Here is a 139,100-nt window from a genome sequence, read left to right as displayed (position 1 = left end):
GGGGGGGCGGCGCGGCGGCCCCGGGGAGCGGCGGTCGGGGCCGCACGTAGCGGGGCCGGCACCGCGCCGCGCCGGTCACGTCGGCGGAGCCGGGCCGACGGCGCCTCGGGGGCGATTAAATCGAACTCTGTGTGCCGCCGACTGTCTCTTCCTTGGCTCCGGCCGCCGGCACCTTCCGACTTCCGCGGCTGCTGTCGGTGCAGCGCCTGCACGTGTGAGGTGCCCCCGTCCTGTCCCCCCAGCCCGGGGCTTGGCCGCTCCGTCCGGCGACACCCCCCTGCCCCCCTCTCCCGCCATCGGGAGCGGAAAAACTGATCTTCACGTTTCACCGGGAAAGCGGAGTCGTGGCTTGAAAGTCTCTCCTTACTGTTCCCAAAATTCTTAGGAAACGCACTGAATTTTCACATTAGGAGAGCTGTTTTTTCACCCAGAAGGTCCCGTATTCCACTGGGCTCAAGGAGGCATTTTGAGCAGAATAAGGACGTTTCTAGTGTGTCTCAATATGTAAAATAGGTTCCTAAATGGATTTTTTATCAGACACATTTAATAAGTCGCTGTTACGTGGACTTTATACACAGATAAACAGTTTCCCTGTATACCAAGTACGTTCTCAAAAAAAGTGGCATCTGAAAAAATACAAAAAACTTCATTTGACTTGAAATGGTGAAAAGTATTTAAAAATGGTTGCCACTTAATTTTCCTGCTTTGTTACCCTTGTGTCCCATAGGAAATGCTTCACCTCATAGGCATTCTAGTGATGGCTGTTTCAATTCTCATTTTATGGTTATGCATAATTTATGTATGCTGAACTGCATGTTGTTTCCTCTTTTCTTATAGCATCATCATGCCTGTCACCCTAAATCTGCTGCTTAATTCTTTCCTGTCCTCATGGCACTGCTGCTTCTTTTAATTTCTTCTTTATTGTAGCAGCTTTCATCCACTTTTCCTGTTCCTACGCACACTTCCACTACATATGCCAGCACCTGCCATTTAGCTCATTTCATCACCCAAGAAAATGAATTAACAATGGAAGATTAACAAACTGGTTTCCTGTCCTGAAAGGAATCCTTAATAATGTGTGTGAGGACCTGACTTTCGGGTCTGCTTCAGCTGCCATCAGTCTGCATGGATAATTAACAGTGTTCCCTAAAAAAAAAATTTTAAATTGTGCTCTATTGAGGGAAGATAATCAACCTTATTCACCCACAAAGGTGGCATCCCTTAGAGTAAGGATGTAGGACAAGAGATAATTCCACAAAGGCCACTGGCTCAGTGAAGCAGGCTCTGATTGTAAGAAGACAGAAAGTCATTTTAAATCATGCCAGAGGCCAGACCAGATCCTTTCTGCCCCCAGATCCAAGAAAATAGGAAGGCCTGTGCCTAACCCTGGTCCTGTTCCTGCTGTGTATTGTAGAATCTAAGTTTAGACTTTAAGAGATGAATATTTTGCAAATAGTCATCTCAGAGCTCAGACTGAATGGCTGGACAATGTTTTGTGTTTGGGAAAGAATTGTAAAACTGTCATAGTTCATCAATACTTTAGGGCATGTTAACAATGCACTTCAGTAAGACCTGCTTGGAGAGACTAAATTGGTTAGTTTCTGGTTTTCTGCAGTGGCAATCATATTACATGTTCTAACTTTTATTGCCAAACAGTTGACATTCTTCTCTGAGTTGCCAAGATGCTTACAGAAATCCATTGGCTTAATGGTCAGGCCCTCTCCAGTTTTCACCCTGCAAAGAGAAAGGAAGTAGTCTTCATACATCTCACCATACAAGAAATTAATCTAATAGCTAAGGTGTTTGACAACAGGCTAAGGTGTTTGCCCAGAAACAGCTTTGGCTTTCTATTACAGCAAAGTGTTTAAGCTTTTGTCAGTGTTCTTTACTGTCCTCAGAATTTTTTGGTCTTGAAAATAGCTAAGAATTCTTGCTACTGCTTGCTGCTCGGTGCAAGATGCCTATCCTTTATTTCACTGCAAATTGTGCTTCAGCTGTAATTTAGAGGTCCTAGGACTGGTATCTGTTTTTAATTGTAGATAGTAGTGTGGTTATTGTGCACACTGAGAAGCACATGCAAGTACGAAGCTTTCCATGGGATAGCTCTGATCATAATTTTTGTGTCAGAACACAATTTTTTTGGTGAGATTATAAAACAAACCCTCATCAGTGGAATTATTCCATGAGAAGTCTGTGGGACAATACATTCATAAAAGGGACTAAGATGGAGGTAAGACCACAGGCCATAGCTAAAACTGGCAGCATATCTCTTCACTCTTTAACTAAAGGTAAAACTTCCTCACTGCCCTCCATGGTCCTGTAGATCAGCTAGAGTTACTTCTTACACCTGTTAAGAAGTCCTTCTGGATTTCAGATCCTGAAGGACCTAGATCTTCAACACAATCAGTAATCTTTAAGGCCTTATATTGAAATCGAGGTTATTCTCTCAATAAAGTAAATAATTTGTTTGGGCTTGATTTGGTTTATTTTTTCAAAAGACAATGTGTGTATGGAAATCAGAGTCTGTCTGGGAAACCATGCCTATAATTCCCTTTTCTTCAAGGTTTTTAAGAGAGATTATGAAATATATATCTTTATCCTCATGAGAGGGGATTTTGCAAACAGTAAACTGTTGGTAGACCAGAAATTCATGGAGGTGTTGGAAAGAGAAAGATTGTAGAGAGCTTATAAGCCACAAAGACTTCCACAAGGGGAGTGAGAGAGATAATTTATGGTGAAAGGGGGTGATGCTATTTAACAGTGGGTGTCTAGGTGTCCTCTTGCAATAGAAAATTAGTGGACTGGAACTGCACTATGGTAGTAACTTTCTTCATCCTGAAGTGAAAAATGCCAACCTAGCTGCAAAGCAACAGCATTGAGCCAGTAATGCAGATGTAAAATCTGTTTCTTCTGCATCAAACTTTACATCAAACATAACATTCCTAATTCACCTTCTAGCGGCTGTAAAAGTTCTTCCTCTTTATTAGTGTGTGTGTGAGCTGATAACCCAGACTTGCATGGGTGATAAAGTTTAATGGAAAAGAACCAGTCAAGAACATTTGCAGGATTTATGGCTGGTTCTATTTACCAAATTGAGTTTAGAAGTGGGGAATGAGGTTTTGATATACGTTTCTTCTTTTCGCTTGCTCATTTTGAGGTGAAGTCTAAGCTTGCATAATCTAAATAGTTTACAGTCATGCCAAGCTGAGGCTCATAGAGAACTGGTAAAAATGAGTACTATGATTTATTACTGGAGAGAGACATGAATATTCTCTTTCTAAATGGTTTCTAGGCTCACAGCACGGATTTTATCTAATTCAGGCTGAATTACAAAAATGGGACTAGAACTGACTTCCTCAGTTTTGTTCTCAGATATTGAGTGCAGCCTTGCCTTGTAATCCCTTTTATACCCTTCAGTTGGCTCTAATCAGTATAAAAAATAGAGAGTGTCTTGGTGAACTGGTTCATCTCTCTGAATAACCATGCCATGCTCTGGTGATCCCAGCAGTACGCTAAGTACCTGGGAACTTCAGTCTTCCTTTAAACAGATCTTTCCTAGTATTTTCTTGCCATATCTATCCTTTGCTCCCCTGTTCTTTTGCTAATTTTTTCCCCCTTGCTTAGCAGTCTGGCAGAAATCTCTTTAATGTAACTGATATAACTGGTCAGCATTGTTTCAAGGGAGCACAGCACAAGATCATGCCAATACTTTTAAAAAGTAATGGTTCCCTTTTTCCTTGGTGGTGGCTTCCTTTTAGAGTAGTAACCCATTAAAAGAAAACATAGAATTATGGAGAGAGAAATGCATCATGTCAGATGTTCCTGGCAGTAGCTGTTGTGTATTCTAGAATAACCTCTCATGGTAAAGTCAGACTGGTCTTGCTTGGGGTATTTAAGATGGTATTGCACATAGCATCAGAGAAGACAGTTTTCAGCTCCCAAGAAACTGATAAAATGTTGTGGTAGATATTCACTTCATCCTTTTTTATACCATACTCAATTAGTTTTGTTTTTTTTTTTTTTAAAACCAGTTTATTATCGGTGAAATATTTTACAGGGCTCATAGGCCATCTGAAGGACAGAACGAGTTCTCCAGAAGTGAAGTACCAGAAAAAAACACGTACAGCTCATATCACATGCTAATCCTCCTCATAAGGTGTCGTTCATCCTTACATCTGAACATTGTGAATTATGATCAGAAATTTCAGTGAAGGATGATATTGGAGAGGAAGAACTAATAGCAAGTAAATAATTCCAGAGTTTTTAAAATTATGTATAACAGAGTCAATACAGTAACAAGCAGCTGATGCTTCTCAATGAAAAAGAACAGCAGTTCCTTTTCTGTGTAGATAAGGAGTGTGATGATGAAGCAGTGCAAATAACAAAGCAATCTGCTTTTGGGACACATAAATGTCCTGTGATGTTTCAATAGGCTGCAAGGCAAAAAGAGCAAAAATAGATGATACATGTAGGAGGATTTAATCAGGTGGGGAAAACCAGTGCATTCTTTCTGCCTTCCCCAGCACTGCTCATACAGTGGTGGACAGTTGACCTCCCATCTGAATGACATTCAGCCATGAATATTTCAAGGACAAGCACTTGTCAGTGGCACTTGTCATGATCCACTGAAAAACATTTGAACTGCATGGGAGAATGTCAATGAATTGCAGGCTAATGGCATTACTTAGGGAAACCATTCAGCTGGTGTTTGATGATGGATATTAAATGTCTCTGAATATTCTGGCACTAAACTCTGCCTTTCTTGTGCATGAAATTCTTCTCCAGTACCAGAGGCAGAAACAGCAACATTCTGTATATTTTTATATCAGCTGCAGATTTTTTCTTTAAATCCCAGAGGATGAGTTAAATCATAGAATCATAGGGTCATAGAATCATTTAGGTTGGCAAAGATCTCTAAGATTATTGAGTCCAACCATTAACCCAGCACTGCCAGATTCACTGCTAAACCATGTCCCCAAGTGTCTCATCTATATGTCTTTTAAACACCTCCAGTGATGGGGACTCAACCACTAATCTGGGCAGCCTGTTCAAATCCTTGACAACCCTTTTGGTGAAGAATTTTTTCCTAATACCAATCTAAACTTCCCCTGGTGCATCTCAAAGCCATTTTCTCTTGTTCTATTGCTTGTAGCTTGGGAGACTGACCCCCACCTCACTACAACCTCCTTTCAGATAATAGTAGAATTTGCACAGTTTCTAGGAACTTGTATGCAGAGTCACTTGAAATCATTGCTACTTCTCATTTTTCATTCCTTTGGAGATTCTCTTCTGTAGCCCACTCCCCCAGAAGAGACTTCTGGGACATACAGCACACTGCTCTAAAAATGAAACACTGCTCCATTTACTTCTGTTACTGTAAGAACAGCACCATGCTGCATATTGGGTAGCAGGTAGCTGCTAAATTCTAGCATGAAAGTTAGTAATTTGATAGCACTGGTGTCTCTGAAGAATTACTCTGATTCACATGAGAATTGACTTAGACTAGTGTTAAGATTTTCCTTTGTGGCTTTTATCACTGGTAGACTACAAGCATTCACAGATATCACAGCAACTACTACTACATTTTCCAAACTATTTATGGATTTGTTTTCCTGTTTTCACACTGAATCATCCATGCAGGTATTGCATGACCTCAAAAGATTTCCTGGAACTGATGTTAACTGGATAATCCAGTACCAAATAAAGTTATTAGCTGTTGAGTTACTTACGGTGTATGTTATATTTCTACTTTCTAAAGTGTCTCTAAATCTGTGTCATAGAAAGAAAGAGAGGCTGTGGACATTCTTGTATGGCTCTTCATCTGACTTGCCGTAGCAGATTTCTTACTATCACCTGCTCCCTTTTGCTTTCAGTTGGGTAATTGTTAACAAACTGCCACTTGCTTGAGACAACCAGAGCTTGTTTTGCAGTCAGTGGCTTGGGTCTGCAGTCAGCAGTCTGAATAACTGAAGACTCATTTCAGAGCAGGCTGAGTTTCCCCACAGCTGTACCGCCATCTGGCCTGTTTCTGTTACATCATGCTCCATGTCTCATTATTCTTTTCCTATGAGCTGTCCTTGTGTCTATTAACCATCACAACTGCTTGTTTTCCCTTGCCTGGGATTTGGTCCTCTAATCTCCTCTTCAGTTTCTTCAGAATTTATTCAGTCACAGAGTATTTTTGATCTGACTGAATGAGTATTCCCTTGCCTCAGAAAAAAATGTGACCTCTGTAATGTAGGTTCCAACCTCTGCCATGCCTTGCTTATATACCCTTTAACCAAAGAGATTTGGGGCTATACACTCCAGGCAGGCAGTCACAGCAAGGAATTCTGGAAAGATGAGTGGCTGTATGTAAATGCTCCAGAGGGAGTGTGGGAGAGAATGGGCTGTGGGCCTCTCCTCCTTGCAGAGGGTATGACAGTATATTCAAGGTACCACACAGCAAGTTAGCTGAAAAGGAAATTGCAGAAGAAGCTGCCTGTTGGAGGACACTGATGAGACATCAGGCATCTGTGAAGAGTGACAGTTCTGAGCAAGGAAGGGAAAAATGGATTTGCTTCCTTTAGTCAGATCTCAGAGCTGAAGATAATGGTGAGTAACAGGAACCTTCCTGCAGTTCTGCTGGGCTAGAGAGAAAAGGGAGTCTCTGCTTGTCAGGAGGAAGCCATGCTGAGGAGTGAGAGATGAGCTTCTCCTTGTTTCTCTACCACTTTGTCTTTTATCCATTCTGTAACTGATCAGGATTAGGATAACTTAATTGAGGACCCAGATTCCTGACATCAAGGTAAAAAAAAGCAGAGGGGACCCAGTAAAGTAAACTGAGAATGAGATTGAAGTTTTTTGCATTTTTCTTGATATTTTAGCATCTCCAAGGTGAATGAAATAGAGTTTGTCAATGTTAACTGGTTTATTGGCTGTCATTTTCACAAACTTATTTATCAATTTAAGAGGCTCGTGTCCCTTCCCATGCTTGAAATGTCTCCCCCTGTCATCTGTGCCAAATGCCAGAGCAGCAGCAATGTAGGACTGAGCTCTAAGTGATGGTACAAAAGTCTGTCAGGATGACTGTGGCATGCTTGCCTTTCTTTTCTCAGAGCAAAAGTCACTTGTGCTTATAAGCAGAAAAAAAAGCTAGAGAAAACTAGACTGTTTACTGTCTCACCTCATTTTTTGAAGCTCACCTCACTTCTGAGTCCTGTCATATCACATGGACTCTTCTGCTTTGCATCCCCTTCTGTCTTCTGGGCCCTGTATCATGTTGACTAAACCTTTAAAGTGTTTCTTGTTGTTTTCAGGACTGAAGGTTTCTAGTTAGACTTGCATATAATGTTTTAAAGAAAGGACTGTTGAATACTGTCATCATCGTGTGTAAACTTGCCTAATTCTGTGCCCTTTCAAATTGATGTCAGTTGAAGTAGGCTGGTGTCTTGGGGTGACTTTGTGATGTGTATCCCCTATTGCTGCCCCACGCCCAGAAATTAATTTTGTGCCTTTCTGTGCCTTTAAACTGAGCCTGAGAGGGGCAAGGAAAATCTGAGCAAAACTTCTTCAAAGCAGTTTTTAGCTTGTTCAAGGTCACACAGAGACAGTGACTTTATTTTCAGCTGCAGCAGCAGAGTGAGAGTGGGGAAGGCACCCAGCTTGCTTTTGGCCAGTTTTTTCAGCTCCTTTTTCTTTCTCCAGAGAGAGACCAAGAGCTGAAGTTTTATTTTCCTGGGACTTTGTTTTTTTTCCTTTTTTTTTTCCTCTGCTGGACTGTTTCAACATCAGAATACATCGGGAGGACTTTCTACCAAGGCCTTGGCCCTGGAGGTGGGCCCACCACCCCATCCCAGCTCCAAGGAGGGAGAGAGAGATCTACGGAAGGACTCTGAATTTTCCCCCAGGTTTATCTCAGCAGAGCAGGAGGTTTTATTATTTAGCATTATTATACTTTTCCAGTGTGTTTGTTAAATAAATAGTTTTTATCTCTCTCACTTTCCTTCGAGGAAAAAGTTTCTTTTTTCCCGAAGCTGGTGCGGGAGAGGTGGTTTGTGGCCTGCCTTCTCTCAGAGGATATATTTCTAAATTTGGCCAAACTGGCACAGCTGGTGGATGTTGTCTGAAGATCTCTTTATTTAGCAGGTGCAGGAAACCTGGACAAGCACTTCCATAAGAAAAGATGAGAGGAGAAGGAGATAGAAAACGGTGAAGAAGCTTGAATCTTAGACTATAACAACAGGCCTGCAGCAAACCCTGAAATGCTGTCACCATTAGATAGACATCCACCATCTATCTTTGAGAGTTTCACGATGTGTTTCTAAGGTATTGATTCCTTTATGCCATTTCTCTCCTCCCTGTGAACTGAAAAGCTAAGCACAAATGTACTTTTGAAATATCTGGTTATTCTCCATTTCTTATGAACAGTTTTAATCAAGACAACTGAGAACATCAAAAGAAAAGAAGATGATCTGTGCTTCTTTTGTAGCATATGAAGTGAAACAGACTTTTGGAACTGAACAAAAAGGAATAATTATGAGAACTGTTCTTCAAAGGAACTGAGACAGGAAAATATCTGACAGGCAGGCAATTTTCTTTTGTAATAGACATGGGGCAAAAAGAAATACTGGAAGAGCATGAGTCTACACTGCTAAGTACACAGAAGTGATAGAAAGAACTGACGAGGGTGCTCAAACTACTCAAAGCCTGTTGTTTTCCACAGGGAAAACTATAAAAGCTTGGGCTTTGGCAGATGTAGTCATTGTTGGATAACTTCATGGATCTCCAAAAGAAATTAAACATTAAAAAGAAGAACAAAATCAGTGTCAAAGCTATTTCAGAAGAGCAGATGAAAGTACTCAGTAGCACCATCACAATGTGCATAGAATAGAAATGTGAATACAACCAGCAATCGGACTCACCATGAAGAAACTTAGGAACTATAGCATTCAACAGTAGCTCAATGGAATTCAGAAGTTGCGCATCAGTATCCTGACCTTCAAGATAACCATCTGAAAATGCTAAGCAGAGGAATAGACTTTTCTGTGTTTCTTCATAGACAGCTTTTTGCTCTCCTCATAGGATTCACGTTTGTTGGAGCTGTGGGTTTCAAGCTGTGACATTCTTCGCAAAACTGTAATGTAGAATTGGGATTTATTTGAATCCTTCATCTGATTTGGAATAGAGATACCAATTATATGTTCACATGTCTCCAAGTGAACAGTCTAATCGCTGTGCTGGTAGATGTTAGGATTGTCAAAGTGGAAGGCAGCTTTTATGGTTCTATTTTGTGCAAAGTAGACAAACACATAATAGGCCCATGTCCACAGGAATTAGAGTTTTGATGCCCTGTCAAGCAAGGGGGGATGAGGACCTGAGGATGTAATGGTATAAGGCCTTGAACAGTCTGTGTCAGGTGATCACTTTGCTGCAATAACTTTCCTTAGGACATAGGTAAAAAACTGAAGTCATTCATGAAGTGAATTATTCTCAGCAGTCTGAATATATTTTTTAGTTGTTTTTTTTTTTCTTCTAAACCTTTAGCCTTCCTTCTTCAGGGCAGAACTCATCATATGTTCATCATATTTTAATAATCTACCTCATCTACTTGAGCTTTCCAAGGAGTGTTTTGGCTTTGTCTGTGAATATGTTTGCACTATTGGCATATTTCATGATCTAATTTAAAACAGGTTAAGATGATTCTGAAGAGTAATTTCTGAAGGAAGGAGGTGTTAGCAAAATGCAGAAGCATTTCACAACTGAGCTGGGGATGATACTTCCTTCTGTGTCTTGCCCAGCCTTCCTTTTCCCATCCTTGCTTACTGGTTTATGGGCTGACTATTGACATGATTTCTCCATTTCCTCCTCAAACACCTTTTGCATTTAGGGGTTTTGGTTTTTTGTTTCTGAATCCCACCACATCCTCCATAATATTCTGTAAACTTCATGCTTCAAAGATGTTCTAAGTCTTTCAGATTGTTTGGCAGCAAAAGCTCTTTAATCAGCTTTGACAAATGTTCATTTAGATGTATTTTTCCATGTATTATCCTAATGGGATACCTACAGGAAAATCCAATGACCTATTCACATTGCTTTTCCCCTTTTTGGAAAATATCAAACTGTACAGATAAGGCTGAAAGGCTCTGACACTGTTCACAGCAATGAGCTTATTTGAGCTAATAGAGAATCCATCATCCATTCTTAAGAGTTGGCACAGGTTCCTTTCTCTTTCATAGATATTTTCTTTTGAGCATCATTTCTTTTCTCTTTCACCTTCCTTCAGATATTGGGTGTGAAACAGCCATAACTCTGCTTCAAAATCTCTTCCTTCTATTTTCTTTTTTTGTTTCCTCTTACAACTGCTAGCAGAGAACCTGATGGTCATACACAGTAGCTATTATATATCATTTTGCTGGTATGTATTGACTTGAAACCTTTAACCTCATCTCTAATTTCTGAAAGCTCAAGCATAATGCTAACACATCATATGTCTATGATCTAAACAGGCATTTATCACCAAAATGGTGCTAAAATCAAGAGCTGTTATGGGTGCAAAAGATTTATTCTCATTCCCAGTTAGTTGATTTCTGGAGAATACCATGGTTTACACAAAAAAAAGCATGTATTGTTGATGGCTCCAATACTACTGATAAAAACCATTTTTATAATATTTTCAGAATAGTCTTTAGGTTTTTTGATTTTCACAAAAACATAAATGTACTTTCTTCTTCCGCTTTCTCCATGGCAGGTGATTAAAAGAAGCCATGAGATTTTAAAATCTGGCTCATGAAACACTGAGTTTCTGGGTATGTTTTACTCCTTCCATGAGAGAAAAGGCATGTACACAGAAAAAGAAACCCCTCTTTTATAACCTACTCTATTCTTCACTCTTACAAATTGTCTTCTCAGTGCAATTTGTGAACTTGCACCATCAAATCAAATTTCATACTTCTCTCCTTCTCATCACACACCAGCAACCCACATCCTCCCACATCCTGAGCCAGAAGTTCAGCTCCCAGCACAGCCTGAGTTCCTCCACAAGCACTGCAAATGAAACAGCCAGTCAGCATGAGCCACTGGCACACACAGAAACAAGCTGGTATTAATTGGTGGGCTGAAGGTAACTCCCTTCGTAGAGTGATGGCTAATGTTCAGATCAGCTCAATGCTTCCCCACACAAGGAATTGGAAATTGTTTTTTCCAGCTGGAAGTGGCTCTGAGCCTGTGATCACAAGGACTGTTTGGTCCCTCTGGGCACCCGCACCAGTCCCGGACTGTTCTCACTGTGAAGTTTTGCTAGAATTTACCAGAATTTCCCTGGATGTGACTTGTGCTCCATGCCTTCCAGCCTTTTCCAGTGTGTCTCTGAGAAGGATCTGGCTTGGTCTTTTCTACCACCACCCATTTGGTAGTTAATATAGCAGGTAGATACCTGCACAGACATTTCTCCTGTAGGCTGAACAAACACAGATCTCTAATTCATGTATTGCAGTTCTCGAGTCATGTTAGGATACCTCCATCGACCTCCTTCGGTTTGACAGTGTCTTTGTGTGCACTGGGGAGCTCAGACTGGGTACAGTACTCTGGATGTCATCTCAAAAGTCCTGAACAGAGAGAATAAGCACCTCCCTTGACCTTCTGTCTACACTTTCACTAGTGCAGCCTAGTACGCCATTGACCGTCCTCCCCCCAGGCGTACTGCTGACTCATAATCAGCTTCTCTGCAAACACAAGTTGCAACACGAGTTTGTGGCAGGGCTGCAGCAGATGTTCTCTGCTCTCTCACCACGACTGTTTATTTCTGGGTTTCCTTTTCATGATCTAGATGAGATACTGCTCCTTTAGCTTCCCCACTGGTGGTGGGGCAAGGGGGGGTAAATTGTGTCCAAGAGTAAGTTAGTGATGCTGTTGCTTGTTTCTGGATACTGATAATATATTGTGTGGCCATCTAGTCAATATAGGCTATAATTAGGCACACACACCAGAGCACCAGAACTTTTCAATGTAGAGTGCTTTTGCAGCAAGCCCAGTAATGGAGGAAAGTCTCCTACAGGCTGTTCCTGACAAGTTACATATCCATATCTACTCCAAAGTGCCTAGTTGCTATTTAATTGGAAACACAGATCATGACAGTATTCAGTATCAGTGTGTGTTCCATCTCCCAACACGACAACTGTTTATAACTGTATTGGTGATGGACACTTCCCTGAAGTTTGTTATGTCTTTGTCCATACAGCCTAGTCACTTCATGCTGCTACATCTGGCTGTGCAAACCCATTTGTCATTCCTGGACTCACTCCAGAATGGTTTGCCAAGCTTTACAGACTGATGCATTTTCTTTGCTGTTATTATGTTGCCACAGTAGTTTATCTGGCAGCAGGAATGACAACTGCAGCAGGTCACTTTAGGGTCATACAGCACTCTTCTTCCTCATTATATAAGGCTGTCATTGCTTATAAGTATTGTCTTTTAAACTGGGTGTAAAGGAGGCTTGACTGTGTTGGGTGGTGAGCACCATTTCTTGGCTTATGCTGTGTAGGTTTTGTTACAACATTCCTTTCTGCGCTGTCCCACAATTGCACGATACCACCATTTAAAGAGATGGCTGCCTGTGGCTGCAGCAGAGATGCTGAGGAATGGGGCCAGGTGCTTACCAGGTAGAGACCTCCCAGTTAGTATTAGAAGAACATCTGTTAGTTGCCTCAGAGAACTATTGAAGGGGAAGCTCTGTGATCTGCTTCTTGAAAAAGGGAGATGCTTAGGAAGTTTCTCTAGAGATTGTGGCTGACAGAAAATATGTAAGGAAACAGGAGGCTGATAGCCTCAATGATAAAGACGAGTTGTGCTGGTAGGAATTATACTAAGGAGTAAGTATGAAGATCTAGAGCCATCTGGAAAGGCTGGGTGGATAAGCTTGTGTTGCTTGTTAAATTTTTCAGTAAATGAAAATCTCCAAAAGGCAGATGTTCTCTAGGACTTTTCTAACTTGCCAGGAGAATGAGGCAAGTAAAGGGAGCTGTGAGACATGATGTTAGCAGGGTTACAGTCTGCCAAGGGGATGCGTGCCACGGGATGGTGCAGGGCTGGCTTCCTCTCCATGCAATACACACAAATGCAGACTGAAGACAGAGACTGCCTTTCACATCGAGAGTGTCTGTGTTCAGTTAATATTTCATTGCTCTTTTGCTCCTCTCTGAGTCATCTATTGTTCTTTGTTTCTGGGTCTTCTCCATGAGGGAGTTGAGTCTTGGTGATATTAATTTTCTTTGTTTTTTGGGAGCAAGTGCCATTTAAAGCTATTTGCTAGCTTGCTTTCTTTATTCAGTCCAAGTATTGGACTTGTTTCTTCTTTTGTGTCTTTGTCCTACATGGGTTTTCATGCCTTCTTTTTTTGCCTTGCTTCTCTAAAATGCCAAGCATCATCTCCCAAATTGCTCTTTATATGTGTGTCCTGAATTATCAACTTCCACCCAGTGGACTGAGAAGTACTGTTGTGCTTCCATTGCTCTTATTGGAATTCTGCTTTGTTTTCAAAAAAATAAATCAGCTAGATAAATAAGTAATGTGCTCCATTTACAGAAGTAGAGCTGTGCCAGGAACAATTTGGCTTTTAACTGAATAATCTGACTTGGTTTATATGGTAATGTTCTGGGAGAAGAGACATATGTGTATCAAAACAGACATATTAGTGTTCAGTAAAGTTAGTCAAAAAGAGGAAGGCACCACCCCAAAAGCTTATAGAAATGTCAGATGTGTATATAAATATATATTTGAAAAAAGAGAAGAAATGGAGAATGTTCACAGTATTTCGTATCCGAATATAAAGGCATGCTGTAGTCTTGATATCTTAGTAAGTGATTTTTTTTCTCTTTAAAGTAATAACTATTTTTTTTGGAGAAGAATTGCTGATAACTGAGAAACACATCTCAAATGTTAATGTCATCCTGAGACAGTTCTGACCACGTAGTATGAGCTGGAGCATGCTGAGTAACTAGGCTGACATTTAATGTGAGTCGTATTAGTGTGGGGGTACTTCCAAGTACAGCTGTCATCGTGAGCCAGCTCCCAGAGTAGGAGGATAATAAGAGCAGGTATCCAAATAAATCCTGGTGTCAGCTCTGTGATGGTGTCTCAGGCTTGAGCAGGGTCCAATTGGTAACAGCATGAGTGGTACCGCTCTGCTCTCAGAATGCTGGAGATGGCTTCTCAAGTAGCTACATTGTGTATGCTAAGTTTTCTAAACACTAATTTTAGTGAATTATTTCATCTGAACATAGATATCCTGAATATTAAAAAAAAAGAGATTTGCCAGCTTCTATGTCTATAACGAATGCAATAAGCTTTGGTTCTAGAGAGAAAAGCAGAAAGTACCTCAAATGTGAAGCATCCCCCAACCAACATTTACACAGGAAGAAATGACATTTTGTCAGTTGTCATTCTCTGAAGGGATCCTGTATTCCAACACAGCTGCAGGCAGCTGCGAAAGTCTTGTAGGTGTAAACAATGGGAGAAATAATTTCTGTAGTGTTGGCCCACAGCCAACAGAAGAAAGGATGTGTTCATCTTTCAGGATTGGCCTTTTCTTAGCTCAGACTCTTTCAGTGATCCAGAACCTAAACAAAACTTTGGACTTAGAACATGGAGCAATACACTTGGAAGCAAAAATTTCATTAATGCTTCAGTGATACACAGACTGACTGCAGTGAAACCAGCAGCAAATGTAGCTCAGGTTTTGCAAATAATTTTATGGTTTTTTCAGAGGTAATTTCTAATATTACCTTGAATAACTGCAGAATTTAGTATAAAATTTCAGGAAAAACAAACTGATGAGGCTTTTGACCTGGCTGTTGACACATGTTGGCTTTCTTTGCTTTCTCAGAGGAGTCAGACACAACAAGCACAGCCTTCTACTCTCATCTTTCAACTCTCTTTCAAGCTTAAACAGCTTGACAGCATTGTTTCAATACCTGCCGTGGGAGAAGCCACGCTGCACCTTTTCACCAAAGTGAGTGGGGCTGGTCCCAGGCTTCAAATAAGCTTTTCTGAAGAGTAGTTAGAATTTTAATGAGTACAGAGTAAAGTGTGACATTAAGGAAGCTCCAAGATACACACGTAATAAAAAAATTCTGTCATTCCATTAGCTACTGATATAAGAAGTTACCTGGATTTGGGTATGTCATTATTTTTGGGGTAAAAGAACACTGCTTTAGCTATAGTGCCTCAGAATTGTTGTGAAATATTCTAGGTGAAATTCTCAGATGATGAAAAACAGCAGAATATCGTGGAAGAAAATGAGGTTTGCTAAACTAGTCTAGATGATAGTCTGATCCCTGAAGGGTTTTAATATCTTAATAAATTACTAAAACACCAATATCATTTAACCAAACCATCACTCAGAAAATTAATTTTCCCTAATGGGTCACAGTATTATATGTATTTCCTGTTCTGTCCTTCATGACATACAAACACTTTAAAATAATCTTATATGTAGATATGTAAGTAGGTTTGTATATGGTAATTAGATTTTACAGGTAAATAGTTTTGCACTGTTTGTACAACATTGAAGAGCTCTTTTCTTGATGCGCAAAGAAAGACAACCATGGTAAATCAGCTCATGAAAGTGAAGTATCCCAGTGCTGGCAAAGGAACAGATCCTGAGTTCATTAGATAAGATGTAGAAAAAACAAAAGAATGTGTTTCATGGTAAAATTAGATTACTCTCTCAGTACACTTTAAGTAGTATTGTCTTTGTTATCTAGTATGTACAGCCAGGGTGTACATACATACGTTTGTCCTTATCTTCAGGAAATTCAAATGTATATTCCGAGTGGTAATCAAAATTCACTAAAAGGAACAGTGAAGCAGAGTACGTTAGGATAGTTTTCAAAAGTTCATGGGGATTGATCAAAAACTACATAAAGAAAGCATCTTAGCCTTTAAAGGGTTTAGGAATGTTGGTTATTGCCATTTTCTGGCCTTTATATTTGATGAGGGTTATGTGTATTTCAGTTTTACTGAAATATGTACTGTGTTCTTGCATGTAAATTTTGCTTGACCAAAAGAAGAAGAACTTGGCGTTTGTCTGGAATTTCTAAATGTTTGGCATCCTGGAAGTCCTGTTGCTGTTGCCAGTATACATAGATTGACTGTCCAGTGAATGCACTGTGATCCCAACATGGGAATGATTGTGCATGTAGTTATTGTATCTACTCAGCATTTTCCTCTGCACACAGTTCTTTCTGGAATTAATGCCTCTGTGCATCAGGAACTTTATGTCTGCTTTTAAAAAGCAATGCACATAGGAGAATTGTGATGCTTGTTTCCTTTCTAAGAGGAATTTTATTTTATCTATTGCTGCAGTTGGAAGGAGAAAATATGAGCAAAGAAGGATGGTTGTACAGGTAAGGTGTAAGACTAAAGATTAGGCTTGGGTATGTCATTTGTTTTAGCCAGTGACTCAATTCCCCATATGGAAAGAGGAGATAACTCCCCTTACCATACCATTAATTAATATAATTGATTAATTTGTTAACCACAAATGAACCCAACTGCATAAAAATCTATAGCAATAGTGTGTGTCCTGCAGAGCAGGTAATCATTTATTTCCTAAGAGGTGCTTGAGGAAGACTACCTGGCTACTTTAACAGCCTAAAAGCTGCAGTCTAAGGAAATACTTTGCCAGCCCTATCCCATTTTTCCAAATAACAGCATTTTGATCCAGTGTATTGGAAGGTTGCCTAAGCTGAGTGGTCTGAAACAGCTGGTGTCTACATGCAACACCATTTGCTGACTTGCCCATTTATTAATATTATGTAGGAATTTTTCAGTGCCTGACTACCAAAAATTCAACTCCTGGAATTCCTTTGGAATTCTTTGCACCTACTCACAATCTCTTATTACTGACATCCTACTCTAAATTTGGCCTTCAGCATAGATGCTCATATGAGATGCACTAGGCTTTACAGAGAAATTATCTTCAGATATTGAAATATGTAGTGAAGAGACACTTCCTACTCAGGCATGAACATCTCTGACTCCCTTAACATATGCAGTAATCCCAGCTGTTATGTACCTTACTGTGCCCTTGCAACTATGGAAAACTTATATAAAAAAGGAAATGAAAGTAAAAATTGATAAAAACTGCAGCAAAAATTAAGGCAACAGTATATTGTCCTACTATGTGTTAGTTTCAGCTCTGCTGGCAAAGTGACAGCAATCTTGGAGAGAGAAAAGGAAAGCAAAACAGCGCAATAGAGACCATAATTTGAAAATGGGAGTTGCAGCTTCCTCTTCTTTGGGTGCAAGGAAAAATTACATTAGCTTCTTCTCTGGTTTGTATATGAAGACATATTTTAAGACAGTAAATCAATGACAAGAGCATGTTTGAAACTGAAAGGTCTTGGGTACATGGAGAATGAGTGATTTTGTAAGTACCTATTTACTGTAGGAGGTTTACTGTTATGTCTGCCAAACAGTATCCTATGCCTCCCACTTGCCAGTTAAGTCATTCAGCAAAACCAAATTGATTTCCTGACTGCATTACAAGGTTTGATCCCTGGACAGAGATGAAAATCTTTTTTGCAGTTCTTGAAGATTTATGGGGAAAGAAATTCATGAGGATGTCTTGAGACTTGCTGAACAAATATGTAATTAGAAAGCATTTAAGGCATTATGATATGTGCATTCTCCAAAAGGAATTCAGGGAAGCTAACTAATAAAAGCAAAGAAACTGCCATAGCTCTATTTCAGTGTCTTCTTAGAAAATACACATATGGCAAGCATAAGGTAAATATGCAAATACACATGTATCCTCTATCCCTTCTTGCTCTTTTACTGATTATTCAATAACTAGAACCTGTGTTTAACTATGTAATTGGATCATTGGCAGCAAAAGCAATTAAAAACTAATATATTCAGCTAGAACTAATGATGGAATTCTAGAGAACTGTGTATCATTCTGTCTTCAGTGTGCTTTGGGATTTGGAAAATCTGTAAACTGACAAAACACTTGATAAATGATTCAACAGGAAGTGGTCTCAGTAACTCCATTAGTCTTTCTTATCTTCACTGTATCTGTCATCCAGCTCTCCACACATCACCTACCGAGCAAATATGCCTGCTTTGCCCTAGCATATGTGATAGATGAACAGGGCAAAAAGCAACGGAGGTCCTGTGTTTATTTATATGTTATAATCTGGAATTGATAGATCCTCTTCTGGAAGGTTCTTTATATAGAGTAATAACAATAGAAGAACTTTGTCTCCCTATGCCTGAATAACAAAGAAGAAAGTCTTTTGTAAGATTGTTAAAGGCCTCATGTTACCTTACTACAGGGACATCTTTTACTGTATCACAAAGTCACAGTGAACTTGTGACCAATCTCTGCAAGGAATTCCAGTTCATAGCTGGCAAACTGAAATGCTGGCATGTCTACAGTAGGGAATAGGGAAGAGTGCAGTGATTCCTGGGCTAACTATATCTATGAGATTCAGGCCAACACCTTGATGAGAAACTATTCAGGAACACTGAAATGGGGATAGCCATTTTCATGTTGCTTTATCTGATCCAATAAACCTGCCTCCCAGAAAAAGCTAACTTGCTTGTGCACAAGGACATTCTGGGAGCACACAAATTCTGGCAGAAAGCTTCACCACAACATATATATTCACCACAACACATTTATAAGGGAGAAAACAGTGACTGAGTAGGACAGTCTGTGACAGAGGTGGTAAACTCTGTCTCCCTCGAGGAGCCTGGATTCTGCCCCAGGGTCAAGACAGAAATGTGACAGAACATGACCTTGCCAACAACAAGCATTAGTTTGTTGCAACACACCAGTCATGAAGTCAGCCAAGGGCAGAATCTCTGTGGCGGTTGTGTCCTGGCCCTTGAACTGGGACAGCTGGTTTCACATTTTCTGTATGGAAAAGTTGTGAAGAAGAGTCTGTTGCCTGCTGCCTACCCTGTCATTGCACATCAGTTAGCCATGACAGTAACTTGCTTTACTTTCTTTCTCTTCTGCTCCTCTTCCTCAAACTCAATAACAAACAATTTGATTGACTTATTTACCCAAATCTTTTCTCAGATATGAAATCTATGTCTTATACCCACTTCTATGAATTGCAGCAAGTACTACAAACCTGGAAACAAGGGGTTTGACTTTCAGTTCACATGCTGAAATGTCAGTCTGGTTCTAGTCAGTTAAAAGGATAGGACTGGCTTCTAGCTAATGACTAGATATAGCCTACAAGTTGTGCTCTGACTATACTGGAGGCAGTAAGAAACCTAAGGTAGATTTCCATGAAAGATTTCCTTGTTTGAGCTACAGAAGGATATCGATTATATTACATTTTAAAGAAGTGTGGTTCACTGTTCTTACTTCCTGGTGGCCCCTAGCCAGCTCCACAGGGAGTGCTGTATAAGTACACAGTGATTTTTGACAAATTCTCTCTTCAAAAGCCTACAGGTGAGATTTTTGGAAAATTTACCTACAGGCCCATATTCAGTGATCAATTTTTACATTCATATCTAGGCAAGGAACGTGATGAACATAAATGAGAATTAAGCCCCTAGTCACTATGCTATAGGCTCCAGTATGCCTTACAAGTATGTGCCTACTTTACTCTCAGTCACTCCTTTCCTTAACCTACATCTTTGTCAGCACATAGATATCCCCATTCTGTTCCAGAACATCCTTGAAGATGCTTTAGCATTATTACAAAAATAAGAAAAAACGTTCTTAAAAAAGGCAGCTCTCTTTGCCCTTCTTTTTCAGCTTTTAAATTATTTTTTTTCCTCACTACACCAATTATACATGGAGGATTTCAGCTATTATACACACAGTAGCCTAATTATGGAAAATGACCTAATTTCCTCAAGAAAACTGTGACTGAGTGACATCATTTGACTTCATGCTGTCTCACTAACATATTTGGCATCATGCAAGGGCATTCATCCATCCAATAAAGTTATGCACAATAAGAAATCATTTTGGAATGTGTTCTATTTTATCTCCTTAGATTAACACAATGACTTGGGCTTACCTTTAAAAAAATTATCACAGAGAGATCTCAGAGCTGAGTTTACTACCCTGAAAAGAGGTGCACAGGAGAATTTAACATTCTGCTGTGTGTTCACTCCCTTGTGCTGGGCAGGCACCTTGCATTGCATCAGGGCTGTCTGTGCCGCGGGACAGAAGCACTGTCCTCTGCTGTGCCACCCTCTGCAGTTATGGTGTCTATCACCAACAGACCAGCAAGTACTGGAAGTGCATGCATTCTCTGTAGCTGAAGTATTGTGATTTCTGAGGTTTCCATACTGATAAGGGAAGATATCAAATACAGCCCAAATAAAAGGTATTTTGTCTAGTGAGAATATGACTGGACCCTTTTCATACAGCTGTAGTCATTCAGTAGAGGACATTTCCAGCTGAGAAAAGGTAAGGAGTCATCTACCATATGGTATGTCAGGTTAAAGTAAGTACAATCTTAGCAACCTTCCAGCGTTGTTAGGATCAGAGCATAATTCATCTATATATCCTCATATACATGCCTTACTGTCTTTTATTTAAATAAGCCTTGTCTCAGTCTTCATTTTCTTTGTATTGTGTTTCGACCAGGAAAACCACTTGAGGCCCCCTCACCGCTTTAGTATTTCTGTGGGAGGCAGTGATTTCACTTTATTTTTTTAATTACTTAAAAGCAAGACCTGAAAATAAGCTGCTTTCAAATCTGTGTTCTTCTTGCACTGAAATCATTAGAATGTCACCCAGACAACTGGGTGGCAAAGCTGGTCCTTCTGCTGAATCTGACAACATTTCCTGTATATAACCTGTATAGAAATATGATTTATAACACCATGAGCAAATTCGAATACTTCTTTTCATTGCTGGTAACTCCTGGGTTTTCATCAACAGGAGAGATGATATCCATCTACATCTAATATAATTTCAAATTCACAGTCACAGATGTGAGACTGCTGAAAGTTTCAGAATAGAGAGTTTGAACAAAAGCATTATTTTTAACACTCATTCAATGCTAACTTATGGGGAGGGGAAGAATGAATCTCTTGCATTTTAATTACTGCACACAGGAGGTAACGCTAAATAGTCTCAAATATATCCCCAAATCATAAAATCAAGGAGCAAAATAGGTTAGCCTTTCCCTGATAGGTTCTCTCTGAGCCATTGTGGGTACCTATGCTATACTTCCAAAGTTATTCCCATAATGATGAGAGCTAGATTATTTTTTTTAAGTGGCAATTTCTGTGTAGCTGCCTAGCTTCTGGAACCTGCAGCTCAAAAAGCTGTTGAAAATAATTGCTGATAAAGTCACGAGAAGTAGCAATACAGCAAAGGACAGAAAAATCCAAGATCCTCCCTAACTGCTTCAGGCCCTTCTGAGCTGTGATCAGTTCTTGCCCTTCAGTGGGCTGACAAACACCCCTTCTGAGTTGCCTGACCATACCCTGTGCCCTTATTTTACAACAGTAGGCACACTCATCACCAAGTGTATGTTTCATGTGAAACCACAGGAAATGGTGGTTTCAGCTATTTTAAGCCTAAACGTGGGCAGTATTTTACAGCTGGTTTGATTTCAAGAGAACCACAGCAGTTAAAAAATACTTCTTAACCTTCAGGGCTGTACCTAAAATTTCATAAGCCACATGAAGAGCCCCAAATTAATGAATAATAATTCCCACATTTTTGGCAGCTGATTTGTGATTTATTAGTACCCAAGTTGGGAACTACTGACCTTGGCAAAACAGTTTGTTAATTCAGTCAAGGCTACATTTCACGCCTTTTATTTGGCATTCTCCCATAGGCTGCAGCAAATCAAAGGGCAAATTTGGAAGCAAAAGGAAGGCACTGACTCACGAGTTGACTGAAACTTGTTTCGAATTTAGCAACTTCGTTCTGGGGCCCTCTAGCCAGAAATGTCTCTAAACTCAAAGCTGGAGGGGGCTTTAGAAGGCTTTAGGGTTTGCTGCCAGAAGTTTGCACAGTGAATTGGTGACTTCAGAGCTCGGACGGATGTTTGGACCCCAAGGTGAGCTCCTACCTCTCACAGGCTTAACAAACCTGATCAAAACCTTCCTGTTTTTTTAATTCTGCAGTGGAAGGCTAAGGAAAGGGGACGAGGACAAGGGCAGTGCAGCAGCAAGGAAGATCGTTCCAGGAAATCGCCCGCAGTGCTCAGTCCCAGCGCGGCAGAGCTCGGCTGGCCGGGCGAGCCCCGGCTGACGGCGGCCGGTGCGCCAGCCGGAGCCTTGGCTCCCGCCGTGCCAGCAAAGCGCAGCCACAGGAGCCGGGAAGGCGGGACAACACAGCGATCCAACTATCCAGCGATCCAGCGATCCAGCAGCTCCCGTGCTTTGCCAGCGAGCCCCGGGTGCTCCGGGACTGCCCCACAACAGGCGTGGCGGGAGCCCCGCCCTGGCAGCGCGGAGCGGGGCAGGGCAGGGCGGGCTGTGACTCTCGGGCTGGCTGAGAGTGTCGGGAGTGACCGTCGGAGGGAAAGCGCGGGCTGGCCCTGGGAGCGAGGCGCAAAGAAACTTTGGAGGCCTTCAGTACTACGCAAGGGTGAGTGATTCCAGCTCTTCTGTAGGAGGAAGGAGGATGCTGTGGGTGGATTTTCATGTTCTGAAGAGTGTAATGTTAATTTCACTTATTTTCACCAATGCAATCCCAGAAGTGTTGCTCAGATAGAAAACCTGTACTAATTTGCTAAGAGTGATTTGCAAGTTGCTGTTATGAGGAGTGAGGTGAGATAGGATGAGAAAAAACTGTTTCTGCCAAGCTGCAGCAGTGTCCCAGGTGCTCAGCAGTGCCTGGGTGCTCAGGTGTGTGTGCTCCTTGTTACCCAGAGCATGGTAGGAACAGGTGAGGAAGGAGGGTGTCAGTAAAGGCAGGTGGTAGGACTCCTGCCCCGCTGGTTTTATGGAGCAGTTTGTCTGTGGCAGAGTTTGGTGCAATTCTGCTAGTTGAATAAAGAGTTGCTGTTGGTCTCGATTGGATGCTTTTGCTCCAAGTCCATTTGGGACTGGCTTAAAGGCCAGTGCAACACTTGTTGGTAGTCATAAGTAGCCAGCTTCTAGCTGTAATGGATGTACTCTGGGTTTGGGGGGAGTGGGGAGAAGAGGCTTTCAGGTCTTCTGAGACTACTTTTTAGATTAACATAAGCTGCTGCTGGGGAAAAATATTTTAGGTCCTGCCTGCTGCCTTCAGCTATAGAATCTTCTTTGTAGGTCTTACAGAATGAGGTAGGTTCCCATTTGCATTACGGTCCTGAGGATGACTCTCCAAAGTACAATATTAAGGTGTAAAAAGTGTGGGTTTGTGTATGCAGGTGGCTTCCTCTTGGTGGTGGGAACTGAGGCCTGACTGGGTAAGTGTTTGAACCTGGGATGCCATGTCTGGACTCAGACTCCTTCAAAGAGCCTCACACCTTAAATCCTAGTGCTCTCTGTCACCTTCCATTTTCTTTCCCGAGATCCGTTTAACCTAAATTACAGCAAGGTTCTTGAATTATCCTTTTGTGTGTGCTTGGTTGTATAAGGGCTGGCTTTGACATGTTGTTGCATGTTTAAAATCAAGATACTACCCTTCTGCAGAAATGCACCATGTCTGCATAAACACTTGTGTTCTTGGCTTTTCCCTAAAAAATAAGGTGTCTGTAGTGCTGTGGTTAGGGTAATTAACTCTGCACTTCTGGGATTCCCTACTTGTTTGAAGCACACTTAGCACTTCATGGAGTCAAATCCTTTAAAGTGACCTGAAATACTCAACTTTGGATGTGTGTTATTGAAATGGGGATTTGGCTTCTTAAAAGCCATGATATCCTGAGATATGTTCTTACTTTATTGCTGCACAGAGAATTCCGAAATTCTGCCTTGATGCTTTTGTCCAAGGACCTTACCATGTAGATGATCAGACTAGCACTGAGGCTAGCTTTCACTGAAACCAGTGAAAATCATTCTGTTAACCTCAGTGGTAGCTACCTTACCTCCTCTGGCTTGTAAAAGCACTCGAGAGGATTATCACTGTAGAGGCCAATGGCGTATTGTAGCTGTAAAAGTCTCATTTCAGACACCAAACTTTTCGGGTCTGCACACTGGGCACCACCTTAGATAAAAGTGGTGTTTCCCATGGTGCTGTTCTGTTGCAGCAAAGGTGGAGTTGGTTGCGGCAAAGGAGTATTTGTTTGTTTGAAGGATTTTTTAGTATCTCAGTGAGAGAAACAAGAAAATAGGTCCTTGTTTGTTTTCTTATGCAGCCTTGAAATCACACTAAAGAAGCTCAATTTTCATTAAGATATCTCCCCCCCGCATTTTTTTTTTTTTTTTTTTTTTTTTTTTTTGCATTCTGCACCTGAAAGTTTCACTGCTGTCTGAAACTCCTGATACCCACATAGGTCTGCCTTACTGGAGAAAACATATGAGTGTGTGACTTTTCTCACCATTTTATTGAAATTAATGAGATGGGACTTCATTGAAGTCAGTCACCAGCATGAACAAAGATGTGAATGCGTTAGGGAGCGAAATAGAGAAAAACTACAAGATGCATCTCTGAGATGATGAGGGTGATTCTGGTTGAAGGAACAAGATTCATGGGACTCTAGTTTCTCTGACTGGTGAACCTGTCTGTGGCTTTGCCACCTGCAGGGCAAGAGCAGATGAATCTCACAGGTGCTAAGTGTGATGGTGTGCAGCTGGACTAAGGGCTTTAGCAGGATGTTCATAGACATTAATCAGGATCTTGTTACTTAAATAATTTGAAGTAGTGCCATGCTCACAGCTGTTCCTCCATCCCTAGTTTGGTAAGCACTTCTCCAGTGCTCCTGAGGGCAGCCTGTGTCTGTCCCCAGTGCACTGCTGTTCTGCATGGCTCCGACACAAGCACCACCACCCCTGGTGCTCAGAGCTCTGGGTGCTGCTTCCTGCATGTCACCTGGTGGCTCTGCTTTTCAACACTGGTGTCAGTAGAGGTAAATGGCTTGTACAACTTGGGTTATTTCCAACCAGGAAATAATATTTTTATCTTCTGAGTGTAATCACCCAAAATGTGGTGTCTCCCCAGGGCCTGGAGACCACCACCAGGCAGTTGGTGCTTTGGCTGGAAGTATCAGTATTAAAAGGAGGGGTCTAAAGCTTTGGAGGTGTTTGAAGTGGTGGAAATTAGTGGAAAGGTTTGCATTTTTCTGGAAGCCAGTCTGTTCACTGGCAAGAAAGAAGATTCTGGACTGTATTTGGGGGCTGACATGGCTTTGAAGAAAAGTAGAGAAGGCTCTGGTCTGGTGTAGTTTTCTCTCCCCAGTTTTTCAGGTAGTCAAGCCTGTGCTCAGAAGGAAAAATGGACAGCAGGGCTGGCGCAGTCTAGCTAGCTCCTAGTGACTTGAAACCAACCAGACAAAGAAGCCTCAGAAACCTTTGTCTTTGAGGGGAAGTGTTACATAAATTGCAAATTTTTAACTAATCATTTTTGCTCTGCTGGTATTTGATCTTGCAGAATCTGTGTGATTGTATCTCACCATGACCTTGCTGCCAGTGACCTTGGAAGCAAAGTGAGTTGGCTTCTATAAAATTGAGTGTGTGTTTAAAGATGAGCAGTATTTATGAGCCATTTTTGTTGAACAAAACCCGTGTGTGGAGCGCTGTTCCTTCTCTTACAGCATCTGTAAAAGGGAAATATCTCCCTCCCCTTTGAAACTTGCAGCAGCCAACTTGTAAGTTTTGACTTATACCCAAGTTTTTTCGGTGGTGATATATAAACATCAAGCTTCTTAGATACATACAGTAAAATATGGTAGAGAACAGGTGTAACAGCACTGCTCTCTGTGAATCATCCTTAGTCTGAGACTGCCCTCTCTTGGAGGCCATCAGTTGCTTTTACACCCTCCTTTTGGTTTTTTTCTTTTTTTTTTTTTTCTTTTTCCTACCGAAGTAGGGGCTTGGTTCTCCTTCCAGAGAAATCACTAGAAAGTTTTGAAATAATCAAAATACTTTCTGCTATATTCAGCTCCAAGTAGACAACTGTCTTCTAGGTCTTGGGGTTTTTTATTTAATTTTTTCTTTTCCTTTAGAAGCAAGGGAAATTGATGGAAGATTAGAAATAAATCAACCTTTTGTTTTGATTCTAGCAAGGGTAGAGTTCCAAGGAGCCAAAGGGATGTAGATGATCAAACCTTGCTGAATTATTGGGAGGAATTTCAATGCCATAGGATGTCAATGCCATAGGAAATCTTGCTCTGTGTTAATATGCAGTGTCCTAAATCTTCTAGCTGATAATGTATGATGATTTTGAACTTCATTCTACTTAAATGTTACAAGTAACATCCTTTTAGTAATATGACCAGGGTAACAAGGGCTAAAAGTTTTCTTTAGCTAAAATAATGCTGAAATATTTGTTTAAATTTAGCTAGATTGACAAGTTAGTCTAGACCTGTTCATTCACCCTCATTCTGGCGCCTAAACCAGAAAACGTTTATTTTATTCATCTGTCAAGGTTTTAAAAAATAATTTTCTGAGGTGATTTAACAGGACACAAAGTTGGTATGGTTGAGAACACTCTGCTATCCTGCTGTTAAAGCCTGACTTGACAGATTTTGGTGAGTAGCTTATTATTTGTTTTAGGGAGAAGACAAATTTGAATGCTTCTGCTGGCCTAGGAGCATATCCATTTTACTTTGCTACAATACTCCCCTGAAACCTGATTTTTGCCCAGTTTCATGGGATATCCTGAGGCCAGGGGAGAGATTCTTGACGTTCTGATCCATGTTCCCAACCAAACCAACATGTCCTTGACATTGAGCGTAAACCAACGGGTAGAAGACAGTCAGGCTTGTGGAAGGGAGGCAATCCAGACAGTGCTGAAGGCACCTCAAGGAGGCCACAGCAGCTCCAATTGTTTTCACTTCAGTTGTTTTCAGGGGCATCTTCTCAGAGTGAGCCTACCTGCCTTCAGGTTGCAGACTTCAATGGGTTAAATTAGTTTTTTTGTTTGTCTGTGGTCACGTTATATGGCACTTCTTAACAAAATACTGGAAACTTGGGATTATCCCAGATCTTGTTTCTTTGCTGAACAAAGGTTCACTCAAGCCTTTACTGTCACATATTCCCAACAGCGTTCTTCAGCTCACTGCATTGGTGTCTGTTGTTGGTTTTGCTACAGTAACTCCAGTGGAGAAAATGCTTTATCTTTTCACAGGAGAACAAGGAAATTAATTGATTAACACTGGTTGGCTCACCAAAATCACATCAGCCTTCAAAGATATCCAGCTTAAAAAAGAATATTCTGAATGTCTGTCTCTGACAAGATTAGGTTTTCAAGGATGAAATAAGTTATCTTCTGTGTTCTTCCTGTGCAACGAACAATTTCTCTATTAAGACAAGAAAATGCCCGATTTTTTTTTCCTTTTACCCCCACAAGTGGATGGATGTCTGAGAACATTCTCCTACGGTGGTGGGAGCATGTTACTTCCAGAGCCTGTAGGGGGTGGAAAATTATTTTGGCATCAAACCATAAGTCAGAGGTGCTGAATAAGTAGCCACTCTAATAGCAGGAGTTTAAGAACATACTTTCCTAAGATGCTTTAAACTTTCAGCAATGGTGGAACAATTTTTTTAAGTTCAGTTGTTCTGAACCCTGGCTAACATCAAAATTGGAACAAGTGCTGTTCTGATTGGATACAATCTAGAATAGCTGCTGCAAAATTTGGCTTGGGCTTTGAATTTATGTAGGGTTCAGTTGCTTATAGCGACCATGGTATTTCAGCAAAGAAAATGGAAATAAGTAGCCAGTCAGTTTTTGGTAGCATTTAACACATCTCACTGCATTTTGAAGACTAGGTCAGCTTGTAGTGATTTATATAGAGTGATTTATATTTGTGTTCTTCTGATGTTTCCAGATCTGGGGCTTGTGGCTTCTAACCAGTGAGCTCTCAGCATGCTTCATGTGAGATGAGAATTTAAGCTTTTTCTCTTGCCTTCCCTTTCTTGCTGGAGAGGAAAATCATCAGCACAGGAAGAACAGGGTGTCTTTTAGCTCCCACTCCACTGCCATTCTGGGGCTGGTACAGTTGAATCAATGTTCTTTTTCCTCCAATACCCTCTTCAGCTTGAGGACAAGGAGCAGGATGGAGAGGACAAGAAGGTAGCAGCCTAGTAGGGACAGCAGCTGGGAAGATTGCTCTGGGAGACACAGCAGATGACAGTATTGTGCCTTATTCCCTTTCATAGTGCAAGGACATCACATGGGTGCTTTTCACCTTCTGAAAGGCAATGTCCTTTCATTCTTCTGAATGGAGAATTTCGATAGAAGAGAGCGTTTCACAGGGTTGGAAGGTGGTTTAGTTGGAGGGCAGACTCCTGTGAAATGTACTCCTTGGCATCACTGCCCCCAGGGACTGTACAGAAGATTTCTGCTGTGATTTGAGACTGCAGGGAGAGAGTATTTGAGACTGTTTGAGAGAGCAAGTGAGGGAGAGGCAGTGACAGTGCAAAGACTGTTTTTTATAAAAACAGAAAAAGGCAGGTCAGGAGAGGGATTTGAGTGGGGCACAGCTACAGATTGTGCTGTGAGATAAAATGTGACACCTCGTTTCCTGCACAGCCCCTGGTATCTAATGGTGTGGCTTAGCTCTGGCTGCAGTCTGTTCCTCTCTGAGGTATTCAGGCTCTTTCCTTTCCCTACGTATAATCAGAACTCTTACAAGAACCTAATATTCCTGAGGTCTCAGTCAAATTAGGATTGGAACTGGGCAGATATTCATTTTTAAAGGGAAAATAAAACCCAAAGCCTCTCTGTCAAGAGACGCAAGAAGGACAGCAGAAATTACTGAATTTTCTGCTTCTACTTCAAAGATGTAGTAAGAGTATTTTCCTAAACAACAGCTGGTTTTTTTTTTCATTATTGATTTTTTTTTTTTTTTTTAACCCAGGGGCCACTTTTGATGTCAGACTGCATGTAAAACATATCCAAAAATCCTAGGGCAGTGTCTTTAACAGTGATGTTTCACACATGCTCCAAAAGCACCCATAAAAACGTGTGAAGAGTGGAAAGTATTAAGTTTTCTCCCTGTGGGCTCTATCCTTGTGCATGAACAAGTCAATCACTAAAAGAGCAGCAGAGTCAATGACATTTTAACCCAATTGATCTGTGATCTATTTTACTTCTTGCTTACCTACTGTAATGACCCCTGTGTTTGTGTGTCTGGGGTCAGCACTGGGGTAAAAAAGAGTGTTTTCAGTGGTTATTGGAGAGCCACATCCAGGCTGGCTGGCTGGCTGCTCCCAGCCAAGAAGAGTCCTAGCTAAGTTCCTCCTTTGCTGTCCCCAAATGAAGCATGAATCTGAATATACCTCATTTTCGCAGCTGCTAATAGGAAGCGAGTTGGGATTTGGAGATCTGAGGTATTTCCTCTTCTGTGAAATTTGATTGAGTTTTCCTAGCTGGAATGGTATGAATCATTAGTAATTTTGAGATTCAAAAACATTAGTAGCAGAGATGAACAGACTGAACAAAATATACCTTGCTTTTTTAGAAGCAAAGGAAAAACCTAGCAGAGCTTAGTGATCCTCTCCTAAATATTCTTTTTTTAGTTCTACTGGAAGTTGAGAAGATAAGGCCATTTGACTCTGACACACACACGAATGCAGAACCAAGCTTGGAAATTTATGGGAAAGGTCGAGTGTCCTCTTTGCTCGGCCTCTGAAGCGGTTCCCCAAAAGGTGGCAGTCTCTGCTAGCGGGAATGTGTCTCTCGCTGGCAGATGGATGCTTTTCCTTAAGGTTCATCCAGTTCAATGTTCTGCATTGGCTGGGTCTTTTCCCCTCCCCTCCCTTCTGCTCCCCCTCCCCCCATAACCTTTATCTTTCAAACGAGAGCAGCAGCCTGTATATTTGACAAATATTTGTCTAGCACTGTAAATGCACACAGACTTAAAAATGACCTTTGAGTTAAACCAGAGCAGATTCCCACACGAAAAGGAATTAGTTTTAGTTGGGTTTTTTTTCCTAAGCTGTGTAAACAAAAATTATTAGAATGCATGCTATGAATGCTTCATCTCTGCATCTGTGGCTGGGCTTCCACAGTTTTTTGAAATGTCATCACAGCTATAACTATTCCCTAAAAAACATGCCAAAGGCCTGGACCTGTACTTTCCGGTTATAAGGTAAAGGTTCCTGGCTTATTCAGTGTTCACTTGACTAGGGGTGAGATCTGAAGGACTTGAAACTGTCCCTGTGTTGTAATTCAGACCCTGTGGAGCTGGGACTCTTTGCTTACTGGTGTGTTTCTAGTGGAGCTGTATTTACTTGCCAGCTTGGGCTCTACTTCTCCACGAGCAGAGTTTTTCCTGAACCACTGCTGGGTCTGACAGCAGTAACAAGCTCTGCATCCTCCTGCAAGACCCAGCCAGTGGTCATTATGGGACAAGAGGGAATGCATTTCATACTCTGGTGTTTCCATTTCCATCCCCATCACATCCTTACACACATGATAGAAGAGCTCAGTGAACTTAGGGAACGGAGTGGAAAATGTCTGCAAAAGCAGATAATTCTGTCCTTCCATTGACAGAAACCCAGGTTTACCTCCTGGGACACTCAAAGGCACGTGCTGGTTATTCCTTTAAAAAATATGGAAAAACAGACTTTCCAGAATGGATCTTTTGCACTCAGGAGCCTGACATTATATTTTTGGTCCTTTTAAAAGTAGGGTTAAACTAACAAGTGTATTCTAGAGACAGTTTCACTGGGACTGAGCTTTCTACTGTGCTGGTTCTCTAAAGTAGCTTTGTCTTTACAGCAGGACAATTTCTATGTTGGTTTGGTTGGATTAAAAGGATCTTCATAATAATAATTCAAACTAGCATGGCACCATTAGAAATTTGATTTAAGTAATCTGTTTATCTAATTGGGCTTGTTCTAGGATTGTCTTCTCTTTAAAAAAGAAATTAATTGGTTAACAAATCTGACTCAGCCTCACTCAAAAATTACATGACTTGGAATGAAAACCTGGAATTCTTGGATTTTTTTTTTTTTTTTTCTGGTGCAGAGGGAATTTGGGAGTGTGGTATTAGTTTGTTTTTAAGAATGCATTTATTTGGTTGCCAGACCCTGAAGAAGTGATGATGGTAAAACCCAGCTTTCCTCACTACTGATCTTTGGAAGGGCCTTTGGTTCCACTGTTGCCTGCTTTAAGGCTTCACAAAATGGGATAAATAGTCAAAAGCCAACAGCACAGAAAACATCTAAGGGCATCTGATCCACATCAGGGAAGGTAGATCAGAGCTAGAGAAGATTCAGATCACAGAAACAGTAATTGTCAAAGGCACCAAACAGCTTCTGTACAGCAGATAGGCTTGGGACTTCCTTTCTTGGGAAAGAAGCTGCTGAGAAAGGATGGACAAGTGTCTTTTGATGCCACAAGGAAGGAGAAGATGAAAAGGAATTTTCTTGCTGCTGCTTATAATCAGAGATCCAGGGAATCTGAAAAATTTTAGTTTGTTTGGGATTTAAAGCAAGGGGATGTGGTTTGTAATGTCGTCTAAGCAGTTGTGCAGAGGCTGGAAGTACTGGAACTTCACATGGATTCAGGAGTGCAGGATTAAGGAGTCCCACAAGAGACCTGTAAATTGTGCTGATCCTGGCAGAGTAACTTGCATTAGTCTCGCTTTTCCCCCCCCATCATCTGGTATTTGCCAGTGCCAGAAACAAATTTATCCAGGCTGCAGAGACTGATGTTGCCAAAAGATGGGCCCATCTACTGTGTGTGTCAGTGATTTTTAGACACTGTAATAACTAAATTTCATATGGATAAGAACCAGTTTGAAAGTCAAATCTTTAAAGGTTCTCTTTGTCTTTAGGCAATCATGACTTCTAAGTAACTTTTCTCCTTTCAAATAAATATTTCACAGACGTAGAAGGAAATTAGATGATATGGATTATTTCACAATTGATGTAGAATTTGCTTCCATTTTTTTTTATCCTTTCCCCTCTTGGCTTGGCACACTGGAATTTCTCATTAGGGGCCAGATTCTGGGAGATGAATATTCTAACTCCCACAGAAAGTTTTCTGGAGGCATTTGGCAGAGGAAAAAAAACCTCAGGTTTTTTCTGTTATAGAGGGGTTTTCTTCTTTTTTTCTTTTCTTTTTTTTTTCCCCTTTTTTTTTGTTTGTATTTTTTTTGTTTGGTTGGATTGGTTTTTTGTGGTTTTTTGATTTTGTCTTGTTTGGGGTTTTGTTTTTTGTTTGGTTGTTGTTGGAGTTCTTTTCTCTCTTTTTTTTTTTTTTTTTAACTGATCGCATTCTGGACGATTTACTTTTCTCATATCTGGATTAACCAAAAAAAAGAAAAAAAAAAAGAAACACCCACACAAAACCCCTCTAAACCAGTAGCTTGTTCCTCCCCTGTGGACAGAAGTACCATGACCACATTGGCCCTGCACATGCTGCAGAGGTCTTCAATGTAGACAAGCTGACACTGTCATTAAAATAATTCATAAAAGTGTTTCAATTAAAGTTTTTCAAAACTCTCATTTTTTTTCTTTCCTCAGTTAAATTTCATGGGGTTTTTGTAAGCTGACATTGGGAGACCCATTGAAACACTGGAAACCTACTTGGTTAGATGCTATCTAAAACTTGCTGGTGGTGGAATGGTCAATAATGTTTGTTCTGAAGATTTTTTTGTGCAAGTTGGATGAGAGTGACCCTTCTTAAAACAATAAATAGTCCAACAGCAAACTCCATCAGGCATAAGTTATAAGGCATCAGTAAACTTACGTAAGTATAACCTTTCGTTGTTGTTATTATATTTTTATAATCTACTAGGGAATAAATTTCCTAATCAGATAAGGGAAGGAATGAATGTTAAATGCACATTGCTTTAAAATAGACCTGGAGTCTTAGTTTCTTTGGATCTCTGTTGCAAAGATGTTTGGATCAAAGCTTATTTCTTTAATGACAAATAAATTGCATTAAACACAATTATATGCCTTTCATGAAGAGTCAAAGACAGAGCTTGTCAGCCATGCAAATATTTTGGCATATGCATTACAGGTTTCTTCTGGGCTGGGCAACCTCTAATTTAATTTAAGAAATGAGTGGGGGAGAATCATATTTATAATAATAAAATCACCGTTTCAGAAGCAAAGGATGGGAGCCTGTTTACTGCCTTCAGTAGGCTTCAGATCAGAAGCAAAATTATCACAGTTATCTCTAATGCCCTTAAAATTATTGTAATAAACTTCCTTTTCTTCTCTTCAGTATCCACGTGGAAAATCTTGTAATCTCTGCTAATTTTGAGGCAACAGTTTCCCTGACTTTATTAGAGGCTTTCCAGAACTGTGTTAATGAAACAATGATACATGACAGGTTGGGTGTTATGGTCTAATAATGATCTGCCTTGGAGGTTAATGGCATTTGGCTCGCAGCCTCCGAGTAATAGGCCGCGTGTGCACTCAGTGCCCAGGTGTAGCGTTATTAATTCACTTGGGTTTACTCCAGGCCCCATGTGCATCATCAAAACATTTGGCCCTTCCTTCTTCAGCCCCAGTGTAGCCTGGTGTTCGAGGAGAATGGCAAGATTTTGCCAAGTGGGAGTAACACACCTCAAAAAAGAAACAGGATGAGAGGAGCCTTTCCCCTGCTCCTCCCCAGGCCACAGCCTGCCCAGCATACCTGGTGCCCTCCTCCCTTGCCTGGTGCGAGGCTGCAGCTGGGCACCGAGCTGTGCTTCGCTGTCCTCTCCCCGTGCCCCACTCTCCTGGGGAGGCGGGAGCCTAGACTGTGCCGCTCCTGCTACATGCCTAGGAGAGCTCAGCTTTGACAATTAAACCTCGAGGACAAAGAAGTTGAAAGGCCATGGGAAGCAGGTGACAGCAGTCTGCTCCCAGGGCTTGGAGGCTTTACAGGTGGATTTGCTTCAGCCACAGGGTAGGAATGTACAGGGTGGAGGCAGGGGCAGAAGCAGAATAGCACGAGATGGCATGGGACAGGACATGTTTCCGGTGACACTGGTGTGGTGGTGATGCATGGCTGCATGCACCGAGGCAGGGTGCACTCAAAAGTGTTACATTTTTTGGTTCTTGAATGACTGTTGTTACTGCAAAGAGAGGTAGCAACCTGTGGGTGCAGAATAATATGGATGTGTAATTAGCTCAAACCTGGAGGAGAAGGAGGGGTCATTTTATTTAGCTGAGGTATGTTCCTTCTGGAAGAGAAAGCAGCCCAGAGGCTCAAGAACAAACTTTATATACAATTTCCTTAGGTTACAATTCAAACCCTCCCCCAAATCCTTCTGCTACAGTAGGAATGAGAAAACTGAAACCAAAACACCTACTTATTGCATTAACACAGCCAGACAGTCCTGGGGGTATGAAGTAGAGCACCAAGTGCATATGCTGCTGGGTGGGAATGACGCACACACTGCTCTTGAGTGAGACACCACTGCCTGCACTCTGATTTTCTGAGTTGTTTGATGAACCCAAGCACTGCCCTGCATCTGATAGAAAAGGGCCAAGAATCAAAAATACGGTTCTCATTCTCACCTGATGAATTTTGCTTGTGGGTATACAGGCCTGAGACCCCAGCATTCATTTCAGACACTGCCGTTATCACACAGAATATGAGGAGAATGAGTACTGTACTTCAGTTGCTTAACTAAGAATGACTTCCAGGGTGAAATGTCTCTGCTGTTCACAGGGAAGGGCAAACAATAATGCTGTGTATTGTGTTTGATGTTTGTCTAGTAGAGTGATTTCTTCTTGTGCTATGATTTTTGGTTTATTAGTGCTTAAAATGGGAGCTTTTTTTAGCAGACATATAACTAGACTCTGTGGTGATGCTGTCCAGTGATTAAAAATAGCCTCTTACGTGGGTGGAGAAACTATGAGTTTACAATGAAGAACAAATCCTTTAAATGCTCTCCAGGAAAGGATAGACAACTGATTTGGAGTTAAGAATATTAAAATATCATCATTGTTGTGCAATATGTCCTATCCCAATACTTTCTCCTAAAACTTCAGTTCTTGAAAAGAGTAAAGATGCTGCTCCTGTGAGGAGGCTGCTGCTGCTCTATTGTCCAGATGCACTGATGTCTGAAACGGTGTCTCTAGCCAAGACTGATGTCTGCAGGCTAACTGTGTGGGAGACCAGGTGTGCCGTGGGATGGAGGGGGCTCAGGAAGCCAGAGTGCTATTTCTGGCTCTGTCAAGGTTCTGGCGCATGACTTGGGGAAAGGCACTCAGCCTGTCCCTGCCTGTGTTTCCTTTCCTGTTTATATAGCCTGCACATGCTTCAGGCAGAGTCTTCTCTGACTGCTTTCAGTATTGAAAGTCTACTTCTCCTCTTTGCTGAAGGAGAGCTATGGCCATCTCTATTAAGGGCTGTAGCCCTTAATGTGTGATAGTGGATACATTAAGAGATATGGAGATTCTTCATGATCCCAGTCAGGGATTTGCCTGTGAACAGCAAACACGTTTACTCTTTCCTGTGAATAATAAATGGTTCTTTCTCTCATGACTCTTCTTTTCCCCAGTTGAATTGCCTCGATCTAAGTTCCAGAGAATTATTAGTATAGTAGCCATCGCATATTTTTTTAAAAAGTCAGAGTGAACTTGAGAAGGCAAGATGCTGAAACAATAATTTGTTGCATATAGGTCCCACTTGATGATTAGAGTACTTTATGAAACCTACCTGTGGTATGGAGTAGTGACAACAATTTGTGTGCAAGTCATAATAATCCAGAAAAGAGTACTGTGTTAGGGGAAAATACACCACCAGTAGTGCGAGATAGGTGAGGCAGCTGCATTCCCAGGTCCAGCCATCAGTGAGGCTAACAATGTATTCCCAAGCATTAGTAAAGGCTGCCTGCCGCTCCCTTTTCCAGCTGAGCAGGGCAGAGGCCCTCTACCGAGGGGTGGGAAAAAGCATATGTATTTTTTGCCCTGGTCTTCAGTGGCTGGCTCCCTTGTATTCTAGCCCCTAGAGACAGCACTGGCTTCCAGGCTGGTTCACCTCCTCACTCACCAGCTAGTTCAGCTCAGGCCTTGCTTGCGCTTGCATGCTCCCCTGCACACCTGTGCTCACTCCATGGATACATGGACACTCTAACCCAGGATCTGACTCCACTAGCTGCACTCAGATCCCTGTACACACACGTGCATAATAAATAGAATCCCTCACCCAGCATAAAAGTAAGAAATTAATTTGATAAGAAGTCAGGGTGGGTGCAGCCAGGCAAGTGTACCAAAGAGGCAACTGGTTGCATGTGACCAGTCTTTTATATTCCTTTATCTCTTCATTTTCCCCACATCCATTCATCCCAAATCACCTAAATCCATTCCTTTCTCCACCTCTGGTACCTTCCCTAACATCCTGTAGAAAGTCTTGTGCAATCCCAAATTGCTGTGCCCCCATATTCCACAATGTGTGCTATACCCCTGGGCAGCAACCCCCCTCCATCCAAAAGGCATTCTAGTGTTGACCCATCTTGATGGGTTGTCTGCCTGGACACTGGGCCTGAGGCCCTGCTGGGACAGCCCTGGGAGGGGTGTAGGTAGAGTCTCCTCTTCTTAGTTTGGGTTCCTGCCCTAGTGACTCTGTATTCCTCTAGGATTGTGAAGATCAGGCTGTGGTGAGCTCATGGCTCCTTTGTCTAGCCAGGGCTGGGTATTATTTGGGCTTCCCCTCCTGCTACCATCTCTCTATGCTTATTTGGGTGTGTGCAAATGAATTTTTATCACATAACCTAACACCCCTGAGCTTTTCTTTTCGACTTCTTAAATAGCTAAGGGAAAAAATGTGAGTCAGCAGGAAACCCCAAATCTGTAGCTGTCATGGCTACCCAATGTGCCTAGTGCCTGAGAAATACATGTATCACCATTGTCAAAACTATATGGCAAAACCTAAGGCAAACCAGCATAACTACTTTTCTGTATTAGCAATTCTGCTCTTGCTCGCTATTTTTTTTAAACATCACTCTTCAAACCATAAGTACAAAACCATAATTAGTACTCAGAGCAGATACAGCAACTTCAAAAACAGAAATCAAGCAATAAACCCCGGGGCAACATAACCACATCTTGGTTGTCACTAGCATGTTATACAGGCAGTAATGATAAACGGAAGCGTATGGCTTCATGGGGAGATGAGATAGGAGGCATTTATGAAGGTTAACACAATTTCTGCTTTATCTGATGATGATGGCAACAAACTCCCAGGTTTGTCCTTGTGGTGGGTTAGGTTACTTATCCTGCTAGTTATTTGTCAGGCTGTTTTCTGTAGCAAGGTGAAACCTGCAGATGCCCTCTCACTTCTGTATCATCTAGTTACCAAATTCTTCTACAAGCTACCAACCTCCTTGTTCGCCTGGGCAAAAGTCAGACCTGATAACAAGTTTGCTTTTCACCCTTAGTTGTTGCAGAAATGGCTTCTTTTCCAAGTAAAAAAGTGAGCTGGAAGAAAGACTCACAATTTGTTTCTTTCTCTTCCATGTGACGCTGAGCAGTGGTTGCGTGTTTAGCACAGAGCAGCCTTTTATGAAGAAGTGCTTGCTTCAGTTTGAGCAGCCTGAGCTGAGGGCTGTGCCCAGTGAGAACTCGTGCAAAAGCTTGGTGTGGACATACAAAGGGATCAGTTGACTGCAAGCCAGAATCTGATAATGACAGTCAGTATCTTGGGTCTTGTCCATGGTTAAAAAAAAAAGGAAAAAATATAAACACACAGCCTTAACTATTCCGAAGGATTGTATTTTATGCAACCCACAAATACAGTTGAACTGGTAGTGCCAGTGTCATGGTATTTGGTATTAGAGTATCTTTCCCATTCATTCCTGTATATGAAACCATGAACAAATACCGGTAGAAGACACCTAAATGAAGCTGTTTCCGTGTCCTTGTACCAATGGTCTCAAACAAATGCAGTCATGCAGTCACAGTGACTGCCTGATAACCAGGGAGGACCCTGTGTGGTGACACTACGTACAAAGTACCTACAAAGCCTTTGGGTGAAACCCACCTCAGACACAGTCATTCCCCTACACCTTTGGTGGGAAAGGAGCTGGATGTGCTGCTTGGGCAGGGAGTGAAAATCCAGCTCTGCCCCATCAAGGAGGTCTGAGAAAGGAATGAGTGGAGATGAGGATGAGATCAAAATGTGTTACTTGAGGAGTAATGTAAATTATCACAAAATTTGATCCTGAAACATAACCTGGAAGACAAAAGCTATTTTAATAACAGTGCTTTGAGGCACAAGGGAAAGGAGGAATAGGGTAAATTACTCTGTTTTTTCTTTAAAAAACCCAACAAACCAAAGACCCCCAACTTGTATTTTTTTGGTGATATTATTTTCCAAGTGCAAACACGTAAGAGAGTTGTTAGAGCAACTCTGTGAGGTGCCCTGTGCCAGAAGCCTTCTGTTCTCTCTCTAAGTGGGAATTAGTTATATTGTTCTGAGCAGTTGTACAGGAACACTACAATGTTTGCCCTCAGAGAACTTGTTATCTATGATAATCAGGGTAAAGCAACAGCACTTCAAAGTGAAGATAAAACATAGATAAAGATATTTTTCCACCTGTGACCCTATTATCCCACTCTGTATTTCTTACTCTCTATTTTGACCAGATAGCTTCTAATTGCTTTTCCCTTCTTCTGGTAAAATAATTGGAGGGTTTAGTTGAGGTTTTCTGACGTGAAAACTGATGTCTAGCACATTTTTCTTTTTTTTTTCTTTTTCCCACGAGAATGTCTTGCTTTGTGGTTGCTTGAGGAAGTTGACTTAAGCAATTTAAAATGTAGTCGTGGCTTCTTTAGAAAGGGACACTGGCTGTTAACTCAAAAATATATGCCTAAATACACCAACAGGTGCAAGAGCTGCTAATCACATGATTGGCTACAGGAAACCTATTAACCATAGTGTTTGGGTTAAAGACGGGTCATGCTGATAATTAAATACAGAAAGTAATATTTTTGCCATATTTTTTCTTTCTCCCCTCTCTGTTCTATGTTTCTGTGTTCTAGAGCTAATATGAAAGGTTGTGACACTGATTAAAATCAGTGACAGTCATAGCTGTAGTAGGAACAGAAATAGAGGTGTGAGGTTAAGCAGATGTCAGCGTCACTGTGAACTTCTGTGCTCTTTCAGGTCACAGCTTTTCAAATACTTTCTATGTATTGCAAAAATAAAGCTCTTGAAAATATATTGTGGAAAATATGAAACTAGGGGTCTTATGTAAGGCACCATTAGGGTTCGGTTTCTAGGGCTAGGACTTTTCTTTCTCACTGTTAGGAGAGGGCACACACACAAAAAAAGTCTTTGGGGTAGATTCCAGTAATTATACAGAGGGGCCGTCTTCTGTAACTACCCAGTCTATCAGGTCTACAGTCTGGACGTAGAAGTAGATATAGCCCATGTCAAAGCTCTGTATGATCTGAGTAAAATCTGTTAGCTTTCTGCATCACAGATTTCTGTAGGCAGAGGAACCCTGGCAATTCATCCTCAGCTGTGTTGTGAAGCATCTCACACCCTTGATATTGTTGTGCTTGCTGGTTGAATATTCGAAGTGCAGGTTACCATTTTACTCTGACTTTTCCTCCCCCAGTCATTACTTTAAGATGATATAAATTGCCCTGGAGTTGGTTGGTGCCATCCTGCCACTCTACCTAATTTGGAATCATTAAAACATGTTTGTGGAGCACGTGGCTACATCTGGTACTTAGTGTAGCAACATTTCTGTTTGAAGTCTACTTCCTAAGGATGTTTAGGGAAAAATCCCAGCAGCATTCTCCAGTGCCTGTTCTTTCCAGGACTGGAAGAACATCTGCCTGCCTATAGCAAAGGCAGTGCTCTGAGAGGATAAGTCCACCAAGCCTGCGTAGCAGGGATTGTCTTCCAGCAACAAACAAGGTGATATAGGGGATTCTGTCCTACAAGTGGAAAAAAATAAGTATATCATCTGGTTAGAAGTCTTCTTACCATGCTTGTCTTCCCTCGTCCCCAGCAGAGCAAGGCGATGTGAAGGGTAAGATTTTTATTTTCCAAGACTCCTTCTGACATGGTGAGGTGAATTCATCCCTGTCTGGCCTCTGCTTGCTAAGACCTGAACTGGCCTGCAGTGTACCCTCGATCTTGGGACTGAAATCTGCAGTTGCAGTTCAAACACCTCACTTCATTAGTCAGCCTGTGCTGCTGTCCACACCATTAAAGCTGTACAGGAGATAGAAATTCCTGGGCATTTCCCTTAGAATCGTAACCAACCTATTTCTTTCAGTATTATAGTGGAAAGTTGATCGTGAGGTGAAATTACTTAGAAAAAACGAAATCTAGACTTAAGTGACAAATTTTGTGCTTCTGCTTGAGGCTTCTTACTTGCAAGGTGGGAGTGTGTGAACCCTGCTTCTGCAATGCAACAAAACTATTGGGATCTTTCATTACAGACCATTTCCCTTGGAGTAAAATCCCATGCACAGTAATGCTGCAGTATGCAACTAACCTCTGTTGTTCATCCACTAACTGGTCTTCCTCTTTAAACTGCCACATAAAGATCTTTATATTGCAGGTGTTGGTAAGGAGTGATGACCCAATAATTAAGGGATTGAGTTCAGCTTGTTCTGCTACAAATTTCTTCTCAGGCTTCAACACATTGCTTAGACTGTTTGGCTTTAGAACACATCCTCCTTGACTGGCAAGATAGCTTAAAAGATAAGGAGAATATGAGAAACTCCTGCCTTGTAGTCAAGTAGTCTCTGGTTCTTCCTGCCTGATTTGTCCCCCACTGACATGTCAGGATCTCCTGTGTGTTGGATAACCCAACCCTTTATTATACAACTGCTTTCGCAAGAATAAAATTTTTATTACTGTTTTGGTAAGCAATCACTCTTATTCTCCTAATTATTCCTTCCTTATGTTGCTTAAATGTTCTAATTTGTATGAACTTGATTTGCCTACCTGATTATTTTTAAGATTTCAGTGTATTTAATCACTTTTCCAATGTGATACTTGTGTTATTTACGTAAGGTGAAAAACATGTCTAAGGTAGAGTGTCACAGTATATTCCGAGTTGGAAGGGACCCACAAGGATCACTGAATCTTAAGTGAATGGCCTGTACAGGGATCAAACCCACAACCTGCTGGTATTAGCACCATGCTTTAACCAGCTGTATCTTCTGAATGTTCCTTGGAGATTAGAGCAGCATATTTGCTTCTCTGGATTCTCCATACTTTGTGTGTCTGCTTGAAACTGCAAAGCACAACCCACTCCTGGTTACATATATTTTAATTGTGTAGCTGTAGAAGAAACTGTAGAGAGAAGTGGGCAGAAGGGTGACTTAATACTATTGCAGCTTATTCAGCTGTGGTCTCATGTCCATTACCATACATGATTGGAGAAAGTATTCTGAAAGGCTCTGCATTTTAGAAAAGGCAAAAATAAACAGCATTTTGAGCTAAATATTACATCAATGATGACGGGGGGGGGGGGGGGCGGGTTTGTTAGCGGAAAGTAAGGGTGGACACAGAGGTATTGGAATATTATATCATGAGCTGGAAATGGGGCGGATCCGGGCAACTGGGAGGTGAAAAAAAGTATTTGCATTGCAAAAGGTGCACAGTTCTCTGCTGCTGAGCAGTGTTGAATAAAGCCACAACAGATGCAGCAACATCGAATCTGTTCCTCAGAAAGGAGGAAGCCACCTTTTTTTAGTTAGTGACTAGTCTTGAAGAGAGCAAAAAGACTACATTTTGTTTGCATTTCAACATTGCTTTTTGCTCCTATATCAGCTTTTAAACAGCGTCCTACTGTTGCTCATCTTGCTCAGCCTCATTTATTCTGTACCTGAGGAAACCTTACATCCCAGAGATACAAAATTTTTGTTGATCGCTCGAGGGAGGCTTTGAAGTTGGCTACGGCAAAAAACACTAATCTGTGGCAAACTGCGCCTTTCAAGGCAGCTTTACCAAAAGGCCTGTTGATACAAGATCTGGAAATTACAGAGCATGTATATATCAATTGCAGTGGGCTGAACTAGAGCCTTTAGTTTCTAAATACATGTCCATGTGTGAGGATTCACAGGAAGCCTGTGCGGAGCTGTTGTTGATGAGTCAATATCTGTGCTGTGTTTTCCTGGAAGCACTTGAATAGCCTGTCAGTGCCTTTCAGTGTCTGTTCCTGTCTCTCCAGTACAGACCTCCATCAAATGCAGTACTTGGTATAAACTTCTGCAGTTTGCATGCAGGTTGCTGGCAAGTGTAATAGAAATCCAGGATTCAATTTAGATGAAAAAGAGATTGATTGCACTTTCCATGTGAAATTGGAGCACACCCCAGTGATATAGCAGATTTCAGCACTTCTTTTCACCTGCTATATTCTCTTTATCACTCTCTCCTCCTCTGTCTCAATCTGTCATTCCTGCTCTTCTCACCAAGAAACTGAGCACTGAACAGCATTCCCTGAATATACAGCTTTCGTACTTCTCCTTTCCTCCCCAGCTTGGATCTTCCCACCAGTGGTATTTGTCTTTCTTCATGAGAAAAGGTAGCCCTTGGAGGGTTGGGGAAGGGACAGATGCAGCTGTGGTTCAGTCTGCTGCAAGGCAAACACAGTGTGTTTGGAGATGTGTACAGCTCTCTGCCATGGCTGCAGCACTGTGGAGGTAGAGCAGAGGTTAAAAACCAGAACCCCTGTTGTGCTCTTGCCTGCCTGAACACAGTGCAGGAAGTCTGGATTGCCTGGAACTGAGGTCCCTGTTATTGCTTGCTAACACAGACACTGTGCTAATACACAAGTCGATATGAACAGCGAAGGGCAGGTAATGTATTTGGCCTCCTGGAAAAGGGAAGATATTTTGTTACATGGAGCACAATACAGCTTGGTTAAGCAACATATGTGAGCCAAGAGGCACGGGGCAGGTGATCTTTTAGGTGTGTGAGATGTGCCAATGAGCCTGAATATGGCCATCTGCATAGGCATGAATCAAGTTCACCCGGTTCACTGAATGTGAATCAGGATTGAGACATGAATACTAAAAGCAACAGATGTATCATAAGATACTAAACCAAAGCACAAAAAGTATTTGAACATTGCTATGGTCCTGTTGACACAAGAAAATGCCTTTTTGCTCTACTGAATCCACGCTATTCCATAATTAGAGGCAGAATTGAAAGCCATATATTTACAAGATCAGTATCTGATGTTCCTGGTCCTGTTGAGCTGCTATTTTATTGGCATTGCCCAGTAAAATATTTATCTTCTGGGGGAAAAAAAGGTTGTTTCTTGTCTAAAATACTGAACTTCCATGAGATTGGCTCTGTGTTTGGAAATAACTAGAAAAACACTAGATAGGTAAAGAGACGGAACACTCTGAAATACCTGCCTTCGAAAGAGGTTACGCAAGTTGACTGTAAACTGGAATCTGGGTGTGCTTCTCACATCCACACTTATTTTGTGTTTAAATCAATAGCAAGTCTCATAGGTATTCACCTGTGACCTGTAGATATGCACAATAAAAACAGCTTGAGAAGTATTTTTCTTATTCCACACTGACAGCTGCATGTGGGATAAGACTTTTAACAACAGGTACTTCAAATTCATGGCCTTTAAATGCTTGCTGTGAATATCGAAGGTGGGAGAACAGTGGTGCACTTTATAATGAGAAATATTACATAGAGCACTTTTGTCTCTAAATACTTTATCTTATTCAAAATAACCAATGGTTATTTTCACTTTACTCCCTGAAAAGCTAAAGCAAAGACAGGCTATGTAATTTCCTCTGTGAGCTACCTTGGAGCTACATGTTGGTGTAAGGGATAAATTTCATTCTCAGAAGAAGGAATCTGCATTACTACATTTTATATTTCAGCTTATATTTTAGCTGTGAATTAAATAAAATGAAAAATCACTTGAATGCTACTTTGGCCAGAACTGAATAACTCTTTGTTCCATTTTTCCATTTATGACAAAGCAGATAGAATTACTAATGAAGTCTCCACAATTGTTTGGCAACGCTTACAAAAGACATTGCATGTGAAGACATTCTAGGTTCGTAAACAAAAGAAGAATAGCAAGACTAATTTAAGTGGTTTATAGTTTTGAAACACCTTCTAAGGTATGAGAATCCCCAATGGGCAAAGGAACAAAGGAGGTTAATCTTGGGCATGCTCACTTCCCATTCGTAGCAAAGCATGGTTAAAGTCTGTGAATTCAAGCTTGAAAAATCTTGAACATAACCAAAAACACAGGAGGTGAATACTTCAACTTTGCAAAAAACCCCTAAACTCAAGAGAGGAAGTTAATGGTCATACTTTACAAGAAAGAATACAGTTTTAGAATTTGGCTAGTAGCTCTCAACTGTGCATTTTTCACAGGCTACATAGGGGAGAGTTGGTTTGGGGGAGTGGGAAAAAGGTAAAATAATAGCTCTGGCAATACTTTTACATCCTTTTGTCCCCCGTAACAAATTATGTAGATGACCTAATGAATAAAAACAAAGACGGTTTATGGAGACAAGATACCTGTGAATTCAAGACAGGCAAGCCTTTGACTACAAACTGTGAGTGATGTTTGAGCTTGGTGATAGGATCACTTTTGACAAAGAAGTGTCCGTGTTCAGAAAAGATGGGAAGAACTTGGACAGAAGCCTTCCTACTGGATAGAAAGCTATGTGAAAGAGGGGAATAATTTCTACCTTATTTGCCAATAAATATTAAATAATGTAACATGAGGTTTTTGCCTGCCCAGCAGCTTCTCAGCAGTATTAGAAGTTCATTTACTCCTTTCCCTTCTCAGCATCTTTCTCTGTCATAAATTTGCTTTCAGAAGAGGAAATAATCTTAAGCTATATCAAATGTTACACTGGGAACAGTTCACACTCTCATCTTCAGACAGGAGAAGCCCTGACTGATTTCTGGAGGAATATTGGGACTAGTATGTGCTCAAAACCCATGGGACTATCAAAGTCAAACCCATGTGGGGTGTGAAAAATTTGAGATAGCAGAGAGGTTTTGTTCTGGTATGCAAAGGACAAGAGTGTGAAACCTAACAGGAAAAATCAGCAATAGATTAGCTAGTCCAAGGATCTTTCATCTTTTTTTCATTATGACTGTGTGTTTTATCAGGCCTTTGTACAGTGAAAGAAAGGTAGGCCCTTTCTCAGGACGTTTCAGAGGCGGCTCTGAGTAGCCCTGTGTAATAATCTGTCTCCGGTCCTTGCCAATAGAATGAACCAGGAGAAAGACTGGTATTGAAAGAATGATGTTTGGTGGTTTGGGTTTTTTTAAATACTGTGACCAAAATGCACATTAAGTCATATCTTGAGATGACAGCTTTTGCCACCTAGGTCTAGAAGGGAGGAATTTTTCTAGTTTCTAGTTTCTCTCTGATAATTGCTGTCCATTATTTGGGTAAAAAAAACATACCAGAAATTGTGATTCTTGCCAGCATCTCAGGAAGTTAAGCATTATAGGTGATAATTATGCTCCTGGCAACAGGTTAAGCCAGATGTTCAGAAGCAGCTGCTGTTGACCTGTTGGCAAAGTTAGTTGCTTCATGGTATGACGCAATGATTCTTGGCATCCTTCTAGGGAACAAGGGCATAAAACTGAGGGGAAATTAGACTGAATGTAAATTGCAGCAATATGCTGTGGTGATAGAAAGGTCTATCAGTAGTGGGTAATGGAGAATCTTGAAAATGATGCTGATGGCTCTGCAGAGGGTAGAAAAATACCTCCTGGGCATCATTACTTAGTGATTTCAGCTCGTCAAAATCACTGTTAGGAGTGGCATATGGATCTGTTTCAAATAGTCTAGCTCTGGATTGTGGGAATATGACCTAGAGGCTTTTCTTTCATCACAGGTACTCAGAATTCAGGGACCGGAGATTTCTTTGCTAGCAAGTGTTGTTGAGGAAAAGAAATAAAAGGTTGTAGTGGAAGGTCACAGGTACTTTACCACTGGTCTAACATTTCTCACACACGTCTGTAATTCCTGATTCTCCTTCATAGAGAAGGCATCTTGGCAATTGTGGGAGCAGTTGCAACGATGATCATACTTGTTATCACAATGAGGGTTTTATGAATTTCCCGTAGATAAGTAAGCCATGCAGGGAAATATTCTGAAGGGACTTTAGTCCTCTGTTCTCTCCAATGGATTCAGAAGTGAGTTTTAAAAACTTGTCTTTATGGATAACAAAATGTAATGAAGTTTTGTTTTCTTTGCATTTCATACTATGACTGAAAATGTTCTGAATAGGATGGTTTCGCATCTCTAGGTTTGCTCAAAATGTCTAAATCATACATTTACACAGATAATTCAATCTCCAGACCAGAGTCCATTTGGGTTTTGTCATCCCTGAGAAGGGTAAACAATTCCCTCTGTCAGTGAAATGCATCTTTTCACTGCAGTCTAGGAAAACTGAGTAGCACAGACAAAAAAAAAAGGTGTTAAAGTGTTTTTACATATATAAAACTGAAAGTAGACAAGCTTTATGTATAGTGCTGTGTATGTGTAACTAAATTCAATATAATTTATCTTTATGCATGTCTGAGATTTATTTAGCTAAATTGTCAACATTTATATATGCAAAACACTTGATGCCTTCAGAAGCCAAATATTGACTACAGCTGCATGTCATCATGACCAAGATTTCTCACCATGGGAGTTTTAAGTTCCAGTCAGCAGAACCTCAGGTGTTAAGATCTTGTTTGCACGAAGTCAGACGTTTGCACTCTAAGTACCCTCGAATAAGATCCCACAGTTTCAGCCTTTGGTATTTATGCGCATGTTTGCACATGAATGGGCTTACATAAACCGGCATTTGTGTTCTTCATTGCTTCACTTTTCTTAGGTAAATGCTTTCGACAAAATATGCGTGCTTCTGGGAAGAGCCCGTTAAGAACTTTTTATCAGGGCTGAACTATTTCAGGGATCCTTGGGGGATGATCAAGTTCGTTTGCCTGTGGTTTGCTGTCCTTCAAATGACAATTGCTAAAGGGCAAGCTGTGTAGAAAAATAAGGTCATTTTCCCCAGTGCTTACCGGAGAGGCATAGAGTTTGCTTTTTCAGCTCAGTGTTGCACAGTTGTTTTTTTGAAGAAACATACGGCATAGTTGCACTTGTCTAGATGTTCTTTTCTGCTTACTCATCCCAGAGTTCTTAATCTGTTGTGAGGGTTTTTTTATTGTAAGTATAAACACTGTCTAACCATTGGGGAGACTTTGTCCCTGATCAGATCAGCTGATGTTAATGTTTCTTGGAAGAATGAGTAAGAACACTTTAAGAAAAAGAATGTTTTTATATTCAGGAAAGATTGTAGAGTAAAATATGCACAAGTTATTGCTGTGTGTTTCCCTGGCATAAGTATGAAGGGTGGATGGGTGAGAACACGTTATGAAAAACTCCAAGAAAAATGAGGTAACATTGTGATGTTCCATTATTGTTGTTAAACTATATGGGTCTGTTTCATGATGTATTTGTGTCATTCTGTTCCCCAAAATGTAACTAATTTTGGGATGTGTAAACTTTTTCAGGTCCAAAATCTTGCCTGAACTATATGGGAGGAAAGGGGGAACCTGTCTTCCCTCACTGCCCCCCTACCTCCAGTTATAATCACTAAAGCATTTTACTCTATATATTTCCCACTGCATAAGTATTCTGCCTTTAAACATGTTCTTTTAGATCTAAAGAGATTGAGGGGAGAGATGGTAATCTGGGAGTTTCGGTGTTTATTTTTCTTTTGTTTCCAAGTCTGTACCCTTCATGATATTCTATAGTATTTCTTGACAATTTCTCTGCAGAAAATATTGGAAAAAAAAGTGAAATAAAATTTAAATTTATTGAACAGCTGTAGCTGAAAATCCTATGGTAGTACAGTATCTCTTGTTTCTTGCTTTCCTGAGATGGATAATAATTCAGGATGGTTTTAAGGTCAATGTCCTATGTTTAAATCAGTGAAACAGTCTTTCAGTCTTTCACGTGTTTTGGTTAAATTCTGAAAGTCTCCGTGCTGAGGTCAGACTGCACTATCTGTAGACATGGAATGGAAAAACAAATGAGATGGGAAGGGTTAAGCATGAAGAATAACTATAACAATGTGACCTTTCCTGCTGGTGAGCTGTAGACTATCATTTGTTCTGCAAATGGTTTTCCTTGTCCAAGCTATGTACGGTTGTTAGTTTTGAAATGGAATTGAGGCACTGTTACTTAGTTTTGTTTGTCTTTGCTCACTTTGTGCAGCTGAACTTCCTTCAGAAAGATGTGGTGGTTCCTCCAGAGTATTTAAAAACTGCAAGAACAGCAGCTGGGCCAGGAGATGGTGAAGGAACATCTGCAAGACTGGGATTCTAGATGAAATTCAGCATTTTAACTTCACAGGGGCAGGTCTGTTATCTTGCCTGGGGCAATGGGTGGGGTGTCTGCTGACTGCCTTGGACCTCATTGTGTCCAGGGTGATCAGTGCATCAGGCGTAGTTTGTGTGGTTTAAATTAATATATATTAACTGATGCTGAGGGACTCAGCCCTGCCACTCTTTATGATATGTAGATAGAAAGGCTGTCCATCACACAGGAAGAGTGCTATGCCCTTGGGAACACGGGGGAAGCTGTGATGCTTTTTCTCTAGTTTGGAAGTGCTCTAGTCAGCAGACTTACAGATTATTTTGTGTGAAATGCTGGTTTTGTAGATGCAAGGGAAGATGGGCTGGGCATGAAGAGGTAACCAAAAGTTGCCTGGGGGATTCATACGTAATGTTGATGTAATGCATTGCTGGGCCAAAAAAGAAATGCACACCAGTACAGTGAAAGCATTACTGGTGAGTAGTAAGTGCTTAGAGGTGGAGGCTGATTTAAATACCTGCTCTACATTGTCATCCTGTGACTAAAATTCCTCTTTCTTGCTTAGTATAATTTATATCTATGGAAATTTCTGCAGAGCCACAAATGCCTTCAAGGTACCATTCTTGGAGGTACTTAGAAAACCAGCATGGAGAGAAAAATCCCTGCACCAGAGATCTTCAGATCTGAAGGGACCCATGAGGCAAGGAAGACAGGGTCACAGCCCCATCATTCTTCCACACCTTGGGTGCCTCCCAGTATGGCTGCAGAGCCTCCTTCCTTCCCATAGTCAGCAGCCAGGAACCTGCTGTTCCCCCTGCAGCACACCCTCTCAGTTTCTGAATGTAGCCTCAAGATTAATCTTCAGGGCCTTCCTCAGCACCCTCAGAAGGTCTGCAGACCTGGTGCTAAAATAAAGCAAAAGCTGCCCTTGGAGGTTGCTTGGCCTGGTCACCATTTCTCAGTCCTGCTGCTAAAACTGATGCTCCTGCCACTTGCCCTGGTGACTTTTGGTGCACCCAGGAGGCTCTTGTGGCCATGGAGGGGGAAGGTGAGCCCCTGTGGCTTTCTGGGGCACAGGCTTTCTAAGAAGAGGTACAACGTTGTGGTGAGGGTGCTGTTGTTCACTTCTCCACTCTCTCTCCATGCTGCTTTTTGGCCGTCTCTGTTGTGCCCGCCACCCCTCCCGTGCCAGTGCGTGCTGGTCCCCCTGGCCGGAGCAGTGCCCAGCTGGGCCGTGCAGCTGGAGTGGTGGGGGCAGGATGTGGGGGCAGCCCCCGTGCCAGCTGCGTCCTCACACAGGAAGGTCTCCGCAGGCTTCCACATCTGCTGGAGAGGTGACGTGTCTGCTGCTTCACAAGTGGCGTGTGGCTTGCTGCCCTTACAGCTGTGCCAAAGCCATGGGGCTCTGTCCTGTCCTTCCCCCGTGCCCCCATGGGAGGATGAGCGTGCCTGGGGATTCTCATGAGGTGGTGACTCTCTCCGGCTCTCCTCAGTGTGGGAACAGCATCTGGCAGCACAGAAGGGACATTCTTCAGGTCGGCAAAACACAGATTGTGCCAAAAACCAGAGAGAAATCAGGAGGTGTAGTAGGATGGTAGAGGCTGTGCTCCCTTGGTGTGAGGAGTACCATCATACTTTTCTATTGGTCTTCCTGTGTCTCTGATGGCTCTAAACAATATTCCATCTTCGAGCTTTAAAGTTGCTTGAGCGTGTGTTACCATATCTCCTGCTCTTCAGCCACATACTCAGTGACCTTCCCTTACAGTGCTCCCAGCAACATGACTGGTATCTTTTCAGCAGAAGGTAGTTTGTCTTAAGGGAGTATTTCTTACATGTGATACAGTCTTCAACTAACATCTGACATAAGCACTGCTGAAAGAAAATGGATCCCACCTATTGAGCAGCAGGTATAATGGGGCTTCTTAAACTGCAGGGTTTGGGAATAACCCAACTCCTTAATTAACGCTCTTCTTCTGTGCCAAACCCAAGCTGCTCAGGCAGTTTTATTCTTTTCCCGTGTCTGGGAGGCAGTAGACTGTTTAAAGACTTCAGTAAAGCTACATGTTGATTTTTAATAACACCTGTGTCTTGAGGCTGGTTTTGGGGGATCATTGTCTGTCATTAGTCAGGCATCTTGTTTAAGCTTCCTAACCAGTTTGTTGACAAAAATTACCACTGTTTTGGAAGAAATCTGACACCTTTTTGCTCTATTTCTTTAACAGATTAGTTTGCTTTTCTTCGGCTCCTGTGCATAGGGAGTCTGGCACCCTAGAACTGAGCTCCTGTTTGAAATAACTAGCATATACCCATGAAGTATTCATGAAAGGATTCAGGCTTTTTGTTTGCTCTTTAATTATTCCTAATTAAACATCAGAGGATCATTTGGGATAGTTGAAAGCTAAAATGCTTTTTCTGCACAGAATTCTTCAGATCCATCAGCTCTCAGTTATTTTCCTGCCAAGGTACTGCTGCTGAGGGCTCAGGTTTGTTTCCGATGAAGGTGGAAAGCAAAAACACTTTCAAATGTCTGGTTACTCTGGGTGGTTGCAGGCTCTGGCTAATAGTCATGCACACATGCTGTGGGGGTAGCAGCCATCAGACTGGTGCTGTAACCCACCATGGAGTCTGCCCCAGTTCTTCCACATTTGTTTCTGCAGCCAGGCTCCACCTGATATGGAGGATGCTGCTACGTGATTGGTGGTTTTGCTCCAGGAGTGGGAAAGAGCAGGAGGTGAAAAACCTTTTTTGTCTTCTCACCAGTGGTGTTCTTCCTCTCCCCAAGGAAAGTGCTGGAGGTTGGCCAGGCAGAGACCATACTGAGGTAGTTTTGGCCTCTGCTGTGCAATAATAAATCTGTCTTCTGACATCTTCATCCCTTCTCTATGGTCTGGCTGGGGACAGGAGGGTTAGTAATTGGTATGACTAATTCCCTAAAGCCCTACTGATGTTCTTGGTGATCTGTGAAGGACTTAAAGCTTCTGTCATACCCTGGGATGTATTGTAGCAGGAGTGTGCTTCTATTTTTGACTTACAGCTTTAGGAGGAAATGGATTGCCTGGATTTTGTCTATAGATATTGTGCTTTGACTGGGAGTGGGACCATCCTCAGATGTAAACCATGGCACTGTGCTGCTTGTGCTGTCATCATGCTACAGGCTAAAAAGAGAAACTTGCCCCCTCTCCGTTTCTGTGCCCCTTTACAGGTATATCCAGCTTCTTTCAGAGAACTCTGAACCATAGTTGAACCTTTTGTATTCATTCTGGGCAGGTCTAGTGGCATAGTAACCTTGGTGGAATGCTCCGTGATCCCCTAACTCTGCAATGTACTTGTCACTTGTTCAGCAGGTGGTCCAGGCAGCTCCTTAGGCATTTAGAGGATCAAAACCAAACCTTGCTTGTATGTGATGTCAAAGAAAAAAACAACCCAACATCAGAATGAGCAAATTCAATTCTTTAGAGATTGTGATTTCAAATTTATTAGAGCTGTTGGAAGGTAGACAGTGTTGCCTTTAGTGGCACTGTCCCATAATTGGGTGTATTCCCTTGTAGGTCTCTCGGTGCATCTCTCTGTGTTCCTACTGACGCGTGACAGAAAGCTCCGAGGAGCGCTGGTGGGCTCTCTGAGTAGGAATTTCCGTTCCTCACCTCTAGCTTCTGTCTCATGCCATGGATTATCTGTATATGTGAGGCTGATGGTTTAGATGGGCCAAGGAGCCAGGAAGTTCCCAGTCCCCAGGCAGGTCCTAGACATGTTGTACACAGGCATGTGGGGTATTGATGACTCCATGTGGGAGTGTGCTCAGCACAGCACAAATTCCCTGCTGCCTGCAGACAGGCATTTGCTCACTGGACTGTCTTAAGCCCCCCGCTTTGGAATATATAGAACATATTCGTGACCCTCCCAAAGAAGTTAATAAGATTTTACTTTCATTTAAGCATGCTCACAAAGCAGAAGGCACTGTGACTCCCTTACAGGAACATACAGCCTGAGCTCCTGCAAATTACAGGGGATGTTGTACTACAATGGCTTTCTGCCTTTAGAGTTTAGCAGAAAAACACTGTAATGCCTTTTTTTTTTTTTTTTTTTTTTATTACTTGCAAACAGGAAATGAATAAGCAAAGAAAGACCATTATAACTGTGGTTTCAGAGGCTGTTCAGCTTGAAACAAAGGGATTTCTTCACATTCAACCTCATTAGTCTGATTAGTGGGCTTGTAAAATGAAGCATGAAAATGAAACATGACATAGACATGAATTGATTGTACTAAAATCTACACAAACTGCTGCTTGGAAATGAAAGGATGACAGACATCTTCTCTGAGCTGTCTAAAAAGTTAAGCTTTTAAAGTAGCTCATTTTTTAGAGCATGTAAATTACATTTCTGTAGCTTTTAAGAGGAGACACAAGAAGCTGAAAAATCCAAATGAGCCTGTCACGTGATTTTTTTGGTTGGTTGCTTGGTTGATTGGTTGGTTGGCTTTTTTTTAATAGAGCAGAGAAACATGAAGATGTAATAAGTTATCAGTAGAAAGATATGTTGGGCAGGAACATGTTATAACTGTGTAGAAATGGATGATGGGCTACTTGTTGTTTCTATTTAAAAATCTGAGAGAATACTTGGCATTGTTTTCAGAAAGGACTCTTTGTATCTTCCTGACTTCTGCTTTCAAATACACTCTGTCCTGTTCCCTTGGTTATTGCAAAAATACCTGTTTGGATCTTGATGGGAGATCCTGAAGAGTGGTGATTTTCCTCTTTCAGCATTAGTTCAGTTACTGGCACTGTGTGGTACAGGTGCAGCAATCTCCTGTTTTTAGTGTAGCTGTACAGCTACAACATAGTAGTTTTAAAATTTGGGTTTGAATGCCTAGTTTTGTTAGCAGAGATTAGTCACACAAGCCCATATCTCTTTAGGTATGAACTGATTGATTTCTGCATGCATCTCGTACTGTCAAAACTAGGTCTGTCCAACTGCAGTGTGTGTGCTGCACGTCACTGTGTGACTTCATGTCCTTTTTCTTCTGTAGCTCACTTAAAAAAAAAAGAACAAGTAATTTGAATGTATGTTTTGGTGTATTTCGAAGAAGTATTTTGAAATACTTCTTTCAAAGATGAGTCACACTAGTACAGTTGGGATCCCAGAACTCCTTTCGTAATTGTGGCATCTGCATTTCCAGTAAGAGCATCTGGAAGAGGATTTCTAAATGCTGTTGGACATTGTGGAAAAGTGAGCTGGAGATGTTCATTCAGGAGGAGAGTTTGCCATCTTGGTAGTGAGGAAAGGAAGGGTATGGCTGGGGATTCCTGCAAATTGGAGAGGTGTATGATCACCGTGTGATCATTGTGAGTGAGGGGCTGAGCACAAGTGTGACTGTAGTGCTGCTTTCAGCCCTAGCAAGTTGCTGTCTTGGTTTGTCTCACTGGGAAGAACAGGGTAGGACATTGGTGTAGGAGGTGTGCTAAGCTGTTGCCCTTTGGGCAGTGAAGCTTGGAGGTTTAGTGTGACAGTAGAATGTATGGGGTTTGGAAAGCTCCCTGGGGCAATTTCGTGTTAGGCAGCTTTTGCTGTGAATGGCATTGCTCTGTAATGCGCAGCCACAAAGTATTTCCATGAACCATGGAAGTAATGCATTTCCAGGTGTATTTACCCCCTTGCTCCATATATAAGTGGATTGTGCATTACCGACATCAAACCTAAGTAGGTGGGTGTTGTAGAGGTGACCTGTGTTGGGGACAGCACATGAAATGTGCAGCTTCTTCAGCCACCGCCCTTCTGGCCCAAGGAGCAGCAGTGTCTGCTGGGCACAGCCACTACTGGTCATGCAGCGTGCTGGGTGCTCCCATGCCAGGATCAGGAGGGCCTATGGAGAGCATGAGCTCCTGCCACAGGCTGCAGAAGACCCGTTTTTCAGGGTCTTGTGAATGGTCGTCACCCCTTAGCAACCACTTTGTAACGTAGGTTTTGTAGGTACATGGGATTTATTTCCCAGACATGAGTCAGGACATGATTTTGCCTATAAGGATCAAAATACTCTTTGAGATGTTTCCATGGAAAGGGGGGACTATATGGAAAAAAGGGAAGGGGGAGGAAGGAGGATCACTTCTTTGAGCAGGTTTTGGGACAAGTGTTTTGAATATGGCCATCATGGCAGTCTGCCATCCAGAGGCACCTGTTGTGGCTCTTGAGTGCTGGGCATGGGCACTTTTCACTCTGTTTATTATTTTCAGCATAGGTTTGTGGAATTTGTGTAATTTAGCTAAGTGTGTGTGTTTCTAATACAAACCTCAGTGCAAACAAACCCTGCCCAGCAAGGACTGTTGCAGAAAGAAGAATGAGAGTACTGTTGACTTGAATATTCCCTGTTCCCTGTCTTTCCAAGGAGTTCCAGATATTTCATGGGCTCCTGGTTCCTCTGCTGGTTACCCAGACAAGTGTTTTAGTGACTTTAAGATGATTTCTTCTTTGTTTTGAATGAAGGGAGGGAGAATGTGTAAGGGGGGATGTTGAAGAAGTCCCTCTAAAAATGAAAGTACAAGTTAAAGTGTTTGTTCAGTATATTAAGATACAATTGATGGTTAAAATAGCCAGGTTTATGTCCACTTTTCAGAGTGCTTGGGTGGCTGTTTGCTGTCGATCTGGGGAAGGCAAAAAGGGGCGCTGGATAAAAGCGAACCCACCACGCAGTTTTTCAAGGTTTTGCCTGTCATTAAACAATCTCTTCTGCAGGAGAGAGGTTTTGAGAGGGAAGAGGGAAGTTCACCAAGAATTATTCAGTGTTGGTGTCACTTTCATCTTTGAGATTTCTGTGGTGATCAAAATGGCCCTGAAATAGATCATACTGCACACTCCAAAAACTGACTAAAGATTAAAATTGAAGTTGTGAGCAACAACCTGTGTTAGAAGGTGTAAATATGTTTTAAAAATAGCACCTCTGTAGTTGAGCAAGGCACAGGAAAACTCTTCATGATGTTTGCAGCTGAAGTTAAAATAAAGAAGAGCAACCTGCTTTCCTGGTAAACTTCCATTGGTTTGATTTCTGTGAACTCCTGGTGTGTTCTGGGGGCTGCAGTTAAGGACAGCACTATCTGTGTTAGCAGTAAAGCATAGACACAATTAGTATTGCCTGCTCTTCCAGGAAAAAGCCAATGGATGTCATGTGATGCATCTAAAAAAGGATGGTGACGACACCCATTTTATGCTTCGTTTGATCCAGTGTAGTACCGTTGTGGTGCTGCTGTGTGGAGGAGAGGCTGAACTAAAATAATATGTATTTGTATGGATCATAAGGCTCATTATATGAGGCAACTTTTGTGGTTTGCCACTTAGAATTTTGCTCAACTTCTGCTACAAAATAATGCCAGGGAGCTGTGTGCTTTGGTCTGGGGGTTTGACAGTTGTGGGATTTTTGTAATTGTGCTTTCCCCTTCTATCTCAAATTTGGTGTTTACCAACATCTTGAGAAAAAAAGAGCATAATTTTCAAGCTGCTGGGTTTGTTTGATTTTTTTTCCCCCCCCACTAGAGAATATAAAATATAATTCAGTTGCATAAACAGTTGTAACTGGGAAAATGCATTCCTGCCAATGTCTTTAAAAATAGCTTTGTTCTGGAAAATTCTGCTGAATTGGCATTGTAATCACTTTCCTGTCACTCTCTCCAGTGGACATATGAGTGGGTTTTAGTTTTCCTGCGTGAGTCTTAACTTTGATTTTTCTGACTTAGACAGAGAGAGATACCCACAGATCACTCTCCTCTGGGGCACCCCAGGGTTCTCCAAATTCTGCGCAGCCAAACTCTGGAGTGAGCATATAAGGATTGTCCAGGGCTGAAAATACTGATGGATAAGTTGGATTTGGAAATCACACCCTTTGTGAGCTTGTTGGTGTCCGTCAAGTGCATAGCAGCATTTGGCAGCAGTCTAACAAGTGTATGCACCTCTCTCTGTCTCAGGCTTAACTCTTGTCCTGAACAAGCAAGTATTTGTATGGGAAGAAGGTTTGGGGAGCCACAAATATGGATTCTCTTCCCACTAGTGTTAGTTCTGTGGTGCTGATAAGACTAAAAGAGCAAACCCATCCTGCTCCTGTTATGGCTGGGAAATTGTTCTGGCTTTACAGACCAGAGTTCAGCCATCTGGGAAACCTGCTCAACTCTGCTCTGATTTCCAAAACTGCAGGATAAATTATGTGCACATCTGAAATTTGCTGGGATTTTTCTTGAAGCACTGTGTCAAAGGGCTGATAAAAGAGACACTACATTTTCTGTAAGCCAGCAGAACCTTTTTCATTCATACCCCACCACTGCTTTCCTGAATAGCAAATGGAAGTAGGCATGTAACAGCTGAGGAAAATGTATGAAATGACTCAGGGGTGGTGTTGCAGCTCTTGGGAGAATGCACTGACTTCTTGTGAGCTGGAGCATTAAATCTGCTTTCATGTCAGGCAAAGGATTGTGATCTGTTATGCCCCGTGGTTAGAGTGGGAATGGGGTTTGGACATTTTTAACACGAGCTCAACTCAAGAACCAGAGAAGCTGAGATTTGGGTGAAAAGGGCTTGGGAGTCTGGCTGATAGTCATATCAAACAGGAAGCCAAGGCAAGGACATGATGAGAAAGAACCCACACTGCAACTCCCCAAATCCTCACAGAAAACTGCTGCCTGCAATGAGGGCTGTGTAGAGATGGGACAGATTGGAGCAGGTTTGTCAGGGAAGGTGAGCTGGGCAAGGGGAAGGCAGCATGAGGCAGAAAACAGAATAATGAAACCACAGACCTATGTAAGGACCAGGGGCTAGTGGAAGGAATGGCATCAGGGTTGGAGAAAAGGACAGGAGTCAAGACTAAGTGATTGCAGTTGCTTGCTGCAGCTAGGAAACGTGTTCAGCTGTTGAGAGACGAGAGGACTTTCCATGTTTGATGGATGAACAAGCCATCAAGATGGTGGTGCCGTGCTGCTGTGGTTTATTTAGGACCTTTAGTCCTGGAACTGTGCACTGGAGGGTGACACCAATGAGCCTGGAGGAGGCAATGCTTGAGGTAGTTTTCTTCTGGTTTGCCTTTGCCAGTGCTGTGGGGAGACAGCTTCAGTCCCTAGAGCCAGTGCCAGTCCTTCAAAGATCAACAGCCAGACCCCAAATATTAAAATACGCCTGGTGGGGCAAAGTCACTCTGGTTTCTGGTGCCGGTGCCTTTGAGGATCTATCTTGCCAGCTTTGTCTGTAATTCCAAGACCTAAACACAGGCTTTTCAAGTGAGGAGTTTGGGGGATGATTTGGGATTTTTTTTTTTTTTTTAAATAAAGCTAAAAGGAGTTGGGATTTTTGAGATGCAACCCAGGTGCAGTTAAGATGCAGGAATTTCCACATCAGATAGTGCACAAGGTGCGACACAGCTGCTGCTGCTTCCAGCGTGTCAAGGACTGGTGTTGGTTGGCTTGCAGTGTTGTAGTCCTTGCAAGCCAAGCTCATGCATGTGCTGCTGTTCCCTAATGAGACTTGCTAGCCACATTACTAACTGGGAGGAATGACTGAAGGGAATTAAGTAGCTTCTTGATTACAGGAATTTAGGACTTCTTCAAGGAAAATGTTCCATGTGAGACCTGTGGCACATCACAAGCTTCCAAAACTTCAGGCTGGCTTTCAGACAAACAACAGCATAAAAACAGTAGCTAAGGTTTTTCTCACTTTTGAAAAATTTTTGTTTATTTGAATGCATTTTTAATGCAAACACCCAAAACTGGGGTATGTCCCAATTACTGGAGCCTTCTGCTGGTGCTTTTGTTGTATCAGTTAACTAAGGAAACATCAATGAACTGAGCCTGGAGCAGCAAGAATCCACGCCTGCTCCCCGCCCCCCCCCGCTGCGGGCAAGGGTGGGCTCAGATGCAGCCCCAGGAACCCAAAAGGCAGCCTTTGTCCTGTGTTTTTGCTAAGGTTTGTGCTAAGGGAGCAGGACAGGGATGTGGGACAGACAGTGTCCTAATAAAATATTGTTAAGGACTTGCTTTTTTTCTTAGAAATTATTTCTTCCTCCCTTAGGAAGCCTATAATTAGGGTATGAGGGGGAAGAAAAAATAAGCTGTTTATTTAGAAGTAGCGGAATATTTCCAGTTCTCCACTGTACTTAAAAAAAAAATTAAAAAATGTATACACACACACATGCATGTGGCATGTCTGTGAATAGCTTTATAAAGCTCCTCAGGTAGAAGTAACAGATGAAACCTTTACCACCTAGAACTGGAGCATCTGTGTGTTAGTTTTCCTGTACTCTGCATGCTGCTCCAAGTGAGTGTGATGAATCACGTAGTGTCTGCCGATCTCAGTATGGCTTAGGAGCCTGTGTCTCCAATGAAAAGACAGTTGGACTTTGTTATCCAAGTTTTCTGGGCTTTCTTGGTTTTTTATTAGTAATCACATGTATTTTGTTACAAGCATTTCTTTGATAGACATTATGAATCTTACCTGAGTGAAATCTGTGTTCTAGGAAAAATGGCTGCTTGATCATTTTAAAAAGACGATAGACTTGATAATCAGCCAGAGACTGAGACCAGCCCAAGTCATGAGAGCTTGGCAAAACAGGCCAATTTTTCAGCAGAATGTAATGAGTGTTGAATAACATTGTTAGGATCAGTGCTGTGCTGTTAGAGATACAAAGTCTGATGCCAAGAAATGGTGCTTTTAGGCAGTGAAAGATGATGTACGCTGAATTTTAAGCACTTCTGGCCTACTGGGAAGAAAAAAAAATTAAAAGCTGCAATAAATCCCTGTTCAGCAGAACAAAACTCAGCTCTTAATACATAGGTTGCATTGTGTTTCTGACCAGGGTTTGGGTCTTTGGGGTATGTAAATTGTACTGTCAGAGTTTAGCTGTCCACGATTCTCATATATGTAAGGAAAAACCACTAAAACTCACTAACATGAGAAGTGTTTAGCTGTAGAGGGGGAAAGAAAAAAAGCAGCTCAAGGCACTACTAATATGTTCCTTCAGCTATTTGAACATGGGAATGGTGAATGCAGGACCACCTTAAGTATGAGAGTGTGAACAATCAGCTGTTTGGATACCCCAAAAAAAATTTCCTGACAGCAATATTTATATTAACAGTTAGCTATTACAATCTTTAAAAGGTAGAAGTTGATCTGAACAGGTTAACCTCCATTTTAGAGATTGGTTTTTTTCCAATACTCAGTTGGATTAAGATCTGCTATACTGAGTTAGTCTTTGTCCAAATGTCCCCAAGACTAAGGGGATACTTTAAAAGGGAGAGTTTTGTATCGTTAGTTACAACAGACATAGAGGCAAGGATTTGGTTTCTACTCCTACTGAGTGTCCAATCTAAGAAAGGAGGTAATGATAGCCCACTTTTGCAGGCTCTTCACAGGATTTGCTGCTGTTTGAGCAGCTCGCTGGTGCCTGTGTGGGCACTGAATGTTTCAAAGGCAGTTATCAGAAGGGTCAAGCATTAACAGCTTTCACACAGCCCTGCAGTTGAAGTGCATGTTTGGAAATGAATTTCTTAATGTGTTTGTCCTCCTACTATGCAATTGGTGTAATTACACAGGAAAAAACTGGCATTTTCTATATGGAAAAGGATTGACCTGTTTAACAGCATTGGGATTATCGACTGTGAGGGTGAAGCACAGGCTTGGAAGGATTTGATGGGGAAAGCCCATTAATCATGGGTTTGTCAGGACTGCTAGAATATGATGGCTTCTGTTTCTCCACCAAAACTCAGGTTGGGAACTGTGGCAATTCAGCCTCTAAACTGTGATTTGGTAGTCTTAATTTTCCCTTTTTTTTTTTTTTTTGTAAGTGTAAGGGTAGCATTACAAAAGGCACCCTCAGCATGGAAGCAGCAGTCTGAGACACAGGACAAGTTTCAGAAGGGCAGTGGCCTTCAGGGCATTAATTCTTCATTTGAAGAAAGATGGGTAAACTCTACAAAGCAGTATGGACCTTTGGCAGGCTCATTCCGAGCTCTCAAATATGGGTGACATTTGATTGTTCTTTCAGTCTTCAAAGATCAGTGCAAACCTTTAATTTCTATAAATAATTTAATAAATACTTTTGTTTTACAATGATACAACAAATAACAAATTCATAGCAAATGAGTCACAAAGAATTTAGGATCAGTATACTTTAATAAGGTATCAGTGTCAAAATACATTTCCTTATCAAGTTAAGGTTCCCATACAGTTATAATATTGTCAATAAGAATTCAGCAATATAGATTATGAAATAATTATGATAAAAATATGATTAATATTAAGACATGGAATATTTTTTCAGAGTGTTTTAGTAAACTGTTAGGGTATAACATTTTTAATGCTGAAACTACACAAATAAGAAACAGAAGAGCAGTATTCAAGTGTCTTTAATCCTTGAAGCCTTAAGTCTGTGCTACTGCAAATTTGACAAATCTGGATGGCCAATTTTCATCACATTTTGATCCTTACAATAAATTTTTTCCACACAGTAATAACTTCACTTTAGGAGTAGATTATTTTTGGTAATAAACTCTTGAAAGGTTGCCTACAATAGGGAGTATATTTTTTTTACATCATGTACCCATAACAAAAGGCCTTCAGCTTTTCTAGGTATGTGTGGTTAAGACTCGCTTAACACAGCGAACTCTGAAGTGCTCTACGAACCCAAGGCTCTCTCTATGCAAGTGTCAGTGCATGATAAAAAGCAATTTTATATACCAGGCTTCAGCAGACTCAGAAGTCTCAAAAATATTTTTGTTCTAAGTTTCTGGGCCAGAGTTTTACCTTTAGTACTTTGCCACTGTTTCATTTTCTTCAGTGAATCTACAGTGATTTATACCAGTGGAGGAAACAAGATGATACATCCCAACATAGATCTAAGTCTGTATTTTAAAGTCAGAACTGCTCATCTGCCTTTTACTTATATTTCCTGCTGTTTAGAGATGTTGTAACTTGAACTTTCAAAACCCTTTGAAAGGATTCAAAGCCCTATTTTTCAAGTACGTGTATGACAATTAATGATAGTTGGAAAGGAGCTCTGAAAATGTCTGGCTGCCTTTTAATGACTTTTTAGCTACTGATTAATGCAAGGCAAGTAAAAATGAGAGACCTCCCTGCTGGCTATTCATCTCACTATGCAGTCCCTAATTCTTTTTATCTAATTATAACTGAGTTAGCCTAATACACTGGGAAATACTACTTTGAGATTTGTTGATTCAATATTGCAATTATATTGCTAGCTAGCGTACAAAATGAAAAAGGGTAACATTAATCAGAGGTGTTAGTACTGGCCACTGCTCCGATTCCTGAAATATCAGCAACATCATAACAAATACTGCAAGTTTCTAGCAGAAACAGCTCTTAAAGTAGTTGTGTCATAGATATAGCAGAAGTACCAAGAGATGATTAACAACTGACCCAGAGAGAAATAATAATTAAAAAAAAAAAAAATGTTTTGTGTAAAAAATAAAAGGCAACAACAAAGAACAAAACAAGAAACCTCAACACAAACAAAAACACAGGTCTAAATCCTCCACTGGGGCAAATCTGTAGGACTCCCTTGGCTGTAGAGCTAAGCCAGGTTAAGGCAGCTGAGAATGTGGCTTGCTTCTGAGAAAAAAAGCTTAAAACGTGCAACTTTCACAGATACCCACAAACATTGCATTTCACCATTCACATTTCTTTCAACAAAGTGTATAAAAATGAAGGATAGGGATGGGAGGCAGAAGGCTGGGATTTTTCCTTAGTATGCTTTTCCAAAAGTTATTGAAGTTACAATAAAATAAATGCTGGAAAACAGAAAGACTCAAAGGATTTTAATTTGGCAGATCAACAAAAAACTGTGGTTGGAGATCAAATTTGTTTCATTCATCTTTGGCAATAAAAATATATCTTTGCAGTACTGCAGCCAAAGTATCACATGATGAGGCATTTATACCACAGCTTTTTAATAGCATGACATTTGAAAAAAAAAAAAAATTCAGAATATAAATTACAGGTAATGAGATAAGGGGAGGGTAATCAAACTCTCTAAACACCACTTTAATTGCAATAGAGAAAATACAGTAGATGTATTTCTTTAATATGAATAATAAAGTGAGTAACTTCAAAAGGCCACTATTTGGTAATGTGGACAAGTTCAATATCTAAGTAAAATCCTGTAAAAGTGTACTGGTATTAGAAATTGTCTACTTGCAAAAATATATTTAAAAACGGAAGCTGTTTTGAACAGTATAGGCCACGGAATATTGCGGGATTGCTCAGGTCGCCTGGTCCAGTGCTCGGAGCAGTTCGCTGCCCTGCAGCAGCATCGAGCTGCCCAACACAGGCACGTTCACCTCACAGTCATATCTCGTCAGCTCAGGCAACAAGTAGGGTTCAAAGGAGGGCCCCAGCAGGCGACTCGTCATACCTGGAACACAGCAGTGAAGCAAGTTATGGTGCTGAGACCAGAAAGGGCACTTTTTTCCTCCCACCTCTTCTGTTTACACCAGTTTCATTCTGTTTTTATGTCAATAAAACCACCAGTAGTTCCAGGTGTCAGAGCAAACCCGTGCTCTGCCTTAAACTGCTGCAAGGGTGTCACACAAACAAGTGCAATTTTTCACCTCCACCCCAAATTCTGATTGCTCTGAGAAAAACTGTATTGGTGCAGATGAGGAAAGCTGTAGTAAAAGACATGGTCTCTGAATTGACACCCACTCCCCTCGTGTATTAAAAAGAACAGATACACGTCCCCTTTAATTACTTATTTCAACATTTAAAAGGCACATGTTAAGACTAAGCTACCAACTTCCATATCAGTGTTTCAGCAGAGTTGTTTAGTACAATGCAATAATCAATTCCGTCACAAGACAAGAGTATGGCTGGAGGATGACAGGACCTCCAAGGTGAAAAGGTGTTAAGTTTAATTGAAATGAAGCGTAAAAATACTTTTCTCATATACTACAAATGTAAACATTACAGTTTCATACTAAACCACACAACTAATTTTTTGTGCTATATTTGGATCTTGCTTTATTATCCTCCTCCATATTTTTGTGTGGTTTTTTTTTCAATCAAAATTTCCTTTTATTAGTATTGGAACAAAATACCAGCATTTTCCAATTTCTGTGTTTGACAGCTCTTACCTGATGCTTTATGAGCTGGCTGGACACTGTAGTCCTGACAATGGGAACTGTAAAACAGAGGGGGAAACGCTCCTGCTTTCAAATTCTCACCCAGACTTTCACAGGTGGGTTGATGCTGCTGCTGCAGTTGATTCATTGGTTGGCTCAGACCTCTCGAGTTACAGAAAAATTCATCTGTTATTTACATAGTAGGGAAAAAAAAGAAAGTTAAATGAAGCCATTGTAATAATTATAGTAGATTATACTGATCCAAAGCAAAGTGAACCTCGGTGTGGTGGTGTCACAGCATAGGAAAATCTGCGTCTTATCACAAAGGAAGTCTAGAAACAGCCCCAGCTCTAGCAGTAGTATTGCAGTCAAGATATGCTTGTGTAAGGAAGCACAGTGCTGCAGAGCAGCAGTATCTGTTCTAGCTCTGTGATATTCACACCTTGGATCAGCAGGAGGTAAACACAGCTCCATTAAGCTGATTTCTGTTCCCTCCAAAGCAAGTGTGTGAACGTACATGAAGCCAACTAACTGGTATTTATCAAATGTACTTTTAAATTGTTCAGCTCTTAGTGATACAACTTGATCTTTAATTTTAGCTTAGTGTAATATTTACACAGCTTATTTACCTTTCCTTTTGAAAGAACTTTTTTCCCTATTCAACTTGTCTTAAAACGGTGTTTCAATATGTAACATTGCAAAACCACTTTCTTTTGTCTTACCAGTAAGAACACTTGTGCTGAGAGACTTCTTTTCTGTAACCAAGGAACAGTTTTCCCCCTTGAGAAATTTCATTCTCTTCCACATTAAGTGAGATGGGTTAATGACAGATGGATCTCCCTAGAATGAGAAGGGAAGCAAAACAAACAATTACACTGATGACCGTGATGAGTCCAAAGTTGTTAAGGGGATGCATTCCTTATGATTACCCCACTCAGTTGTTGCAAAGCTTGTTCTTCATAATCCAGCTGTCGCTTCAGTTTCAAACTGTTGGACAGAGCAAGTCTTGCTGGGTTTACATCTATGCCTCGTTGTCCAAAAGCATCCAGGGGCCTGTGGAGAAGAGATCCTTGTGAGTGCCCAGGGAGGCAGATCGAAATCATCTTGTTCATATATACAGATTCTTCTTTCATTTAAAGACATTTAAGGTGTCTGAGATTTGTCAGTGGACGGATCTAAAACATCAAATGTTTGTATTTCCTTTTATTAGTCATCCCACCATCTTTAGAAACTTTTGACGTTTGGGATCAAAGACTTAGGAAAGTTTAGCATAAACAGCCCCTAGGGATCTCCAGGCAGACAGAAAAATGCTGTGGAAAAGAAAGTCATATAATTCTTAAGAATTAGATTTGAGAGCCATGCATGTCCCCTTGCTTTATGCACTAAGTATGAACACAGTTCATACTTTACACATTAAGTATGAACAAGCTGCTGACTGGGGACAAACCCTTTCTTTCCAGATGCGCATTCAGACACTGGTATTTCTGCCAACAAGAAATCCCAGGAAGCAAACTGCACAGCTTCACATTTTAAAATGACCATCGCTATTTTATGTACTTCCTGAACATGTCAGTGTGACCAACGCTGAAAACACAAGAGCTAGAGAGAAACTTCTAGTATGGGGCAACTTCTAGGACTACACCCTCTGATCTACATCTCATCACATACCGTTCACATGTGTACGAAAGCAAACAAAAAGGTTGTAGAAAAAGAGCCTGCAATTTAAGTCTTGGCTGTAGTATCTACATATGCCAGCAATAATGTACTTTCATTCCTCCCTCTTCCCCATTTTCTGTTGTGCAGAAAATAAATGCAAGGTAAGAAGGTATGTGTGTGTCCCTGCTACTGCTGGACCAGTAAGTCTTTTTGGTACTGTTCTTAAATTGCATAAAGCTTTGCAAAATTACTGGTGTAATTTTAACTGGACCAGCAGGAAATTCATTTGCGTATCATTACAGGCAATGCAAAATTAGCCGACTTCTGCTTCCTCCAGACTCACTGCCACTGGGAGAGCACCACAATAATTTCCCCAGAGCTGCAGTCTGATGCCTATCACAACTAATTGTTTCAGCTGAATTGAGAAAAGTTTATTTTCAAGATTATGACCCTTCTCATTTCCCAAAATATTTTCTGGATAAATATACATAGTTATACCACAGAAACACGCACCTTTTTTTATATATGGGCACCCTCTGGGAAGTTATTGGTGGCCCCGAGGGGGAACTTGATAGGGATCCTGAGTATTTATCCATGAGTCTCCATTTTGCAGGAACATATTCTAATGGGGGATCAGGTGGCCACTGGATGTTTGGTCTTCCTCCCATCGAAGACAGGGGAGTGCTGGCTTGGTCATGGTGTGGTGGCAGTGATGACCTACTCATATTGTTGAAGAACACTGATGATAGGGACCCATGACCAGAGTTCATTTTTTCATTTGCTAGCTGTGGGCAATATTTCTCTGGGAGGAACTGATTCTGTGAAGTAGGAGTGAGGGGTTGGAAGATGGTACTCATGCTACTTAGACTCTGCTGGGTATTTTGTGCACTTTCAGAGAGAGGATGTTCTTCTTGGCAGATGGGGCTGAGCTGGAAATCTTCTCCATCCATAGGAATGTAAGGAGCCAAGGTTTCAAGGTCCAGTTCACTAAAGTCAGTCTGTGCAAAGATAAAGGAAGTTCATAAAGAAACTGTAAGTTAGTAACAGTTGTGGCAGTTAGTGTGATACGGAATACTAACAGATGCAAAGATGAAAAATCACTGTATGCCAAATTTACCTAATGAAACTGGCCAACTCCTGTTTAAAGACGTCTTAGTTCTGTGCTAGCATACATGCTCATATCATCAGCAGCAAAATTAAGACAACAAACCAAAGGAAAAAACCTCCCAGAGGAGCAATATTTGGTAAAGCAGCTTGCATGCAGCCTCCAGCATCACTGTGATCTGAAGTAGATATTGTTTCACTAAGCTTTGAATAACTTGTCTGCCAAGACTCTGCAACATGTGGCACATAGTTCAACCTCAGGCTTTTTCATGTTAAAATAGAAAATACAGCTTTCTCATAAACCAGCTACATAAAAAAAAAGGTGTCTAAAAATGCAAAAGTTGAAAAAATTTAGCCAGAAGGATACTATCACACTGTATTCTTTTTTCCCTTGGAGGACTAGTCATACCCACAGTCACTTCTCTTGGCATTTGACCAGAGCTGAACAGAGGGGATAATCAATGTTGGTCCCCCAGTCAGCTCATAACACCTCTGCAGCACTTTTCTAACACTCGTTTTTCCCACCAAAGCAGCTGATGTGGTGGGACACACCTGAACAAGCAGATGCTGAATCTGACAATACTGAAGTTTGCACATGCCAAGTCTTGCACCAAGTTTCATCCTGATCCACACTTTTCTCCTATCTGTCCACTCTTTCTCTTGCTTTCATTTCTGTTTCTATGTCCAGCCTTAGCCAAAATTTCTTCAGAACATGGATTACAACCTACCTAAGCCTGTACATTGTGTTGGCAAATTTGGACCCCAGCACCCCAAACTTTCTGTAGGATTAATAGATGAAGATGAGTGTGAGGTCTGCGCTACCAATCAGTGATGCCTGTTCCTTTCTCTTAACTATAAAGTATAAGCTCTTCACAAAGGCATTTCAATTAAGTATCTAAAGTTACATAAGCTGAATCAGGCCCACACCTTTTACTCACTAGCTCACTTGCTGTAATGTTGCAACAGTGGGTTTATTTATTTATAGGGGAAATTTCTACACTTACACCATGATTAGAATGCGGGAGATGGAGACTGTGTGTTACTGTTGTGCACATAATACTCAAGTCTCTCTGAAAACCTTCAAGAGGCAAAACAGGAAGAATGTATCTTAAATGAGTTTTCATTTTGTAGTTAAAGGAGATATATGCTATGGGGGGCATTCCTCTCTCATTTGGTTGTTTTGCAAGAATCATTTATATTTTGTTCTAGAAAGGATGTTTACTCATTAGTCATTCGGCTGGATTTAAAAACAAATTGCTGCTGCTTATATTCTTTATCCAATCTACAGAAGGCTCCAAATTTTGAAAGCTCTCTGGTGATCCTTTCTTAGCAATGCCACCACAGCAACACTCTAAACCTCGTGCTTCAGAGAGTAAGGGACAGATTGACATGGCAGCTTTTGGAAATGCACTGTTTTGTTAACGTGCATCCAAGATTTGGTGTACATGATTTGGTTTACATGCTGTATCCCAATATCCGCACACAAAACATGCAGCTGTACTGTCTACCAGCAGGGGACTGATTTTGGTGGCTTTTGGAAGACAAAGTTCATTACCTGGGAGGTGCACTGACTTTTTGATTCGGTGTCCATGGCAAAAAGTTTTTCAATCACCTCGATCTTAAGATCTTCATTCACAGAACTGTAATAATCTCCTGGGCTGCTGGGCTGCATGGAAATAACAATTTGTTATAGGCAGGAAGACAACCACAGTCCTGCCTCAGCATCATGACATTTATACCACACTGTTATTCAGTAACAGATCTTTCCTACAAAAAGTGAATGACCAGACTGTATATTTAGTGCCCTCAGAATCCCAAACTGTCCATTTCTATCATAAGCTTTTTTCTGACACAAGATTGTCAATACAAAACATAGGCACCCATTACAGGAACCTATTTGTGCTCTTATTTTAAATGTTTTTTGGCAACTTAGACCAGGAGCAAGAAATGTGCACCATTAAATACTACTGTCAAGAAAGAAGGTACTTAGCAATACTTCCATGCTTTTCTTAAGACTGGATGCCCTCTGGTAAGAGTGGCTCTAGCTCTTGGGAGCAGTGCCACGTAAGCATGTTCATTCCTTCAGTGGGAAACTCCAAGGAGCTGCTCTCAAAAGTCTGACTTGGCTAAGCTTCCTAAAAGCTGCAGCCTTCTATTTAACAGAAAGAGGATGGGTCTGGGGCAATGCTCCCAGCAGCCACTGGCTTTTTATAAAGCCACTGGCTTTACACTGGCTTTTTATATAAGGCTAACTACATGAAAGGTGGTAGCATGTTCTCCTACTAGTTGTTTTATCTGTTACAGTAATTACTGAGGGACAGCTGGGCAACAACGAGAACTGCAGTGTGAAGCCAGGATATTGTTCCCATTTGATAGTTTTGCTATTGATTCTTAAGGCATGATGCAATATAGGAAGGATAGAGATATGCTGGGCCTTGCTAATAAGGAGTGAGACAGGACCGTTAACACAAAAATGTCTACATATATTGATGGGATTTGCATCCAAAACATAACAGGCTTTTAATGTTTTTCAAGCTCTTCTTACCGTGGAACAGCTACTGTTGCTGCTTGCACTTGGAGTACTGCTGCCAGGTGCAATCTGAGGCATTGTAAAGGATGGTATTGTCAGTGTTTCACCTTGAGCAGGGTGGCTTTTCATTTCCACTGGCCATGCTTTGTTTGGTGTCAAAACAGCATTGGTGAAGGCAGGGGCTTCCTCAAACTTCTGTGTTCCTGGATGGAGTTTTAACAATATTAATGAATACTTTTATCTGGTGCAGTGTTATGATGTAACTGCAGCTATTCATTAAAAGTAAACACTGCTCCTAGTTGCCATGACAATAAGTTGGCATAGACTTAATGCATGTTATTTAGTCAGCAAGAAAGCCTGATTCTGCTCTCATTCACGGAAATTTTCCACTGGTGTGAGCATGTGGGCTCTTTTAGCCATTACTCCCAATTTGTACACACGGCAAACAGACCTTGTCTATTAAGTTTCTAAATGTAGGCTCACACGTGGTTCTTTGTTGCACAAAAATAATTTATACAAATACTAACCAAAATCCAGGGAAATAATGGCATCACCAGGTGTTGGTGCCAGCTGAGCAAGTTCCTCTGGTTCTTCCTTTAGCTTAGTAAACAAGAAGTCACTCTTCTCTGTCGCAGGGATGCCGCTGTCATAGGCAGTCTTCATTGTCAGCAGGTGAGGCTTGAAGAGTGATTCTGTTTGGTCCATGGAGAACACAACATCGTTCTTCTCAATTTCACTAAGAAGAAAATAGGTTTTAGGCATTTTGTACTGTAAAGATGAAAGATGTGGATAAAGTAGGCAGTACAAACTTTCTGAGGCTGGGGCTATAGGAGCATTTTGGCCTCTCGGTTGCACGCCAGGCTCTCGACAGGCGAGGCACAGTTCCAGCGTTGCTGAGCCACCACCATCTCAGATGACGCAGAGAGTGTGGTCAGGACTTCTGTGGGAATACTCGGGGCTTTGTTGCTCTGCTTTTTAAAGGGATGTAGTTGAGGCTGTAATGACTATTACTCAAATAAGTATTTCCTATTTTGGCCCCAACTAGGACCAAAAAAACTTGAGTTTTGCCAAATGAAGGCAAAACTTCTGATTGGTCCTGATTTTTGAGGCTGTAAACAGCTTCTCCTAGCAACATGAGATACAATTACTACGTAGTTTTATCTCTTGGTCACAGCATTAGAAAAACAAAACACATTAGCAGTTGTGTTACACAATAAAGTACTCGGTGCAGACCTTACACTGGGTTGCATGAGCACAGCAGCCGCTCTACAGAGGAGAAAGGCTGTGGTGTATTTCAACAGCGCATATGTGAACAGGCATGCCACATTTTTCATTGATGTCTAACATCAGTAAACAAGACTGAACAAACATGACTAAGCTGATTTCAGAACAACAACGCTGAATAAATAGACCCTTGAAAAGCTCCTCCAAATACTGCGTTTCTCCGGCACACGAATGCACACGTGTTCTGAACCCACCTCAGCACGTAGTTGACACAGACAATGCACTGGGGCTGTAGGTTTCGGGTGTTGTAAATCACAGTTCCTTGGGTCTCCAGCCATACGTATCCCCCGTGCTTGGCAAGCATACGGTACTGGCCCGTCACTACTTGACCTTTTGTACACACTGAGAAAAGGGGGCAGAGATATAAATAATGCAGCAGGACAGGAACACACAACATGTAACACTTGTTTTAAATACACCCATTTCTGAGTTTTCATTATGCAGAAGTGCACTAAGGCATTTCTTAACAAGGATGTGCTTAACTCTGGGGAAATTCAGCCATTTTAAACATGAAAGGGGCTGTTCATTTGAGGCTTCTACTCAAGACTGAAAATTTGAGTTCCAGCATTTGAGTTCTTGAGATGGTCTGAATCTTCAGATCAGAATGTGGAATTTTAAAAATTTAATATAATATTCCAACTGCTCCCAAAATAATGCCTGCTGACTGCATGTTTCTTGAGTCCCTGTTGTACTGTACACGTCTCAGTTTGGGCTTCCAAATTGATCTGTAGAAAAGTGAATTTATTGAGGAAACTATTTTGGTTTTTAGGAATTATTAGGAAATTAAAAAATTAGGAATAGTTTCCTTATTTAGGTGATTGATAATATAAGAATCAGATGATTTAAAAGCTATATTCACTAAAAATTTTTTTAAAATTAAGATCTTGTGGTAGTAATATCACTCTTAAAAAAGTATAAAAATTAAGAATAGTAAACAGGACTGCTTTGTCTAGACAAAAAAAAGCTGAACTACTGTATTTCTCCCTCTGGTTGAACTGTGTTGTTCCTGTGCAAGCTTGGAATTAGCAGCCTAGAAGAAACCAAGATCCATGTGACCAAATCAAATAATGTTTATTTAACTCTGTTTTTTGAACTGTCCTGTGTTTTTCAAGCAATAAATTGACAATAGTACAACTTGGGTTTAAAGCTTCTAAATGTTTGAACGGTGAAATCTGTAGCCCTGCTATCCCCCAATTTTGCAGTATTTGCAGAGAATGAGTTTTCAGTGGGGAGCTTTGGACTTCTGAGATGTAAAGTTTTATGATGTCCTGTCTGTTGTAATTCAAAGTTGTCAGTGAAGAAAAAATAATGTCGATCAATGGCAATAAAATCAGAGCTGGAGTAGACAAGCAATACTCACACTAATAAGAGCTTGTACTTGTAAGCAGATATAGTCACACTGAGTAGCAGCAGAAATGGGAACTGGCTGAACTAAACCTGACCACACATTGGCAACCTTTCCTTTTAAACAGCTTTTACATCCAAAAGAAGTATGCCATCAAACTAATGCCTTAGAAATAATGCAATTTGACTCAGGAGGACTGGGAAATTGATTCTGTAGTCTTTCTACAGAAAAATTCCTTGTGAATGTGGCCATTAACAGAAGCTATTTATTGTCAGCCTCTCCTACATCGCCACCATACAAATGTACAAATCCAGGCCTGTAAAATACAACAACTGTTTTGCAGATAATTGTTGCTGTGTTTATCCTTCTATTTCTGAAGTTTGTTTGTTTTCTTCCTAGGAGTATTTAATCATCCTTCATTTAATTTATTTAGACAAAGTAGAACATTACTTTTATTGATTAAATACTTCTGGTGGAACAAAATCAAAAGGCTTTCATTTCAAAGTGTTTTAGTGACTGGACTGTTCTGCTCTGATTGTGAAACATAATTACACTGCTTCCTAATCATCAGTTCATCAATAAGAGTCACAGTGTAGGCGCCTGTTACATTACAAAGAAGCTTTTTACTGCTTTAATCTTTTTTATTATTATTATTCAAAGCATGTCATGTTCTGATATAATAAAGTACAGCAGAATCCCTCCATGGGGTAATCTCATAAATTACTAATACACTTGTAACTGCTGACTTTGTCATCAATGCTACATTTAAGGTCCTGCCTTCAAAGTGAACTTCTCACTTCTCTCTTTATTTTTTAAAACTTTTTATAAAGTATACATTACCTGTATCTGTGCAGAACTAGTTACATGTCAATGAAATAGGCTCCAATTATATTCCTTATCTTTGTGTGGAGAGGGGGAAGGCAGGGATGAATTTAATAGAACACAAAACCATGATTCCCTTGCAAGGCTTGCTGAACTTCTGCTATGTACTACCAAGTGGCTGGTCCCAGGTGGTGACAGTCAGCTCCCCACTGAAGTCAGGAGCTAAATTCCCACTGGCTTTAATGGCAACAAGACCAGCTCTTAGTGGAAAGATTCTTAATTATAGATTATAGATTCTTAAATATAGATTATAGATTCTTAATTGCTGAATCAGAAAATACAGTTTTACAGTCAATCTGTTTTGTAGATTTATGTAACAAGACAGAAATTTGCATCTTGCTTGTGTAACATAAAACCCGGGGTATGTGAAGCACTGCCAAGCGCACGCTCATCTTCCACGCGATAGTGACTAATTAAGGCTTCCGTGCTCGCTCTGCAGTTGTACTTCCAGCCATGAACACAGGCACTATTGTGGCTTGCTTGAGCGTGAGGCTATTTCACCTCAAGAAAAAAACCCCAACCCTGCAGTACAGTAAAGCTGCAAGAAGCATGATTTATCACTAAATTAGAAGGAAGGAAAGGGAAGGAGTTCTGCTTTGTGCAAGAGATTAATCTGAGGTTTTTCCTTCCAACTTCGGTCTCCTTCCTCTATTTCCCATACATCTTTACAACACTAACTGGTGGGCACTCAGAATTGATGAGTGCATTACTGCAAGGAGATATACTCTATACGTAGCGTATTTCTAATAAAAATTATTGTTTAATAAATGCAAGTGGGCTGAACATGAATTTTGAGCTGGATTGAGGACGTGGCCAGGGAAAATGAGTAAGTTCTGTATAGCCACATGCTTGGAGGAACAAGTAAGGTCTGTATAAGCTCTATACCAGCTTGGTTACCCTGTGCATTACACAGCACCTCAGTGGCACACAATGGAATCCAGGCATTTCCTGTTGGAAGGGTTTATGTGTGTTTTGTCAAGTTGCAGCTGGCTGTCACTTTGTCTTTGTGGTTGTTCTCCGACTTGGTAAGAAGCCTGATGGTCCCAGAAGACACAGGTACTATTTATCTTAGAAAAACTAAAGGGGTCAAATTTGCTGGTGATTTAAACTGATGGTTCTGTTGTGGGCAACGACATTTATCACAGCAATAGACTTTGGTCCTGTGCTTTGAACAGTAAAAAGATAATCCGTGCTGATCCTGTGCTATCATAAATCCTATGGAACAGTTTGAGCCTAAACATTTATAACCTCTACGGTGCCTTGAGGACTTTTGCTGGTGCAACACCACCCCTCTAAGACTTACTCTTGCATTCATTCTGCTTCTTGATCAGACCTTGTACCCTGCAGCAAGTTTGCAGGACATGGCCCTTTTCAGTGGGCACAAATGGCATCTAGACACACACCCTGCACTTTGTGAGGTTAATTGAATTGCTGGAGTGAGGAGAAACATCTGTTAGTGCCTGGTCATGGTGAGTACTAGAAACTCTCCAGAAATCTTTCCATGGACAAGTAACTCAGTGCTCCCGTTTCATTAACTAGATAGGGATAACCAACAAGGGCTTGCTCACTTTCCCTTTCCTGTTACCAAATGGATTGCCAGCTCCCATTTTATTCCCTCCCTGGTGGTGTCCCATTCTTAGAAATCCAACTCAATGATTCAAAAGTACCAGTGCAGCACACCCCCTGATTTCTCAGGATGACTTTTAATAGCCCAGCATAGGGTATGAACATCCTATCTATAAATACCACTTACTCATTTTTATTGGCAAAACCACTAAAATATTACCTAAGAAACAATTTTAAAAATTACGTTCCCAAATAACTCTCACTAAGTATTGGCTGATCTATTTTTTTCTTTTAAGCAGCTTTGGAAACAGGATGATTCATATCAACACTGTTTTACAGCATACAACTTTCAACACTGCCAAACATTTTTTTCAAGAAACATTTCAACTTAAAACTGTCCTGAATTTTTGCCATTGGAGCTAACCCCTTAAGGTCAGACAGCTATTCTTTGCTGCAACTTTTCTCTGGGAAGTACAGAAATATTTTCTGTAAGTCTGTTTGGCAGGCAATTCCCCACAGATGTGACCTAAGTAATGGGCTTTTTCCTGAGGACAGAGACCTTCATCACAGCAACTACAAGGCGTGTGGGGTTTTTCTTTATGATCTTCTAGGTTCCAGTCTAGCTGTTTTGCTTTGTTTCTATAAAAAGAGCATCTGCAGAGGTTTTAGTGATGTGTTGCTGAGAACTCTCCAATAAACTGGTTCGGGGGCCATAACAGCCAAGGGTGGGAAATGTCATTTGTACATTAGTGTACCACCTTGTCTCCAGCCAAAGCACCAACTCTTAAGGACAGAGACTAAAGATTTAAATCCAATTATTTTAAGACACCTGATGTGAGAGAGATGGAAATTGTAACTGTGTGGCCTGCTGAAGAGAGGGATCTTGGATCTGATCCCTGCTCCCAGAATAATTCAGGTACTTTACTTTAAGAACAGCTAGAACAGTTTTAGCTATGGGAGCAGTTCCCATAGGCATAACAATAACAAGAAGCAGCTGTTCCTGGCAATAGGTATTATTTGTATAACGAATATCCCTTTTGGAAAATCTCCTTGCACATCTACTTTGGATGGGGAAGATAGTTGTTATTTGATAGCAAAAGAAAGACATTTGAAAGAACACTGCAATAAGCTCTTCCTATTTCCCTTTAGCTCTGCCTGCTGAGCCCAACAGCACATGAGAAAGATAAACATAGAATGGTTTGGGATCTTTAAGGGACCTTACAGATTGTCTAGTTGCAGCCCCTGCCATGGGCAGGGACACCTTCCACTGGACCAGGCTGCTCTGAGCCCCATCCAGGCTGGCCTTGAGCACTTCCAGGAATGAGGCAGCCACAGCCTCTCTCAGCAACCTGTTCCAGTGCTTCACCACCCTGATACTAAAGACTTTATTCCTAATATTTCATCTAAACCCACCCTCTGTCAATCTGAAGCCATTCCTACTTGTCCTGTCACTACATGCTCTTGTAAATAGTCCCTCTCTATTATTCCTGTAGGCTCCCTTCAGGTACTGGAAGATCAACCCAATTCCTTCTCTTTTCTGGGCTGAACAATCCCAATTCTCTTGGCCACCAGTAAATGCCCTTCTCACCAGGTTAGAACTGCCTACCTCAGCTTTTCAAATTTTCAGCTGAACCTTGCACTATACCTTAGAGGGGCAGTGATTCTCTCTAACATCCAAGTTTAGTTTTAATTATGGCAAAAAACAGACCCTCGGGAAAGACCAGCACCAGATTTCAGCTAGACAAGCAGAGTAACCTGGTGTAAATACTGCTCTTGGAGAGTATCTGCACACAAAATGCACTTGTATTTTCAACTGCATATTGAGGTACCCACCATTTATGCTTTACATGCAAACTACAAACAAAAATAAGAACACGACTTACGGTTCTGATGACTCTTGGTCATACTCTCTGAATCCAAGGCATGGTAGAACTCATATGCTGAACGACCCAGCAGCTCCTCTGGATGGTATCCAATCAACTCTGTTATTCTTGTTTAACAAAAAAAAGCAAGTATTTAAAATTCAGGTCACTGTAGCCTTATGCTTACATGTGCAGGGCAGCTATCAGCTCGAGTCCTTAGACTAAGAGAATTAAAAAAGCAATACGAGAAATTCTGAGCTTCCAAACACATGAGAAGCTGTAGAGGACTTCTGATCACATTCTGAAATATGTCCGTGTTCAGAATAAACTGCCTTGTACTACTACTGGAATAAAAATTCCTAAGGATGTCAGTATGTGCATTGCCAATTTTCTTATACCTATTGCATGCTATCTGTAATAGAAAGTATCAAGTTTTGTTACTGACAAAGTTCTCAAGCTGTCCACTACATGCAGAAACTCCCAACGACCACCATTCAAAATCAAATATGTGTGAGGGGGTAGTGGTTGGCGCCACCAGGTTTAAAAGTATGCATACATTTTAAAAACATACACAAAAGGGTTAAATCACCACTTTGAGCACTGTTTTAAATAAAATAAAAATGCCAGGTGATAAATTATGGGCAGTTAAAAGAAAAAAATGCTCGTCTACTTAGTCTTTCCTCAGTTACCTGAGAACTTTGGCATATGGATTAGGTTACTTGGGTGACTAATCCACAAACTAAGTAGGATTTTACACAAAGAAAGCTATGATCTCAAAAACTAGACTTTTTTTTCAGAGTATTTCTGACACAAGGCAGGATTTCTCACAAGTTCCTGAATCAATGAAAATAGGTCATCAAACTGTGCAGATGATTTTCTCTAATGAGGGGGTGGAAAAAAAATGTACTTCAATTGGAAATACCATCACACACAACTTTACAGGAAACACGGTGAGTTTAAAAAAGTACATAAAATTAATTCAAAAGCAAAGATTATCTTCTGGTTTACAAGACAGTGACTGACACTCTTGCATGCATCTTCCTAGCTCCTAAATTCTAACAATAACCTGTAATACAGAGAACAGCAGCAGAAAGGACCCAAACTGATTGTGAAGCTGTCAGAATCCTTTAAAAGCTGGGAGGTTTGCAAGGAATGGTCACATCTTGCAGCACCTCACAGCTGTCAGTGGCAGTGCCCAGGTTTTGTGCCTCATCACTAACTCACTCGGAATGGCTTTATCTGGCCACCACCAGAGTTGATTTGTGGTGTTGCTACTTTTAAGAGACATCCTCAGGTTTGGGTGCTCCCTGGAAGGACAGCTTTGGCCTAGCCCTCCAGACACAAGCATGTCTTTACAAGACAGACATGTAAATACTGTTAGACAAACAGAGCAAAAGCATGGTATTCATCTCCTGGATCCCCCTCCAGCAAGGAAGACACATAAGATGGGACTATTTTGTGTATGGCTTGAACGCCAAGGTATTGAGTCAGCTTTTCCCTCACCTCCCCCTCCACAGAACTCTATAGCTCATAGCCCTAGGACACCTTGGTTTTGTCACTCTGAAAACTCTTCTCTGTCCTGATTTCCATGGAACAAACATGGGTTTATAAAACTTTAGTTGAGCAAAAGCTGTAGCTTGTATTGGGTTCCCCTCAAAAACTTACTCTTCTGTTTATGTTTCTAGTTTTATTTACAGTCACAATTATTGTGTTTTATTTACACAACAAAGGGGAAATGTTTGAATCCAGGTTTCAAAGAGTTTTTTTTTACTCTCTTTGCTGACAAACTTCTGAGCTTTTAAATTGCATCCCACTCAAATCTACCTTTTTTCTGAAACCACAATTGTTTTTTCTTTCTTATTGAAAAGTAGTTCTCATCATGAGTTGGTCATCAAAGCTGAATCATCAGGAGAAAACAACAAACACTGAAGGAGTCCTAACAAAATTAAGGCTCACAAAATACAGTTGCTGCTAGCCTTTACACAGCCAGCTGGGACACAAGTAAGTGACCAGAGGCTTTGGCAGGACCAGTGTAAACATACGGTCTTTAAAAACAGAAACGATGGCCTTTTGTTATATAATGGCACAATATCATAAAGCCATTCCAGTTAGTTTGGAGCTCATCGCAAGGGGAAGGATTTTAAAGTTCAGGAAGTTGAGTATTTACTCTTAATCCAGTCATTGGGAGCTGAGAGCCAAGTGGGGGTTGAGCAGGGAGAAGGAAAAGGAAATGAAGATAATGGGGAAAAAACAGAAGCACCATGTACCCAGCAGCACCAGTGCAAATCCAAACCCACATTACAGCCTTCATGGATGTGAACAGTGGAACTGAGACAGCAAACGAAAACTACACGGTACAGCAGGCTCAGGGACTCTTCTTATATGGGAATTGTCATCTCTATACAAAATTTATGTATTCCAATCCTGTAATTCCCCTTCTCAAACTGCTCCTTGCTGTTCATAATGAGCACCCTCACTATAAAATTACTCTTCTTGTCATTCCATGGCACAAAATGACTTGTGGTGCAATCCTGCTGTGACAATGACAAATCTAATTAGATTTAATGTAATCTTGGACGGAAGTTAGCAAGTGGTCGGTTGGTAGTATCTTTTTACTACAACCAACTACATATTACACGAAAAGATAAAAATAAGGTATCAAAAAATTACCCACAAACCCCACAACACTGGCTAAGTTCTAAACCGATGCCTGGTAACAGTGAAATACTGATAAAGAGTAATTGTTTTAAAATAGTTACTTTAAAAAATAATAATAAATGGCTAAACAGCCTCTATGCTCTCATTGACCTATCTGTTCATCTGTTAACACTATTCAGATTCATTATACTTCTCGTTGAAGACTCCTAGCATTGACATGATTTTTTTAAAAAAATTGTAGAATGTTCCTTTTTCCCACACACAAAACCCCCCTAAAACGGGCTGACAGTGTTTCCTAAATACATTTTAAAATACCACTATTTTATAACAAACACTATCTCTCCAATAATTGTTATCTCTATTAGTTTTGGGTGCATAAATTGGCAGCTCACACCCTCTAATAATAACTTTCTTTATTCCTCCAGTGGTGCTGCTGACCCTGAAAAACTTTAAAAAAAATCTTACAGGCTGCAGGCTGTGCAGGGCTGGAAATCAGATTAGCGTATTTCGTGCCACATTATACACCAGGCTCAAGGCAGGCAGCTATCCCGCTATCCATCACATCCATCCTGTTGCTCTCCCAAGATGTTTGTGGAAGAAGACTGGGCACAGCCAAGAGCCTGAGCAGCCCCTGGGCCAGGAGGCAGTGAGTGTTTCAGCACAGGTCCTTGCCCTGACCTCACCGGAGCATCACTTTGAGGTTTGCCAGTGAGGTGCACCCTCCAAACTCCATGTGCTCTCCACAGGAGCCTCAGCAACACAAAATGCCAAGTGAACACACAGAGGACTAAATGCAAAGGAAAAGGCATCCCACGGAGCTATGAGAAGGAGGAGTACACAGCTAAGGAAGTCAGGGAAACGTCTGTGTCCCATGGCACCAAGGGATCATTTACAAAACTGAGTTCAGGCACAAGACTTCCACTTTTGCTTAGACACCAGACAGAAAATTGCTCTTTGTGCAAGCTGTGGAATGACAAAATTAGAAAACAAACTGTATGGTGGTTTTGGATGGCATTCCTGCCATGGTAGGCTTTGTGTTTCCTTTGCATCTGTAGAATGCTAATTAGTAAGATAATAATAATTTTTTTTGTTGAAGACGACAGGTGGGCTGCAAGGCTGTTTATTTTCCTGTTACCAGCTCATTTCTGAGAACACAAATTTCTCACGAACACACCTTTGGGGGAATCTTAATTTTTGCCAGAGTGGCACTTCAGTTTTCCGAGCTAAACCTGTCATCATGATGTACAGAGGTCAAAATCTCAGAAAACACAGTGAAGAGGTGGGCAATACCCATCTGCAGTAGCAGATCTGTCCCAGCTGCCACCACTCAAGTGCGTTTTGAGCACTATTTCAGTTTCCCTTATATATACTATATATATAAGTATCTTAATATTTTATTTTTGGGACACAGAAAAATGGCAAAGTTTTGTGCTTAGGGTACACAATCAAGAAACAAGTGATCTGAATCCTATTTCTAGGTTTGCACAACTTTGCCCTATTTTATCTCTTTGAGACATGGCAAAGCAAACAAAACTCACTGCTTTGAGGGTGCATTTCCTACAAGATGAGCTAGTTCAAGTATTTTTTTTTTTCTTAAAATTGTGCTTTTCTGTCCCTTTATAGGAACACAAAGCTTTTCATTGTATACCATTTCTTGAGTTAAAATAGTATGGTAAGAACCATCAGAACTGAGAAGTCAGGCTCTGTGAAAGACTGCTCTAATGTTTACTGCTCATAAAAAATAGCTGGGTGTATATTTGTCGGGCCCTGTGCGGACTCTGTGTGTGAGGGTGTGGATCTCTTAACAAAGTCCTTCTGTATTCAAACTGTTACCAAGGTATTGAAGTTAAAATGGTCTTGGAGGGAACAAACAAAACAAAGTTATACTTAAAGCAGAATGAGTTAAAAAAAAAAAGAGAAAAAATAATAAAGCCTAACACAGACACCGTGCCTGGGGTAAAGCACTCTGTCAGCCTGCTAGAGCAGGCAGCAGGGCAGTCTTGCCAACTAACCACATCTCCTCTCAAAAATATTCATGGCTGCTTCTACTCTAACCCAAGCCAATGGAAAAAAAAACCCCAAAATGCAAAATCCTGGGATTCCTGGCCACTCCTGAGCAGTATGGATGGCCTGGTCAGGTGTATCTGCCCTGCGAGGCAAAAAAACTACACGTGTACATGAAAATCTCCACCAGGACTGTCACTCCTACTCGTTCTGTCTACCTAAATCAAGGTTTTGTTATTAACAAAAGAAGTAGGTCATGTTTTACTCTTAAATATGACACATACCAAAAGTCAGTCTTGTCAAATGTGGATCTTTGGCTTCAGATATCACCACTTCACTCATCTTCATACTGCATTTTCCCCCGAGCAGGAGTGAAAGGACAGGAGGTCCATTCAAATGTTTCCTTGCGTTCTCATTAAACTTAAGAATATTCCCCAAGTATAGGTCAAATGGCAAATTGACTTAAATCCTCATCCAAAGTCCTATGCCTGCATATTTCTTATTTACTGGGACATGACTGGAAACACAAGAAAACTCAGTTTCCTCTCATTTGGGCACAGCCTGGATGCCACATGAATACTCATATGGGAAATCTAACTGGGACCAACACTATGGCATTGCATCTTCCTACACCGTCCTATTCTGAATCACCACATTATCCTCCACTGCTCCTTTTGTCTTCTTCAACTTTACCATTAAAATGTCCCAATCAAGAAAAAGCAGAAAAGGGTATATAATTAATTTGGTTTCTAGTATTCAGGGACATACGATTCGCCACAGCAAGCTATGCCTTCAAAGTAACGGAGACATACACCATTCAGTGTGCCAGTGCCAGGGCAACTGATGACGCAGCCTCTGGAGTTGGCACCTGTGCATCTCACCCCCTGCACAACAAATCTGTTTCCTTATCCATTCTTCCCTCCCCTCACACATGCTCCCCAGGGCAATTACAGGCAAAGGGAGAGTGCTTCCCTCTCCCCTCCCCAGCACTGCACAGGTCGCAGGGACGAAGGTTAAAGGCGCGTTGCCCTCACAGCTCTTGAAACCCTGGTTCCCTCCAATCCACAGCATATGGTCTTCCTTTGATGTACTTAAGGCATAATGGCTCAGACTAACCGTCTGTGCTTGGGCACCTGAAGCAGTTTTGGGGGTTTTTATCAAATTCAAGTACAGTTTTCACTTTCGTTTTGTGGATTTTTCCACAACAGGAACACACTGCCACTATTTCTACCTACTCCTTGGCCCCGTGGCCCTGCACATGAAGATACACCAAGCAGTAGCTATGCCACCAAGGTAACAAAATTGCCTTTGTACAAAGACATGCCTTTTCTTCTGACTAGAACACGCTCACTGGCAAACTTTCCTGACACAAAAGCATTGTGCAGCTGAACTAAGCTTTCACTTGGATTATTAAATTGTACCACTGATCAGCATTTCTGTATTACAGCTAAAATAATCCTTCCTGTAAACCACTTAGCCAAGATAAGTGGAGCAAGGGAACATTTTTAAATCACTCTCCAGGAATGGCTGAAGCAGGCATTTAACAGAACAACCCTTATTTATTATCCATATCTCATGAACCTTTCTCTACAGGCTCATCACCTTGCAAAAACTGTTTTAAGAATACAAACATATCCCACCTAACCACTGCCAAGTCATAGGCCCACATACATAATTTATTTTTGGAAGGCAAATTATATGGGCTACTGTCTCACATGTTTTAAATGATGGCCAGTCTTGCCTGCTTCATATTGCATCTACCCTGTACCCTCCGAGGCAAAAGCCAACTAGTTTTTGTCACCAAGTGCTGCAAGGTAGCCAGCCTGTATTTTGTATGTTGCTTTGTCAGACAGAGACTATGAGCCTCCCTAAGGAGATTATACTCAGAAATCCGAGAGCTTCTTTGACTGAGTGCTTTGAAAATAAAAACTTAATGCTCCCTGGAAGCAGACCTGTCCATGATGCCTGGAAGTGGCTACCTGAAAACAGAGGCTAAAGATTAAGAGAATAAAAGGAGGTATTTATTTGAAGGGCCTTCAAAGGTACAGCCTGGGCAGTCAAAAGACCACACCCAAGATGGACCCTGGGTCACAGGTTCTTCACAGTTTTTTAAGTTTGGTTCATTTGCATACCAGGGTTAATTCTCCAATTATAATTTCAGTTAATGATGTAATTGCCCCAAGTTTGCTCCTCCTCTTCAAAGGCTTATAGTTTACACATTTTGGGGCCTGGGACAATCAAAGTGCCCTTGAAGAGAAAACCTAGAGATGGATTGTCATGTCTAACCAGCATGAGAGAACAGCAGCTAACAGGCTGTATGAAGTTTCAGAGTTACAAACTAGCCAGTACAGGATTTGAAAAATAGAAAAGTTAAAACCTAAGGCATCATCCACACCAGATGAACTGCAAGGACAATACCAGGACCACTGCAGAAGCCTGGCAGAGGAGGCACACTGCCCTCAATGATACCAGCCCTGAACTGGAAAGACACCGTCTGCATCACTGCAGAAAGGACAGAGTACATAGGAAAGACACTGGCACATGCTGCCTTCCCTCCTCTGCTCCCCAGCCTGGACTTACATTCTTGGCATAAGCTGCTCCTTCAATGCAATTTGTCTAGCAGCACTGAATTTGATAAGAACAGCTGAGTGTTTTGCATTTTTATGTGCCTTGTGAAGTGTCGCCTGCTGGAGAGAAATCAACATCCCTCTGGAAGGGAAGTGGGAGCCAGGTGGATCTGCTGTGAAGAACCTGAAAGGTTTGTGAGGTCTCCTCCTTCTCTGCCCTGGCTGGCTTTTTGCAGCTTTATCAAGATCTGAATAAAACAGGAATGAAACATCCAACCAAAACTATCTAGTAAAAGATGTACTACTTTGTAGTCTGGTTTTAAAGAAAAAATCTCTAAAATCCCTACAAGCTCAATCCTCCACAGGAAGCTGTTGTATTTCACTGCCATGTGAAACATTTTCCCTGTAAATCAAACACCCACTATTTAAGACAGGGCCTAATATATAACTTTTTAAAAAATAAGCATGTGTATCTTTAATGGGATAGCATCAGTCCCTCTAATTCTCATTTATAATGGCTTATGCATTAGGTCTTGCAGAGACATGTGAATGCTGCAATAAAGCAAAATCCTCTGCTACTCTCCTGTAGCCTGCCACTGAATGACCCCAGTAATTCAGAGTCACATTGCTTTTAATAATGAATCACTACCATATTGTTGCTTCTCCCTCCAGCAGCAAAATCCTATTGATATCTCAATATTTTCATCCTGAAAATATTAACAAAGAAAGAAGTCTGATTGTGATTACATCAGAGACCATTTCTAGTTAAAGCACACTTGCTGCTCAGTTCTCAGAGAGTTCAGAAGGTCAGCCACAGGTTTCACACTTAAAATCTTGCTTTCATCCACAGCTGCTAACACTGCAAGTTTTATATGGCCGCTTCATCACATTGTTTAAAAAAATAATCTTACTTAGCAAAGTTTAAGAAAACCTTTGAAGGTTGAAGAAAACAGCAAAGCTGTTGGTCCTGTGAGTTTCTGTGTAAGTTGCAAGCATGTGTATAATCTCACTGATAAGCCTCCAGACCTCAGAGGTTGCTAGCATCTCTGAATTTCAGGAGATCAATTTCTTTAGGCAGTTCAAAAGTTCATCTTGAATTTAGGGATGATGTCATAAACTTAAAAAACCCCAAAACAAACCCCAAATCCACAGCAGTAAAGACAAGACTTTTCTCTGGGCAAATGGGGGACTGGAAGACACTTCGTGGGAAGGGATCTCTGGCTCGCTCGCATGCATGGAAGATTGTTAGTACATAGACAGGCAGAGGAGGCAGATGGCATGAAAGGCCATGGAGGTCCCAGCACTAGTCAGGCACATGGAGACTAGATGGATCTCCATTTTTTCCACTCAAGAGTGAAGCGTGGGGAGCAGAGGACAAGCCCCTTGCCTGATCCAAGATCCTCCCCCCCCACCATTTCGTCACTAAGAGGTGCATGTAGATAACCAATACAGGCTGTTTGCTTTTTGTTAAGCAAGAGGCTGCAACTCCATTTCAGAGTAGCCAGGTACTCTGGATGCCTTAGCAATTCCTGGTTAATTTAGAGCATGAAGTACTTGCCAGCTAAGTGATAACAGCATCGTGGGCCAAACCAACCGTAAAACAGTCCTTGACTAAGGTCCATATGGTGTCCCATGGGGCACGCTCTAAAACACGGGAACAGAAATCCTGTATACCCTTCAGTGTGTTAAACCCCGAGAAGCTTATGTTTGTGGCTCCAAGTTGCCTCACATTTCTCAGTAAAATTGAATTTCTCACTTGGCAGGAGGAGGAAATACATCAGGAGTATTGCTTTGCCCAAACTGAAATTTAAAGTGAATTAAGTAAGCCATAAATAGCCATTTTGGTAACAGGCTGTACTTTCTTCTAGTCCTTGCTTACCAGGACCACAGAGGACATTTGGAAGACCTGCTTGTTTTGTTCAGGAAGATAAAAACACCTATGGAAAGGAAAAACCAGTGGAGCTTACCTGTCATCACAGTAGGTGAATTTCATGTCCATGCTATGGCGACTCAGGAAGGTCTTGCTGTCCAGGGGGATATCGATGTTTGAAGGGTGCTGAATAGGCTCGCACATTATTATAAGGCAGGTGAGAAGAGGCTCCTTATACCCACACAGAGTGTGAGGAGGGCAAGTGTTATATACTTTAACTTGTCCAGTGCAGTGCAAAACCTGAAATAATGAGAACCAAACTTAGGATGTACTTTCTCTACACATCAAAATGTCAATAAAAATCAAAACCACTTAATTTGGCTCAAATATGGTACCTTCCATGTGGCAGACTTGAGGTTAACAGTTCTGCCTCTGTTGGTAACAGTGCATTTCATCCTCATGAAGAAGTCCCGCTCAGTTGACGTCTCTTTGCTTTTCTTTCCGAAGCCTGGACCTGAATCAGGAAAAGGCAAGTGAGTTTTCTCACTTTCCTTCTTGCTTTCTCCTACTTATAAGCATGAAGCATTCAACAGAAATAACAGACTAATTCTCAGATAATTTACCTGCAGAGACCATCAAAGATTCATCAACCATTGCAGAGCAGTTAGTAGAGCTCAGACCTAAAACTTTAAGTACAATGTAAATAGGACTTTGTGCGTTTTAAACCTATGTTTTAGCTTGCAGCACATAAAACTTTCCAAAGAATGACAGTTGAAAACATTATACCCATCTAAACTTGATGGAAGGAAAATACTAAACAGACAATTCCTTAGTAATATCATATTTTAAAAATATTTGGCAAAACAAAACAAATCTGCAAAGCATTGAATAACACTTAATGATTACTGAAAATTCCCTTTACCATGACTAACAGATCTCTACTAGCCATTTACTTCATTTGGTTATTTCAAAAGCAAGCAGGGACTTCTGTATTTTCATTATTACCATTTTTCAGACTCAGATTCTCTCGAATTTCTTCATGGTCACATGGATGAGTGAAGTCAAAAATGCTGTGTCCAGTGAGTTCCACCTGTGTAGAAGTAAGAGCTACACTTAGCCAAATCAGAGCAATTTAAAGTATTTATCTGTTTTTAAATACAATTCAAATGAAACTGGTCACTAGAACTAAGTGCATCAACAGGATGCTCACGGGCACAAATCCCACGACCCTCCCTTTGTTTATCCTATGCATAACTCCTCATTTTCTCCCCAGAACAACTCTCTTATCTTTGAATTTGCACAGTGCAGTTAACAGTCAACACCAACACCACTTGCTATTTTCAACACAGGAGAAAACTCCCAATCCACAAAGCAGAAAAAGGGGGACCCAAAAGAGCTCTGTCCCATAGTCTAAGGCACAAGTGGAATAAATGCCTTCTCTTCTCCCCAGTAATATCTAGGAAGGCAACTTTGCAGTCACCAAAGACACTACAACTTGGTAGGAAGGGAGAGGGAACCTCCAACCCGTGTTGTCTGCTGTGCAGGGTACCTGCCTGAGAAAGAAGACATTTTATTTCCAGTCTTCTTTGCAGTGACACACAGATGGGTTTTCTGCATTTAGGCGTAAGAATTGTTTCTATGAACTGTATCACAAAGAGGAAAGCATAAGGGAACAAGTTACCTGGGTAAGACCCATATATTTGTTGACATTCTCTGACAGAAAGATCATGTCTCCATCCTGTGTCACCACGGCAATAAATCCCTCCAAAGCTTTCAGGTACAAGTTGTCCATCTGCTGGTCTGCCTCTAGTTCATTCTCATTGTCAGCACATACTGAGAAAAAAAAACAAAAAAAGCATTTAAAGCCTTCAGCACCCCAGCCAGCCTTCTGCAATGCAAGCACATCTGGTTACAAAATTTCTGCTGTTAAAATTTCCTTTCAACAAACCCCTTTTGGTGGGGCCTTCTGAACAGTATATGAAAGGGATACCCTTATCACTAGAAAGGCAGGAGATAATTTTCAAAATGTTTTGGCAAATGCAAGATCCTCTCTTCACCTTTAGCATGTTTCTGCAAGATGTGCTTTCAGTCACTAACACCTACAGACTCAGGCACTGAAGTGCATCTTCTTTGTGCACGTTCTCTTGGCCACATGCAACATTTGTACCTCCTAACAGGAGGCACAAGATAGAGGGCAAATCTTACAGAAGGTACATAAATCTGTGCATCCCTTACATCTAACGGGACTCTTCCATCAGGTCAGACTTTCTAAGAAGTTCAAACACAGCTCCTACAAAGCATGTCTAAATAGACCTCTTCACTCAGTACAGACACATCTGTTAACACTACTTTGAGTAGAAAAACTAGCAAACTGCTCCCTTGAAGTCATCTTGGGTGAATCTTTTTGTCATCCCATAAATCTCAGTATTCCTCAGAAAACCACAGATCCACCCCACTGATACCTGCTTTTTCATCTGCAGACATTAGAACCTCCTATGCTCTACTCCACCAAACTCTGACAAGCTTTGTCATCCACCCCCACTTCCTCTGTCCTGCAAGGAGAGCCTCAGACTCTGCTTATGTCCCAGATGTCTGCCTGTGCAGATTCATGAGCCCAGTGCATCTTACTCATTTTTGGGAAAGACATGCCACTGTCCAGCTGAAATCTAAGGCCGTGCTAGAATGTTTATTACAGCTTTTTTTTTTTTGGTTACACATTTTTCTGGTACCTTTGGGCTGCAGTGTAGCGACAGCTGATGGCACCACGATGCCCTCGTCATGTGTGCTCCACACAGCCCATCTCGTGCCATGGGAGGTGACACGTGGCAAAACTGCAGGCAGGGAGGGAGGGGGAAGGCACTGCTCCTTCTGCTGCCAGTCACACAAATGCCCATTTCCCTTCTATGCTTTTAAGCATGTCTCAGCTCCATGAGTAATAAGCTGTCAGGGAATGACGTGCAGACAACTAGCATTGAAAAACTTCTGTGTAGGAGCCAGCCCAATAATTACTTGATATGTTTTATGTGAAACTTCTGGAATGATTTTTTACAAAACCACTTAGAGATATTGTATCTGGTCTGTGTACCTCAGAGATGCTCTGATGAGCTTATCTTTACAGTTTTGTCAGTTAGCCTGCTCATTTGTGATCAGTCATTGCAAATGTCATAGTAAAGCTCTGATTTTGAAGGGAAAAAGCAGGTAAATGAAGAACAAAACCCCACCTAATTGTCTCAGAATAAGGAATAACCAACTTCAAGATATAAGGCCATGAGTAAGTCTCATCTAGATCAAAGCTGCCCTAGAGCCCATGGCAACAAGGATGATGGGAGAAGAGCTGAAACAATTCTGCTTTCTGTGCCCTTTCCTGGTGGCACAGGCTCGAGGCTGGGCCCACCACCAGTTTTGCTGTCCAGAGGCTCCAACCATAATTGCATCAGCCTTACTCGCAAGAACAGTGGGACACAAACAAGTTTCTTGGAGAAGATGCTCTTCCTTGTTGGTTTAATGTTGCAATTTCAGCTTACAGTTTGTTCTGTGGTACATACTCTTAGCACTTGACAAAACTAATTCATTTTTGTTCTTTTCCTCAATGAAACAGCACACTGATCACTTTCCTTCATGTTTCTTGTTGAAATACTCATTTTGCAAGAAGTCTAGAAGCAGGAATAGAGCAAAGCTTTGTAAAACATTATATGGTTTGGGTTTGTTACTTTTTTGAATAGGGAAGAGGTTGAGCCAAACTAATGCAGTTTGTACTTTGAAGTCCTAATGAGTGATGATTAAAGGATAAGTTTGATCTATACAGCTCCTGGAACTGCATCTGCTAGTGCCTGAGGATGGACTGCAAGTGAACCAAGAGGGATGAGCTTCTGCAATGCAGAGCCCACTGAGCACTGTTTGGAACAGATGAAGGGTGACAAAAATGATGCTGGCTGCTGCATCCTCCTGCTTCTCAATATCCCTCCCCGCAGCAGCCCATCACGCATCGTGCAAACAAGGGAAGAAATGGACTCCGCCCCAGAGCCATGGGGAGCACTTGGTTTATCACCCTTTGCCTCTCAACAAGACTGTTTAGTAGCAGGGAAGAAAGGACACTCTCCAGGGATGGCCAGCACAGGCTGGGGATTTATCATTTCACGTCCCTGCACTGCAATTCTGGCTACACATGCAAGGGCCAGTTCCTCCTCAGTACAAAGCAAATGACTTCAGGAAATTACATCAGGACTAGCATTTAAAATACAGAAAATACACAATAATATATTTGAATAGTATGCACTTTGACCAAAATGACATTTAGGGAAGGAAAAAAAAAAAAAAGAAAAAAAAAAAGAGGTAAGTGACCATCTGCTCCCAAGCTTGTTTCTACTGCGTAAAGAATGTCAAGGGTCTTTTTTTACTTTTCCGGAAGCAAACAAATGGTTTATTCAGCAGGGATCATGGCTATAGCCCAAGACAATCAGCCAAGTGTGGGTTCAGAGAAAAAATGACTTTTCAGCTCTAACCCCAGACCCTCCTTTCCATTTTTTTTTCCCAGCTCATTAAGTTTGCATTAACAAAACATGACCATTCAAAGGCAGGAAGGCTATTCAAAGCATTTGTATTCTTAAATGCCTCCAACAGTGAAAGACAAACACTTTACTTGTATTATCAGATGATTGAGTTTGCTTTTCCATGTATATAAATTATATTACTTATACAAACACACACAGAGGACATGGATCACTCACATCAGGGCTGCAGGTTCAAACCCTTAAGGTCCGAGCTGAGCACAGCACTTAAAGATATAGTCAGCTTTAAAGCATGTAGTTACCGGGGTTTGTGGGATCAGAGTTCAACTGTTTCTATTAAAATTATCTTTGTCCAGCTGGAGGCATCTGTGATGTGGATGGGGAGGAGGGAGAGATCATTGTTTGTGCTGCTGTGCACCCCATCTAACCTAACCCAAAAGCACAACCAAGGTGTTTTGCAGACACACTCCAGCCTCCCTGGTAACTCAATAAACCCCACTGCACCCCCTCCTTTCTCCTCAGCAGCTTGGCTGCAGCAGGAAAGGGGAGCTGGCAGATACGGGTTTCTTGTAGTACTTAATAGGGCGTGCTCACGTTTCAAAGCTGAGGAAACTGCAGGCGCTATCAGGCACATAAAGGTGGGTGCCAAGTACCTCCAGAGCCACTCTGCTGCCCATCTAATTCCTTGCCTGTCCCCCGTAAGCAGCCCCCAGCAGCCTACCCAGTGCAGCTGCAGCACTGGGGGACACACCAAAGGTGCTCGTGTCTCCGACTGTTTCCCGGTTCTTTGCGGTGGCTGCAAACACAGAGTCCCAGAAGGTGTCGTCTGTGCTAACCCGCTGAAGCAGATCAGCTACCTGAGGATCCTCGGTCTGCAGCAAAGAAATGTGCTGGGCTGCACTGTGGCGGCTCTGGTATGCCCTGTATCAGGTAACTCGGTATAATTATAGTAATATAAATAATAAATAGGAGTCCCTCCTATGGGTGCAGTGTCAGCACTAGAGCACTAGAGCACTAGTTCCCTTTCTCCTGTGGAAAGCACTAGCTACTAATACTCAGAGGATATACACACTTTAGGAGAGTGATACCTCAGAAGCAATTCAGTCATTGCCACTAGCAAAAATCTGGTTTGCTTTAGAAGGAATCTATTTTGCAGATGCAAAACAAATAATGGCATGGCTACTGCAAGCTCCTCCCTGAAATCCCTATTGTGTTTCACTTTGCTTTAAATTGTCTTCATTTATTTACCTTGGGGCTGAACTGGAGCACAAACGTAAGAAAATTCAGCTTCAGATGGAAAATATTTGAGAAAGCTGGGACCAAATGGAAGTGCGAAGTTAGCATGAGGAGGTGAGAGCAGAACTTCAACCTTTGGTTTCCAGTAGGTCTGAGGTCACTTTATTCAGAGAGCAGCACCTCATGCACACTTGCCAGGTTTTTGCACATCTTCAAGAAAGGTAACAGTGGGACTCAGTTTATACTGATTTTTAGGGTGCTTTTTTTTTAAAATTTTTTTTAAATTTTTCTTTGTTAGCATTGCATTTCAAAATAGCTTCTAGCTAAATTTTGAAATAAAGATGTGTGTCTGGTTTTTTTCTACAACTTTTTCCACCTCCCCTCAACTAATAGGAGTCTCTCATGACAGTGTAGCAGGGAGACTGGACTGCAAATATGCCAGTTTAAATTAACAGCACATTCAGCAGAATGAAGCGCTGTAATATTGTTGTTCATACTATAGCTAGATGGATGGAGCCCAGCCAAGATTGTGTTCATTTAACACTGGGAAGCCTATACAGGAGGAGAATCCCTGTCTAGGTGAGATTGGGAGATGTTGAAACCTGTAAAAAAGCCTCATAAAACTGCCATGGCCTTCCTGGGGTGACTGTCAGAGCTACAGGAGAACCAGGAACAGAGCAACAGTGTCCCATGTCCTAACATTTGCTGGGTCATCCACTGTTCACTTTGCCCCAAGGCAGCATTTCTTACTGCATTGAATTTTGATACAGTATTTTTCAGTCCATGTCTCAGTCTGTATTAAATTTTGGTAAGTACTTATTTTGACAAATTTTCTAACCACCAAACAGAATTTATTCATTGACAAGAAACTTTGAACTGTAACAGCAAATGGTTATTGCAGTGTTTATGATAACCTTTTATGCTAAAAATAACTTTTGTAAACAAGCTTTGATTAATTCTCACTGTCAGGATGTGCACTGTTCCCAAGTTTAAGAACACTTTTTCCGTAGATGCTTGCTCATTTCCTTCAGTCCAACCTCTTGGAACAAGTCTGAAGGCTCAAAAATCAGGCTGCTCCTTACAAGAAATAACTGCGCAGGTATAAACAACCTCCTAGCAAACAGCCTATAACTCCTCTCAACACCTTTGATCTGACTCAAAAGGGTCTTTTTGGTCTGTTCAGAGGTAGACAATGATAAAATGTGTTTCTACTGGAGGTCACATCCTCACCTGCACAGAATTTTCCTGGCTTTGTCTCTTGTCCTGGTTCCTGTAAGTACCAGTAAGTTGCTTACATGTTGTGCATAACAGATACCAAGCTACAGCTGCCACTCCAGAGGAGGGTTGTAAAAACTGCCTGATGCCAGCAGGCAAAAGTTAGGGAAGATCTAACAGCAGCTTCATCCTGCATCAGAGAGAGCAGCTTTGAGACAGACTTGTCTCTTCCTGGTTTCTTGTTTTCCATCAAAGGAGAGTGACTGATTTTTTCCCCCTTTTTTTCTGTCTTGACAGGGCAGTACATCCTGTTCAAGGGGATATTTTCAATGTGTTCAATAAAAGCTTTCAATTTAGATACATCAAGAAAAAGCTACTCTTAAACTTGAAGAAGCTTCCTGAAGGGCTCTTATCTCCAAGTGCACAAGCAATCTTGGATAAAGAAAACACTTATGTTAGTGTTGTTTTGATTGCAGAGTTTGTATCTAGCCAAATCATTCAGATGCTGCTCCCAGGAACTTGCTGGAGTCCTGCATCCATCAGTGTTGAATGGTGGGAGTACAGCACCCCATCAGACCAGGCTTTGAGTCCCATAGGACCTTTGGGTGCACCTTCCCTGAAAAGGGACATCACTTCAAGCAGCTGAAGCATTCAGCACCCAGCTCACTCTCATTCCTAGCAGCATGGTTGGCATAAAACTATTTTTCCAATTTAATAAAAGCAACCAAGTAGACATGCTATTTTTAAAGCACTGTTTTATGCCACAATGGTCTGACATTAGATGCAGCTTGTCCAGACATTCAAAAACAATGCCCACATCATTTCTCCCTACAGTCTGTCCTCTCCCTTAAAAGCCCAGAGAAAAGCTATTTTTTCCCCTTCTGCTCCCTGCTGGCTTTCCGGCTCTGTTGTCTCCCTCCCTTGAAACAACTTCACACTGGCTTCCTTGTGGCCTCCCTTCTCCCAAACAACTTCCTGTCTGCATCCCTGTTCCCTCCCCATTTCTGCTGCTGTCTGCCTACACAAGAGCAACTCCCAGCCAGTTTCCTTTGCTGGATTTCTGCACAGAAAAGACACCCAGGTGACCACACAACAGGATGGGATTAAGGCAAGCCAATAAAATTGTGTTGGCCTGATTAGCCTGATTAAAAAGTCTGTAGTCCCGGCACAGAGAAACTCACCGTACTAAAGAGTTCTGGTTCCTGTAACACCTTTAGCATCAGCATGCTTCAAATAAACACTTAAAGTTATTGGCACTGCACATACAGGCTTCCTAAAATGGATTCTCCTCCTCATATTCAGACAAAAAGAGAATATTCTGAGGCAGCCACAGCAACTATCACAATGCTAGCTGTTAACCAAGGCAGCCATTCTTAAGCAAAAGGTTATTATTTCTCTTTTGCCATCTATTAGCTCCCCCAAAAGCATTAGCCTTACTTACTAGCTATACTAGAAAATAACATGGGAAGAGTACTGCTAACAGTTTTTCTGAGTAAACTAAAGGACATAAGACCCCAACTCCAAAAGCTCTACTACTGATAAGCATCAGAATGCCTATTTTCAGCAGCAACTTTACGGGATCAAAACCTTTACTTGAAATGAACAAAGATCAGGTCTAAATTTATCCCAAACATTTGAATGTGACGATGGCAAAAATGTACTATGCCAACAGAATTAGGAGACATCTTGAAAAATATTTAAGATGATCATAATTAAATATTTCTACTTAGCATTCCAATTATACTGTGTACTGTTCTGTGCACAACATGGAAACAGTATTATAAAGCTATTGTTTCAGTTTGCTTCCTGTGATACTAATCTCAATCAGGCCGTCAGACGAACAGCCTGCATTTCTAAATGTTAAAGGCTTCCTCTCCAACATTCCCACACAGAATTGCCTACTGTGAAAATCAAAGGGAAACGTGTTACTAAGTAAAGCAGCAACTTTTATAAAGCAAAACCTGGTATTTTTTACCCTTTTGAACTCTGAGATATACAACCAGCTATTTCCTATTATGATAGGATACAAGGGCCAAGCTTGGGCCCTGCAACGCCTGCAGGAGACGTGCACTCTGCAATCCAGAAGTCGGGATTTTTCAAGGCACGTAGCGGGAGAGCTTTCAATGAGGGCTCAGATTCAGAGGCTCTGCCATTCACCTGCTGGAAGAATGTGGGCATAGATTTCCCTAGGTCTTGGCTTCCCAACAGATAAATGATCACTATGCAGACACAGCTAACAAAACAGCCCAAGTTACACAAGTGAAAAGCCCTATTCCAACTCAGGGAATAATAGGAAAGGGCATGAGACACTCAAAGCCAGTGGAGCGAGACTCACAAGTTGCCTACAGCCATCTCCAAAATCCCACCTGGAGCATCAGCTTGCAGAAAGATGAGGGTACAGTCCTGGGAAAGGCCTTGTTCTCTGTGCTTCAGGCAAAATTGCCTTGAAACAGAGAGATGTGTGATGTGTTTGAGAATCATGCCCACAAACAGTAATACAAAATAAAATATGGTGTGCTAGTAGGTTTTGATAGACGAAATTAGAAACAAGAAATATACTCTCACTTAACTCCAGTTTACAGTAGGTGTCCAGCCCAAATAATCAACACCATTTCAATAAAGACAACATAAAGCAAAGAGGGAATTTGCAGGCTGAGGTGGGCATTTGCTTCTCATGCACTTCCACCTCCCCATTTCCCAGTTCATCCATCAAGAGATGACAGTGTCCCCCATGCTCCCTGTCAGTCAAATCAGACTTCTCAAATGCAACAGGAAATTTATGGTGAAATTCCAAGCTGCTGAACATGCACATGAAACCTTTGCTGCAGCTTTGCTTGGGGCTCAGAAAGGGTCCAAAGCAGAAGCAAGAACAGAACCAGCACAAACATCGCCCAAGCCCATTATCCATCTTGCTTCACACTTGTCAAAACAGGATGAGCAGCAAACCTCTTGATCCGTGAGCCTCCAGCTGCATCAAAACCTACCACTCTGAATTACATTGGATGGCCTTCTAGTGAAAGCCAGTGTCCTTATAAAGACTGACATTATTCAGAAGTCCACAAAGACAGGAAATTTAATTTATATGTTAGCTGTACTCAGAATAGTAGATGAGCAGCAGGCAAGGTTTTCTGACTTGATTCTTTAATTTTAACGTATTTTCATTATCAGAAAATAATACCCAAAACTTCCAGAAAATATGTCCTTTTACAGTTCCTTAAGTTCAGTTCCTCAGAATATAAGTATGTAAGATTTTGAAACCCTTACCTGCGCCTCTGGTGTCTAAAGATGCAGCCACGGACAAATCTGCATTTAACTAACAACACAAATTTTCATGAGAGGACTTACTCCAAATTAATATTTAGACTGAGGAAGTGAGGGCATCAGATTAAAGGCTAAGCAAATAACTAATACAGAGAAAGCATGAAATATTAGAGCACAGCCTGTCGCTTCTGTAAGATTTTATGTCCAGATTCTTTTCTGCTGCTGGGTACTGGTGGTACTTGAAGAAAATGTAAATTATCTACATGAATCACATTGTTTTTCAAACACTGTCACAGAAATACCACTCAGATATATCATATCTTTACGTGTATGTATGAATATTATACATGTGTACTGAATTGTTATCAAATCTCATCAAATAATGAGTCTAAGCCTTAGCACTATAGAACCATCAAAACAAATGTTTTAATCAGTAGATTCTTTCCTCACTGAGGAATGTAAATTCATTTGAAAAGTTCACTTTAGTCTTAGCAGGTAAGCAAAGGTATTTTTCTGATGATGACTGCATCCGACTATTTCATGTCAATTTTCACAGGCACGCACATTACTTATATTATCGGTTACAGCCTTTCAGAAGTTTACTTTTCCTATGCTGTGTCAGTCTCTAGTTCATGCCATATAAATATTTGAAGAGCTGAGGCTGTGTTTTTATGAGAAAGTTACTAACAAACTGGCTTTGCTTAAGAACATTTACCTATTTACGCAACTTCAAGTATTAGTTACATGACAAAATCAGAGATGATTTCCAAACACTGTTCAGCAAATAAACTTCTCTTTCACAGAAGTACACGATAAAATCACATTCTATAAGCTAAGATGAAAATACCTACATTTTATACAGCAGGCTTCAGCAAAAGCCGAAAGTGCTACAAGAAATTACAGAGCACACAGAAGCAGAATTAAATTTGCGATATCTTTCAGACTAACCAAATCCAACCACAAAATGGGACGCTTCCTAATAACATTTATTAAAGTAATTGCTCTCATATGACTCAACTTTTCTGAGGAGAGGAAGTGCAGTTGTGACCTTATTGGGAGTCCTGCCATTAATGAAGGAAAAGACAAAATTTTGGGTTTACCATTCACAAACAATGCAGGCATTGTTGTGTTAATGTATTCTCAACACTTGTAGGTCACCGTGTGAAAGTTCTGGAAGCATCAGTTATTTTCATTGATCTTACAGGCTACTCAAGCCACATATTTCCATCAAAGTGCTTATTCAAATATAGGGGCAAAATAAGAATATTCCTAATTTTACCAGTTTTCACAGGCTATAAATATTATGCTTGTTTGCATTTCCTACTAGTCCAACGTGAGCAAGGCTCTGATTGTGTAGAATCCATTCACATCAAGTATTTAGAAGTTGTTTTAGCTATCTTAGTGTAGCTAGTTTTAAACAACCTACCATTTAAACAACCTACTCATTGCCAGTGGATAGCACGATTACTCCTTTCAAACAAAGTATTGGACCTTCAGAGCGTCCCAGCTGCTGTTTGAATGTGCAGGCACAAACACGCTTGCCACGCCAAATCAAAAGTTATTTGTTTCAGCATGGAAGCTTAAGGCATGCATTTGAATTCTGATAAAACTCTTAAAAGCTTAAAGTCTCATAACCGAGATTAATAAACCACATTCAAGAGTTCTCAGAGGGTTTTTAGAGACGCAAAAAAACCTGCACTAATTGTTATTGTGGTAACCCTCTAGTCAGAGAAGAGCATGCATAATCTTACCAAGCTGCCATCAGCCAGCCTGACAACTGACTTCTTTTAGCCAGATCTTACCTGAAGACAAAAGCTTATGAGTCCGTAGGAAACTGATTGCCAGGCGCATTATGGAGGCCTTATCCAGGTGGGAACTGATGTTGTGGGGCAGGGGCAGCTCGTGTGCCAGTTCATAGAAAACCTCAGTCTCTTTGCTTCTTCTGCATCTTGCTGCATCTCTTGATTTCTCCTTCCTCCGTTCAGAACTGCTCCTGACAGGTAAAGAAAAGAAAGGAAAAAGCATTTCTTGAAATGCAGTTCACAACTTGAGAGGCATTTACAAGAGTGTATCTTCTCAGTAATGAGAAGATACCATTCTGTCAAGTGTTTGAAATCAATTGGCCAGACTTTAATACCCACTTGTGCCCTTTAAATGGGAATTAGGAGATGACTGCCACAGCTGGAAAGGGCTCTGATTGTACATGGGTCAGCCTTTGAACACCCTGAATCCCCACGCAATGTAACAGGATTGAGATCTGCCTTAGGCAGGAAATTCAAAATGAAATTGTAAAATATTATTTCTGGGATTCAGGATGCATTAAAAATAATTTTTTTGTTTGTTCAATCTAAATTTACTTACTCTGGGATGAGGTGGTAGTCCATTTTAAAGTTAGAATAATTACAGTGAATACGGCTGTGTCATAGATACAACAATGTTGTGAAGTTTCAATGGCTGCACTCCACATTAAAATAAAAGTAGTAGTAGAGTATCGAATTGTGTTAGTCTATAGAACTGTCTCAGCTCTTAATCCAAAACTCGTCCAGAAAGCCATCTTTCCTTGACCATGAAGGGTACAAAGAGGAAAATGCTGTTGCTTGCAAGATAGCCCTTCTTTGGAGAAGCTGTTCTAATAAATCACCATCTCTCCATTGTCTATGAAAATAGATCCTTTCGTGAGTAAAATAACATGACCAATAGAGCCAACCTCCTTCAAACTCCACAGAGAACAGAAGAGCAGGAAATAACAAAGGGGAAGACATTTTATGAAGCAAGTATGCAAAATTAAGCCACCAAGGGACATAAAGCTAAATTTAACATGTGAGAAACGCAAGGAATACATTTATAATGGTTCTGGGATAGAGCATTTTAAGAGCGAACTCTACTGACTCTAACATTCTTTAATGAAGTACAATTCTTATTTCAGAACATGAAGCATCTGAATCCATTTAAAACCATGAGCCTTTTCAACCCCACGTAGCTCTGCTGATACTACAAGTTCCTACACTTGCATGAGTTGAGGTTTCGCAGTTGAGGATTGCAGTCACACCAACACAAAATACATTTCTTTTCAGGCTGACTCCTGCAACAGTCCACCAGTGCCACCTGAATGAGCACAGAACAGGGTGCTAAGTAGAATGTTTCCACTGTTTTTGCTGTTTTGGCTGCACATTCACTTCTAGAATCACCAGCAGCACCTCTCTCCATTCGCGAGGCTCCCAAAAATGAAGCAGCTTTTAACTTGTTTTTTCCAACATCAATATAAAATAATGAGCCTGTAAACTAAAAATGGATCCACCAAAAAACCCCACCCTATTAAAACAAAGTTTCAAAAAATATATTCTGTTGCACGAAGATTATGAGGAAAACAAGTATTAATCCCATTACTTAATTCTAGAAACTGTTTCAATCATGATTGGTCTCATGCAAAACTGCCTAAAATAGAAAAAGAGTATTAATACATAGCAGAGTATTTTAAAGAAGATTACTGTTTCTGGAAGACCTAGACAGTCTGCAAAAGCTTCTTGCATTGAAACCACAGGAGGCTTCATAAATTAATAAGAAGGAAAAGTAGCCATGATGCACATTAAATGCCAAGAGTAAAGTCACAGCGAGGTGTTTGCTGGGGCTCAACAAGGCTGGACACTCAATATCATCACTCAGAGCAGGAGGGGGCTCACAACACATCAGTAGAGCCCTTGTCCTGCAAAACACATGAAGTTGGGCACATATGTGGGATCAGACAGGTGCTCACTAGTGGGTGTGCTAACAGGGCAAGGGGCTCAAATCCTTACAGTATCTTCTCAAGATCTGTGATCAGCCCTCAGCAAACTTCTTTCACAATTATTTTGCCCAAGGTGAATGTTTTATGACATCGTCTGTGTTACAGGAAGCATGTGCTGGAGGAGACCTGCACACATTTCAGTATATAATGGCAGGATCCAACTTCAATAATTACTTCAAGGGGTCTCGCTGAAGCGAGCACCAACCCACCTAAGTTTGAATCTAAAGGATCAGATATTCACAAGGTTACACTAACATTACTTTTCTCCTGGCCAAGTAAGAGTCATACTACATCCATGTGGAAAAAAAAGTCCCTTCTTACAACTATCTGAGAAGATACTACAGAAAATGCCCCATGTTCTCCTGGGGCAGGTGCTAGGTACAGGAGAGTCATGTAAAATACTTACACTGATGGTACCTTCAGAAACATGTCTTGCTCTCTAAAGAAAAATGTGCCTACCCTGTGCCTATACAGATGATGGACCAGGAACAAATCTTCTCAGTTTCTAATTATACCAAGAAAATAAATGAGTAGAAGCAAAACAAAACCAAACAGAACAAAAACTATGTAGCAGTATTTGTGAGCATTTCCAATTGTTGCTTGAAAAATATAACTTCAACCATAAATGTTTGAGCTCTGTTCTAAATCTAGAGGCCACAATTTTCACATTAGAACCAACTTGAGCAAAACAAGATCCAATCCTTCCTCATTTAAATATGAAACTTCGGGAACCAAGGCCAAAGCCAGGTCGCAATTTATACAGCAAAAACAGGTTGTATAAGACAGGGTCTCTCATGACACCACTCCAGCCACAAAGAAAAATATTTAGTTTTCTAACCTCTGTAAATATAATTTTGAAGTGTGGCTAATGGGACAAGCTGGTTTCAATAACCATGGGTTGCTCAAGGTTTCTAACAATTAACACTATGAGCAGAGAAAGATTTTCTCTCTCTGTGACAGATGCTTTCCCTCAACACTGCTTCTGCTTGTCCTGCTCAGGTCCTCTGCAGAGAGACATCTCCGTTCATTACATACCACACAAGAGCTTTCTCACATGAAAAAACAAGAGGAGGAATCAGCCTGCCTGTTGCTTTCAAAAGACTTTTTTGCTCATTCACTATCATTTAAAATAAACAAACTACTTGCTTTTTAAGCATTTCTCCCCTTGTGGCTTCCTGCGCCTCAATTTTCCTCCCCATCTCCCCTCACACAGCACACCCTTGAGTCATGTTGCTATTGTAGCCAGCCCAGCATAAGTCCACCAAGACCCAAAATGCCCCTGTGCCATTTCCCCACTCAAGACGTCCATCTATGCTTGCTTGCTGTGCCTCCCAGGGATGTCCATGTAAAAGATGGTCATTCCGTGCTTACTTGTCCTGGTTGCAAAAGACTCCCAAAAGTGCAGTTGAGTGACAGAATTCTGCAAAAAGCAGTATTTGTATGATTTTTGTTTGCAGACTGCAGGCCATTAGTAATTCTCTCTGCAGTTACCCCCATGTGATACAGGGGATTAGGATTTCACCCTGGGTGAGGCTGGACCACCCATAGCTGGAGAGTGGCAGTGTGACTGCTCAGCGACCTACCCGACTGAAGGCCAGGAGGAAAGAAAGGCTGACACTGAACTCTCTTCACACATCACCCAGGCAATAGAGAAAAGGCCTGGGCTCTAGCTAATTTATGAATCATTCCCTCCTAGCACATAAACCACCCACTTATGTGGCAGAAAAAGAGCACACACGTGCGTCACTGCTTGGAGACAGCAACGCAAGCAGAAACCTCGCTCACTCCGACAGATTTCTAAAAGCACAGAGGGAAGAGCAGAGAAAGCCACCACGAATGAAGCCACCTGTATGCTGATCCAAAGCCATGGGGTACTGCAGGGCAAGCCTCCTGGGAGCTCCCGGACACTCGCTTCTTCAGGAGTCCCAGGATCCGGCAGGATAAGACTCCACTGAGCCGTACATGCACCCTCACACTGCAATCACAGCATAACTGGTCCCAGTAAACCCAGAAAGGAATGAAGAAGGTCAAATTTCTTTTGGAAATGGGGAAGCCAAGCTGAGGAATGGGTCTGGTGACTCCATTCAGGACTTGGCTACATAAAAGGTGGTCAGGAGACTTGAGGAGAAGGAACAGGGAAGTGCCACTTCCCAGTAAGGACTCTCCCAGGGCTGCTGGATCTGATGCACTGGTGCTGCACTGCTTATGGGTGTGCAAGCCATTGGGAACAGAAGAGTTCCGGAGGCAGAGGCAGTTCTGTGACACAGAACACAAGTGTGGCACTGTACCCTCAGGACAGCTGTTTACATGATTTCCCACTCCCTCCTGGTGGGTTTAGTTTGCACTCTGAAAATAGAATTTATAGGCCAGTGCACGTGAGAAAAGATCACAAACAACTGGCAACTACTTACACTCCCAGGCAAAGCTTCCAAATTTTTATAAGCAGTTCTGCATGCTTCTTCCCAGAGTCCAAACACCAAACTAGTCCCAAGGGTACAACCATGCCCAGGAACAGAGCACTTCATCCCACTGGGTGAAAACATCCCAGGTGACATAGGAATGCCCTGCATGGATCCCAGGAGCCAGATTCCTATCCCTTTGCTCATGTCCAGCAGGCCCTTGCAACACAGCTTCACCGAAATCAGCAGGAATGCCTCCAGACAAAGGTCTTGCACGCCCGGGGTGAAGATCATAATCTGACTTTCTGAAGCCTCTCTTACTGCAGGACTGGAAACTTGAAGGATGGCAACTTATTGGCAAAACATGAAGCTCCACATAACCCATCTGTTTTAAACAATCCTGCAAAACTACTGTGTCACCTTAGGAATTGCCTTCCCAGCGCCCACTGCTGTGACAGCTCTGGGCTCCAGCTGCCAGGAAAATAGCTGAGGCAGCCAGCCTCAGCCAGGGGCTGCAGTGCTGGCACTGCCCTCCTGCAGCACCCTCAGAAGGTAACTGTGACCCAGAGACAGGAAGGATCAGCCCTACAAACAATGGGGCACACAGATCATCCCTGCAAGGAGCTTAGGCACACGGTGTCACTGATCCAGAGTTTGGTTAGGCACCCACACAACCCTCCAGTTCAGCAGCCACGGACTGACCTGAGGTTTCGGTCCTGTTCCCACTGCCTGACTGTATTCGCTCTCTGCAGTTTCAATCCCACCAGCACTTCATCCCCACCGGTGATCCCTGCCCACCACCTCCACCCATACATCTGCCTGCTCCTTCCCGCAGGCTGTTCCAACCCCTGCAAAGCCCTGGGTACGCACTCAGCTGATGAGGGTGCCAGGCAGTCAGCTTCAGGGGTCCTCCCTCCTGGCAAGGACATTGGTGGTCTCCTCTTAAGCTGATGGAGGGACTTGCCAGGACAGCAATCTTCTGCTCGGGGTTTCGCTGCTCTTCACAAGTCCACGTGGGTCGATACTCAGGTTGTGTACATACACACACACACACGCTTGTTTAAGATTCAGCAGTGCAACAACTGCACTGAATTACACTCCCACTGTGCAGGCTCCAGATCACAGAAGCTTTCAGAGAAACTGAAATGCACACCTTGCAGAAAAATATCTCCTAAGTAACCCGGTAGCCTTCTCTCATACCTACACTCTGTGTGACACATCCAGACAGCACTTTGAATTATGCAGTTCAGACAGACCCGCTTGAGTTTACTTCATGATTTTGGTGACCCTTGGACTTTGCTTCAAACTGCCATGTATGCAAGCTAGTAAAACAACAAGCATATTACTTTATATCCAATGGCTGATTATTAAATGTTTCTAGCTTCAGCACTTTAAAGGTCAAGAATCCACAGTTAATTAAGTTGTCACATGAAATTTCTGTAGCAAATGCTCATTTCGAGTGGTTTAGAGTTAAAGTGTCAAATGCTAACTTGCAGAACAAGAAAAATACATTCTGTGGATGCAAAGATAAGAAAATACTTTACAGTACAGATATGAAAGATCAGATGCTTAGCATTAAAGAAAATTCATATTAAAACCTGTAAAAACTCAATAAAAGTATTTTAATAGGCAGTAATACCTTAGATAAAAAAAATATTTATTTCAAACTAGCAAATCCATTTTTTGTTGAGTTTATATTTTGCATTACTTTCTGCTTGGCAAATCCCTAGTTGGTTTGAACCAGAATAATAAAAAAGGAGTTTTGCTGACTGTGAGGCACTCTATAGCTATCTCAGAACCACACCACTTGACTGCCCCAGAGATGAGCTTGCAGACACCAAGCAGCCAGCAGTCATGCTTACTTAGCCTTAAAATTCCTTTAAGAAGTATTTGTAACCATTCTACCTGACAAGCAGTTTATTCTGGATGGCATGCTGTGCTTTTGAAAGCTCCCTCCGTTAAAGTAATAAAAGTGACCATCAGTAAATAAAAAGTGCTAGAAACAGCAATTTACTCACTCCCCAGGAACTCAGGCCAAACTATGAAAGCTGTGAAGGAAACCCAAACACAGTGCCACGCAGATCCCTCCTTATACCTCTTTCCAGTGAAAAGAACTATTTCTAAAGCCTGAGAAGACACCGGATGCCCAGGTTCAGCGCACCAGCAAGAGCAAATGGAAAGGGAAGGACACAGAGTTATTTTCAGCAGGAGGAAAAAATCCAAAACCAGTTTGAAGTATGTGGAGTGCTCATGGAGTACTGAAGTGCTAAAGCAGCATTACTGCCCACTGGGATACAGTACCCAGTACACAGACAAAACAAACTCAAAGGATGCCAAAATGGGGAATTCGTTAATAAAGGAAATGAGAGTTCGAAGGTAACAAGCAAGAAAGGCTACTAACAGAAAGGGCTATTACAAAAATAAGGAAATGAAGTATCTTCCACCCTTCCTTTAAAGCTGCCCTAACTTAAGAGTAACTCACCACCAGCTCCTTGGCTTGTTTGAGGAATTTCTTGTGTTTCTGTACATACTCATTAAATAACAAATCCCTGTTAGTTCAGCAAAGCTCGGCACCTACTGCCATAGCAATATCGATGCAATTCCTTCACCTAAGTTTAAAACCAAAGGCAAGATGATAGGAAAATGAGAAATCTGAGTGTCTCAGGGACACAGGAGGGAGGAGACTACATTAAGAGTGAAGAACTCATTTCCATTCTCATTAGGATGCTTGGCACAACAGTAGAGGATTTGGCAACTACAATTACAGTATCAAGAGATGAAGCCTAAATGAATACCAAACTTTTGGTGTCTTTGAGCATATTTATGATTCACTAAGTCCATATCACTCCAAGACCCTCACAGCTGACAGTAACATAGCCAGGAATAGGTTTTCTTTACAGGGGATAAATTTGTATATACTTTAAAGCCACACATAAGACTATAACTTCTTCAGTGTCTGAAGCTCTGATGGTACCTTTATGCATAATAATTAAACTGTACTGGATTTGTATTTTATTTATTTTCATGAACATTCTTGGCACTAATTTCTGAAAACGAACAAACAAACAAACAAAGGTGGTGCTAAGACAAAAAGCATTATACCTATACAGTTTTGCAATGTTTATAGCACTGGCATCTTTTTTATACCACTAACTGTGCTTAATGCAGCTACTGAAAGAAAAACACTTTGCAAGTGCAATTTAAGGAATCGCAGTAAATACTGAAGTTATCACAGCAATTATGTAGCACTTTGGAAGTTCAATGTTGCAAGCCTCACTGAGGCTGCAGGAACACTGACATTTTTTTAAGCATTTAGGTTCACAATATGTCAACAGAGTCTGATAAATTTAATCACAGAAAGCAAAACAATGTCTACAGGATTTATGTTCTTCCATTTTTTCTCTAGTTTTATGAGTACCTTGAACAGAAAGATAAGTATTAGGATTTCGGCAGCCATTAATCTCTTCCTGGATTATTTTACGATGCTGTGAGTGCCAGCCTGTCCCGCAGCTGCCACACCAGCACAAGCCTGGTACCTCAGATGATGTGCCAAATGCTTTGTGTCCGGGGCAAGGCACAGCCCCATGCAACCACCTGAGGCCCACAGCGTGCAGAGAAGGTACCAGGCTGCTGATCAGCTGTTAGAGCAGATAGTGGCACTGCCTTTTTGCCTTTCCAACTCATTGCCAGGGCTAGATGACTTCACTGTGGCTTAGTTTTCAGGAAGTGCAGTGTCTTACTCCAAGTCACTGCATGCTCAGAAAGCACCACTGCTGGTCACAGAGGGTCAAAACAGCTCTGGGTCACCTTTTAAAGCTGCTGCAGCCCACATCGAGAACAGGTCAGTGAAACAAGACCTTTATCTCCTCAAATATTACAGACATTTGGAGAGAAACAAGGAAGACAGCATATAGCCAAATCTCAGTGGACTAGCCAATCATGGCAGCCCAGATCTTCCCTCCCCAGACTGGTTTTGCATTGCTCTGCTCCATCAAGATCATGGATTCCTTCCCTGTGGCAATCAACTCGGACACCAGCCAAGGCAAGCTTCAGAGATAACCTCCAACACTGAAAGAGGCCCAGCACCAAACACTCTAAACAACACAACAGAAATTACTGTTTCAACATGGGCCAAAACTGAACTTGCTTTTAAATCAGCCAAGTTTTTTTTGCTGGTAATAAATGTACCACTCTGCTTTTCTCTCCTGGAATTGCACTGCAGTGTGGGGATAAGGTTGGTTATGACAATGCACAACCCCAGATGTCTATCAATGATTTGTGTTTGAGAGATTACAGATCCTTATCTTGGGGCATTACTTGTAGTAATCAGTCAATTTTGACAGCTAATCTAGAGGTCCATACACATTGTTGCTCAAAGGCTCAGCAGGTATTGCTAAGATCTGTTTTCAGATAACCCAACTATTTACCTACTCTAAAAAACACATACCAAAGGATGTGCTTTATCTCTTCACCAGCGGGTTAAAGCTAAAGGTGAATGAAGTGCAGTTCGCAGGCTGGGGGGGGAGGTGGGGAGGTGGGCCCCCAAGTTAAATTCAAAACCAGCCTCATTTTTTGATAGGGCACTGACCACAGCCCCAGCCCATACCAAACCCCAACCACTATTATTTATCAAGATGGTGCAGCTGCAGGTAAACAGGGACAATTTTTCAGTTAAGCTTTATTTCACGCCTAAGGGACAAGCACTGCCACCGCATGACTTCGCTATCAGTGATATGCGTACCGACGCTTCAGCCCCAAACCCACTCAACCGTAAATGGTTCAGAGAGACGCGCAGAGCATTGTTGACAAATCCCAAGTTTTACGATCTAACCCTGTGTTGGGCCTTGGGCAATACCCACCAACATTTGTGGGGCCAAACCCTGGTGCTTCAGCAGGCTTGGATCAGTATCTCACGACATTTAATCTCGTCCTGCTGGCACATTTGCTGACAGGTTCACACAAGGGGCCTTTGTGGGTAGGAACAATGAGAGAGTCGTGCACAGCACAGGAAAATGGGTGGTGACCACCAAGGGCTGGAAAAAGGCCTCTTTCAAAGGAAGGTCTTTGAAAACATTCATTACACCCCACCCAGCTATTTTCACTACAATATTTCAGTACATAAAAACAACACAGGGAAAATAAACAGCCCACCCTTCAATATGTTGTAGGTTCTCCAACCCCTGAAGAGAAATCAGCAAGCCATAAAGACATAGAAATCTTCACCAAAAAGAGCCATGTTAAGAGGCCATCCACCAAAACCTCTCTGCACTTTCTTCTCTTGTGCATCTCTAGGCTCTCCATGTAAGCTGACTCAAACAGACATCCTAGTTTTCAGAGTAAAAAAATTGAAATTTTAAAGTGTATTGGCTAGTAAATACGTGATAGTGAGCATTTATAGGGATTGAAAAGTAAATATATAATCACAATTTAAAAAATTGCTATACAGTCCACCACAATGCATTTTAGCTGTGATTTTTTTCCTACCAACTTCAGCTAGAACTAATACAATATTTCAGATAAAACAGCAGCCAGACAGAAAAGAAGCAATAAATAATCCATAATTAAATGTGTCTCTGAAATCAGCAAGCAGTTGTAAACTGGAAGCCAGTCTTTGGAGGCCATGCTCTCACAGAGGCTTGTCTCCATCACAGTCAGCAAGGTTTCCAGCAGAGCAAAGATCGAGCAGGTGAAGCCCCTAGCCTTGGGAACACAAAAATAGCTCCTTCTCCTAAGGCTTTGGGCTGCTCTCTGATGATGCTCTCTACAGCATCCTTACTCATTAGCTCTGTACAGAAAGGCAGCAAAGCACTGACAACAGAAATTCAGCCACTTTGTCTCGCCTTGTTTCAAGCATGAGGTCTCTGTGCCGGACGCTCTAAAGACTGCAGTGGGAGCACAAGCCTAAATGAAAATGTTTTGTCTCCTTTAGAGAACATTCAAAATACTCATTCAAATTACTTTGCAACATTGTCTGTTAATAAGTCATGCTTTGTCCTCCCAAAGTGTCAAATCTTTTAATAATAAAGTTAAGAAAACAGATCTTGCAATAAAATCTGTATTAAATAATGCCGACGCTTCTTTACTTTTTGGACCTTCATCATTTTAGCCTGCACTTGGTAACGATGGAAATTAATGATTTCTCCTTCTCTATCTCTTGGCCCTCCATGGTAAGATGATGGATATCCAGAAAGACAGATTTAACAGCCATTTCTTTGGCAAGCAGGGAATAATAATTCCTGAAAATAACAATACAGATGCTCTAAATTTTGATCATTCCTTGTAACACAGCTTCCTCCACTTCCTGCAACAATGATCAAGTGCAGATTCTGAGGGCCAGGCTACATTTTTTGCCCTCTGGGGTGTGGGTTTTGTCTGTACAAACATCCCAGGACACAGCTCATTCTTAGCCCCTGCTTTCTTTTCAGAGGGCTGTTATTTTACACAGTAGCTCTTCAGTTGCCTGTCTCCTCCTAAGTCATCAGGTAAACTGGAACAGTGATAACTTTGCATGCTGTGATTTTGAGTTCTCATTAATATTCAAAATCTGCCACTAGTTTAAGTCAATAAAAATGGAAATTTAGTAGCTTGAGCTGGGGTAAATTTTGTTCTTCGCTTACTGCAAAGTAAAAGGATTGAAACTGAAGGGTCAGACTACTTCAGCTACCTGGCCAGAAAAGCAGTAGCCACTTCAGCCAAGTTCGGCAATTCCTCTAAATTTACAGCTAAAATCAGAGCCTGGAGTGATGTAACCTGGGGCCAGCCAGTAACCCCAAAACACACACCTTCAGCTCCTGGCAAAGTCCTGAGGAGCCTTCTCACTGCAGACCTGCCTCCCCACACCCACGGCTGTGGCAGAAGCTGGAGGGACATCGAAACTCCAGTACTTGAGGAGGAAACAATTGTGGCCCCTCAACACTCAACTGCAGTATTTCAAATATTTTAAAAATTAAGGCTTGGTTCTCTGTCGGGAAAGGGCCGCTAGCTCCACTGACACATCACCCTGAATAATTACTTGCTGAACACTAACTTTCAAAGGGAACTGATATAAAGGCAGTCTGTGTTGTAACTAACTGGATGCAGTCCTCCTCTTTTGGTGTTTCTTGCTTTATTGCTGCCCTACTCCTACTGTACTAACTCCTTAAACTGCTATGTAGCTACAATAAAAAATGGTTACTCTGGGAAAAGGAAAAAAATAATTATGAAAATGGGAAGCAGCAAAGCCAGGAAGAAATTCTGTACATATGCAAAGATAAATTCACATGGCCACTTTTTTTTTTAATATTTTCTGGGTTTTACTTCAGAACTATGAATTAACATATCTGTATTTTGCCATTATTCCTGCTGGAGGTTTTGTTCTCCTTAAGTTTAAGCAAACAAGGCACATATGCATATATTGGGCCTGATTCTCATCTCCACCATGGTCCCATCACCCCAAGAGGGCAGGAGGCAGGAGTCAGCTGTGATAAACTCTGTTTATGAAAGGCACAGATAGGAAGAACTCAATTCTTCCAGAAAAGAAACAAGACATTTTGTTTCATTTGATACCATCTACAATTGTCAGCTTACCTAACAACATCTTACAACCAGGCAGGTCTTAGAGATCTATCAGAACTGTGCATCTGTCAGGGTGTGGTACCTCAATATTCACTGTTTCGATTCTAACCATATATAACCAAATTTCTGATGAGAATATCCAACATACACACACTGAAATGCATGCAACTGGATCAGTACACACAGAAGTGGCCACAAGAGTTACACAAAACAGATGGCATCTCCCAAGGCAGGGGTGAGGGTGTTCTCATCCCAGTAACTACCAACACTACTTTGTAAACATACCTCGTGCCTCCTTACAGTGGCTCTTGGAAAATAGAATTTTTATTCTTCTCATCCTTTCCCTAAATTATGTAACTTAATTAACTGAACTGCACAATTTCCCAAAACCCAACTGCTTTCTCAGAAAAAGCAAAAAAATAAAAAGAAAAAAATGAAGGAAAAAAAGAAAAAAAGCTGTACTCACTGCCAAAAAATCATGGTTTTGTTATTAGAAAACACAACTGGGATGTTACAGAGGCCAAAGCTGAGGTAGGCTGAGAAACAACTGTACCACCACCACCAGAGGTGCAGGGGAAGGCTGAGGCAGGCGCAGAGAGAGCACCACGTACACATGTTGATACAAGCTGAATCCAAAAGGGAACATGGCTTCTTGTGCTAATGTATTCTTTTGAACTGTGTGCATCTGCAGTTAGCTACATTTGTACAGAACAGGCTGCTGGGGCCAAGAGCAGTTATAAAAATATATTTACCCCTTCATAGACAGGACAAAAAAAAGTCCTTTCATACAGAATACAGAACATGAATAAATATTTAACTCTTTTACTGCAACAGCTTTATGCTACTGTGAAACACATTCAAGAATAAGGCCCATGGAAAACAAGAGTCATAATTAAAGAGCAAGGCATAGTACATCTAACAGAGTCAATCTGAATTGTACAAATGTGACTTAACCTGATTTAACATAGTTTTTAGTCAATGGTACATTTATAAAATAACAAGCCTTGGAGAAGTACACTTCATGTACATACTATTGACTTTATTACACATTTTTAAAAAAATTAAAGCCATTTTAGTCATGATTGTGTATAACAATTACCTCTATAAACTTTTCTCCCTTGTTCTTATTATCATTTCCTCATACAGATAATGGACTTCTATCAATTTCTGGTTATTTTGAAGAAAACTTGAAAACATTGGGAAAAACCTTCAAGGACTGTAAGACAACAGCCATTACCAAAACAAACCGATGTGGATGAACATTTCAACCACAGTTTCTCCACTTAAGAGGAAACCAGTATCTCAGACCGTAAAGAATCAAACACGTGATTTTCATGACTGATAAAAGTTTAATTATCTACCAATAAATGTTTACCACAGCTGAGAACAGGTAGTTTAGCTTTAAACAACAAAAGCCTGACAAAACCTTTCTAACAACACAGTGAACAAAATCAATCCACCATGTAAAAAGAAAGAGGCTCTCCTCTATCTGTATATTTTCAATTAAGCTCCAAATCATAGTGAAGTAGGGCGTAGGTCTGTGCCTATGCACACACAGGGATTTTGTTCATTGTGATTGTTACAGCATGTTTTATTAAAAACCTGAATGAAGATTTGTTTCCCTGAAGCTCTAGCTTGCTAACAGCTCTGGGAGAAGGATGAATGACAGCGTCAAGCCTCATCAGCCCAGAAATGAAGAATGCCAACAACTTGTCTAACCTGTAGATCAGAGGTTGCAGGATTCACTTGAATTAATACAATTTGAATCGGAGCATTTCTTTAAAACAACAATCTGACCAACTTAAGCAACTTTCAAGGATGGGGAACCAAAGCCAACCCACTGCAACATTTCGAAAGTTGCTCTACTGGTCAGTCACCTTCACTGTCAAAATATTTGTACAGATTTTCTTGTTCCTCCATTATAATTTATTTCTTACTGCCTATTTTTAAAGGTCTGAAGTCATTTTGGGCCCATAGGTGTACCAACCCAATACCGCTTCACTTTCAGTCTCTGTTTCACACTCTGAAAAACCTCCTAACCAAGGAATCTTGCATCACTGCTATGTTTTGTGCAGAAACTAGGTGCAAATTCAAACCCAACATTTAACATGAGAAAACATCAGGCCAAGCAGGAAAGAGCAAAGAATTACAAAGTCGAGTTTGGCCAGAGGGGAAAGGAGAGACAGAGAAACAATCAAGATAAGCTGTGGGGTTTAGGGAGAAAAAAAAGCCACACACACAAACACTCCCCACCCCAGTTCCCAGAAAAAACAGTGTTTGCATCTGGTGAATGCTATTTCCCCTTCTGCCTTCCACAGGTAGCAGCCACAGCAAGTCACTGCTCAGGTGCTCCCAGAGTCTCTGCGCTCACTCGTACTCACCATCACGCACCGTCAGCACTCGCTGTGCCGGGCACAAACACTGCCACAGACAGATTGCTCTGGACAGTAAAAACTAAAGAGTGGCTACAGGCTGCAGCTGCAAAGCCTGTTTCTGTGACCTCTCCCTCCCTAGTGTTTACATGGGAAGGATGGAATGCCATAGAGCATACCCTCTGATGCGGAGTTGACTGAAACAGCTTTGCAAAACCAGTCTCAAAACATGTCTTTCCCACGTTTTTTGGGAGCTGCAGCTATTTAAATTATCTTCTTGAAATATTAAACTCCTCGCTTCCTCATTTTAGCATTAAAAACAAAACAGCAACAAAACGACTGGGAAAAACATCCTTGACATGCAATGTCCTATGTCTGACCCATCCGACTCCCGCTTGGAGCAGGGATCCAGTACTGACACTCATCCCCACACACAAACAGGGAACCCAAGAAGATGAGGGACAGCAAAAAACATCTGAAACTCTAGCCAAACAACGGTACTTGTGGTACAAAGGAAGAGGACACAGGGGGGAACCAACAGAGTTCAGGATGAAGGACTAGCCTGAGATAGTACAAGGGCAAGGTCTTCTTCCCCCCTCCCCCCCCCCCAGGTGTTTCTCTGGGGAATCACACCACACCTGTCCCTGGGAACAATTCTTACCTTATCACATTAACTTAAATAGAGTTATCCTGACTTGCACCAATGGGAGATTGGAATACAGCTCTTCAAAAAAAGTTCTATTTTATGTTTTCTTGTGTTGTGTTAATGCCAATAAAGAGGAAATACTTTGCTCTCAGAGTCTCCTGGGACATGTCACACTCCTTACACCAGATCAGATATTAAGAAGCAGTGACTGTTCAGCATGGGAAGGAACATCTAGATATCCACATCAGCTCTGTTACTTGGCTACCAAGAAAGAAAGATAAAGATTTAGAAGAGAAAGTTGGTAGAAACAACAGTTTTGGGAAATGTTTAAACAAAACAAGGCTCTGCAAGGAAAAAAAAGTAACTCTTTCTATAAGGCTATTATAGAAAACAATGAAAGTTTCACATAATTCCAGAGGCCATGAACAATGAATCTCTAGCTAGTCTGTGATACAATATTTCCAAATGCCTCAATACAAATCTATTTCAGTAGAGAAAAATAAATAACATATTGAGCAGCATTTGAAATTAATACCATATTAAAAAGCAAGAAAGACCACAAACAGAGGTTCATTAAATGATGTTCTCTTCCACACAGAAGCCTGAAACATGGAGAGAACTGGAAACCAGATTTTTATCAAACCATCTCTGGAGGAAGTAGATAACACAATTCAGAAAATGGGATAAAGATTTGGGAGTGCCATCAGCAGATTTAGAGAGAAGAAAGGGAAAGCACACAACCAAAAAAGAATCCCATGAGTGTAGAAAGACTTCAAGAATATGGAAAACATTTCCAAGTGCAGAGCTAGAATTAGATAAAGAGAGGAGTCAAGAACTTTTCACCCTAAGTGTCTTGCTTCACAGAGGGGAAAAGGTGCAGGTGTGCCTGAAATACAGGAATATCTGGACTTTGTTAAGTTCTAGTTATGCAAGCACTGATCATCTTAATTAACCAGGCTTTAAGAACTGTCAGGAGGACAAAGATTAATTCTGTTTAACTCCATCAATAACACTTTTTAAGAACAAAAGGGTTCAGCACACACAGTAGCTTTGTCAGGAAAGATACACTTCTCATTCCCACAGGGGTATCATAAGGAAGAGGAAAAGATACTGCTAAAAACTTTTTAAAAAAGATAAAAATGCACCTTCTATTAAGCTGTACCTTCATAGAAGCATACATGACTGCAACTGTATACAGTTGTAGATACAACTCAGTCCTCAAGAAACCACCAAACCAACCCCACAACCCGAAAAACTAAAACTAGAAGAAACCTTATATCAGGATCTATTTTCTGTATGCTCAAGTATTTTTTCCCATGCTTCTGCTCACCAGCTTGCTGTATCCTCACCCATGGCAAGCTCCCATGGCTATCTGCTCAGTGAGCCCCATGCTATCCCTTGCACATTCAAGACCACTGCCAGCCCTCCTCAGAAAGGTGTGTGCTCCCCTAGTGAGAACAGTTGTCCTGTGAAGCAGAGACCATTTCATTTACTGAAAAGCCTTTTCCAACTTGGCCTGAGTGAACTTTTCATGGCTGTATATGCTTTATCCCTGGTCCAACTGATCACCTAAACTACCTAAACTGGCTCATTTTCTAGTGTGCTTCTGGCACTCACATCACAGGCCAGGAGGAGCTGAGCCCTTGAATCCTCCTCCCTGAAGGCAGATAGGAAGCTCAAACCAGAGCTTAGTCTAAAACTAGCTGTCCTGAGGATTTAATTCTACATCTCCATTTGTGTTTTACACTGAGTTTTCAGCAGAGATGTTGCTTTCCTAAAGCTCTCAATCCTTCATGCTGCTGTTTCTGTAGTTTTGGGAGCTACCTCTTTGTCATCAGGGAACTGAGGGCCATTTTCTGCAGTGAAATTGCTTTGTCCAACATCCATTCATACCTACAAGATCACAAGTAAGTAAGTAAATATGACAAGCAGCCAAGCTTCCCCTGTATCTACTTGTGCATTGGCATTCACACTCTGGCCCCTGTTTCTAAACACAGATCAGTTTTGCTACTCCATTTTGTACTCTGATGTTTCTGTTCACCAGGTGTAAACAGTGCCAACACATTGCACTGCTTTGTTATCCAGCTAGGTAACACAGCTTTGATGTTACTCAAAGTTTTTCATTGAGGTTGTGTTTAACACGCCATGAACAGAATCACCTCGTGCATCACATCCTGCCTCCCTGCTAAAAGCCTGAGTACACCTGGTACTCTACACTGCAAGCAGAGCTCTGCCACCATGCCTTCAGGTTATTGCCCTAAATTTGCATTTGTATCAGTCAACTAGAATTTAGAGTTTCTTCCAGTATAGCATTGTTATTACTCCACCGTATTGCTATCTAAATATTATGCCACTAAGTTCATCTTTGAAGACAATTTTCATGTATTTGATCAGTATTGACAAAGAAGAATTTAATTACTTGTTCTGCCATAAACACATTTTTAATAACACACTACTGTTTTTTCTAAACACTTTGAAGCTGCAGAGGGAATAAAGCATTACCCACAGAATGGGCATAACACAGAAGCAAAGCTCAAAGTATTATAACATTATACATTTATAAAAACAGTGTCAGCCACAATAAATGCTAAGGCACTACAGTACAATACAGACCCATATCACTTACAAGATTAACACAAAGGTTTTTGTCAGATAAAAGTACTTTAGAATGTTCATACATATGATATTTTCTCCTACACTACACATGAAAATATCAAGATATTAATGCATAATAAAACACAAACAATAGTAGTTTTGCACATTGTATCAGCCTGGGCCTGTAAGGAATTATCTGACCAAGACCAGCAAGACTATGTGCTCTAGCTAGTAATCTGCACAGCTACACACATGAGAAGACTTTCCCCAGCTTCTCAGGCACCCTTGTCCTAGTATTTTGGGCAAGGAGAGGGAGTTCTTTACAGACTGCCTGGACCAACAAGACCCAGGCTTCCCAAGGATTACAGTCCTTGCAGTCACACAGCGAAACAGAAACTGGCAGCAGTAGCTGGAGAAGGAGCTGGAGAAAGGGCAGGTATTTTGAAGGATGGGCAGGAGCAAGTCATTTAGGAATGCAAGAGGGTAACTGCCCTTGACATTTGCAAACTGGCAGGCGCTGTACAGCAGTGCCCAGGCTGCAACTAAAAAATACTTTAAGTACTGCAGCTAGAGTTTAGCAGTGGTTCCCTATTTGGTCACTCAGAACTCAGTATCTTTAAAGAAATACTTTTACAAACTACAAATGTACCAATGAGCATGTCCACCTTTTGCCAGATGGCGAACATCCTTCACAAACTCTGTGGCTAATGTTTTACCCGGGACACTGGCTAGCCATCACCAAAGAAGTAAGAAGTCCAAGCATTTAAAAAATAATGAGAGGTAAGTCTGGTTTACAAGAAAATGATAAAATGTAAATGTTTGTGCATGTGTGTGCACATTCATATACGTATGTATTAGAATCACCACGAACACAGAAACACACGGGGCTCAGAAGTCTTTGCCTTCCCATTTCTGAATTTTTGTGAGCAACTGGGACACAACTTCAAACTTCTCTGTCTTAAAAATATTAAATTAAAAAAAAAAAAAAAGAAAAACACACAGACATACAGAAAGACAGAAAGGAAAGTATGTGTCTCACACCTAAACACCAAGAATGAAGACCTTCACAGTAACTCATGCTAGGAGCTACCAGCGCTGCAATGACAGAAGCCATTTTCTCAGTTTTCATCCTTAGCAGACACATTCCTCAAGGTGGGATGGATAAAGTTATAACTGCACTTCAAACTGAGTACAAGCTTTGACTTGGCAATACTGTAGTAGAGAAAAAGAAGGGGAAAAAGTAGTAGTTATCCCTCAGAAACTTACCAATGCCAGGATTTAGTGTACCCATAATTTTATTGCCTGAAGCCTCTACTGAAAAGGCCCTTCCTCGCATGGGAAGGGGGAGAAGACAATAAAAACCAGAGGACAGAAGTAGGTTACAAGAAAACATTATCCATTTAAACTGCTAATGGCAAGCTCTGTTGTTATATTTTTATCAATGCTTTTCTGCAAATTACTTTTATCAGTGATAATTTAGCTTTTATTTCATTAACTGGCAGAGCAGACAAAAGGAAAACAGATTTGTTTTACAACAGCTCCAGCACTTGCTCTGTCCATTAACATTGACAGACAAAGGTAAATTAAAGCTCTTAGACCACATTTTCAGCATATGTGGCACTGAGGTCTCCGTTTCTAACCAATATGTGTTTCTAAAGGAGAACAGATTTCATGCTAATGCTTTTAATCTCTCCACACAGTTAATGCAAGTTTTTGTATTTTCATATTTCATATTTTTTCTCCGTTCACTTCTATGTGCTTCCAAAAACATCTCAGGACAATCAGGGAGGATCAATATTTTAAACAAGGAAAATACCACATTTTAGTCAGCTGAAGAGTGAAATAGCACTTTCCCTCCTTCCAGTTTTCTCAAGACCACAAAACCACAGAGAAGTTGTGCTTGATTAAAATAATAAATATGCATAAAGAACCCTTGGAGGACTTTATTTTGTTGCAGTGCTCCTCTCCATTCTTTTTTTAGCAATGTTTTCAGCTATTCTACTTACTTCAGTAGAGGTAAACAGATTGCTTTATAACTTTCATCTAAAATAATAAACTTATTTATAGAAGCTAATGTAGTGAGCCAGCTGTTCTGGGCAAACAGTGGGCTCTCCATTTAAATGACAGTTTAATGGCTTTGATTACAAACAGTTTTGCAAGAAAAACAACAAAATATTATTGACTGCTCTAGAAGTGCAACTAATTAGTCATTAGTAATAACCATTCTAACCAAATAATACAGTCACTTCTCTTCTTTCATGAAATAGCCTTTCACTCGGACTTAACAAAAAAGCCGTATTAGAAAACCAGAGTTTCAAAGTCTGAACTGACAGCCAGATATTCTGGCTTGCTCTGAAGACTACTTGTGTTACCATTTAAAAATATATTTCTTTAATTTTAGATATTTGGGATAGTTCTAATTTGTGATATACAACCCACATAAAAGGGCTCTTTCTCAAAGGCAGTAAATAAGGTCATTACCAGTTATTCAGTCTGAAATTGCTGCCACAACCCAAGCATAAACATTTATTAACATATAATGCAAAATTAAAAGCTCGTAACAAAGTATTTCAAAGAAAGAATATTCTCCTTTGTAGAAGCAAAATGAAAGAGTTCTGCTACCGTAATTTCTTTATTGACTATTCAGGTTTGTGACAAATTACCCCAATACTGTCAAATGTCTTTTTATTTTCTAATAAGCCCCTCATTTCTCTCAGAATAAGATTTTTTAATGCCGGACATAGATTTAATTTAGTTTTTATGTCTCTTCAGCAAACATTACATGACCAATTACAAACAAATGTTACTGCTGGGGCAGGTCACATTGATAAACATAGATTAATATTAAAGCACGTGGAAATTTGGAAGAGCAAGAAAATACTTCTTGGACTACCGCCAAGGCAATTTTAAAGCACAAACATGCATATAATTTAATCATTTCCTTACAAGCAGCCTTCACTACAGGGCTCCCAAAGAAATGACAAAAATGAAGTATCAGAGCATGTATTTTAAGAGGACCTTTACTGAGATGGGGGAGGAGGAAGAACATAGTAGTTGAATATTTTTAACCAGCTTTCCAGAGATGAGTCTAAATCAAGCTCTTACGAATCTTCCCTGTCATAACCCACTACAGAGGTCAAAGGTTGAAGCTTTCCCAGAGGTTCACTGTGCATAACACACACTAAAAGTTCCTTAAATTTAGTTTATATATAACAGCAAAAGTGCTGTGGCCAGTGACATCCCATAGCCATACAGTCCCATTAATACTGAACAGGGCATAAGCAGGGCAGGTAAAAGCACAAAATGGCCATGTTTTCTTTCAGCTGGTACTAGTACTCCTGTCTGCACAAGTTAGTGCTCTTACACTCTTTAAAACATGCTGTGAAAGGATGACAGAACCAATCCCTTACTCCAGATATTAGACATATTTTGCTATAAAGTGTATTTTTTTCCTAATGTATTACAATTATTTGTGAACTATTATTAAGCTTTACAAAGAGACTTGGGGGTGGCTCACTCTTTTTTTGCTTGTTTTGAGCAGAGATCCAGTGAATAATTTTGAGTGATTTGAGATTGTGAGCTCTGCAGGCTGGACTGGAGCAGCAATGTTCAATACCCTGCGGCTAACCCGGGGGACACCTGGTGGGAGCTTGGCCACTTGGCCAGAGCTGAAGCCCTTGGCTCTTGTGCTAGGCACCTCACCTGTATGCTGTTTCATGTCTATAATTTATCTTCAAACAACATCAGGGAAATCGGTAGGAGAGGCAAGGCTGCTAGATGTGTGTGCTGAACCTGACATTTCAACTGCACTTAGGACTCATGCTTCTAATACCATCTCCAATCAACCAATAAAATTAAAATAAAAAAACTTAAACAAAAACCCAACAAAACACTCCTCCTTGAACTTCTTGAAACACTTAAAAAAAAAAAAAAAAAAAAAGAGTCAGCATAATGGAGGTGGTTCCAGAAGAAGCTATCAGCGCGATCAAAAAGGCAAAGAGAAACTACAGAGTTTCACAAGACATTGTCATCATCAGCAAGCTCAACATAAGGAGACTTCTTCTGCCCCAAGCTGTTCATACAGCACTGGGGAAGAACAAAGGGACATTAATGATGCTGTTGCACGTACTGCACAACCTGACCAGCATCAGAGAAGTGTTGAAGGGCCCGAGGCCACCAGTCTCTTGCCCCACCAGGCGCCCTGCCTACAGCCACCCACCCACCACCCGCAACATCTGCTGTAGGTTCTGCAGAAGCCAGCGTCAAATACTTGAAGAAAGCTGAGTTTTCACAACATGATGCAAATGAGAATTTAGCTTCAGCTGGTTTGTGAATACAGCTGCTACCCATAAACCTATCTTTTTCACGCTCAGGTGATCTTTGACATTACCATTCCCTACAAATATCTACAACTTGTTTGGCACACGATGTTTCACAAACAAGAACAGCTTTGTAATTATGGTTTTGCTTTGTATATAAGTAATGGCAACCACAAAATGTATTTAAGGCAATTTGCTGTACATGCAATTCTATCAAGCACATAAACATCCCTCCCCTAAACAGGGCCTATTTGCCTCCATTAACCATCCTGGTGCCCCCCCTGCCCCAGCTTTTTGGAGGACACATAACCATCTCCTCTCTTCATCACTCCCTGCTTACACCAGAACCCTCCTGTCTGTCAGTGCCTCACTCCTTCTCCTTTGACATCTCAAAAGTCTCCACCACAGACTTTATACTTTTTAAATAGTAACAGATATACAGAAGAGTTTCAGCATCTGCATATGCTAAGTGCCTTCAGTTCCTCAGTAAAGTCACCCTACAGGAAGCAAATGCAAATTACTGTCTTCCAGACATAAGGCACAGTCCTGGGGACCTTGTTATTAAACCATTAACCTTCGCCTTTCATTTTACCTATGTATCTAGTATTCAAATGTTGCTTGAAATAGACAACCTTAGTATTTCCCCATGCTGCAATTTGTTACCAAGTGCTTCACTCCAATGATTGAACAGTGACAAACAAATGAGAGTTACCAGTTCTCAAGCAACAAGAAAGCAGTTCAATAATTACTGCAAAAGTTAACAATGGTGTCCCCATAAAACCTTGCAAAAATGTTTATCATTCCTATGCACTCCCTAAACCAAGATTTTCAAAGAGCCCTAAATACCATTTTCTCTGCCTTTAAGGCTATAGCTCTGCATCCTACTGATGCGCCAGTTTATCAGAAGATGATGCTAACCATGGTTGGTATCTTATCTCTGTAATCCCCCAGAGTTAGGCCAAGGCTAGTGTTGTGCTATGGGTATGTAAAAATATGTTTTGCTGTGGAAAAAACCACATGTAATTTGGTGAAAATGCTGAATAATGGGTATGGAATAATTATGGTTGCTAGTACCAAATGTTTGTTTTCCTGAAAAAAACAAAAAAGGCAAAACAGAATTTCGTAAGAGCCCTTATGTATTAAACATCAGACTAAAAGTTGGTTCATACACATATTAACATATTAGATATACAATGATGAGATGTCTGGTCAAAAAGCATGTATGGCTACTGAAATCAGTGGGAGGGGGTTTTGCTGTTCATTTGGATGGAGCAAAAGGGAAGCTGGTTTGCCCCTTCTTCAACCCTTTCTGTCCTCTTGGTGTACCCTTGCCTACAGAGGTATACAAGGAAATATCCCTGGCAGGCAAGGTGAGAGCCCAGCATCTTCCCATCAGCCCATTTCAATCAGCAGACACTTCCAGAAGGACACAGAAAGAAGAGATGCTTCCCCAAAATGTTCTCCCAGCTTCCTGGCCTCTCAGCCTTCCCCTGAGCACCAACCCTGAGAAAGTCTGTTCAGTCAAACCTCCAGCAGTGGTTACAGGTGCTTTTGACGACTGAAGCCCAGCACACACCCAGCCTCGGCAGAACCCTTTGAAACTTCCTAGTGCGTGGCACTCGAGCTGAACTGCTCATCAGCCTCCACAGCTCATGGTCCTGTCCTGCCAGCCCTCCCTTTGGGCCAGGAACCTGTGGCAGGCTCCTCAGAAGAAAGCCACGCTGCTGAACAGAGCTCCCTCTGCAGGGAGGGCAGAGCTCCTTGGTTCCTTCCCAGCCCCAGGCAGCATCAGTGCTGCAAACACCACCTCCACCCAAAAGACAACCTCGCCAAGCCTGCAAGGGCTCCAGTAACAGCAAAAGAAAAATGTGCCTCTTGTCCTCTCTTAAAGCTCCCTTTGTATTAAGCTTTTCTTTCAAAAAATGTTCCCATATTTACTTATTAAAGCAAACAAAAAAATTTGGGTTTTTTTTTTCCTATTTAGAGAAACTGAAGTGCGAACACTGTGTAAGATGTCATCGTTCTTTCTGGGACTTTTGTGTTAACATTTTGAAAAGGTGCATTTTCATAATTTTTATTGCACAGCCCCACATCCCCATCATACCCTAATGCTTTGAAAAATTCAAACAGAAAAACACTACACCATAAGCAACAGTTAACATTTACTATTCACTTCTGCTTGTTCTGACAGATCTGTCAACCAGGGACCTTTTCAGATCTCTAATTTTTGTAGTATGGCTAAGACTATACTTCCTCACCATAGCATATGCTGGCTTTTAATGTTAATTTTACTGTTCTTTCATTTCACTTTTTCAAACCACATTCATTTAAGCTTTTTAAGCATACTTATACATACAAATGTACTAATTGTTGTTATTAGACCTATCCTCTAAGAGGCTAAGTATACTGAATTACTACATCAGGCAGTAGGAGAAGCTCTTCCAAAACTCCTGAGGTCCTCAGTACTTAATGAGACTGAATTTTATAGTATACATTAAAATTGTTGTTACACACCTACAGTATTTCCTCATGTGCACAGGTCCCTAATGACAGCGTACAAGTTACATTGCATGAGACACGGCGTGTTCTGCTGTAATGTCACAAGGTTGGCTTTCCCTGCTGACAGGGAAAGTCTCTGGGCAAGTGCCATTAAAAAACTTTAAATTATAAGAATAAAATAAAATAAATATTGGCAACTCTCTCTCAACAGCAATACCTGTATGAGAAGTCTCTTATTCCCCCCTGCACACTACCTGTGGAAGAGGTTTACAGATGTTGCCACTTTGCCAGCTGCAGCATACAGTTCATGAAAAGCACTCTAATGCTCTTGGGCACTGTGAGCCCAGCCCTATTTCCGCTGTTTCCAGTCAGCCTTTACACACACTCTTCCCTAGATAAGAAGTTTATTCCTGCTCCTGTAAAAGTTCAGCCTGAGAAACACCAAGCAAGCTCTTCAGCTTCAGGAAGGGGCAGGCATGCAGGCTGAAAACACTCGGTGTTAGGCAAGCTGCTCCCGTCTGCCTTTATCTGTGAGCACAGGCATTTTGGAAGTGTGTATCTGCCCTAACACATCCTTCAAAGGAGAGCAGTATCTCCGCGCACCAAGAGCCGAGTGACGGAGGCTGCTGTACCCCCAGAGATACCTATCACTGCTCTCCTGCAGCAGGACACACGTTGGATGGGCCATTGGTGTCCTTAACACAAGCCTGCACGAAGCTCCAGACGTGGCCATGTCCCCAGCGACGCAAGGGACACAGGGTGTTCCCAGCTCTGCAAGCAGATTAACGCGTACAGCTACACGCGTGTTTACTTGACTGAGATCCATATTTAGACATGTACACAAGAGAACAATCCCGAGCTGTTTACTGGGACAGAACTCCCACTGAATGCAGCGGGTATCTGCCTGCCTGTACAGCTGAGGATTAAACCCTCAAACCTTCTGCACTGCCCACTTACACACTTCTAAATCATCAAAGAAAAAGGAAAAGCCAACATGCCCATGTGACCGTGGATCTCTCCAACACTTGGCTGCATTTGGATTCAGAGAGCACGTGTGCCTTTTGAGCACTGCTGAAAGAAGGACTAAGGCTCAGCCCATCTTTTTTGAACAAGAGTTTCTAAATCTTGTTATTCTATATGCTGAATAAATTTCTAACTCTGACTTTATAAGCCAGAACAATTTTTCTGAAATAATTTAAAATTATTTACACAGGAGGGACATATGCTTATTAAAACAAGTGGACTGTCAGGTCCTAAAATATCTCTCTAACGGCTTCCATTTGGAGAGAAAAGCCATCTTTACTGACAGTGAACTGTGTTCTCCAGCTGGCTAAGCAGCGCTCAGCCCAACACCTTTTGCAATTCTTATGCTTCTTCCCTAATCTTAGGGCCAACCCCAGTCTACTACCGTCAGTCTACTTCTACCATATTTGTATGGCTTATCCATTACTCCAAATCCATCACTGAGGAGCAAGCTTGTTGCTTTTCTCCATCATTGGTCAAACCATGTTGAGGTCAACCTGGTTTATTTGGCAACCATGCTGCTAGAGCTGTTTGGTCAAGACATACTAGGATTTCTGGCTTTGCATCTGTCTGTCAAAAGTGCAGCATATGTAATGCATGCTCCCCAGAAGTGCTGGTATTCTCAATACTACAAAATGGTTTGCTAGATGTCAGTAGTATCACCACTCTATTGCTTTGACAATTCTCCAAGCATCGTATTAGCTGGACTGTAGCCATTAAAATGTTGATCCTAAGAATACAAGGTATTAGTGGTTTATCCATTTTTGAGTGACCAGGAAAGCTGCCTCGTAACACACATTAACCAGTAAAAGTTTATTGTCCACTAAATTAATCAAATTAAAAGACAGTGTTGCAAGAAGTCATGTGCAGGCAGCATGACTTTTTCTATGTCAAAGTTACTATGACAACTGGATAACCCGGATTCATGGAAAAGATGATGGTATGAGACAATTTAAACAAAATCTCACGTAACTGTGATGACTAAGTCAATTCTAATGTTTTCCCTTAAAATGATTCTTCTGTTTCTTCAAAGCAGATAGTATGGAAGATCCTACATAACCTGGGAACTGTAACAGAAAAAATCAGTACAGTCTACTGAGTAAGTTTATAAACATGCTGAAGTGACTATTTTGTCATCTCTACTCTTCAGCTTTTCAAAGCCATGCCAGGAACAGGTTTGCCAAAGAACATGAGTAACAGTTTGAAAACTGTGTTTAAACTGTGCAGAAAGTGTCAAGTTAGACAAACCTGTTTCTGAAAAAGAGTTACTGACAAAGCTCTAAGTACGCACAGTGCTCTACGGACAACTGCACGTGCAAACACAAATATTCAGAAAATAATCAGCATAAAAGCAGTGACATGGCACGAGCTACTATGAAATACACTTTCAAAACACATACAAATAATCTAGGCTGGTAAATGGTAAACATTATTAGATACATTTGCTTCAACAGTAATGCAAAATTAATGCGTATTTTAACCACAGACAAGTGCAGAAACAACTTGTGTGGAAGCATTAAAAATCATCATAATGAAAATACTATTTTCTGAAACTCCTTTCTGAAATTCCTATCACTGTCTTTAACACTCTGGATACCTGGAACATGTTTTCAAGGCAAATGTAAGGACTTCTAACTGACGGGCTATTAGCAATAACAAGGATTTCAGAGTACGCTGAAAATGTGCTTTCAGTGGGTGCTGCCTCCCCCATCCTTAAATAGCACCTATATTTGTTACAGAACTCAGAGCAACAGCAGCACATATTTCAAAGGTGCAGTCAATCTGAAGTCGTGCCTCACGCTTATCTCGTCACAAGGCTGCAGCAGCCAACTTTATTGCCTTCAGCCATGTCGGCACTGACATACGCCCCCGCTGCTGGCGGTTTCCCCACGGAAGGGGGCTTCCACTGGCGTCACCAGCGGGACGCCTCCTGCCACTGACATGGCTCAGCTGCACGTTTGCAGGACTGGCCTTTTAAAAAGTCGACCGTATAAACTGGGCAGTGACCAGAACGAGCTGCAGTTATACAAGAAGCAAGGAAATATTATGCAAGACCACAGGAAGTCAGAGGAGACAGCATTCTGGGCAGGCCTGGCAAAGAGTCTGTGTGAACTTCAGCTAACAAGCAAAGCTCGGTCATTGGCGCCAAATTCAGCAGAGAACATTCCCAGTGCTGCAAAGGATAACACTCCCCATGCTTTTGCCAGTGGGCTGCGTTCCAGGACGCCATGTACCTGATGAAAGGCAGATAAACCCGGGTCTTACTTTTCGCCAAGTTTTCACTTATTTTTAAAATTTGAGGCATATTTTGGTCCAACATTTGTTAGAAGTGGCAAATGGTTTGTTTTCATGGCTTTGCTAATAGATCACTTGCTCTTACACTTCCTGTAATTTCAACTACAATAAGTGACCTACAAAGAAAACGTTCGGCAGAAGCCTCATTTTTTCCACACATCTTGCCCATCTCTACCTCAAGGCTCTCTGCTAATAGGATATGTGAGGATTATGGATTCCTTTTCCCTTGGCATTTTGGAATGACCTCTGAAAATACACTTGGTGCAAAAGGATGACACCCACCTTGCACATAACTGCACTATTTTAGTCTGCTTTAATGTCAAAAGTAATTGTTTTGGGGGTTGAGTTTGTCTTTTTTTTTTTTTTTTTTTTCCATTTTTGAAAGCTACCTCACACAGGTACTAATTGGAGAAGACATCCATTAAAATGCAGCAAACTTGATTTCCAAAATGACTGAAAAAATTTGCCTTAATTTGGAAAACATTCATTGTCTAGCAATACATGAATTCCGAGAGGTTTTATGCTTTGTTCCAGGATTCACCTTTAAAACATCGGTGATAAAATGCTGGAGGTGGAAATCCAGGTTTAGCTTCACACACACACACTGCCAAATAAGAAGCACAGCATGCAAAGTCTTACACAACACAGAACAATTACCAATTGTGATGAGAGTAGACAAAGCGTCCTCAAAAGAATCTATTTTATGTTTGTAATCACCCTCAAAAAACACACAATAGCACTCTCCTTCCAGCAAATACATAATACAAACAAAAGCCAAACAGTAGTACTGCCTCAGCTGGGGGAAGTGATTCTGAGAAGTATAAGAGATCTTCAGTAGATACGAATTGCCAAAGCCAATGAACCGATTTTAAAGGTTTTCATCATTACCTTCGCTTACGGGAACAACAAACAGATGCAACTCTTAGCAGGAGATTCCCACCTTCAACATATTTGCACATGAAAAGGTTCCCATAACCTGCTGCTTTTGCAAAAATAATTAAACAAGCACTGCAACAACATAGGAAAGTGAAAATGTTAGTGGTGACAATGCCTTCCTTTTTACTGCCAACATAATGCCCAAAATTAATCACAACCCTGACAATCAACACCAATGCACACACAGTTGGACCTCTCCAACCAAAACAGATCTTTCTTCAGCCAGACCCAGAGTTATAGCTGTTGAGAAGTGCAGTTGTTTCGCCAGCTGAAGTCAGAGATTCCTGTCTGGCAGAAACAAGTCTAGCTGCACTTCTCAAGGCCCGAGTGAAGGATACACTGGTGGTTTTAATGTGGCCACTCTACAATACCCCACAGTATTGAGTTAGTGTTAATCATAATTGCACAGCAGTTTCTTCATCCAAAACCAGTAAGGAAGGTCTAAGCACACTGAAACACTCTGAAAACACCCAGAGTAAGGAACAGCATTTTATCTGTATCTCTTTCTGCTAAATAGTGAAACAAGTATCTCACAGTAGGTTTTGAAAATGCCACAAGGGTTAATTAACTAGAGAACCACGTTACAAAAACAGCAAGCTGTTTTGCCAACAGGGGCGCTAGCAAAAACGCTTCTCCAGATTCTGCAGACTCCTGGTGGATCCTGGAACCTTGCAAGCTGCAAGCATGTAGCCGGCTGGCAGCTGGACTTCTTCAGCCGTAGGGAGTCTCTTTTCCCCACAGGGAAATCCACTTGTGGCTGCAACTTTTCCCTGTAGCCATTACAACACCTACTCCCAGGTATTTCATATCCTTGAGATCTTTACAGCTCTATCAGAAATGGAAATAGACACACTCTAACCATGTAAACCTTGATTTCTTAAGGAAACAAGCTAGAAGGGGATAATTCATCTAATCACTGTCTTATCATCTTTTAAAATTTCTTTTGATTTCCAAGTAGTTCACTGAGCCACAATCCTTCTCCAAACTTCCTATATGCAATTCATATTCAGCTACAGCAAGCTACAATATACCTACAACCACAAGCACAATAAAGTATTTACTTCCTCCAAGGTGGAGGGGGAGATGTTTTGACTCTCAATAGCAAGTATATCTCTATGTTGAGGCCTTCTCTTTATTTTCCTTCAGTACAGTGATTTCATATTCCACAGCTTCACTAAAACATCTCCTGGTATGTGGGAAAACTAAATACTTTTGAAACAGAGGGCACTGAAATATATTTGCCCACGCAATATTCCTTCTCATATGTGTAAATCAGAACTGACTTCCTGTACAAGTAACAGTGTAAGAATAGATGCTTGTTTTACTTTCCTCATACCTTAAAAAGGTATTTCATTTGCTTAATCCACCAGCTAAGACCCAATGTGGAATGATCATGAAACCCTCTTGTAAGAGGAATGAAGGTTTATATCACACACAGTTGAGATTGTACTTTTCTCAAAGACATTTTCACAAAACAGTACCCAGAGGTCTGAGGCAGGAAGTGAATCCCATTTTGATAAAAGTTCTAGACATTATGGACATGGAGGTTTTTTTGGTACAAAAGCCAGACCACTCCAACTGTTACTTAAGGTACAAAGAGAAACTTAGGAAACCAAATCAACAGGAGTGCACAGCTCGACAAATGGCTCAGTAGGCTCTTTCCATGGCTGTAACCTACTCAAAATGCAACACAACATGAAATCATTTTATATTTGCACTGTATTCATCACATGACTCCCTCTGAAGGAATGCTCTGTAATGACTTCACAGTGGCACTGTTTCTTATTAAAAGATTTTAACAGGTCAGGTGGCAGGTACCCTTCCTCTTTCAGCTCTGCCTTCAGGTGGACTTCTGCTCCACATTAGCTATCACTGCACCCAAAATCCTTGCTGTGACCAGCAATGCAGACTTTGCTCCCTGAACATTTTATTCCCCAGGTTAGAAGAGCTCTGAAATGTCCCTATTTGAATAAGCACCATTTGCTGTCATCTACTTCCTTTAAAATACTTCTTTTTAAAACTGTCAGAATGCAATAGTGCTGGTCACTCTGGTTCATTGCTTCATATTTGCCTTTAGAGAAGCTGGAATTTAGTTACACCATGTTTACAGTGACATTAAGGTTTGAAGGGCGGGGGATGTTGTCCTAAGATTTGGCAGGCAAAGGGACAGAAGCACCGTTATGCAGATAACACGGCTTCTTGCACTATCTTCTTCAGGGCCTGCGCACACAGCGTGCAAAGCTGCCGAGTCTGTCTCAAATGGTAGGCTTTTCTCACTATTTCTTCTTTACACTAAAGACTGTGTGGGCTCTGTCTTCAGGCCCACCGTGGCACCTGTATGCAAGAGAAGCCTTAATTGAATGAAGATCCACAGGCTTCAGTCTCCAAATGAGATTGCATATGCCAGCCTCTAAAGCCATGTCACCTTAGCCCTGTACATCAGCACTGTTCCACTTTCTTACAGCTCTCAGTTCAAAGGGACTGAGAGCAAATGATTGCCAGCTGAAACCTTGCTGAACTCCCCATCTGCAGAAAAGACTGGTTTTGTTGTGACGGTCAAACCCTCCTTTTCACTCCTATTGCCCTGTGGGTTGCTCACCTGCCTGCTCTGTGATGAAATCTGAAAGAATAAGGGGTTTTATCATCTCTGAGATGCTTTCAGGGTGTTGCAATCCCCTGCTGCTGCCACCAACACCCCACCTTCTCAATTGCTTGGGGTGTGTAAATTGCACATGGATCTTATATGACAGGAGGGATAAATACAAAGGTGAAGCAAATGAAGGCGTAGGTCACCCGTCAGCACGTGGGTGTAACCTACATATAGCGGGATAATATGGAGTGGTGCAGTAAAGAAAGCAATTAACCAGGCAATATAAGAGTCAGAGATAACCAAACTCCTTCCACTTGACAACCCCCTATTAAAGTATTTCCAAGTTAGGTTTATCCTACAAGCTTCTTGCCAACATATCTACAGCATTGTGTTAGGTGTTGAAATAAAAAGTCCCTATTTTAAAAAGTTTACAGTTTAAATAAATAAGACACACAAAGGGTGGAAGGAAGGATGTACTACCATCCCAGTTTTCCAGACTGGGGAGCTAGCATAACTATAGTGATCAGTCACACCACACTGTCCAGACTACATTATGAACGCAATGCTCTGAGTACCCAGCAGAACAAAGACCAAGCAAGGGGCTTTCGGAGAGGGTGTGGAGGGGAAAGGAGACAGGAGAAGCAACTGCAGAGGCCAGACCCACTTGCTGAAGCTGCTGCTCAGCAACCAGACGTAACTTTCACAGCCATCTCTACTGAGAGTGGCAAACAAGCTGAAGAGACAGAATCCAAAACATGATTTTATTCAGCTTCACTGCAGTTTGTCCCAGGTCCCCATGCCAGAGAGGCTTTGTTTGGGCCAGTCATGCAGCTGACAAACAAAAGTAGGGTTGGGGGGTTGGTTTTTCTTAAATGGGAAATAATGGCTGTTTCGAAACACCAGCATTAAGTTTCCCTCAAGATATCTGCACTTGCTTCTATTTCATTTTCAAGCCAGCACACGCCTAAGCGAACGGGATAGTCCCCTTTTGTGAATCACTAGGAACATAAATACAGCTTTGCTGTTACGTAAAAGCCAGGAGAAGCAGTAAGATAACTTGAGCACATAAAGGATGTTCCCATAAAAACGTCCCTCTGATTAGTAATGGCAATAAACACGTTCTTCAAATCATTCACAGGGAAAAAAACCCCCAAGAACCAGATTTATTAATACAAACTGATAATCTTACAGCTGCAGCACAAAAACAGCCCACCTGCTGAACCAAGCTGCATTCCCTCAGTGAAATGAGACATCTTCCACTTAACCACTCACATAAAAGTGCTGCATGAAGCAATAAAGGGGGTCAAGATCCCCAAATGTCTACCCTCCCTTAAAAGTGTAAGCAACACTTTTTTGTTAAGACCAAGCATCATCATCTGTCTTGGTTAGATGAGGCATTGGTTTCCTCCTCTGCAAGCAAAAGTCAGCCATCCCATGTGCAAGAACTGGCAAATTCCAACTCTCTGCATTCTTTGATGTGCAAGACAACCTTACAGGACAATGGGAAATGTGTCTCCCAGGTCAATATGGGGATAACTGGAAGAAGTAAACCAAGAGCCATGTTAGTCATGGTTTTCCTTTGCAACAGAAGAGGAATGGGAAAAGCCGGCAGTAGTAGAAGAAAGCCTCACTGTTCTTCCAAAGACCTTACAGTGAAGGCAACAGGCAGAGGCTATTCCAAAATGCTCACCCTTTCCCAAAGGCTCTCCACCTTCACTGAATTAGACAAATGCAGCTTTTCCAGAAGAATCATCTGGCAAAAACAATAGGAAAATACCAAAAGCACTTTCACCAATTTGCAATCTTCTCTCACAGGTTATGAAACAGTGGAGGCAACTGAGACCATTTAAAAAAATCCTGGAGTGGAGTACAGCTATAATTGGTCACTGGATTTGTATTCCAGAGAAATACTGACTAAGAAGTCGTGGCATGATAAAGCCACTTAATGTTGAATTTCTTCTCACACATCCATGTATGACGCTGACGTTCTGTAGATCATTCAAAAGCCATTTTTGTTCTAAGCAAACTTCCTATCAGCTTTAAGTCAATACTCGCCACAAATACCTAAGAGTCTGGAGATACTGTCACTGCCATCAGCTAACGAGATTGTTATTTCATCATAATGCCATAAAAAAATCTAACCAGAAACAACAATGCTTATCATCTCAGAAGATACTTTGCTATTTGCAACGATTTTTGGATACAAATTGCACAGACAGCTAAAAGTTGGGCACATTCCAAGCAACGTTCCCCATTTACAAGTGTAGAAATACGGAGTGGGGTGGTTTTCTTAATGTCTCAAAGATCTTTGAAGTATTTTGATAATAAGTACCCAATAACACCTAGAATTTACTGGCGAAGAGGGTGATACAATTGTGAATGAACAGACAGGGCTTGAAGACCAACAGCAGCCAGAGAATATCCCAAACACAATGGCTGAACAGGATTGCTTTGTAGTTTATCATACAAATGCAAGTGCAAATGACTGCAGCTGTGATACCAACAGTTTAAGCACCTTTTTATGGCAGTAAATACCTTAGATATGCTAATGGTGAAACAAAATACAAGGAATGTTCTTTAAAGCATACTTCCACCACCTTTATAAAAGCTGCCTAATAACCATCCCACTTCATACTTGCTTCAGCTTATTACCTAAGCAAATATTTATCTTAAAAGAGCATGAATATATCTTAAAGGAAAAATATTACACAGTAAATTTTGAACACCATCAGATGACTAATACCAAAATTATGAGCCCTTAATGGATTTTTTCCATGTAGATTTTAAAAAGTTCATAAGGTCTCTGACACAATACATTAGCACTAGCTTTCCCTTTTAAGAAGGGAAGAATAGGGCACATTTTTAAGATTTCATGCAACTTATTCAGGCCATTGAACTGTGTTCTTAAACTGAAGCCATTCAGCAAACCACCTTCTGTGCATTAAATTAGATATATATATGTAAGGGATTCAGAAGCTGACTACGTAAAGAAAACACATGTACTAGGCCAAAGGTGGATATCACCTGGGATGACTATATTTCAAGATATAATAATATCTGCTACTTAAAGCAATAGCTTTCCTGGGAAAGGCAAACATTTCTATCTCTCAGCATATGCAGGCAGGTTTTCGAGAACAGGGCTCTGAAATTATCAGTCCTTTGAGAACAAGTTCATCTCTCCCTTATTTTGACTTTCTTGTTTGTCATGTGGAGCCAGTGAGGGGTTATGGAGGGCCTTCATTCCTATGTTTTCAATTATACTACAGTCTTTAAAAAGCTGTTCACATAACCAAAGCTAGAGAAGACCTTTGTCATTGCCAAGTCACACTTCCTGCCTAACCCAGGGCAAAGGCGACTAAGTATTTTCATCAGACCTGGTAACTTGTCTAAGCAACTGCAGTTTTTGAAAGACCGGGACTGTTTTGAATTCAAGGCCTCAGCTAATGAGGGCCTTTTGACTAGTGTAAAAGGAATACCTAATATTTTGGTTTAGCAGATAAATTTTAAGATTTCTCCTGAAAGGAAGATGGGAATTTGACTGAGGTCAAGCCACCAAACCAGACACATTTATATGTGTTGTAGACTTCAGTACAGCAAAGACCTGGAAAAAAAACCAATTGAGTCTAACACCAGAAAAGAAAGACAAAGAAAAAAAAAAAAAAATCCTTAAATTAACATGAGACTAATAATTACTTAAGTCTCATTCCAATGAATTTAAAACATCTGTTTTTCAATTAACAACATAGTGCAACACAGGAAACCTTGTAAAAATGAAGCCAAATCTGAAATGTTTCAGCAGTCTCCAAATGTCTTGACAATTTCTCAACCCAACCCGTTCATTTTAGTCTAGCTAAAACTAGAACACTTAGCTCTTGTTTCCCCCTTGTGCTCTGGAAAATCATTTTCCAAGAAAATATTTGTTTTTACAGAAAACATTCACCAACTGCATCTGCAGCTTTTCCAGTGCTTGGTAGCCCATTGTCGAAAACTTGCACTTTATATCTTACCTTCATTTGCCTAACTCTAACTAAATATATTTTGATGTATTAGATAATGAGTAACAAATATTTACAATAGATTAAGTTCACATTTTAGTAGTTCCAAATAGTTTCTTATTACACATATACCTTCAGACAGACTGCTTGCTATCAAGTGCCGTAAGTTACACCCACATGATTCATCCATTAGGAGAGCTGCTCTGTTCAAAAAAAAACCAAACAAACTCAAAATCCCTCCACACCACCATCCCCCCCAACAAAAAGCCACCATGCACAACGTTCCCCATATCACTTCTAATTTTAGCTTTTCCTTAGATAACACAATTTCCTGAAACAAAAAGGGACTTTTCATACTCTTCTAGCACCAAAATGTTATTGTAAAAGTATTGCTATTGGTAGAAGTAGTTCAATGCACACAATATTTCATATCCAAATATAAAGGGATGTTTCAGTGCTTCAGCCTTCTGTTCTGCCATGGCTGTGGAGAAGGAGGTGAAAAACAACCAGGAGTTACTAATTTTTTGGGGGTGAGGGGTTGGAAGGATTTAAAGAATGAGGCAGGCAACGGAGAGCAGTGTAGGACTCTGCACTCATCACTGTTCACTCACATACATGAAAAAAAACAAGCAGCCAAATCCCAGCCAAATCCCATAAAAGTCTGGTTGTTCTCTCCATCAAATTCCTGTTTTACACTCTGTCCAAATGCTGGCCTGGAGGTTTCACTCGTGTGGGTCACAGCTGGGATTCAGGGACATGCCTCAAGAAGTAGGGACTGGAGGAATGGTCAGGCACAGGCAGGATGCAGTTTGAGAGATGCCTCTTGCTGGAAACACCAATATGTTGCTGAAATCTCTTTGGAAAAGAGACAGTTTGGTTCTACAGATTCTCCACAAATACTGGAGATTAAAACACATGCTACTTTAGGTTTGTTTGAAAGCACATCAGCGCATAAATATGTACACAGCAGAACGAAGCAGCATTTGTAACTTGGGGGGTACATATTCAGAATCAAAACTGCTGAGAAGCTCTGTTATCCTATTTTGCCCTACTTGAGAACACAAAAAATTAAAAAGTGTTTTTTCCTCCTGCCCAGATGCACAGAATACGTTCATAAAGCTGCAATAAGCCAGTATTAATCGTCCACCCACAGGCTAACATAAAGCATGTGTAAAGTTCCTGAATTTTTCAGACAATCTTCTTGGAGGCAACATCCTAAACATTCCCCTAAATCAAAGAAAACTGCTGATTCTACATATTAGCACACTGAGGAAGGGTCAAGACCAGGGCACCTCTTTGACTGAAGATCAGACATAAAAATTCAACTAAAGCAACTTTGCTTCTTGTCTGGCAAAACATTTGATGAGTTTCTATAGAATAAATATTGAATACTTGCTGTGTCATGTAAAGCAACAGACAAAGAAGCATAATGGAGATGCTATCCAACTCCAAACCTTGTAATAACAGTCAAGTTACAATTATAACTATTAAATTACAAGTCTAACTGTTTTCAGGCCTAAATATGCCCATTTAATCAAAATCTATTATGGTAGATTTTATTTCAGCTAAATTTTCTAGACACAAATAAAGTCAGAGAGGAAAGAACCAAAACCATAATTAGATTTGAGCTCAAGAAGTAAGGAGCATAATTAAGTGAGTTACTTTGGAACACTAGTTATTTATCAGCCAGTTGGCCTACTGTACTTTATTAAGCTACTTTCCAAATTCACAGTAAAATAGTTTCCCATTTTACAGACTTCAGAAAGAGTCTCCATGAAAAGTAGCCCTGTAAATGTAAGAAAGAAGTTATTTTTTCTTATATAAGCAGTCAAGGTTTTATCCTCACCAGATAACTACTTTATTATATTGCCTTTTAAGCCAATTGAGCACAAGAATGATAAATGAGAAAAAACCTGCCAGATGCATAATATTCATACTTGCACTTTCTCTTAATTTAAGAGAAGCACTCTGTCAACCTTGTGCCAGCTACTAGAAGTATTAATAACTATTAAGATATACATGTCACTATGAACATTGGAGTAATTAACACAATAGCATTTCACAAATAGCTTTAGAGGAATAAAACCATTCCATGTATTTAAATTATCTTTAAATACAATCTGCCTTTGTATTGCTCATTTCCTTACTCTAATGTTTATCCTAATAATAGCAAAAAGTTCAATGCTTGAAGAGTTCTGCCCCCACCACACCTAACAGCAGCTCCTGCTTGGAACCTGAAAACAAAAATACTTAATGTCTATTAATTCATCATAGTAAAAAATATTATAGAAAGATATAGAGAGATCCCTTTCTGATACTCATGATGGATGTCCTGAATTCACAGCATAAACCCAAAACTGGTATTAGCAGAGTGCCTCAAATATGCAAGACATTCCCAATGACCCACACAAGATAAATGTGACAGAAATGCTTGACATCAGAAGATGAAGAGAAAAGGACATGACACAAAGATCGTGTTTACAAAGGGCTGACAGATTTTTAACTTGTCCTAGGGCTAAGTGCTAAACACAAGCAGAGCAAGCCCTTGGAGCATCCCTGCAAAACACAAATCCTCAGATGCCCAAATCACTTTGTGAGGATGGTACACACTGGGAGGCACTGACATTGCACACCATTCCCACAGCAAAAGCCATTCAGTCTTCATCAAGCTGAAATACTTTGGGTCTATTGAGATGAAACCACAAGAGCCAGCCAGCAGAAGTCAAGCGTTCCCAAGCAGGCCAGGTGGCCAAGCCAGAGCTCAGCCCAACCTCTGCTGCATGCCACTGCAGCAAAGGCAGACCCAGCAGCAAGCATGCAGCCTGCCCTTCCTCATTCCTGTACCCTTGGGCCACCCTCTGGTAGAAAAGCCAGACATCTGCAGAAATGCAGAAGGGGCAGTGAACACAGAAACAGAAGGGGCAAAACCAAAGAAGGATGGGTATGAGTGGCCAGGATCATTCAACATGACCTGCAAGCTATGGAGCGCCAGAGTTTGTGGTGCTGAAACATAAATACCAGTTGCTTAATGTTAACATGCCATAAGCATGTGCTAAACAGCCAATTTCAACAGATTGTTCAACAGGAATTCAGGAGATCACATTTCCTTTTGATAATTCCAAATAAAAAAAATTGCAAGGGCAGATGTGAACACAGAGGCAAACAGAAATAAATATGTGGGCTATGCATGGGGAGGTGTTGAGCAATAACAAGAACAATTTTTATGAAGCCGAGTAATCTATGAAATAGTCTGCAAAGGAAAGTGTTCAAAGCTCCATCAGCTAAAGTACATAAAGTGAGGTTTACAAGAGTATAAGGACCAACCTATGCTGGCAAGAGAATGGGCAAGATCATCTCTGTCACCACCATCACAGAATAACAGGCAATAGAAAGTATACCTGGCAATACTGACACACAGAAAATGTACTGGGTAGAACAAAACTGAGACTGCGTGTTTCCTGAAATCTGCTGTTTAACACTTTGGCACATACAAATGCTCACATTTCCTGACATCCAAATTATATCCATTATGAGTGAGCAACTACCTGAGCTCTGGAGAGCTGTGCCATCAGGACAGTTTTCTCATCCTGAGGAGGAGCAGCCAAGAGTGAACTCAGCTTGGCAAAACTACTCTCCTGAAGGAAAAGGTCAGTGAAAATTGAGGCACAAAGCATCTCATTAGAAGGGCTCAACATCAAATAAAGCCCAAAGTAAAAGGGTAAATGAAAGCAGTCTATTACCTAGACAGCAATTGGGGGCAATCCCATTACTTTACTATCCGGACCAGAAGAAGTTAAACAGATTTATGTAACATTACATGGTTATGGTCACAAAACATATTGTGTAATTACATGGGGACCACTAGCACAGAAACACCCTGAGCTGCAAAATCGGTTTATTTTTCATACAACTGGGAAACAAACAGAAATCCCCAAGTAACAACAAAACGGAAAAGGTGAAACCAAATGTTGCATCCTTCTCAGTGATCAGCCATCCTTCTCAGTCTTCTATTTGACTCGTCCTGAGCCTGGTTTCAAACTTTTCTCAGACACTGTTGCCCATCCAGAACAGTTCATTTAACACAGCATCCATTCCTAACAAAATAACTGTGTCTCTCAAATCATTAAAAAACACATCAAGATGTTCTGTAGGACTGCTCTAATTACATTGGGACCTATCTACTACTTGTCATTGTACTGCACAGCAATCACAGATACTTTTTCCTTATTTTTTTCTATTTTGCTAAAATCTGTTATGCCCTTTTTTTCCCTCCTCCTCCCAGTTTCTAATTACAGGCATTATAAGAGAGTATCAAAAACTGTGCAGATAATGATTTTTTAAAATTAAGTTAAAAGAATAATCATATTAATCTCAGCTCTGTATCTTGGACTAACTTTAAATGTGGGAAATCAGCCTACTGGAAGTGCTCTAACATTTGCTCCAAATAAAGCAACTGCTCTTTTCTGCCGGCAAACAGAGCTTCAAATGAGGACCTGAGGATGTTCTTCAACTTAAATGGACCATTAAGAGACTCAAAGATTATCTTCCATAGAAGATTTGTTTAACAGTGAGAGAACTGCTCCTCTTAACATATGTTTCAGAGCTGCCTGGAAATCTAGTAACACCGCCCCACCTTTTTCCCCGTGAGAGTGATTTATAAATGCTATTAGCAAGTTAGGTTGGAGATCCTAGCTGCATATCTGGATAGAGATCAAGCAAACAATACAGTAACTGTTGAACTCAAGGCAATAAACCTATTCTGTAATAGTATTGGAAAATTAAGAAAGCAAAACGACCTTGTTTCAACAGGCTACATAGGGTATATCCCCAGTAGGGATATCCACAGTGCACTGACAGGGAGGCACAAGCCGGCTATCTGAAATCCCTCATAGGACACTCTCCCAGTTGTTCCACAAACATTAATTTACGCAACAATCCCATGAACCTGATAACAATTAGCCTACTTCTGAGAGAAAGAGAAAAATTGTCACTGAATGTCACAATATTTAAAACCAGTGACAGAGTCGGGATCAGGGTTCACACTTCAGTCCTGTGAAGTCTGTGTTGTATCTGAAGAGTATTTCCACAAACCACTTCAGCATGCTGTCCCTGCAAGATTAAAAAGCACTCAATCCCTCACTGTGCTTGAAAATAAGAGGTTAAAAATGAAGAGATTAAGAGTGCCCCATTAAAAAGAGGTGATACAATGAATGCAGTGTATTTCCAATATATACACTATTTCATCCTCTTGCTGTATAGACTATTATAACACATTTTTATAACTACATTGTGCTGAACTATATTTTTTTCTTTTTCAACATAAGATGCAAAATGTATGTACATTTTGTACTCTGCACAGAAGCTTGCTACCTAGAACAAAACTCACTTGAGGCAATTGTTTAACCTTAATACGTTAGTGTCCGATAAACTGAGGAAAACAGAACTACATGGAAAAGGTATGATTTATACTACTATACCTCCCATATTACATCGTCATAGGGTGACTCAATAAAAAAGAAGCTATTATACAAACAAAAACCCAGGGTTTAAAGTTTACTGCATCATCAACTGGACAGTACGTACGACAAATAACAACATAAAATTCTTAAGTCTGTAAACCACATCACTTATAAAGAGACTCTATAGCCAGAACAGTAACCTGTGCTGATAATAGACTAGTCCTTGTTACTGCCTGCTGTATAAAACAGACTGAAGACATATCCTTTTACAAGGCTTCATAGACCTTTATTCACGGGCTTAGCTTTCCCCGTGTCAGTGCCCTCGCTCATCCACAGGAATTGTTTATAGCTCTGGAGCAACAAGTAGATAATTCTTCTCTTAATCTCCACCTGTAACTTCTGTGTTATGGACCGCTGAGTTTTATTTTGACGTTTGTTCTCAAGAACCAACAAGAAAACGCACTCTTTGGTGAACTACAAAACCACCAGTGTGTTACTTTGATTCCCTCCGGAAGGGAAGGGTCGCTCTGGCAGTGTGGGAATGTCTAGCTTTACATCTCTCTCGAAGGGCAGCGACAAACGAGGAGCTGGGCACTCCTGAAGCTCTCGGCCCTCCGGGAAAACCCGCTGACAGCTGAGGAGCTCCATGAACCGCGGAAGATGCACCGCGGCCAGCGTCTCGGACTGGAGCGAGGAGGTGTCGAAATGTTTACACAGCCTGGCAATTTCATCCACGCGACCTTAATTATGAAACATGTTCTGCTAAGGGGGCTGCTACCTTTCAAACCCCTGTCCTCAACTGAAGAAGAGTTTCCTACTACCTCTGTCCCTCTGTCCTCGCTGATACCAAGCCCTGCCATGGCGTACATGACAGCGGCCGCGCACGGGCTGGCTGGCCCTGCCTGCCAGGTGCACCTGCCCGCCGTCCGCAGCCGGGGGCCGCCTTCGCCGCGGGTGGCGGCGGCCGCTCGGGCCGGGGCCGGGTGCGCTGCCGGCCGGCGGGGGCCGCTCCCCGGGCAGGCGCTCCCCAGCTTGGCGGCGGCCCGGACGGAGCGCGGGTTATCTCGAAGGGACGCGGCGCTGCTCCCCTGTCCTTCTCCCCGCCCGGGCGAACTAATTCACTCCTGCCGCAGCCGGTCCCCGCAAAGGCTCCGGGTCGAGCCCTCGCACGGGAGCCGTGGCCGGGGGGAGGCGAGGCCGCACCGTTCTGCCGGCAGAGCCCCCTTGGCTCCTGCCCCGCGGCCGAAGAGGGCAGCTGCAAAAGGAGGACGCAGCAGCCCGAGCAGCCCGGCGCCTCGCCCGCGGCCCCTCACCTTTTCTTCTCCTTGTCAGCTGTCATCGCGGCGGCTGCTGCCGGCTCCTGCGCCGCCTCTCGGGCCGGGGCGCGCTCAGCACCTGCCCGCGGGACGCGGGGCTCCGCGGGCGGCGGAGGGCGGGGAGCGGGGTCGGGTTCGGCCGGGTCGCCCCCGAGGCGGGCGTACAGTCTCAGGACACTGCCGAGGATTGTACGGCCCGCTCGGGGGAGGTGGCGATGGTGGCGGCAGCTGCTGCGGCGGGACAGAGGCCACGCGGCGACGGAGCTGTGCAGCTCGGCGCCGCCCGCAGAAAGTTCTCACTTTAAACCTTGGGCCGCCGCCGGCCGCAGGGGTAGGGCCGGCCCCCTCCGCCCGGGACCCGGCCCGGCACGGC

General features: G+C 41.4%; 2 protein-coding genes across 3 annotated transcripts; one reads left to right on the top strand and one right to left on the bottom strand.

Annotated features, from left to right (window-relative positions):
• Window positions 1-20,211: 20,211 nt before the first annotated feature.
• Window positions 20,212-111,853, top strand: LOC121675754 (collagen alpha-1(II) chain-like). Its single transcript, XM_042051444.1, has 3 exons — window positions 20,212-20,239; window positions 22,034-22,561; window positions 109,829-111,853. The coding sequence occupies exons 1-3, from the start codon at window positions 20,212-20,214 to the stop codon at window positions 109,939-109,941; spliced, it is 669 nt and encodes a 222-aa protein (XP_041907378.1). The 3' UTR covers window positions 109,942-111,853.
• Window positions 60,416-102,072, bottom strand: EPAS1 (endothelial PAS domain protein 1). 2 transcript variants are annotated; one of them, XM_042051855.1, is made up of 17 exons: window positions 101,999-102,072; window positions 96,748-96,938; window positions 86,407-86,558; window positions 85,731-85,815; window positions 85,349-85,411; window positions 85,121-85,239; window positions 84,823-85,025; window positions 75,648-75,754; window positions 70,166-70,313; window positions 69,215-69,423; window positions 68,703-68,890; window positions 67,713-67,823; window positions 65,567-66,051; window positions 64,327-64,450; window positions 64,120-64,237; window positions 63,410-63,583; window positions 60,416-62,691 (listed from the first exon to the last, which is right to left on the bottom strand). In XM_042051855.1, the coding sequence occupies exons 1-17, from the start codon at window positions 102,055-102,057 to the stop codon at window positions 62,540-62,542; spliced, it is 2,688 nt and encodes an 895-aa protein (XP_041907789.1). In that variant the 5' UTR covers window positions 102,058-102,072; the 3' UTR covers window positions 60,416-62,539. The 2 variants fall into 2 exon arrangements, with proteins under 2 accessions (XP_041907789.1, XP_041907790.1); XM_042051856.1 differs by lacking the exon at window positions 85,349-85,411.
• Window positions 111,854-139,100: the final 27,247 nt, after the last annotated feature.

This window comes from Corvus kubaryi, unplaced genomic scaffold (assembly GCF_017639235.1).
Source record: "Corvus kubaryi isolate FWS band 111438036 unplaced genomic scaffold, C.kubaryi_AGA036_p1.0 76, whole genome shotgun sequence".
Lineage (NCBI taxonomy): Eukaryota > Metazoa > Chordata > Aves > Passeriformes > Corvidae > Corvus > Corvus kubaryi.
The sequence above is the reverse complement of the archived record's forward strand: the minus strand, read 5'-3'. Positions and strand labels throughout refer to the sequence as shown.

Excerpts from the sequence above, each read along its gene's own strand:
- LOC121675754 (XM_042051444.1), top strand. The coding sequence starts at position 20,212 with ATGGTGTCTATCACCAACAGACCAGCAA. Across the intron at positions 20,240-22,033 it reads TATCACCAACAGACCAGCAA|CTCCTACCTCTCACAGGCTT; the intron begins GTACTGGAAGTG and ends CCCCAAGGTGAG. Across the intron at positions 22,562-109,828 it reads GCCTTCAGTACTACGCAAGG|ATAATGGACTTCTATCAATT; the intron begins GTGAGTGATTCC and ends TTCCTCATACAG.
- EPAS1 (XM_042051855.1), bottom strand. The coding sequence starts at position 102,057 with ATGTCCTTGCCAGGAGGGAGGACCCCTGAAGCTGACTGCCTGGCACCC. Across the intron at positions 86,559-96,747 it reads TCATAAGCTTTTGTCTTCAG|TATGTGCTGACAATGAGAAT; the intron begins GTAAGATCTGGC and ends TTTTTTTCTCAG. Across the intron at positions 64,238-64,326 it reads CTTTGCAACAACTGAGTGGG|GGAGATCCATCTGTCATTAA; the intron begins GTAATCATAAGG and ends TTCTCATTCTAG.